Source organism: Agelaius tricolor, unplaced genomic scaffold (assembly GCF_023055355.1).
Source record: "Agelaius tricolor isolate 1412-34295 unplaced genomic scaffold, bAgeTri1.0.p SCAF_30, whole genome shotgun sequence".
Classification (NCBI taxonomy): domain Eukaryota; kingdom Metazoa; phylum Chordata; class Aves; order Passeriformes; family Icteridae; genus Agelaius; species Agelaius tricolor.
In genome coordinates this window covers 7,638,528-7,745,296 of record NW_027269290.1, presented here as the reverse complement: position 1 = coordinate 7,745,296, position 106,769 = coordinate 7,638,528, and the positions used below count along the sequence as shown (strand labels likewise).

The window sequence follows — 106,769 nt, the reverse complement described above, 5'->3', positions numbered from 1 at the left end:
GCTGAGCTGCCCTGGGCTCTCAGCTTTCCTTCCTTCATCGCCCTAAAACTGGTGACTGACAGCTGTGAAAACCAACCTTGCCTGGCAGTTTCCTCTTCCCTGGCTGGTCCTTCCACACCAGGGAGGTGAGCAGGCATTTTGGTCACCTCTCATTGTCAGCACTTTGGTGATATACCTGATTAATTACTATGATTGTAAACCCCATTATCCACCAAAGTCCTTTCCCCATTGCCAGAGCCCTCAACTGCCCCCTCCCCACGAGCCAGCTCAGCTCATTCTGCTCTTTCCTTCCTATTCCTGTTGTTCAGATCAGAGAGAGACTTCCCCAGCCTGAGAGATACAGGGGCTAGAGGCTCACACATGGTTATAATCCAATTATACTTCAGAAAAGTGCAGTGACAGAAAGCTGGTGCTGGTGGGGTGCTGTCCTTTTGTCCGAGTGCCCACACAGAATATTGCATTACAGCTTATCCCCACAGTGGTGGCATGGAAAAGGCTGATATTTATAGACTGTGGAAGGCTGTGAATTTGTTTAGAAGACCCATCACAGTGGGCAGAATGCTGGATGCTCTGCTGTGGCCGTTCTGTGGGCTTTTCTCTGTTCCTGGGTTGTTTCCACACAAAGATGGGAGCCTGAGTATCCTGCTCTCGTGGGAAGGAAAGGGAGGAGGTGACAAGCACGATGTTCCTGTGAGTGTGCAGGTCGTGGCTGTGATGTGGTGCTGGGCAAGGGACCTCTGGCTGGGGCTGAAACTCAGAATGAGAGCAAGAGGCAGCAGTGCCAGCCCTGGGAGGGGAGGAGGGATCACAGCTGAATTTTGGTGTTGAAGTGAAATGCTCAGACTGGGTGCCAGATCTTTGCACCCAGGATTCTGAATTTCTGTCAGCCTTGTGGCTTATTTGGTGCTTTTCTCCATAAACCCCACCTGACAGCCCATGGACTGCCCTGGGTTTGTAGGAGGCTCTCCCTGCACTGGGCAGTGAAGAGGCCAGGGCAGCTCTCACTCCTCCAGCGGGGCAGAGCCTCAAGTTTGATCTTCCATTCAAATTAGCAGCGCTCAGGGTGACTGGGTGCTTCATCCACATGAGCTGTGGGGAGTAAATAAACAAGGCTCTGCTTTCAAAGGCTTTCACAATTCATTAACTTCAAAGGAATGGGCTCTCTATTTTCTTAGCAGGTCGGTCATTCCACAGACTTACTCTGGGTGCTGAAGGTGGTGTCTGGTCATGCCAGAGAGCTGGGGCAGCTGCTGCAGGGTCAGTGTCACACACAGAGCTGTGGCGAGGGACACAAGAACAGTCCATGGTCAGTGTTATGCCTCAGGAGGAGAACAGGGTAAGTAAATGCATGGGCAAGAGTGGTCTGCAGCATTCCCTGCTCCAAAGAGCTGCTCCATGGGTGGCATCCAGCCTGCAGTGCGCTCAAGGCACCATCAGACAGGGTTTGCAAGCCACGGGTGGGTACCAGGTCTGCCCCTTCCCTTGCAGAAGTCGCCCCATCTTTGCTGGAGATGAGGGCAGGGATCTCGCCCGCCCCTGCCTCCTCAGCTGTCTCTCCTGGGCCGGGCTCCTGCTGTCATTGTGCAGGCACAGGTGCCGGCTGCCAGTGGAGGTGGCGCTGGGATTGCTGCTGTGCCTCCCTGCCAGGAGCTCACCTCTCACGTGGCAGCCCCAGGAATAACTCTGAGCCTTGCATAATCACAGCCAGGGGAAAAATCACTGTCCTGGGATAACCCTGAGTGCCAGGCTGGCTCACCTCATGGGAAGCCCTTTTTCTGAGCGAACAGAGACCTCTTATTGACATATTTATTGGGAACTTATTTTGGGGTTGATAATGCAGCTGGACCAAGCTCCTGGACTCGTAGAGAAGGGGCTGGTGAGGGGCTGTGTGCTGCTGGGACTGCAGCTTCTGTCGAGCTCATTTCCTCTGCAGCCACAGCACACAGGGGACACAGTGCTGGACATTGTCACTGACCAGTACAGGGCACCAGTGGAGCCCTGGGAGAGAGGTGGGCTTGAGACAGGCAGTCCTGCTCCATGCTGGGGTGTCTGCAGCTGGCAGAGCGGGCCCTGGACCCCCACGTTCCCCAGGTTGTGCCAAGGAGGATGGTCGGGAGCATTTCCAGCGGTCAGGAGACAGGGTAGGGGCTCCTTTCTGGGGTGGGGAAGGGGCTCCTTGCTGAGGCACAGCTCTAGGACATGGGGGCCATGGGAACCCAGGGCCCTCTGCGAGCTGTGCCTGGTCCAGCAAAGGCGAGTGTTGAGTCCTGGTGACTCCAGCACGGGGCTGTGGTAGGAAGGCTGTGTTCTTTTATCCCCCAAAAGAACACAGCTCCCAAAGGCTGAGCAGTCCCCAGTTAGCCCCTGGCTATCTCCTCGGGCTCTGAGATGGTAAGAAAGCATTTTGGGCAGATACAAATAACCAGAGCAATGAGCTGACCCTTCGACATGGCCCCCACCTCCATAGAAACAGGAGCCAAACAAACAGGCACAGGCAGCCCTGTTAGCAGAGTGACAGCATGTGCTTAGTTAGTCTATCCCCTGCTCCCAGTGTTAATTGCCCGGTTCCTTCTCAGATTCATTGATGAATTGCTGTGTGGACATGCAGTGCCTGGCCTTGCAGCCATGTGGTGCGTGCAACCCCTTCCCATGTGTGCCCACTGGTTGGAGCAGAGCAGCTCCTGCCTGGCAGACATGGGAACGGGATCAGGCTGTAGGTTCAAATGCAAGCAGGAGTAAAGGTCAAGTAGTGAAATTAAAACCCTGATGTCAGACCTGGGTTTCCAACCGGGACCTTTTGTGCCTTCCCGAGGCCTTTGCCAGGTGTGATGCACTGGGGAGAACTGGTTTCCCATCACGAGATCCATCCCACATTGTGGGATCAGCTTGGACCTGACTCCATCCCTCCCCTCCTTGCCCGACAGGCTGGAGCAGCTCCCTGTGCCCGAGCACCCAGGCTTGGATGGATCACCCCAAATCCAGCTGTGCTGGCCACGGCAGTCACCAAGGGCCAGCAATGGCTCAATAACACCTAAAAATACCCACGGTGCGCCGAGCAGCCCCGGTTTCCATCATCCTGCAGAGGCCTCTGTGCACGTGCGTGCGGGAGAGCGCGGCCATCAATCTGCCCAGCCCCGCTGCCATCGGCACCTCAGACGGGCTGACGCTCCACAGGCCTGTGGAAAAACACGCCGTGACATCACGCAGAGACACCAGCCCACTGATTAATCTCCCAGGTCAGGGGCTGCTTTATTTATAACCGGGGAAGGCTTTGGGGTGGGTTTTTACGGGAGTGGAGCAGCATGGGCTGCCTGCTCCTCATCCCGGAGCATCTCTGCCTTCCCCTGCACGCCCCTGCCTCCTCTGGACACTCCTGAGCAGCCAAAATGGGGCTCAGGGGACCCAAAACCAAACCTAAACCAGCCCTGGAGCCCAGCTGGAGGGACTGATCCCACTGTGGCACCTTGTCTGGATTCCAGCTGTTTTCTTTGCTCCTGGAGTTTCTCCTTACCCTTCCCAGCACACACAGCTCAGTTCCCCCCAAAACACAGCACATCAAACTTGAAATGTTTTGTGAAACTCTGTCAAGCTTTGGAGGAAAGGGAAGGTGGTCGCCAGGGCAAAACCATTCTATTTCTTCAATTTCAAAACAACATTTCCCATTTTCCAAAGGCTATTTGTTCTGTGCTTTTTAACATTTTCTGCTTTATAACCATTTTCTATGGGCTTTAACATTTTCACTCTGCTTTATAACGCAAACAAAAATTACAGTTAAAATAATATATTTTGAGTTTATCAGTTTGAAGTATTTCAAGCCATCAATTTCTCTAGGTTTTATTTTACAGATAACCTGGAAAGCTTTGGGGTGGGTGATTCTGAATTGGAACAGAAACAGGTTTCCAAATGTTTTGCAAAGGCAGAACTTCATCCCTGTTGCCAAGTGGGAAGTGGCCAAGGGAGAAAAAAAGCCCTATCAGGTATATCTCCAGCATTGTTTCTAAGTAGAGAATTTTCCCTGTGATTAATGAAAATGGGGAAATTGGGCCAAATCCTTCACGTGCTTTGACCGCAGAGCTTGCACAAACACGCTGGCTGGGCTTTGGCTGGAGTGACCAGGTTTAATTAGCTGCTCCTATCTAGGGATGCGGGCTGCTGCTGTCACTGCAGGGAGGGATTTATGTTTCCTTTTCCTCAGGAACATGGTCAGTGTCTGAGTATTAAAAATAATCATTTCACTGATGTGGAGGCAAATTTCTTATCCTACGCTGCTGATAGTGAGGAGGATGCTGTGAGCCAGGGACATGGCTCAGATGGGTGCCTGGCAGAGATGAGGATTTAATGCTGCTGTCATGAGCCCACGCTCAGCTCCTGGGCATAGGGGTCACCTTCTCTGGGTGGAGGTGACCCACCTGGGCAAAGGTGACCCACCTGGGCAAAGGTGACCCACCGTGCTCATGCAGCCTCACCTCAGGTCCTGGGGGCACATCTGAGCACCACAGTACAGGAAAGTTATGAAGCTGTTAGAGACTGTCCAAATGAGGGACATGGGCATGGTGAAAGGTCTGAAAGAGCCACACAGTGGCTGAGATTATTTCTTTGTTCAGCCGGGCGAGGAGCAGCTCCTGGGCTGGTGGCATCACTGCAGCAGCTCCCCTGGTCACAAAGTTCCACAGGTGTTTTCTGCCCTTTGAGGAGGTAATGCTGTGCCTCCCCAAACCTGATCCATCCTTGCTGCCTGCTCCCTGTTGGAGCACTGAGTCCTGATCAATCTCCACTGAACTGCTTGAGGTTTTTCAGCTTAGCATGGTGGGGGATTTGGAAGGAGAAAGAAAGTGGAATAAGCGAGGAAGTGTGGAGAGCTCCAGCATAACTCCAAACTAGGGCAGGAAATGCACCACACATAGCTCTAACCTTATCATCCAGGATGGATTTTAAGTGCTTCTTCAGTGACTCATCATCCCTGAATGGGTTTGAAGGACTGTCTGCCAGAGAGGAAAGGCCAGAGAGCTCAGATCAGATAACAGGTTATTACAAAGCCCTCACGCTGCCCTGGGGCATCTGCCAGGGCAGCAGCCAGGGCTGGGAAGCATAAAATATGGTCTCTCAGGTGTGGTTCAGGTGGTCAGGGGGTAGGGAACAGGGCCTCTTTCTCCTCTTACTGATCACAGAATCACAGAATGGCTGGGTTGGAAAGGACCTCAGAGACGGTCGTGTTCTGACCCCTGCCATGGGCAGGACACTTCCCACTGGAACAGGGTGCGCCATGGCATGTCCAGACTGGCTTAGGAGAATTCCAGGAATGGAGCAAGGTTCACACTCACTCCTGGCCAGCCTCATTCCACGGGCACTCGGTGCCTCTTGCCACCTTCAGAAATCTCTTGTGTGGTTCCTTGTACCCTGCCTCCCACAGTCAGGTGAGGATGGGGGAAAACACAGTCTGAAATACACATTACTGAGAGAAACCCACTGTAAAAAGCCCTCTCTGTATTGTGCCTTACATGAAAGGTACTGCTGTGGTTCAGAGGTTAACTTTTATCTTAAGCTCAGCTAGAAGCTGAAGAGTTTTAGCATTTTTTAAAATATCAGAAAAGCATAAAAAAACCCATAAATTCTGATCTCTGCTATGTTGGTATTAATGGGGAGAAATTTAATGAAAGTCTGTAGAAGCTTCTGATTTACTCTTGTGTGAGATTGGATAGAAATAGCCCAAAGAATCTCATTGCTGCTGCCCAGATTCAGCTGCACAGTGGAGAGCTATTAATGCTCTGTTTTCTTGCCTTTGGTCAATACATCTTGCAAGGCAGGAGGAAGCTGGATTATGTCTGTGAGTGTCCCAATGTCATGCTATGTTGGATAATGAACTGTGGATAAATTGGATCAGCTTTTCAGCTGCCAGCCTCTCAGAAATCCAACAAGGAGTCAGGGCAGCAAGCTGTGCTTTCAGCCTTTGCTCTGATAACCTGTGTGCTGCTGTCAAGAGCTATTGTGGTGATTCCAGGCTGGAGCAGGTGAAAATCATTGTTAATCTGGAAAATGTACATCTCTCTTTAGCTTGGTGCTTCCCCATACCTTAAAAATGTCTGGTCTGGTGCAAATCCACTTTTCAAGGAAATAGAGATGTAATGAGAGCGGCCCCTTGCTGAGCTGAATTCAGGCACTGCTTTTGACCTGGTTATTCAGTTAATCCTGGTGGTGAGGAGTGTGACTTGAGAAGCATCCAGCCTCTCTGGAGGAATGCAAAGACCCTGAGGTTGGACACCTAAAGGTTTGTGTTTCCATGGAAATGGAAGGTTTGATCCTTCCAAAAGAAGAATATTGAAAGACCCCCACTTGGTAGCAGAGCCCTCAGCCCTGGCAGTGGAGCAGACTCGCCAGCTCCTCTCCTGCCCCTCTGCTGTCCTGATGGACCCCCCTTCCCTGCCCAGTGCCCTGCAGATCCCGGAGCATCGGCCTCTGTGCTCCCAGTGGGCTCCAGCTCCCTCCTGGTGTCACTGGGAGGGGATCCCAGCTCCACCAGCGCTGCCCCACGCTGTCCCTGCTGCCAGGGGGACACCTCAGCTGTGGCTCAGGGGGTTTCAGCAGGTCTGGCTGCTGTGGTCAGGGTGAGGGCAGCGTGTGCTGCTCTGCTGGAGATGCAGGGTGCTGAATTAGCTCCAGCCATTGCAGTGGCTGCAGCCTCCTTCTCCTGCCCGCTGGGATGCGCTGGGGGCAGCTGCAAAGCTGGGGCAGCTTGAGCACCGAGGAGCCTGAGCCATACAAATCTGCAAATGATTTGTGTTGGAAGGGAACTTAAAGCTCACCTCCTTCCGAGCCCTGCTGTGGGCAGGGACACCTTCCCCTAGACCAGTTTGCTCCAAGCCCTGTCCGGACGGGCCCTGGACACTTCCAGGGATGGGGCACCCACAGTTTCTCTGGGAAACGCGTGCCAGGGCATTTTTGCACAAATAATCTCCTCCTAGCATCTAATCTAAATCTTGCTCTTTCAGTTAAAACTGCTCCGTGTGTAAGTCCCCTGTGGCTGGCAGAAAGTGGAGCCCGTTCCCTGCGGCTCCACGAGAGCCCAGCCCCAGCTTTGTCACGGCTTTAACAGCCCTGGAGGCTCCCAGCCCGGGGCCGCTGCGGGCAGGGGGGCTGCCCGTGGGCAGGGTGTCTGTATTTTCATTGGAGCTCCCGGGAGCGTAATCCTGTTAAGGGCTGAGCGTCTGATTCAGCTGTCCTGCTATATGGCTAATCCTGCCAGCGGGAGCGGCATTATCCCCGGCCGGGCAGCGCTGCCAGCCCCGCTCTGCTCCCCCCGGGAAGCAAACCCCAAAACCCGGGAATTGTGCGAGGCCGTGTGGGCTCCTTTGAACTCTGCTGAGCAGCCCGGGCCCCCGGGCACGGCGGGCACGCAGCCCGGCACCCCGGCCCGAGCACGGGCAAATTCCGCCTTTGATCCCTTTGTCCGCTTTTGGGGCTCTGCTGGTCAATAGATCCCAGCCAGGGAGTTAATTTACTCATTATCTATACATTTGCCAGGATTTAAATGCCATTTTTGCTCACGTCCTCCCTTCATTTGTGTGATTTCCCCTTATTTCCAGGACTGTTGCCCTCCTGCCGTGGCTGGGTCTTGCAGGCAGGACATACCCTGGTGGGCTTGGTGTCACTGCTGCCTGCCTTGGCTTCTTGGAGTGTTGAAAATGCTCTTTAAAAATAAGATTGCGACAGAAAAGGCCATTTCAGTTGCAAATATTTTTTGATAACATGTGGGTTTGCGTATTTCTCCACCGGGAAAAAAAAAAAAATCCAGTGCTGATGAGTAAGAATATGTGGATAGAGCTGGTAATAAAATGAGTGGGTTCTTCTGGCAGCTGTGAGGGTGTGGAGATCCATGGGAAGTCCACAGTGCCAGGGATACTGAAGGGTTCACTGTGCAGCAGCCTTGCACGGGTTCGTTTTGGCCATTTGATTAAATTTGGCCACAGCCCTCCCGTTGAGCAGATGCTCCAGGAATGCCCATTTCATCACTTTCCACTATAACCTGAGACAGTGAATCTGGGGTTAAAAGCCTGAAGGAAAGCTGATAAATGTGTATAATATAAACTATTGAAGACTAAAAAATTCTGAAAACACTGGAGAAAGTAAATACAATAAATTTGGGGCGACATTTCTCTTCCTATCTCAGGTTTTCCAGGCACAGCTTTCCAGCCCTGTAACAGCCCAGAACTCCACATCCCCTCCAGACAGGGTGGGCTGGAGGAGACTGATGGGTGCCGTTAGCCACTGCTTTGGTGTGTACAGGGTATGTGGAGTTGTGGCTATGCAAAACATGGCGAGGGCTTTTTGCTCTCTTACCTGCCTTTTTTTGATGACCACTTCCCCCTTGGCTGTCGGAATCCTGCCCACCAACACCTGTCTGTGACCAGGGCTGTGGGCAGGCAATGGGATGGCAGCGGGCACTGGGCTCAGGTCCCCTCTGGTGCCACTCGCAGTCACAGGGAGATGCTGTGACTGCTGTGAAGATGCTGAGATGCCTCCAGGGCCCTGCCAGGCCCCTGTGTGCATTCAGAATGGTGCTGTTTATCCAGCAGCGCCAGGGCCCTTTATGAGGGTGAGTTACACCACGTTTACTGGCTGCTGTGTGAGGCTGTCAGCCTGTGGGGCCCAGGCTGGGCTCCCAAGGCATGGGATGAGCATCCAAGTGACCCACAAGCACGCAGCCTCCCTCGGGGTCCCGCTCCTGGCTCCCCACCAACCTTCCTCCTGATAACTTTGCCTAAATGCTTTGCAAATCAGCCAGCAAACAATTTATCCCTGAAGTATTTTGGAGATGTCACTGTGGGAATGTTAATGAGTGTGATTCCCCTCTCTGGAGCTGGAGCATGTGCGGCCTCGCAGGGGGCAAGGCAGCAATGCAGCAATGCAGCAATGCAGCAATGCAGCAGGCAATGTGGCCACGCAGCATGCAGCAGGCGATGCAGCCATGCAGTGGGTGATTCAGCCATGCAGCAGGCAATGCAGCCGTGCAGCAGGTGATGCAGCCATGCAGCGGGTGATGCAACTATCCAGTGGGCAATGCAGCCGTGCAGCGGGCAATGCAGCCATGCTGGGCAATGCAGCCATGCAGTGGGCAATGCAGCCATGCAGCAGGTGATGCAGCCATGCAGTGGGCAATGCAACTATCCAGTGGGCAATGCAGCCATGCTGGGCAATGCAGCCATGCTGGGCAATGCAGCCGTGCAGCAGTTGATGCAGCCACGCAGTGGGCACAGGGGCAGAGCTTTATTCACGCTGGGGCATCCTGGCCCTCAGACCCTGCTTCCCCACGGCGCTGCTTGGCAAACTGGTGGAGAGATGGAGCCATTGGGCTGGCCAGGATCTCAGGCTCAAAAGTTGTTATTTTTGGATGGAGCTCCCGGGCACCCTCTCCCCTCGTGGCACTGAGCACGGCTGTTTATTGGAGCTGACAGAAACACGAGCAGTTGTCGGCGCTGCTGCGAGAGTCGTGTCCCCCAGCAGAGGAAGGAGCACGAGGGAGCTGATGGCTAATGCAGCGCTGAGTTTTATGTGCTCCCAGCTGAGGGGTGCCATATGCTCGCCTCTGCAGCCCGAGGGCAGAGCTGCTCCTTTGGCCACAGAGCAGGAAGCTTTGCTGGCTCCAAGGCCTGGCTCCCAGGAACTGGGCAGGGAGCAGGGCCAGGGCACACCTGAGCATGTGTCCCTCCTGCTGTGGCCTGTTGGTGCAGCCCAGAGCTTGCAGAAATATGGGCAAGGTGTGCATTGGCAGCTCCAGGGCGAGTGCCACTGGTGAGCTCTGCAGGCAGCACTCAGCCAGACTGGAAAGATTTATGAAGAGATCAAAATATCTCCAGTCTACCCTGGCTAACCTGAATCTGTTACTCTGCAAGAGACTGTTGTGATCTAATTGATGTCCCTCACTTGGAGCCATCTCTTGGAGCATTTTGGGAGGACCCAGGAGCAGGAGTAGTGGTGTTTCCTCAGCAAGCTGCTGTGTCATTAAAACAGCCCGTTGGCTCTCACAAACCACGCTTAGTAAATCCGTGTGCAGCTTCACTGCAAGAGGGATTATGAGATCCTGGGGTGCTGTTAAACCCACGTGAAGCACACACAGACCCCATCCTCCCCAAGCACCCGTGCTCCTGGCTGCTCATTGCCACATCTGCCCACGGGTGCTGCCCCCCTGGGTGCCTGGCTTTGGAGCTCCCTGGGGAAACACAGGCACTGTAAGGTGACCGCACAGTTCTGAATGGAGGAGCAGCTCGTAGGAAGACCATTGTCTCTCACACACAGCCTTCTGTGGCCAGTGAAGGCTCCCCACACTCTGCCCTCTGGTCTTGCTCACAGCACATCTGCTCCGTCCCCTGCCCTGCACCAGACTGGGCAGCCTGTCACTCCTCAGGGCAGCACCTGGCAAGGCAGGCACACAGGCACAGCTCCAGTCTGATTGCAAATGGCTGCTTCACCAGGCACGGGGCACGTTCCTGAGTGCCTGACTCTGGGAATAATTCCCCACTCTGGGAGAAGTTTGGCATCCCAGCTGCTGGGAAATAAAAAGGCAGCCGTGGTGGTGGCTGTGTGTGTCCTGCACTGACTGACAGGCGGCTGTGCCCAGCTGGTCACCTGCTCCCTGGGGAATTCTGACCTTGTGTACTTTTAAACTCGAGTGCAACCTGAGTCTGGAGCTGGCAGAACGAGCAGGTGGTGAGGGTGAGGCTGGCAGCAGGAGCATGAGACCGTTCCTAAAGCCATGCCCTTGATACCCATCATTTCTTGGATGCCACAAGCCTGGCAAGGACAGGCTGGCGTGTGCCAGGGGACGAGCTGCTGCCCTGGCTGCCCTCGAGTGGCTCTTGGAGGAGAGTTCCCCTCTGGGTGCTGCTTTTCTGGAGCCCTGATCCCTGTTTGACCTCAGCCCTGCTTCCTGGTCCCGGCAGTGGCGCTTCCAGGGCCGGGCTGCCAGCCTGGCCCTGCGCTGGAATTCCCTCACAGTGTCTGCAGCCAGTTCCCATCTGCTCCTTCATTCATGTGATTTATCTGCCAAAGAAATTCCTGATGTAAACACAGCATTATCAGAATTTACTCCGGACTTGGCCCCTGGATTCCCTGCCAGCTTTTGCTGGAATTGCACTTCTGCTACAGCAACTCTTCAGCGCAAACAAACCAGCCGAAGGCAGGGCGGGAGGCCACGGGGTGGGCTGGGGAGGCAGGGATGCTGCAGGTCAGCGCTGGGAAAGGCTGCGGGTGCGATCCTACAGGGATCAGCTGTTTGCAGCGCAGTCAGGAGGCAGCGGAACGCCGCTGGAATGTCCCAGCGCTCTGGAGCACGCCGGGAGCGAGACCCGCAGCAGAGGCGGCCGCGCTCCGCTCCGGGTCCGCGCAGCTCCGGCAGCAGCCGCGCTCCCCACGGAGCCCCAGGGACGGGTCCCGCTCGGGGCACCCCGGCACGGGCCCCGGACGGGAGGGACGGCCCGGCCCCGGGGATCCCGGGGCAGCGCTCGGCACCGCCTGCCCGGGGCCCGCCGGGGCGGCGGCCGCTCCTGCGGGTCGGGACGGACAGACGGACCCCGCAGGGCGCTCCGGGGCCGGGGACGGACCTGCAGCGCTACCTGCTGGCTACGGGCCCGGCTGGCTGGCACGGCTGGCACGGCTGGTACCGGCTGGCACGGCTGGCTCCGGCCCGGCGGGTACGGGCCCCGGTGGTACCGGCCCTGCCCGCTCCGGTCCGCGGGGCCGCCGTGCCAGGGGGACGCGCACCTGCGGGAGATGCGCCAGTCACGGCTCTGAGACCCCGGCCCTGCAGGGGATGGGGGATCCCGGTGAGCATCAGGAGGTGCGTGGGGACCTCTCCACGCTCTGTCCCGCGTTGCCTTTCTGAGCTCTGTCAGCATGACTTGGTGAGGGTGTGACAGGGGAGCCTCCAAAACGCTGCTTTTCTGCTGAAACAATTGCGTTTTGATGTGAGCTTGGAGAGAAGGGCTTTTGGGAGAACTAGAGATGCTGGCAAGAACCGGTGCCACATCAACTGGTAAAGTAAATTCCCAGCAAGGCAGGAGTGGGACTGAGGACAGTCCCTCAGGCACAGGTAAGGGGGGTCATGGACTGACCCTTGCAGGAATTTCCCTCTTTGACTTGATGTTAGAGTGACGCTTGTGGATGTGCAGCTTTGTGCAGAGCTGTTTGCACCTACCAAAACCTTTGCTATTGCAAATAACCAAAAGGCTCCCAGTTGTTTATTTCCTGACCCTTCACGGGCAGGGGCAAAGCACTGCAACTTGTCCCCCTGCAGTCTCTGTGTCCACGGTGCTGGGATCAGGAGGCTCCAGGGCCAGAGGAAGCCTCTCATTAAAGGTGTTTTTCAAATGAGACTATTTTCCCCCTGGAGCAGCTGGGGAATATTTCAATGTATAAAGTAATTTCCCCGGCTATTTTGTCAAAGAGAAGTTTTTAATATAGATTATCTTCTAACTTTATAGAGCTTTTATCTCTTTTTTCATTCTGTGGAAGAAAAAGTCACTTCCCACTTGCTCCCCTGAGCAGCATTCCAGCTGGGATGGCTCTCCCACACCCAGCTCCATCCTGCTGTCAGTGCACTGTCCTCTGCGTGATCTTCCCCGAGCCCTGCAGAGCCCTGGTGGCTGTTTATGCAGGAGGGCACCGTGACCCTCCCTGGCTGCCTGTGCCTGGGGGAGATAAAAACCTGCCCGTGCCCAGCAAGGGGCAAAACTCCCTGCATCCAGCTGGGTCTCCATCCCTGTCTTCTCTGGAATCTCATCCTGGTCTGTCCCTCCCTCTCCTGCTCCTCTGAGAGGTGGGGATGGGCTCACAGAGAGCCCCCATCTGTGGGTGCTCTGGCCAGCACTCCCCCATCCTCACTCCTGCTCGTCCCTTGCCTCCTGCCACTGTCACAGGTGCCACTGCCCAAGGGGAGCGGGCAGGAGGAGGCTCAGGGCTCCTGTTCCTGCACCAGGACAGGCAGGAGGAGGCTCAGGGCTCCTGTTCCTGTACCAGGGCAGGCAGGAGGAGGCTCAGGGCTGCTGTTCCTGCACCAGGGCTGGCAGGAGGAGGCTCAGGGCTCCTGTTCCTGTACCAGGACAGGCAGGAGGAGGCTCAGGGCTCCTGTTCCTGCACCAGGGCTGGCAGGAGGAGGCTCAGGGCTCCTGTTCCTGTACCAGGACAGGCAGGAGGAGGCTCAGGGCTCCCGTTCCTGCTCCAGGGCTGGCAGGAGGAGGCTCAGGGCTCCCGTTCCTGCTCCAGGGCAGGCAGGAGGAGGCTCAGGGCTCCTGTTCCTGCACCAGGGCTGGGGCTGGGGCTGGCAGGAGGAGGCTCAGGGCTGCTGTTCCTGTACCAGGGCTGGCAGGAGGAGGCTCAGGGCTGCTGTTCCTGTACCAGGGCTGGCAGGAGGAGGCTCAGGGCTGCTGTTCCTGCTCCAGGGCTGGGGCTGAGGCTGGGGCTGGCAGGAGGAGGCTCAGGGCTCCTGTTCCTGCACCAGGGCTGGGGCTGAGGCTGGGGCTGGCAGGAGGAGGCTCAGGGCTGCTGTTCCTGCTCCAGGGCTGGCAGGAGGAGGCTCAGGGCTCCCGTTCCTGCACCAGGGCTGGGGCTGGGGCTGGCAGGAGGAGACTCAGGGCTCCTGTTCCTGTACCAGGACAGGCAGGAGGAGGCTCAGGGCTGCTGTTCCTGCACCAGGACGGGCAGGAGGAGGCTCAGGGCTCCTGTTCCTGCACCAGGACGGGCAGGAGGAGGCTCAGGGCTCCTGTTCCTGTACCAGGACGGGCAGGAGGAGGCTCAGGGCTCCTGTTCCTGCACCAGGGCTGGCAGGAGGAGACTCAGGGCTCCTGTTCCTGTACCAGGACAGGCAGGAGGAGGCTCAGGGCTGCTGTTCTTGCTCCAGGACTGGCAGGAGGAGGCTCAGGGCTCCCGTTCCTGCAGAGCTGTGGAGATGTGGGCCCAGGGCAGGATCCCAGCGCTGCTCCCACAACAGTCCGCAGCCATCACTCGCGCGCGCGAGCTCTGTGTTTGTTTTTGTAATCCCCCTTTTTTTTAATTGTGATTTTAGCGGTGGTGAAAGGTGCTGGATTGACAGGCCGTGGAGACGGAAGGGCCTCTGAACTCCACAGAAGTTTACATTTACAAAGGACACAGAGAATAAATAGAAGACAGTGTTTAGAGTCCTCTGTAGACACTTCAGACTTGCTTATAATTCTGCAGCAATTCCATCACCTCCAAAGTGATTGATGCTCTCTATAAAGTCTTGCCTTAAAACATTTTCCTATGTGTCAGGGGAAGAAGTTTATTACACTTTACTGAAAGGGCAGGATTTGTCTTGAGCTGAAGGCTGAGTCCTTCCCAGCCCTGTCCCCAGGAGAAAAAATAATCAGAGTGCTGGAAAAAAGGAGCCTGACCCAAGGCAGGCGTGTGGTTTGTGGTTAGCCAGGTCGAGTGCTGGGTGTGGGGATGGAGCTCTCCCTGAGTGCTCCGAACAGGGCAGGAGTAACAGATTTTCATCAAACTGTTGTTTTCTAAAAGCTTACATTTTCTTTCAGGGGAAACATGAGATGAATTTGCTTTTGACAAAGAGAATTTTTTTTTTTTTACATTAAATCACCAAATACATTAAGACTGCTTTGGGACAGAGTTGCTTGTGTTCTGATAAAAGTAGCACAGATCATAGGTCTAAATTTCATTCCATATTTCCAATGAAACAGTTATTTTGGTTATTGCATGGAAAATTCATGGCAAGGTAATGCTTTTTCTCCCTGTGCCAGGGCATTCCCAGGGCTGTGGCACCATGGGGCTCTGTGGGGAGCTCAGCTGCCCTGATGCACTCACAGGAGCATCCCTGGGGTCAGGGCTGGGTGCTGCTGTGCAGCCATGGCCACTGTGCTGATTTATCACCAGACCCACTGCAAGGAATTGGCTGTGTCTGCCTGCATTTAATCTCCAGTTTGATGTTCGAGGGAGAACCCGATGTCAGTTCGGTTAATTGTCTGCTAAAGACTCTGCTCCTTCCCTGCTTTCGTGCTAGATTCACCTTTTCTTTTTTCCTTTCTGCAATGCCCTCAGGTAAAAGACAAATGGCAACATATAAAAAATGACCCGAGTCCCTTAATTTGAACCAGAGGAGACAATAACAGTCTGGAGACAGAGCTGGATTTATCTTTTCTCTCCGATGGAGGCCCCTCCTCCGGTGATGGCTGTCGGACGGTGCGAGCAGCATCTGAAGCAAATTGAGGGTAACCTTTCATTCCACAGGGATCTTCCAGCAGGGTTTGCCGGTCCCAGGGACATCTGCAGCCCTCATGTTGGATTTTGGCAGCCTCTGAGCCCATTGTCAGCCAGTTCCATTGCATTCACTGGTAATGGATAGAGAAATGCCTGCCAAGTCAGCCCATGCATGTGGAGCCGCGAGGGGCTGGGAGCTCTGGGCACGGGGATGGCGACAGAGCTCGGGCAGCCCTTGACTGAGGACCCACATTTGGGGCCTTTCCAGAGCCTGTTTATCCACCCCAAAGTGCAGCATTTTCCCTCTCAGTCCTGTTTTCCGGCTGGGCTGGGTGCGGGTGCCTCAGGGAGGAGCTGGGAAAGAACCAGAGTCTCGCCCTGCCGGCTCATTCACAGGGAGTTCCTTCCTTCTTGTGTCCAACAACATGGAAAAACGAGAATGATGCATATCAAACAGAGGAACAGGGAATCTTGACTTCTGGCTTGTGAGCTGTTGGACCAGCAGCTCAGCAAGGAGAAGCTAAGCGTCAGACTCATGATGCTTGCACTGCATTCAGTGTTTATGGGTTCTGCAATTACTTTGTCCAAGTTTTGAGGTGCTTGACTGTGCATCAGACATGGCTTGGTTGCTGTTACAAACTCACTTTTATGTCCATACTGATTCTATACCAACCCACTGCCCTCTTGTCCTTTCCCTTCCCTTCAGTTCTCCAGCTCATTTTCTTATTTATGACCAAAATCATACGGTGACCAAGGAATGTGATCAGGATGCTTTTATAAAACCTTTTTCCCTAAACCACCTTCAGTGTGTTTAGAGATGTCCTATGCCTCATTTCCTGTTTTGGGGTTGTGCTGTGCAGGACCAGGAGCTGGGCTTGATGGCCCTTGTGGGCTCCTTCCAACTCAGCATGTTCTGTGATTCCATAATTCTGTGACTTGTCTTGCCTCGGCTGATGGAAGGACAGGTCAGTGAGGTGTCAGCCCCATCCCTGACCATGGAAACAGCCACATCTGCTGACACCCAGAGCCCTGGGTACTCTGCCAGGTGCCCATCAGTGGGTTCAGTGTCTTCACAGAATCCCTGCCTTGTCCCACACTGAAGCCCGGATAAATCCCTGCTGCAATTTTTTTAGAAGATTCCTGCAGCTCTTGCTGCCTTCCAGGGATTGTTTGTTTGCTTTTAGCACAATATAAGCAAACTGGAGGTTGGAGGAAGTTGCAGTGCCCCCAGCAAAGTGCCTGACTCCTATGGAGGAGTGTTTGCACACAAATAGCAAAGACAAAAAGTGATGGCTCCATCCCCGGGGATGTGAAATGGGCACTGATAAATCTCATCCAGTGCATCAACAGCTTTTGATTTTCATCCCTCAAATCCAAGCCACTTTCCCAGAAAGTGCAGCAGTGGTGGCTCCAGAGGTTTTGGAAAGGAGGGAAGGCAGGAAGGAAGGAAGGAAGGAAGGAAGGAAGGAAGGAAGGAAGGAAGGAAGGAAGGAAGGAAGGAAGGAAGGAAGGAAGGAAGGAAGGAAGGAAGGAAGGAAGGAAGGAAGGAAGGAAGGAAGGAAGGAAGGAAGGAAGGAAGGAAGGAAGGAAGGAAGGAAGGAAGGAAGGATGGATGCTGGTAGAAGCCTCAGTCCTGGGATTTTGGCTGCCAGCCTGGTACCAGCAGGGATTCAGATTGTCTGGTTCAGGCTGAGCACAGCACCGTGCTGTGGATTCTGTGGGTGCTGTGACAGTACCAGAACATCAGCAGCAGGACATGGCCCTCCCCGTGTCACTTAGGGCAAGCAGGAAAACAAACAAACCCTGGATAATGGCCAAAGCATCTTCTGGGGGACTTGCAACTTCCAAACTTTATTTAAAAAATAAGAAAAAAAGTAAATTTTCTCTGTCAGAGCACAGCTATCATCAGGCAATGGCACTTAGGAATATTATAAACAATGGTGTGGGTTTATGGGGCTGGAGACGTTTCCCAGTGGCTCGCTCAGCTTCCCTCTCCCCAGCGAGGGCAGGATGGCCAGGCTGAGCCTGGGAAATGAGGGCAATCAGAAGGGTTTGTGCAGACATCGGGGTTTCCCGTCTGTTTCCGTTCCCCTGGTGGCTGCGGAGCTGCTCCTGCACAGCCCCAGGCGCGGCTGCCCCGGCCGGTGCTCGCAGCCAAGGTGGGACGAGCCCGGCTCCCGAAGCCTCCCCAGCACCCCCTGCCCGCCCCTCCTGGCCTGGTGTTCATTTTCTCCCACCTCAGCACTTTCTCTGCCTGCAGCTCCGTCAGCTGGCAGGCTGTAAATCAGAGCCCAGGCCTGTGTGGCCGGCTCTGCAGCCCAGGAGGACGCTGCTTTGGGCGGGTGGGGAGGAATTATCTCGGCAGCAAAGGAAACCACCCTGGCGTGTGCTCTCTGCTGGGCCTGGCTGCACACACGCTCTGTTACCCCTCCCTGCAGGCACAGCTGCTGTGTGAAGGATTTCTCCCTGCAGGAGAGCATCCCTGCTTGGGGCAGTGCCCAGGCTGGATGGGCTGGGAGGGCATCCACAGCTCCCTGCTTGGGGCAGTGCCCAGGATGGATGGGCTGGGAGGGCATCCACAGCTCCCTGCTTGGGGCAGTGCCCAGGATGGATGGGCTGGGAGGGCACCCACAGCTCTGTGCTGCTGCCCAGGCTGGATTCACTGGGAGGGCATCCACAGCTCCCTGCTGCTCCCAGGATGGATTCACTGGGAGGGCATCCACAGCTCCGTGCTGCTGCCAGGATGGATGGGCTGGGAGGGCATCCACAGCTCCCTGCTGCTGCCCAGGCTGGATTCACTGGGAGGGCATCCACAGCTCTGTGCTGCTCCCAGGATGGATTCACTGGGAGGGCATCCACAGCTCTGTGCTGCTGCCCAGGCTGGATTCACTGGGAGGGCATCCACAGCTCTGTGCTGCTGCCCAGGATGGATGGGCTGGGAGGGCACCCACAGCTCCCTGCTGCTCCCAGGATGGATTCACTGGGAGGGCATCCACAGCTCCCTGCTGCTCCCAGGATGGATTCACTGGGAGGGCATCCACAGCTCCCTGCTGCTGCCCAGGCTGGGCAGGCCCTCCCAGTGCATCCACAGCTCCCTGCTGCTGCTGCTCCCAGGAATGAATGGCTCTGCTCCATGCCTGCTCTACAGAGCTAAAACCCACCCAAACCTACTTCATTCTGCACGTTCAGGGCTGCAAAGCACGTGCTGGAGCTGGATTGCCGGTGCTGCTGCTCCTCACCTGGCAGATGGAGCGTGTAAGGCACACCCTGCAATGCTCTCACATGGAGAGGCAGAGGATTTATAAGATCAGTATGTGACTGACAGATAAGGGACTCCCACAGAGCAAAGACAAGAACAGGGGAACCACAAAGCTCCGAGCTTGGACCTGAATCAAGGAATTCGCAGGCCCTCTTGTTCAGGCAGGTTATAGCAGAAAATTTGCCAAATCAACCACATGCCATAAAAACTTTCTTGAGGAAGGATTGGGGCAGAGATGGGTTTATAAAAAACACCCACCAATAGCCCCGTGTCCCACCCTGGTATTTATGAGATGCACGTGGAGGGTGTTGATAGCAGAGGCATTTTTGTAAGTCAGTAAAACAGAAGAAGAGATTCCTCTTGGTGAGGAGGGGTGGTGACTTTGAGCGCATTGAGGGCAATGAAGGAGATCATTCCATTGTTCTAAGATTTCCATAACTCACTGTGCTTAAGCACATAAAAATGAAGACATTCTGGCAATAAAGTTTGGGTAATTTTTGAGTATGAATCAAAAATCTCTCCCTCGTGCTCCCCTCCCCCTTGCTCTGCCTTTTGTTGTTGCTGCAGGCGCTGCCCCCCCGCTCGCCCGCTCCACCCCATGGCCTCACGAATGGAAAAATGTCTTCAGCAGAAACCTCCCAGCTTTTCTCTAATTCTCTAATCTGCAGCATCTGTGCCCAGCCCCGGCGCTGCTGCGGGCGGCCCTGGCCCGCTCTGCCCCGGCTCATGAGCAGAACCTTGTGCAGGTTGAGCTTTCCAGGTGCAGGTGGCCCTGCCCCAGCAGCCTGGCCACACTGTGGTGGTGTCACCTCCGTGCCTGGGGCTCCCACTGCCTGGGCAGGGTGAGGGTCCCTCTGGCAGACGTGGTGCAGGGCACCCATCACCAGAGCAGGTGCCTGCTGCCTGCTGCTTGCTGTCCTTCAGAGGCCAGAGAGGTCAGCTTTGGGTTATTTTTATTCCTTTTTGTCTTGCCCTGTGTTTTTAGCCTGCTCCAGGGATGAGAAGTTAAGAGCCTTCAGCTGTGGTGCCCAGAGCTGGCACATGGCAGCGGTGGCACAGAGTGGGGATTCCATCCTGCCCCATGCCTGAGTCCTCAACTCCTCCCAGCAGACCTCGCCCTGCACCTCCTCTGGGGCTTGTTCCTTTTTGTCTTTCCCATTTGCTTCTCTCTCTCTCTCTCTCTCTCTTTTTTTTTTTTCAGCGAACAACTTTATTTCCCACTTTGACATTTTCCAGACCCACCTGGGAGCCTGCTTGCCAGAAGGAGAAATGGCACAAGAGGAAATACATCTTCACAGCCTCGAGAGAGGAGAAGGTTGGAATCCGAGTCCATAAACAGCGTTGCTGTGCAGTGAGCAAAGACAGAGCAGGTTGGGCTCTGGAGAGTGTAACCCCACCTCTGCTGCTCCACTGCCAATTAAAAATACAGAAGTGGAACTTGTTTGTTTTTCCCTCTCAGGCTGGGGATGCCGTGCAAGGAAAACCCCTTGCACAGATTTTTGTCTTGGGGACCTCCTGGGACATGCAATGGCTCTGACCTGGCCTGGCTCGCTGGGACCTGCCAAGAGCCACTGTGGAGAATTCCCATTTCTGCCCCGAACCATCAGCCCAACTCCTTCCCCCACCATAAACGTGGCCACCAGTGCACAGCCCCCATGTCCTTGTCCCCAGCTGTGTTCTCCTCCTGCTGCCTCCCTGCCTGTCCTGCTGCCTGCTGGCAGGGAGGTTCAGCCTCAATCAGGCAGCACTGCAGAGGGTTTCACTTTGATTTAAACAGGTTTTCTGTGGCTTTGCAGGAGGCAGGTTAGAGCAGCGGTTACTGAGGCATGGCAGTGAGGGGCTGCAAAGCTGCTTCCTTCAGTGCATTTCTTCTGAGCATGGTCACAGTGTCCGTGCTGACAGCTCAGAAAATGTGGAAAAACCAATCCGACACACGCTGGTGCTTTATTTCATAATGCTCAGTGCCTGACGTTGATTAAAGCTCCTTTGCAGGGTTGCCAGTGCTGACACTGGTAACCCAGGGCTGTCCCCAGCAGTGAACTGCACGAGCACAGAGCATCATTTACTCTCCCACCTTCACTCAGCAGAGCACAGAGCATTTTTCTGTTGCTGAAATGGCCAGAATCACCTGTGCATTTGTCAGGGCCAGCACGGGAATGATGGATGTGACCCGGGCAGGGAGGAAGCGCTGCTGGGCTCCCACAGCCCATCCCCGCAGCCCTCGCCCTCCTGCCCCACCACAACTTTCATCCCTTCACCTTTTTTTTCCGACTCACTGAGCAACAACTGTCATGTTTATACTCTTCCCCCCCAGTCCTGCTCTGCCTCAAGGATTAAGCTTTCATCCTTCATTATGAGCTTCTCCCCCAGGCAACATTTTCCACGAAGAAAAAGGAATTTCTGGGATTTTGCTTTTAAGAGATTATGTTACTAAGCATGTGTGTGTTTGTGCTGAGGTGAAGAGCTTTCCCACACACACGGGGCATCTCACACCCTGGGGTGCTGTGGGGGGACAGCTCCCTGGCGCTGCCTGTCCCTGGCAGCTCGTGCCTTCCTCCCCTTGTTCCTGCCTCCTCCTCTCCCACCAGAGGGCTGCTGGTGGGGTGGCACCCACGAGGGTGCTCCCCTGGGACCAGGGTGGGTCCCTCACCACGCTGGTGTGGGTCACCCCTCTGGGATGAGGGATCTGGAATGGGCATCCCCAGGGGGCTGGGAAAGGAGGGGCCTCGCCCTTGCTCCCTAATTTGGGGGCCACTGCCACGGCCCTGCCATTTGGGCCAGAATCACCAAATATTGAGGCCGAGCTGGGCTGTCCCTGCCTCCAGCACCACTGGGGTGCTCCTGGGGGGCTCAGGGCTTGGCAGGGCTGGGACCCTCCCCCTTTAGCTGGGGGGGAGCCCTGACCTCGCTGTGCTCTGGCTGTGCTCACACGAAGCCTCAGCTGCTCCCAGGGAGGTGACACCACGCCTGGAGGCTCGGCTTGGCTGCACAGGCGCTGCTGAGCAAGGTTGTGCTTTCATTGGCAGCAGCTCTTGCTATTAAATCCTTTTCAGGAGCTCATCTAAGCCCAGCAAATTAACATAAGGGAAGCACAACAGATAATGTCAGCCGACCAAAATAATCCAAGTCTGTAGTTACAGCAGGGAAGGCATAAACACAGCCCAGGAGGAATAACTGCAGCTTGTTCAGCGTCAGCATCTGGGCTGCTGCTGCCAGGCAAGCGCTCCAGTTCTGCTGGGAAATAACCAAGGGAACGTCAGGTGCAGGCTCTGAAAAACCCCAGCCAAACAAACCCCCAGGCTCTCGGGGATCCAGTGTGAGGCTGCTCAGGGGACACTTGGGGACACGGCCTGGCGCAGGTGTGGGGGAGCAGAGGCAGAGCCCCCCGAGAGCTGGGACATCCCCACCCCTCTCTCTCCACATGGGCCGGGGGACGAGCCAGGGCTTCACCCGCTGAGTCACGGCTGAGTCAGACCTTGCTCACCCTCGGAGCACTAAACGCTGCTTATTGGAGTGTTCACAGGGGCAACACAAAGATCTGCTCCTGGAGAGACAAGAAGCTTCTCCCCTGCTTCGACTGTAGCCAGCATTTGCAGTGATTAACAATTAAATACATGACCAGCCTGCTGCTTTGCTGCCGGAGCAGCTGCCATGATCCTCCTGTTGGGAAACTAAATGATTCCCAGCTTTCCACTGCTTTTTGACAAGTTGTTTTCAACTTAGAAGTCAATAAATAAAACTAGTAGCTTCTGCTGAGCTCAAACTCAGCTGGAAAAGAGCACTGAAAACAGCTCTCAACGTCACTGGAAGCCCAAGAACTTGCAGCCTTCAGAGCCCCCACCAAAACACCCTGGGCAGCAGGTCTGTATCACACATGCAGACACGCACTATTGTGGGTATTAAAGAGCCTAAATCTGATTAAAGCCTTTCTATCCCCACCAGTGGTCAATTCCAGAAACCAGCTCACCCAGGAGGCCGAATTCATTTCATCCCCAAAGTCTAATTAAAGCCATTAGTGTATTCCTTGTCTTTCTGATAAGATCAAAGCATTCCAAGAGCCCGGCATTACCTTATTTTCAAGACAATTATACAACATATAGCATCGATTTATTCTGCCTGCAGCTGTACACATTTATCTCTGTCTATCATCGGGTAATCGGTCCCATCAGACACAGCCCAGCCCGGGCTCTCAGCTGACACTGCCTGCACTTGCCAGGCCGGGTTTCTTTGTCACCCTCCCCTCAAATTAACACCGGGGGCAGTGCCTGGTGTGCAGAGCCCAGTGCCCGCGGCCAGGGGAACACGGGGCATGCCCAGGCTACCGTGGAGGCGTTCAGGTGGCCACGGTGGCCTGTGGAGGAGTCAGGGCACCCTCAAGGCTGCCCCAGGTCCCCTCCTCTCCCCTGTCCCTGCCTGGCCCCGCACAGCCCCGGCTTTCAGCACTGCAGATCCATGGGTGTGTGTGACTGTGCCCATCCATGGGTGTGTGTGACCGTGAGGATCCATGGGTGTGCGTGGCTGTGCCCATCCATGGGTGTGTGCGACTGTGCCCATCCATAGATGAGCGTGACTGTGCCCATCCATAGATGAGCGTGACTGTGCCCATCCATGGGTGTGTGTGGCTGTGAGGATCCATGGGTGTGTGCGACTGTGCCCATCCATGGGTGTGTGTGACTGTGAGGATCCATGGGTGTGCGTGGCTGTGAGGATCCATGGGTGTGTGCGACTGTGCCCATCCATAGATGAGCGTGACTGTGCCCATCCATGGGTGTGTGTGGCTGTGAGGATCCATGGGTGTGTGTGACCGTGAGGATCCATGGGTGTGTGTGACCGTGAGGATCCATGGGTGTGCGTGGCTGTGCCCATCCATGGGTGTGTGCGACTGTGCCCATCCATAGATGAGCGTGACTGTGCCCATCCATGGGTGTGCATGGCTGTGCCCATCCATGGGTGTGTGTGACTGTGAGGATCCATGGGTGTGCGTGGCTGTGAGGATCCATGGGTGTGTGTGACTGTGCCCATCCATGGGTGTGTGTGGCTGTGCCCATCCATGGGTGTGTGCTGTGCCCATCCATGGGTGTGTGTGACCGTGAGGATCCATGGATGAGCGTGGCTGTGAGGATCCATGGGTGTGTGTGACTGTTCCCATCCATGGATGAGCGTGACTGTGCCCATGCCTGGGTGTCCTTGCCCTGGGGACCCAGCCCGGCGCTGCCGGGACCCTCGGGCACCGCCGGCTCAGCAGCGCCGGGGGCAGCGGGCATGGGGTGCTCTCCCCTCCCATAAACATCTCTCCAGCAGCTCACGGCCCCTGCAAGAGCTGAGCTGTGAATTTTCATCTCTCAGCTAATCAACTCGCCTGCTAGTCCAAACTTGTCAGGAGCTTTATCCCTGCCCTGCCAGCCTCCTCCCGGCCCACGAGTGACAGAAGACGTTCCCATCCCTCCCCGAGACACATCCAGCTGCTACAAAAACAAACATCCTCCCGCTGGTGATTCCTCCTCGTCAAACAGTCCTGACCCTGGTTCCCTGGGGAACATCTGCGCTGCGCCCGTGCCCGGCCGCCGGCACATCCTGAGCCGTGTCCCTGCCTCGGCCAGGGTTTATTAATTGCTGCTTCTCCCGATTCCTCTGTGACAAAAGATTAATCACCGGCCGAGGCCGCTCTGCCCGTGAGGCTCCTGCAGACGAGAGGCAGCTGTGGCAGAGCCTCTGTCCCTCTGTCTGTGCCCAGGAAGGACGGGCTGCCCCAGCCGGAGCCTTCAGAAGGCTCAGCGTGGTCTGGGCAGGCTGCACACCAAGGGATTCACAGGGAGTGGCTGTGGGCTGTAGGGCAGAGTGGCACTAACCCTAACCCTGACCCTAACCCTGCCCGCTGCTCGCTCACAGCCAGGCCGTATCTCTGTCTGGGTCTATTTTGTGAGACCTTGCATTAAACACCCTGAGTGCTGTGCCTGGGCCAAAACCTGGCTGTGGGCAGCTGCAGGACACCCCGGAGACCCCACTCTTCACCCTGCAGTCACCAGGGTTTATTGGGGTTTGCAGCTGTACCAGCTCACAGCCAGCAGGCACCACCTTCCCATTTCTGGCACCTGGCTGCAGGGGCTGGCAGCACCAGGTCCATCCCAGGACGGGGGGCAAGCCAGGAGCTCTGGGCACTGTTGGGCAGCACAGGGGCTCTGGAGGGGTCTCTGCCCATGGCACGGGGGCACCGGGCCAGTTTGTGCCCAGGCCCAGCAGATACATGCCAGGAGGATGTACAAACTGGAAGCAGAGAGCTGCAGCTGAAGCACAAGCGTTGTGTCAACCTCCAAACCAAGCCCTCTCTGTGCTTCCTTCGCTATCTTCATCCCGAAAGAGGTGATGATGATGATAGCCCTGAGAGGGATTTTCCCAGGTGCTTTAGGCGGCTGCTGGGGGCCGGGGTGGCTCTCCCGGGCCGGCGGGGCCGGGCTGAGCGCGGCGCCGGGCGCTGCCCCGGGGTTATCGGCGGCGGTGGCCGCGGCGGAATTAGCGGGCAGGGAAGCGGGGTGAGCAGAGCTCAGCCTCTCGGCATGTTTGCTTGTGCTGAACCCGCAGCGTGAAAACTCTTCACAGCAACACTCAGCGCTGGAAGCCCTCCTTGGCGGCGAGCACCGGGCGGAGGGAGAGCCAGGGCAGCGCTGTGCAAACAAACCGGGCCGGAGCTGGTGCTCGGGCTGAGGGCACGCCAAGGCAAAAGGGCTTTTCCTGACGGAAATGTGGGTCCCAGCTTTTGGGGGCAGCCACGCTTCCTGGAGGATGCCCTGCGATGGGGGTGCGGTGATGGGATGCCCTGCGATGGGGGTGCGGTGTTGGGATGCCCTGCGATGGGGGTGCCCTGCAGCAGGGATGCGCTGTGGCGGAGCCGCCCCTCGGTGCGGGCTGCCTGCGGTGCGGCCGTGGGCTCCAGTGGCGGGGCCCGTGTCCCGTCCGGGCTGCGGTGCTGCCGCTGCCCAAAGGGGCCTCGCACGGAGCGGCCCGGGCCGGGTCCCCATTCCCGTTCCCATTCCCGTTCCCGGGCGCCGGTCGCCCTCCAGCGGCCCCGCTGCGCCGCGCACCGGGCACGGGTCGAGGGCTGCAATGGGCATCCCTGCCCGCTCCTGGGCTCACCTGCCCTGTCCTGAGCATCCCTGCCCGCTCCTGGGCTCCCCTGCCTTGTTCTGAGCATCCCTGCCCTGTCCTGAGCATCCCTGCCCTGTCCTGAGCATCCCTGCCCGCTCCTGGGCTCCCCTGCCCGCTCCTGAGCTCCCCGTGCTTCTCCCGGGCTGCCCGGAGCTGCCCTGCCCGGCCCGGGAGCGCTGGAGGCAGGGGGGGCACCGGGGGTGGCTGGGGACGCTTCCAGGCACAGCCCCACACCCGGCAGCGCCCGCGGCCCATGTGCAGAGGGTGGCAAAGCCCCAGGCCCCCTGTGTTCCCTGGGTTCCCTCCTTGCCCTGCGGAGACCTGGGACCCCTCTCTGTGCCCCCAAACCCCGGGTCCCCTCCTCGCCCCGCACACGGGCAGCCGGACGGGCGTGGATGCGTTTTAGGGCTGCGGGAATGCCTGGTGTCCCGGGAGCCGGCTGCGAGCGGGCAGCAGCAGCAGGAGGAGGATCGGGACGGGTACCGGGCCGGGAACAGCCGTGCCCGGCTCTCAGCGCGGTGGGGCACGGGGAGCCGGCTCGGAGGGGCGCGCCCAGGGTTTGCCAGCATTCCCCGCCTGGCAAGGACCCAATGCTGTAAAAGCCATCGGGGCGCAGGCTGAGCTCCCGTTCCTGCCCGGGCAGGGCTCCGCAGCCCCGGCTGTCCCGCACGGGGAGCAGCACCAGTTTGGTGGCTTTGGGCTGGTGCCGGCCCTGGCCCGAGCTCGGGATGTTATCCAGCCTGCAGAGGAACCAGGAGCTCCTTCCCAGCTGCTGCCAAACCTGTTCCACTGAGCAGGCAATCAGGCAAAGATAAGGAAATCAGGGCACCGTGGAGGCACATGAGGGCAGCTCGGGAGCTGCGGCTGTGCCCTGCACAAGGGCAGGGAGGCACCCGGAGCAGCCCCGGGGCGCAGGGGTGAGGGCTCTGTGCCTGCACCTGCTGCATCCCAGGCACAGCAGCTTTTCCTGCAGCCAGGCTCTGCTCTGTGACACACCTGAGCCGCTCCTCGGCTGCAGAGGGAGTTTCCATGAGATGCGTCCTGTCTGAACACCAGCAGGGACTGGGGCGTCTCCTTGCCCAAGCCCCAGAGCGTTCATTAATACGAACTCCATCCCTTCAGAGTCCTGACACTGTGGCAAACAGGTACTCCAGGAAAACTGCTTTTACTGACAAGCACTAAAAGCCAGAGCAGTATGGGGCTTGCAGAGTGTGCTGTGCCACCTGAAGCTGCCCCAGGGCACCTCCCAGCCTCCAGGTTGTGGAGATGGAGGAGCAATGTGCTCTGGCTGCAGCAGCCAAGACTGCTCAGGACCCACTGTGCTCACAAGAAATTCTCTTTCTTCTGACATTTCAGAGCTTCCTTTACAGCTCCAGGTTCCAGGTGGGCACAGATGCCCAGTCACCATCAGCAGGAGTGTTTCCTGCTGGGCAGCCCCAACTGCAAACATTTCCTTAAGCAATTTGCACATCTTAAAAATAAAATCCTTTATTGATAATATGAATGTTTAACATGTTTAATGCCATCAGCTATAAAAATGATTAAAGACTTCAGCTTGGTACATTTGGCTTTACAAATTTACAAGTGTTAATGAATTAATACTAGTGTTATATGTTTTGCACTTCATTATACTCCATTAGCCAGTGACAAACTCTGCAACAATGTCTGCTTAGGACACATGTGAGTTAGAGAAGAAATATTTAGTTGCTTTCACACAGAATCTACATCAACAGTTAAATACTAACTCTAAATGTCTTACTGAATTAGTTGGATCCATTTTAATCCCTTGTGCTTAGTTTCTTTCAGAAGTTAGTCTACTAGCAAAAATACATTCTTTTGCATACCCCTTCCCATATTATATTTTAAAAGAAACAGTACTCAGTGCATTTCCTATTAGACTTCATCATAGCATCTCTCTCTCTAGAGCTATCAATAAAGAAGGGGGATTATACCAGTCAGATTAATGTAAAAGTAAAGAAACTCATTAAAGCAGTGTATACAAAAGCCTCACTTTTCAGTCAGAAGGGATACATGGGCCAAACTCCATCTGCCCATCCATTTTTACTTTTACTCTCAGCAAGAGCTAAAAAATCTGCTGTGGACACTTAGTTAATAAAGTAATAAATGTGCTTCCAAAAGAGCCACTGCCCATTCAGCCCTGGCTGCCTCTGTGTCCCTGCTGTTAATGCACAGACCGTTCCACTGGATTAGGAACAACAGCCCATAATACCACTGCCTAAAAGGCTACCAAAAGGCCTGTGCAAGCCTCTAAACCCCTGCCCTGGCTGCGTGGGGTCAGGGCAACAGCAGCCACCCGAGCAGCGCTGAGCTGCCCTGTCCTGCAGAGCGAGCTCAGAGCCCAGGGAACCCTCAGCATGGGAACACCTCACAGCATGGGAACCCCTCAGCATGGGGACCCCCTCAGCATGGGAACCCCTCTGCATGGGGACCCCTCAGCATGGGAACCCCTCAGCACGGGGACTCCTCTGCATGGGAACCCCCTCAGCATGGGGACCCTCAGCATGGGGACCCCCTCAGCATGGGGACCCCTCTGCATGGGGACCCCTCAGCATGGGGACCCCTCTGCATGGGGACCCCTCTGCATGGGAACCCCTCTGCATGGGGACCCCTCTGCATGGGGACCCCTCAGCATGGGAACCCCTCAGCATGGGAACCCCTCTGCATGGGAACCCCTCTGCATGGGGACTCCTCAGCATGGGAACCCCTCTGCATGGGGACTCCTCAGCATGGGGACCCCTCTGCATGGGGACCCCTCAGCATGGGAACCCCTCAGCATGGGGACCCCTCAGCATGGAGACCCCTCAGCATGGGGACCCCTCTGCACGGCAGCGCTGCCCCTCCATGGCACAGGGATCCTCCCCAGCACAGAGGATCCTAAGGGATCCTAATGGATCCTAATGGAACAGGAAAGCTGAGCGAGGATAACGCGTCTCTGGCACCGGGAGCTGTGCTAACACCACTCTGCGCCGAGGGAAGTGCTCCACGCTGGATGACACCGAGCAGCACGGCCATTTTCTAAATTTAGGATCAGCTCACATCCAACACCCAAGATCATTAACTCGGGGTCGTGCTCTCAGCCTGTGCCACTGATCTGTGCTGTCTGTCCTGTATTTCTCAGCACAATGACTCAGAAAACCACTGTGCTGGGCCTATCGGTTTTCTCAAACGTTTCTGCACAGGAACCAGCTGCTTCTCCTGGGTCCAAATACTTCTCCTCACACATGATCTGCCTCAAACTTAGGCAATTCCTCACTGAGGAACTTTTTAAAATCTCAGTGAATTGCCATGTTTTCCTCATATGAGGCAGAAGATCAAGAAGAGATAAATAGTTCCCCAATACACTGTGTGTTTAGCATGTATGTGTGTGACATACTTACACATATCCACGTATTTAACTCCACAGCAGCAATGATTTGGTTCCATATTTGCAGCCAAGGAAAACTAGCCACAGCTAGTGGGTAAAATCCAGGTCAGTCAGACTTAACTGACACAGATGGGGAACAAAATTATTGCTTTTGTTTAAAGTTGAAGATCCCATTTACAGGTGTTGCAAAAAACCTGTACTGGATGGATGAGTTACTTTTTCAAGTAATAGTGAGATCTTTGCCAAGTAACAGAAAGATCCTTTTCTCAGAAGTTCTACACACAACAGTAGAATGCTTGAAGAGCTTGAAAATTCCAGGTGATTCACCAGAAACCAGAGCTGAGCCATGTAAAGCACACAGGAGTCTTGGCAGGAAAGCAGAAAGAACTATATGGACAAGGAATACTGACAGAGAAGTAATCTGGATAACATCACAACTAAATTTTATCCCAAGAAACTCCTGTGTGCTTCCTCAAGTAGCTGGAGCTGTGTCCTGAAGGACATAGCCTGGCTGGCTGCACCAGTCTGGTGGTCACCTGGCAGAATCTGTAGCACATTTGCTAACTTACCTTAGCAAATGGAAAGAATTAAAAGGAAAACCAGTGTTGGTTTCAACATTCAGGACTCAGAAGAATTTGTTTCTGCAGCTAGATGTTCCCCTCCTCACCTTTTCCCGAGAATCACATTCATATTGCAGGCTTAGTTCAGGCACTTTTATAAAATGTTCATCTGGAATAAAAAGTCTGCAAAAATTATTTCTGCATAATTTAAAAGTAGCATTTCAGTCCCATTAGAGGTTGATAGGTCCCACCACATGATCATGGTTGTTATCTCTAATGATTTGACTGCTGCCATGAGACATTTGGAGGCTACTGTATAGCTGTAGTTAAGGTTTCTTCATAAACAAAAATATTTTCCTACCTATTAAAAAGGAAAAAAAAAATACTAAATGCTTTATACAGACAGAATCTGCTACTATGGAAATAAATAACATGGAGTGGAAAAACAGTGTCTTAGCTGCAGGGTAAGCTAAGCTGTGGAATGTCACATTCCCATTTTCTGGAGACTAGCTGCTGCTTGGCAGGAGGATCTCCAGGTCCTTGCCATTTGACACGACGGTGCTGCTGGAGCAGCTACTGGCCACGTCCATGGGGGCACCCAGGGAGGAGGCCTGGGAGGCTTTGCTGAGAGGAGCAGGAGCAGCAGGCGACTGAGCCAGGCCGGGTTTCTTCGGAGGGATGGGCGGAGGGTTCCCTCTTTCTGCCCTCGGAATGGTCGGTGACTTGATTCCGGGAGACAAGGGGCTGAGCGGGCTGGAAACCTTGGCAGGGCTTGGGCAGTGGCCAGCCTCGGCTCTGGGGCTGCCAGCACCGGCCAGGCTGCGGTAGTCCGTGCCGAAAGGGGAGCTGTTGGGGGACACAGGCTTGATGGGGCCCTGCTGGCTGGTGAACCTGGACAGCACCTGGGTGACCGTGTTGCGGGCCAGCTGCTTGGCAGCAGAGTTGTCGGCCAGGGTGGGGGACAGGTCCCGGGACGGGGGGCTCTGCAGGCCCCCCGGCTGCTGCTCCTGCTCTGCCTGGGACTGGAACTTGTGCCTGGCCGCGTGGAAACGCTGGTTGATGCCCACCTGGTAGGAGGACTGGTAGCCAGGGCTGCTGGCAGAGGCCCCCACCAAGCGTTTGGCCAGCACTGGTGAGGAGCAGGGAGAAGGGGTGAGGGAGGAGGCAGCTGTGCTGCTGGGAGACAGGGACGCCCCGGCAGAGGGGAGCTGGTGCACCGGTGACTCTGTTCTTACAGGGGAGCTTCCGTTCTCCGCTGCACTCTCTGGGGCTGCAGCAGCTTTCTCCCTGGGAGCTTGGCTCTCTGCAGCACCCGTCTCCCCCTCTGTGTCACAGTGCCCGTTGGATTTTGCATAGGAATGAGCAGGTGCGGGGGGGCTGGCAAACACGGCGTGAACAGCTCTGCTGCTGCTGGCAGGGGCTGCTCGCTCTGCCTGCAGGCCCTCGGTCTGGCAGGACACAGACTTCACTGGGGCACTGTCAGTTGTGACCCCCCTGGATGTCACCGAGGGGCCGGCATGCACGGGCTTGGAGGGACTGTGCTCCTGGCAAGAAGCCTCCAGCTCTTTCAGGGCATTCTTCAGACATTCCACCTCTTCTTTGAGTGCTTTTGTACGGTTTTCTTCTCTGTTCAGCTTAGCTTTCAGCTGCTCTCTTTCAATGTCAAACTCTGAGAGCTGCTTTTCTACTTGTGCTTCCATCTGCAGGCCCCGCTTCCTCTTGGCTGCGAGCTCCTCTTCCAGTTTACTCACCTTACTCTTCTCCTTTTCCAGTTTCAAGCTCAGTTCTGCTGTCTTCTGGCCCTCTTCAGCTGCTTTGGCAGTGGCTTTCTTGCACTCCACAACAAGCATGGAGGACACTTGCTTGTGGCGTGCCCTTTCCTCCTCCAACTGGCTCGACAGCTTCTTCAGCTCTTTCTCGAACTTTTTCCCTTGGGACTTTTCAAACTCCACCTGGAAATTAAGAACAAAAGAGATTTTTAGGGTACCGTAAAACCTCCTGAAAGCAAATGAAGGGCAGCACCCCAAAAGGGAACAGGTTTACTGTGTATCTTGGAGAAATTACAAGGTAAAAAATGACAATAACTAAGAAAGAGGTTATTGCACCAGAAATCAGCAAAATAGTCTGGCACAACTCAGCTTGCACACAGTTACAATTATTACTTCCTAGTAGTTTTATCCTGTGTGAAATTCGACTGGCCTTTAGTGAGACACACACCCAGTCTGCCATGCACTGACAGAACAAGCAAAGCTTCCTTCCACCTCATTTACCACTTTGTCAGTTTGCCTTTTAAAGGCATTTAGGCTTTAAAATGCTGATGTGTTATGTATGCTTAACAAAGGCTACAGGCTTGGGTAACAGAAAACAGTGGCTTAAATATTTATTAGCATCTCTGAACAACACCCCCAGGAGATCTTCCATGACTTACTCTGAATTTTGAGTACTGCAGTGAGCTATCAACTGTAAATGCAATCCCGTCCTTCCCAACTCCTCGGATTTCAGGCTGAAGTAAGATTTCAAAGCATTTGATCGCCCATTAATACCTTTCAGCACTGCTCAGCTACCAAAACACGCCGAGCAATTGAGCGGGGCTGATTTCCATATTGGGATGATAAAAGCTAGGAGTGCCTTGCAGAGGGAGGGAGTTCCTGCTGCTCTCCCTGCCCTGCCCTGTGGCTGGTACCTGCTGGGTGAGCCGCTCCCGCTCCTTCTCCAGCATGTAGGTGACATCGTCCCCCTCGGCCGTGTCCTGGGCGTGCCGCTGCCTCTCCTCCTCCAGGTCCAGGATCACCTGCCCAAACACAGCAGCCATCAGGGCCCGGCCTCCAGGCCGCCAGGCAGGGAGCAGAGCCTGTGCACAGCTCCACAGGGACACAGGACAGACACCAGGGCAGCCCTGGAGTGGCACAGGAGCTCCACAGGGACACGGGACAGACCCCAGGGCAGCTCCAGAGGGACACGGGACAGACCCCAGGGCAGCCCTGGAGTGACACGGGAGCTCCACAGTGACACAGGAGCCCCACAGTGACACAGGACAGACACCAGGGCAGCTCTGGAGTGACACAGGAGCCCCACAGTGACACAGGAGAGACACCAGGGACATGGGACAGACACCAGGGCAGCTCCAGAGGGACACAGGAGCTCCAGAGGGACACAGGAGAGACACCAGGGACATGGGACAGACACCAGGGCAGCTCTGGAGTGGCACAGGAGCTCCACAGGGACATGGGACAGACACCAGGGCAGCTCCACAGTGACACAGGAGCTCCACAGGGACACGGGACAGACACCAGGGCAGCTCCACAGTGACACAGGAGAGACACCAGGACAGCTCTGGAGTGACACAGGAGCTCTGGAGTGACACAGGAGAGACACCAGGGACACGGGACAGACACCAGGGCAGCCCTGGAGTGGCACAGGAGCTCCACAGTGACACAGGAGAGACACCAGGGCAGCCCTGGAGTGACACAGGAGCTCCACAGTGACACAGGAGCTCCAGAGGGACAGGGGAGAGACACCAGGGCAGCTCCAGAGGGACAGAGCAGCTCCAGAGTGACACAGGAGCTCCAGTGACACGGGGCAGCCACCACAGCAGCTCCATGGGACAGCCACCACAGCAGCTCCAGACACCAGAGGTCAACTTGAGTCACAGAAAAGCAGCTTCTGGACAAGTCCAATGCATGTTATTTATTATCTGGTCAAACTGAGTCAATTTGTGAAAGATGTAAGGAAATCTCACACTGGATCTATTTTACTATTAAATATCTGAACTGCACGCTTTCCCCCAGACTGTGCAATATCCTTGGGAGGCCCATGTTATGGATGGTGCCCTCGTTCCAGAAGGGCTGGGGCTGGAGGGGATCTCTGGAGATCACCCAGTGCACCCCTTGCCCTGGAGAGGGCTGCACACTGGCAGGGAAGGAGAACCCACAGCCCCTCCACAGCCCGTTCCAGTGCTCTGTCACCCTCAAAACAAGTCAGTTTTTCCTCCCATTCAGCTGGAAATTCCTGCATTTCAGTTTGTGCCTCCTGTCCCTTGCAAGTCAGAGTTTCCTGGCAGGAGCATCACCCCAGGGCCCAGCAGGAGCAGAGGTGCTGCCTGAGGAGGCACAGGGCTCTAGCACAGGACAGTCCCCCCGTGGCCCCAGCAGCAATTCCCAACAGGCTGCTCCCACTGCCTTACGGGGATCTGAGCACTCCAGCCTGAAGTTTATTTTAAAGAACATTAATTTGTTCTTCCACTTAAGAACAAGATGAGCTCTTGAAGTGAAACTGCTTCCCATAAGGGCCCAGTGAAGGAGCTCCTTCAGCTTTAACACTGAATTACATGAATAATTGAAATGCTATTAACAAAAAAAGCCAGAATACAAACTTCCCAAGAGGCTCTGCTTATCTCATCACCAAAACAAAGCTCTCCCAACACATGCTCGCCATGAATTTAGCAGCTCCTCAGTCTTCCTGAAATTTAAGCTTCCAAATAATGCTGAAATATTATCAAGCATACATCCTTGTATACTTGAAGCAGACAGGAAGAGGAAAAAGTGAAAAAATATCTGATTTTACTGTATGACTTAGTTGGATATTTGGCTGAAAAGTGAAACCCAGCCTTGCTCTTACTTCTAGTGACATCAATTTTTGTGGTAGTGTGGTCTGACACATGACCAAGCACTTTACTGGTGCCAATATACATTAAAGGTATGTCTGAAGAACAACAGGTGCTTCAATTAAGAGGCCAAATGGCAAGAAAAATACTCTTGGTCCCTCCGTATTTCCTTAGGGAAGCACAAGGAGGTGCCTTCCCCTGGCAGCAGCTCCTCAATACCCACAGAGAACAAGCCCCAGGCAGAACAGTGACAGGTCTGCTGAGAATTCCATCTTCCAGAAACCCTTCCTTGCATTTTGGGAAGCGTTACACCTGTAAGCTGCATCCTTTTTGGCGTGTCCTAACAAAAACATTTCAAATTCTGGAATTATAACTAATTAGCTCACCAGCTGCATCCTCTGGAGTGAGAAGTTTGAACAAAGGTGCAAAGTCCTTCCAGGTACCAAGCCCCAGGGAACTGAAGTGTTTTTTGCTGAAGTTAACTTGTTATTAAAATGCGACTGTAACCTCTGCACATCCTAATTGAGGCAACACCCACCTTTCTGTGTCTGCTTTCTGCAGCAGCCAGCTGGGATAGCATTCTTTCCTGCATGTTCTTGCAGTGCTTCATCACCACCTTCAAAATAGATAAAGGATTGGAGCATACTGGCTGCTTTTCACCATGGTTCCCCTCCTTCAGTGTCTCAAAGTCTCTCTGCAGAGCCATCAGTGGATCACTGATGTTGTATTTCCCATAGCGCTCCTCAATGAATGTGTCCCTGTGCTGGGCCTGCAACACAAAAACAAATTTGCATTTTAATATACTCAAACTAGCTACAGAAACAGGGCTTTGTACTTAATATTCCTTTTCCCCAGTTTTCCATTTAAAGAAAATTTAACACAGTCTGATTCATATCCTGTTATCTGCTGGAAATAAAGGCAATAAAGACAAATCTTGCTTAAAAAACACAACATCTCCACAATATATCCAGTCTACAAACATCCTCATACCACAGCTACCTGCCAGGGCCGTGACTTACCTTCTTTCCTTTCACACAGCTGTGGAATGTAAGTACCAACTCTTGCTCAACAAAAGATTTAATCATTTATTGTCGCATCAGTGAAAGAAGCAGTTGTGTGCTTTCCTTGGCTGTGTCACCATCAAAGAATTTCATGTTGAGCAATTAAAGAGTTTCATTCTCGCAAGAGCCATCAATCTGTGAATTGTTAATAAAATCTTTAATGTTCTCATCCAGACTAAACAGAGTTTAGTTTCCCAAGATGGGAACGACGAGGTTTCCTTTGGTGCTTGTAGGAATTAAGACAACTCACACATCCCAGGCTCTGCCTTTACAGTGCTTAATGGCTGGACTCGATGAGCTCAGAGCTCCCTTCCAACCCCAACCATTCCATGAATCAGCCATTCCATCTGGAAATCTCTCTGTTAGGATACCCAGAGGCTTATCCTACTCAATGATGACTGTAAGGGTCTAAGAACAAAACAAAATCTCATTGACAGATATGAAAGTATTATCTGTGTCTTCACCACCATGATGAGAAACCAAATATTTATGCAACAAAAGAGACAGAAAACCAGACGTAGATTCAAAAGAGCCCCCAGAGGCATCCTGGCTCAAAGGAATGGAATCACTGATTTCCAGTGAAATGGTTCTGGGCTGAACCCTGAGCCTTTGTGAAAAGCTGTGGCAGTGCTCCACTCCTCTGTGTGCCCCTGCCCAGCAGAGCTGAGGCACCTGCCAAGAAGCAGCACCTGAACGTGAGACTGCAGCTGGGCTCTGTGACTCCTCTGTGAGGACTGGTGCCAGCACAGTTCACCCCTTCTCTTGTCTGTAAATGTTCTTCTTTTCTTCTCTGTTCTGCACTGGAGTGTCCCCAGTGAGGCCACAGAGGAAGATGGGCTTTTCCTCCGCACCACTGAAACGCAGGAGTGAGCCCCAGGACCTTCCTCAGAGTGTGTTTGATTTAGAACAGAGTTTAGCAGGAGTGACCTCCCCAAGGGCTCTGACCCTGAGTGCCCTTTTCCTGCCACAGCACACACGTTTTCCCTCGAGCACCTGCTCCAAACAAACGCTGTCTGCGCCTCCTGAGGCGCGCTCCACCCTCCTGCCCCAGCTGCAGAGCACAAGGAGCAGATCTCCCATTGCCAGCCAAGCTCTCTGGAGCTGGTGCAGGCCCTGAACCAACTCTCTGCTGCTGCTGGGAATGGCACCCAGCTGAACAGAGCTCAGCGTGCAGGGCCAGCCGTGCCAGCCTCGCTGGGCACTGCCCAGAAACCCTCACGAACAGCAATGCAGACACCAGCAATCACCCATTCCTGATGGCACGGCACAAGGACGGCATTTAGGCAGGAAAGATGGGCCTGACTCAAACGAAAAGACAGCTCAGAAGCCAGTGCCTCTTGGAATGGCTCTTTTGTCATGAGCCAGTATCAAAACCACAAATGCTTCCCTCGAGCAGGAGCCCCAGGGCCGTGGAACATCCCCACACAGCAGCTGGGAGAGCTACACTGACACAGTGAGAGTTAAATAACAAAACTTGGCTTCACTCAAAGAGCTGGTGAGGTTTGCTGGTCCCACCTGCATTCTTAAATGCAGCCATGTGATTAACATGAAATAAACTAAAAAAAATTGATTTTTGCTCTTAAAAGGAAAAGTGTTTGCATTACCTTGACAAGAGGCATAAAAAAACCCAACCCAAAATATCTTCTCCATGACCAAATCAGAGACATTCATCCTGTGAGTCCAGTTTGGAGCTGGATTTTAACCCTGCAGTAAACAAACACAGAGGAACAGCTCACACTCACACCCCTCCCTCTCTATCAGCAATATCCGTCAGGAACTGTGGGTACCTTTGACCAGAGCTTCAGATATTGTTCTAACTTTACACAATAATAAAAAGGAGAGGAAGGAAAAGAGCAGCCCTGGAAATGGGAGAGCAGCCCTGGATAATGGGGCAGCCCTGGTTTAATGAATCACAGGAAAAACTTCAGGTTTGGTGGTTTTTTTAAGGAACAGGGAATCTTCTGTTTTTCTGAAGTGTTTGTTTATAAAAATGACTCAGTGAAAGCTCCATATAAGTGTGGAGGCAATTTCTAAGTGACTCAGGCATTAATAAGTCTGTAAATACGAGCTGGGATCTCCATCCAGCTGGCCTTAAGGCTTTGACAGAGGAGTTTAATCCCACCTCACCCCAGTGCTGCCACTCCACACGGGACCCTTCAGAGGGGCACCAGTGCTTCAGTGTGCACACAAACCCTGCCTTTGCTGCTGGGCAGCTGCTACCAAATAAGAGCTCCAGAACCTGAGATTAAGGTGATTTTTGTAGTACTGAAGGTGTAACAAAAGCCACGTTTTCCTCTGCTCCTCTCAGCACCGGGCTCTGAAGCCTGAATAAACCACCCACTCTGAATTCAGTGAGGTGGTTTATTTCCTGTTTGGGAAAGAACGAGAAGTTCTTCCTTGCTACTTTGAGCAATTAAGTATTTTCCTGAACTAGCATGACAAACAAACGAGACTATCATAACATTAGGAGCTTTCTCAAGTCCAGCTATTCTTCTTCAGTAGCCAGCAGAGCATAAACATTTAATTAAAGTTGTCTAGACCGGAGAAAGTCTTAACCAGGTCATCCTCCAGCGAGCACACCACGTTTGCACAAACAAACCCAGTGCTTTGGCGCTGGGGCCGCTTGGAAATGCAAGCAGGGATTTTCCAGCCTGGGACACCTCTGTCCTGCAGAGCAGCCCCCTGAACCACTGAGGCAGCTCGTGGAAAATGCATTTACAGCACCACAACCCCCAGAGTTCCCTTATGCAGGTTGGAAATGGCACAGAGGAGTGTGCTCCTCCCCGAGACAGCTCTGCACCTCAGCTGCTGCCACTGGAGGCCACATCCAAATCTTCCACCCTTCTGATTGTGTCCTGTCTGAACTGGACTCTGCCCTAAACGGCTGTTCAACTTTCACAACAGAAGGAACTTGATGGAGGAATTAGTGAGCCCAAAGTGAACAGAATCAGCCTAGATCTCAGATCCCAGCACAGAAAACACAAATCCACAGAAAATCAAGGTTAAATGAAAAGGAAATGAGGTTACAAAGTGCAGTGTTAGCTAAAGAGTGGAAAATTTCATCTGAACATCAGAGATGACATGACATAAATACCTCCAACATCAGCAATGGTGCTTTGAAAGAAGATGCAATTCTGTGCAATTACATCTTCTGATTTAGTACCTCCACCTCTATCATCTCCAACATGCAGAACTGTGAATTTCCCAACAAAATACTCAAATTCCAGAAACAACTCAATGGATTATTCAGCAACTTTCAAGACTATTAAACTGACCTCTCCCAACAGGAAACAAAGATAACATATAAGCTTGGGGTGCTTTTAAAAAACAGAAGGAACTATACATGTGAACTACCTTTAAAAATAAACTTCCAGAAGACTGGAAAAATGAGCCATAAGCAGAGGGGGTTCCACGTGAAACTGGCAGGCTGTGAGCTCCAGTTTGGGCAATGGACCACGGCTAGTCTGTTTGGGAAGAGATAATTCTGATTTTATGGGGCAGAAGCAACATCTGACCCAGCTGAAAAGATGTTTCCTGTGCAGGCAGGCAACGCAAAGGCTTTGCTTTGTTAGGAAAAGGCTACTGTTTCCTCTTGGGGATTCTAGGCTGGTTTGGGATGTTTCCCATAACCCATTTCTGTAGTTTTTAAAAAATAAAATATTTCTTTCTACTGAAACCTTGTTTATGTGACAGAATATTCTCTCTCTGTTCAGTAATCTTTACAACTTGTTCTACTGGAACATCAAACAGGGAATTTCCAGGACCTGCTTAAAGTGTTTTTTTGGACATCAAGTAGAGCATTTCTCTTCCCTGTAATTTCAGAGTTCAGGTTTTAACCCTTGGTACACGACAAACACACTCTTAATTAACTCCAGCCACTGAGTTTGCAGTTCTCCAATGATAATTTGCACAGAAGTTCCTCCTTCGTGTAGCAGAGAGTGGAATAAGCTTTAAATAGCTCCTTGCTGCCTTGAACTTCCTTATTAGCTTCTCTCCCCAGAGACAGAAGTTGGGAATAAAGACAGGCTGAGGTCACAGCAAGCACGGAGAGAGAAGGGAAATGGGGGTGGGGACCTCTTGCTTTGCCCAAAAATAAATGTCAAAATGCTGGAGTGGGACCTGCAGCACTGCTCCAGCTCTGCAGCAGCGCCAGGCACAGAGCCACCGGTAAATTGTTCAAATGCAGCATCTGTCCCAACTGCCAGCATTACATCGAGCCAGCAGACCTGACAAACGAGAGCTGCCCGCATCTGCCTGAGTAAGATTGGTTATCTGTGGTGTTATCAGCTCTGAAACACAGAACCGGCTTCCTCGGGAAGCGTCCGGGAACCGCAGCCTCCTCTGCTGGGAGCTGCCGTGCCAGGCTGGCTGGAGCTGCCGTGCCAGGCTGGCTGGAGCTGCCGTGCCAGGCTGGCTGGAGCTGCCGTGCCAGGCTGGCTGGAGCTGCTGTGCCAGGCTGGCTGGAGCTGCCGTGCCAGGCTGGCTGGAGCTGCTGTGCCAGGCTGGCTGTGCCTGCCCTGCACCCGGGCACGGTGCTCAGGACGGGCTGTGGGCACCCCAGCACCGCTGCCCCGGCTCAGGACGGGCTGTGCCTGCCCTGCACCCTGTCCCGGGCTCAGGATGGGCTGTGGGCACCCCAGCACCAGGGAGCTGCACCCCCAGACAGCCGGGACCCGAGCAGGAGCCGTTCCAGCAGGGAACCCACCTGAGCAGGAGCTGTTCCAGAGGGAACCCCAAGCAGGAGCTGTTCCAGAGGGAACCCACCTGAGCAGGAGCTGTTCCAGAGGGAACCCACCCGAGCAGGAGCTGTTCCAGAGGGAACCCCAAGCAGGAGCTGTTCCAGAGGGAACCCACTCGAGCAGGAGCTGTTCCAGCAGGGAACCCACTCGAGCAGGAGCTGTTCCAGAGGGAACCCACCCGAGCAGGAGCTGTTCCAGAGGGAACCCACCCGAGCAGGAGCTGTTCCAGCAGGGAACCCCAAGCAGGAGCCGTTCCAGAGGGAACCCACCCGAGCAGGAGCTGTTCCAGCAGGAACCCACTCGAGCAGGAGCCGTTCCAGAGGGAACCCACTCGAGCAGGAGCTGTTCCAGAGGGAACCCACCCCACAGCCCCCTGCCCCTGCTCAGCACAGCCGGGCTCTGCAGGGCAGGAGAGGCAGCTTTTAAAGACTCTGGCAAACCCGGCTGCTGCCAGCACCAAACACACAAAAACCTCCCCAGGCTTGCAGTAAAGGCCGTAAGGAATGCCTGCGTTCCAGCAAACAGCACCCATGGGAACGCTGCTCCATGGAAGCTGCTCTCTAAGTGATGCATAAGCCCAATTTGCCCCATCTGTGAAAGATTTAACAGCAGGAAGGTTTTGTATTACCGAACTTTTCTTTTTATTTAAACAAGAGGCAGGCTTAAGTTTTTCAAACTGCACTGTAAATCTGATTTCTAAATCTACCAACAAACAACACCTAGTTTTTCACTAATATTGCTTTATAGTGCATCACTGCACTCAGAAGCAAAGAGATGAATACCAGCTCCCAGTCATTAACACAAAATAGTTTCTATTCCAGTGTAAATTGCCTGAGGCCCTATTAACATAAAGGAACAAGCCAGAAAGCTGTTTCCTGTTTTCTAAAAGTAAACAGAACCTCAGTTCTAATGTATGGAAAGCAGGGGGGAGGGAACAAAGTGCTCTAACACAGCGATAGAGATCCATTTAAATATTGAATTGTTTCCAGTCGGGGTGTGCAATTTCAGAAGGCAAACCTGTGGCTCATGCAACCCTTCCTACACTGCAATGAGGACTGAGAGCCCAGCTCTCAGGATTATGCAACTCCCTGACAGCATCTGGGTTTTTTGGATGATATAAACACAATTATAACTACAGGAAAAGGAGCACAATAAGAAGTCAGGCTTAAAATCTGTTCCAAGGAGAACACTGAAATTTATGTAGTGGACAGGAAGCTACTTTCAGGCAAAAAAAAAAAAAAGTTTTGTTTTTTTTTTTTTTCCCAAAGAGGTTTTAAAACAGAGGAAGCAAAGTGAAGCAGTGGCAAAGAATATTTTGAATACAGTCAGTTTGTCGGACAGCAAGGAAGAAAGGGCCAGGATTTGGGGAGAGGGGGGAAGAGGAGTGAGTTCAACAAGCAGTGTCTGGAGGGCCTGGCTCAGCAGCTCGATTCTGACAGAGAGAAACGGGGCCAGTGCCAGCCAACAAGTGCCTGATACCATGAGGGAGAGGAAAACTATTTTAAGCTTTGTCATCTGCACGCATGGATTCTCTCTGCTAAATGCCAGATGCAGAATGTTTGTCTCTAAGCGTGCAGGAATATCAATTATTGCAGACTGTACTACAACCAGATGACATGTTTACAAATGAAGGTACTCTTCCTCTGCAAGTGCCTGTCCTTTCCTATAATGTACCACAGGATTTGACCCAAACAACCAGAGCTCAGAGTCATTTAAATCAGAAGCAGAAGTAAAATTAGCCCATGAAGGGAAATGTGTTTCTGTTACTGTGAGGGAAGCAAACAGGCAGATAAAATTCTTATTTCCAGCCACTGACATCTACGTGTTTAACAAAAGTGCTGGAGAAAAATCACTGCTGTGGTTCGGGGCTATGCAATGCCCTAGGAAAGTTCAGAGGGTTGAACTCCACCTGCTCCCAACATATACCCACATCTGACACAAAACTATTGCTGTTCCAAAGAAATGCAGCTGCCAAGGCAGGACAGCCACCCTGCCCATGGCCCTGGGGGAACTGAGAGCTGTGGGACCACGTCAGACGGGTCCTGAGAGAGGAACCACAGCTGCCCCCAGCCCCAGGGTCCCCTGCTGGAAATTACAGCTCCATTCACCCAATGTGTACAAGTCAAACTAAATGCTCTCAAGAGCGCAAATCTTTAACTCAGAAGTTGTTTTTACTCAGGGCAGCACTTTCATGCATCAAAACGTGAGTAAACAGATTAGCAAGGTTTCCTTTAATCAGTCACACACAAAGCCTTTGGCCAGTGAGGCACGGCGAAGCTGTTACCACAGCTACTATCAGCAAACAAGGAGAGAAACAGCGTGAGGCCGGCATTTCTCTAGCTGCATATTCCAAATAAATGCAGAAAGCAGAGCTGGGAGGGCTCTGCTGCCGAGCCTTTGCCCAGGCACAATGAGGCAGTCGCAGGAGCTTCCCTTGCACGCACAGAAGGGCAGCAGAGCTGCGGCAGCAGGGCCAGCCCGGGCTGCAGCACCACTGGGGACAGCTCTGGAGGCAAAGAGCAGCACAGCTGGGACCCTCTCACAGTGCTGCAGGCACAGCTGGGACCCTCTCACAGCGCTGCAGGCACAGCTGGGACCCTCTCACAGCGCTGCAGGCACAGCTGGGACCCTCTCACAGCACTGCAGGCACAGCTGGGACCCGCAGCCTCTCACAGCGCTGCAGGCACAGCTGGGACCCTCTCACAGCACTGCAGGCACAGCTGGGACCCTCTCACAGCGCTGCAGCCCCAGGGCTGGCAGCTCTGCCCCCAGATCACCCTCAGGAGGCAGCAAGAGCCAGCTTGGATTCGGAGCTTTCACTGCCCACCAGCTCCAGCTGTCCTCACCATCCTGAGATGAACACTGCAGCACAGCCCTGACAGAGGAAGGGGAAAACAGCCCTCACCTTTCATTAGATCAGTATTTTATACTCCGTAATTATCAAGCATAGGTTACAATTTCATTTAATTTCTTCTCAGTTACGAGTACTTGACAAATTATGTCAAAGGGTATTCTTGGCATATTAATCTCCTCACTCAAGGGGGAACTGCAGGTTAAATTTCAACAGGAAAGATAATTGCTTTACACTACTGGAAGGTAGGCAATAAGGAGCCTCTGGAATGGAGCTGCTGCATTTCTTCCCATTGGTCTCTCTGTGCTCCACTGTGCACATTTCACACCGAAATACTGAAGGGGGCTTGCTTGGGCAACACATTCTGACCACATACAGTGAAAGGATGGATCCCAGGGCAGAGCAGGAACTTGCAAGTGGGTATCAAAGCAGAAAAAAAACCTTGCACCTGACCAACAGTTTTGAGAGGGTAACAATATTCTTCTGAAATAAAAGGATTATCTAAATGGAAAAGCAACTAACAACAAACATAACAACAACTAACAATCCCAACTGTCCTGGAGAAGGATATGCCTCCACTCCTCTGAAAGGTGTTTGCAAGCCCCTGCAGCTCTCAGGCCTGCAAGCTGCCATTCCTCTTTTGAAACAGCTGCAAGTTTTACACACTGTGAGCAGTGACAGGCCAGCTTGAAAAAGCCTTCAAGATTCAACCCTGACACAAGTAATTCCTTCCAAAACTGCCCCCTGCCATCATTTATCCCGCTGGTTTTTTCACTTTGCTGAGGCTGAGTGCCAACCAGGCGCCCTTCAGAGAGCAGCAGAACTACACGTGGACAATGCATCTTCTAAAATAACGTGCAGGCTCAGTATGAACCCAGCACCCTGTGCAGAGAGCCACAGGCCCAGCAGAGCACAGAGCTCACAGCACAGCAGCCAGAGGGGCTCCAGCACCAGCCCTGCCGTGTCCCATCACATCCTGCCAAGCACCACGGCCCAGCTGCGCTGCCATGGACTGAGAGTGGCCTTTGGGAGCAGTTTTAGCTGGCATCTGCCTCGCTGGAGGTCACACTAATGCTCCTGCCAGCCAAGGGAAAGAGCAAGCAGCTGAGCACTCAGGGCTGCTGCTCTCAGCAGTGCCAGCTTATGGAGGCTTAGCCAACACAAAGCCACGGATGCTTTTTACTCAGTGTGACGTTATTGCCACTAAAAGACTCATCTGTGATCCCTCCTGGGGAGAAGAGTTCCTGCTTTAAGCAGCCCTCCTTGCTAAAGGAGAAAAAAGCCTAGAAAGGAATTCTGGTGCAGAAACACATGGTTCTTTATCAGAAAGGATGAAAACACACATGTGACACTGTATTTCAATACCAAAATGCCTCCTGCACACAGCTTCTGAGACAAAAATTATCTACAGCATTTACTATGTAATCCTGCTGATATTAAATGGGATTCTGAACCAGTAATGAACTTCACCTTGGATACAAGCTCTCTGCAGAACTCACAGTGGTACTGCTGCCATGTTTGTCTCTTGTCCTGATACTTAAAACCTACCTTTAAAGCCTCTATGACAAGATCTCTTGCTTCTAATTCTCCCTCGAGAATGCTAAACAGCGTCAGTAGTTCTGGTTTGCTGAGTTTTTCCAGATTCATCCTGAAAACCTGAAAAATAACGAAACCCAGTTTAGTAGGCATTTCTTTGGACATTAGGATCAGTATTTGAAGCTATGACATATAATCTCCATTTAACCTCAGCTCCCAGCTTTCTGGACTGCAAATTGCCCTAAAGGGGGGATAATTTTCTCTCCAGCTTCCACCACCAGTTGCAGAAGATGCATTTGTCACCTCCTCCCAGGGGACAGGAACACATGCACTCCCAGATGGCGACGGCAGAACGTGTGGGCTGACAGGACAAGGCAAAATTCACCAAGCAGCAGCCAAAGCTAACAGGAGAGGGGAACAACAAGGATATTCAAAAGTCATACTGATTGCACATCTGGCTGCCACAGCTGCAAACAGCACTGGGGAGCTGTGATGAATGGAGGCCAGCGTGGGCCACCCACAGGGGCTCGGCAGGGCTGGGATCTGATTCCTGCAAATGCCATCAGCCAGGCTGATGGAGCAGGCCCAAACCCTCCACAGAAATCAATGCCACGGAAAATACACACTTCATTGCTGTTCTTTCAAACTGTTTCAATATCAGCATCATTTATTAAATATAATTTCACTGCCTGCGTAAGAGGTCCATCATCTGAACTGCACATAAAGAGGCTTCACATTCCCGTGCATCTTTGCTGATACACTTAACACTGTCCCATAAGAAGCCTGTTTGTTACATTATTTTGTTAAAAATATGAATAATTTCAGACTGAATCCTTGTCTCTGATGAAAACATACCCACTGATAGAGTCTTGTGCTTTGCACAACCATCAAATATACTTTTCTGAGTCCAAGTTACGTCCATCTTTCACCACACTTTGTGTCGAGCAGAAAATGCTACAGCATCAAGAAGCTACTCAGAGATATCAAACTCCAGTGGCAAGTGATGAAGGGTTAAATCAGCCCCTGCTGGAGAATCCATCCAGCTAAAACATTCAGCTGAAGTCTAGTTTGTCTGAAGTCACTGCTCCTTTACAACTGATTTGCATAACTGTGCCTTGGAGAGTTACACACAAAAGCAAGTTCTGTCTTGTTTGTGCCAGAGCAGTTTTCCAGTGGCTGGGAACAGAAAGTTCTGCAGTCATCATACAGCAAGAGAAATCAGAAATCTGCTCCGTGCCCCTCTGCTAGGCAGGGAAGTGTCTCCTCACACCCACGTTCCTGCCTCACACGGTGTTTTACACGGAATTCCATCAAGCAGCAGCATTTCTTACAGGCTCTGCTGGCTCCCCCTCCCTTGGCACGGGCTGCTCAAGGGAACACCAGGGCAAGGGACCACGAGTGGCTGCTCCAGAGCCCAGCGGAGCTGGACACCACAGACCTGTCCCTTTGCATTTCTGTTCCCTGCTGCAGATCCAGGCAGACTCAAGAGGAAAACCCACGAGTGGAACGTTTGGGAAATCTGCTCATGTTTGTCACCTCAAACATGTCGCTCCTTTGTCGCTCCTTATTGCCAAAAAACCCCGATCAAAACTCGACACAAAGGCACAATTTAGGAGACTCGCTGTACTGACTAAAATCCCGTTTCTGTGGGCCAGGGCAGTGCTGGTCACCTCTGGTCAGTCCATGGAGCTTGGCAGAGATGTCCAGGTGGGAGCCTGACCCTCTCCCTCCCTCTGGACACGGCTGGAGGCTCTGCTGCCACGGGGAGCCCGGCTGGCTGAGACCACGTGCAAGGAGTGTGATTTACAGCTTGGTCATCTCAGAAAAACGAGGAGAGGCCAACAGAAGCAGCAAAGAAATGCTAAAACATCAAGAAGTAGCCACAGAGAGTGAGAAAAGAGACAGCCTGGTTCTAGTCTTTGATATTTACCATGTTTGTGCTGGTGCTTGTGTCAAAGCTGCAGCATTTCCCTGGGCAGCCCTTAGATGTGGAATATCCAAACAGCTGCTTAGGGGATGCACAGCTTGATTTCAAAACCATCTCAGTCCTTGCTCTGACTGAATTCACAGGTTCTAAGACTGAAGCAATACCAGTGGGAAATACCTTTTATTGCCAGACACTCACCAGGTTACAGTAGCACTGGGACATTATAAACCTGAACGAAAAAGGAGCTCTTAGAACCAAGTGTATCATATAATTCTGTTACCCCAGGACAGTAAGGGTTGAACATGGACTTTCAACATGACTGCATCCACGCTTTTCCCTAAAAAAGAGATGATGTGGAAATGTGCAGCTGCATCTCCCCAAGAGCTACCAAGCAGCTCAGTCTTACAGCAAGGACGGCTACCAGCTGCAGTTTGGTATTTTAAAGCCATTAGTCAGGGCAGCAATAATTTCTACTCCATATTCTAACTACTCCCATTGTGACTCGTACTTCCCCGTGCTGTAGGAATAAGCCATGCTATTCTTACCACACCTCTGGAGTCTCTAATGTGCTTAATAACACAAACAAGCCCTGTCCTAAATATACAGGTAAAATACTTAAGAGAAATAAAGAGCAGGAGCCAGTGTGCACAGTAATCATTTATCCAACAACAGAGGCAACATTACAGGTGTGCAAGTGGTACAGCCTCAGCTTCCTCATGTGCAACCTGCTGCAGGAGAAGATCTCCACCTGCTTTGTTGGCAGCAGTTACTTCACACTGGGAGCACATGCAACAAATAAAGTCACCCACAAAATGTACCTGCCCTCTCCAGAGAGCTCAGGGAACTTCCAGAGCTCCCCAGGCAATGTCTGTTGTGCTGAACGGACCACAACCCCAAGCATTCCCTTTAAGGGCCACTCTGCACTTGGGAGCTGAAAATTCGGGGGAAAACAAAGCCCCATTCATTTGATGTTACTATCTTACAAGAAACATCTCTGCATCAGAGAGCTAATAAGCATGTATTCCTGCTCCTTCTCCCCTATCCAAATCTAAATCCAAATCCCTTCCCAGCCCTCCGGGCTCCTGAGCTGACCTTTCCAAGGCTCTTTCAAGCTACACATCCCAATGCCTTCCCCTCATCCCACGTTTTATCAAAAGATCACACCAACTCTATGAAATTACCCAGTTCTCCCCCTTGCCAACCGTCTCATTCTACCAAAAGGATCTGGGCACCTCAGCTGGGGAACCTGACCCTCCATTTCCAAACCTTTAACCAAGAGACAGAGCTTCCCAGCATCAGAAACAAGATCCAGCAACTCCCAGGGCATGCTACCCCTTTCCATCCAGGGAAATACACCGAGGGCACTCGCACAGATCACAAACCACAAAGACCTTGTTGTTTAGACCGATTACATAAATATTTTCCCTGAGTCTGAGATACACCACCATTTTTGGACAATAAGCCAGAGTTTAGAGCATAAACAAAGATAATCACTTTCTGCTTGCCTAAAGGTGAGCTTCCCTTCAGCTACGGACCACTGGAGTCCCCTTGGCAGAGCCATGCCCACCCTCCAAGGAGATAACACCTTTCTAAGAAAGCTGTTTCCCAGTATTTCACTGGAAATAACCACGGGGAGCAGTTTAAGTGTGCGCACACCGAGGGAGCGGGGGAGTTATCTCTGGCATGTGCCACTTGAGGAGCTCTCAGAGAGGCTGGCAGCTCCCCTCGGCCACGGCGGGGTGGAGGTGACACCGTGCCAGGTTACACGGCACTGGAGGGGTGGAGGTGACACCGTGCCAGGTTACACGGCACTGGAGGGGTGGAGGTGACACCGTGCCAGGTTACACGGCACTGCTCTCACACACACCAGGTTACACGGCACTGCTCACACACACACACACACACACACGGGCAGAACCCAGGCACAGAACGTTCAGCAGAACCTCACCCTCCCACCGCCAGGGCTGGAGTCAGGGGCACGAACCCAAGGGGAGCTGAAAGCACAGCCCGAGGCACGGGGAGGCAGCTTCAGGATCCCCCGCCAGCCCTTGGCTCAAAGCTCTTCTACTTTTTGAAAAAAACCTCATGAAGAACCAAGCTTGTTGCTCCTTCTTCCTCTGAAAGAGGGTATTTCCTAAACCTACACCAAGGCAACAACGCCACAATGCCGATAATTCTGAATCAGCTTAATTGTCTTTCCTGTGTTCCTGAAGAGGAACCAGCATTTTCCAGAAGCCAGCACAGGCAGTCATGTAATCACATTAATGGGAGAACCTCAATGACCAGTTGGAGAAGTCCTGACAGACAAGTTCCCTAAACTGCTTCTGCGTGTATCGGGTGCTGTTTGAGTCGTTTCAATAATTACATATGTTCATGTAATGAAAAATGCGAACATAGACCTAACAATTGTGTATCCACAATGCTACCTGGCATTGCATCACTCCTGTGGAGATCTAGGTTAAAATGAGAAGTGCTTATATTTCCTTCACCTTTGTATCTCAGCCCTAAAGGAAAAAGGGCATTACCCACAAAAAACCCATCCTCACCGCATTGGGTTTTGAAATAATACTCGGAAGGAAGCAAGTTAGCAAAATTTCAGCATGGATTTTGTGCGGGTCCTTGGAGCCCCCGTGCAGAACTGAAACCATCGCTGGCTGCTGACCTTGAGCCCCCGGGCCCGGGGAGCCGCGCCCGCCCTGCCGCTCCCAGCCCCGGCCCGGCACCGGCGGGAGCGCGGGTCAGCCCGGGACACGGCCGGGGGCACGGCCGGCACCGGCACTACCCGGGGACCGGTACTGCCCAGGGAGCGGCACCGACCGGGACCGGCACCGCTCGGGGACCCGGCACTGCCTGGCACCGGCACCGCCCGGGAACCGACACCGTCCGGGACCTGGCACCGGCACCGTCCGGGGACCGACACCGTCTGGGACCGGCACTGCCCGGGGACCGAACGGGTGGTTGGCAGGGGCCGGGCTCGGTGGCTCCCGCGCTGCACCGGCCCGGTACAAGCGCGGCGAACAAAGGGAAGCGCCGCAGCGGAGCCCGCGGGAAGGAGGGCGGGCGCGGGGAACAACAACCGGCTCCATCGCCGCTCGGTCCGCCGGGCCCGGCCGGACCGGGCAGCGACGCCCAGATCCCGGTAACGCCCCCCGGCTCCCTCCACCGCTCCCCGCTCTCCCGTTGCCCCCGATGCCTCCCCTTCCCCGCCGCCTGCGGCCGCCCGAGTCCCGACCGCAGCCGCCCCCGCCCGCAGCGGGGCTCGGCCCCGCCGCCGCCCCTCTCAGCCCCCGCGGGCCGGGCCGCCCTGCACCTGCCTCCGCCCCCCCAGGGGCAGCGCCGCGCCAGCACGGGCCGGGCCGGGCCGGGCTGGGCCGGACCGGACCGGACCGGACCGAGCCGAGAGCGGGACCGGGACCGCACCCGCCCCACCGCACCGACCTGCCCGGCCCCGCGCTGCCGCCGCCGCCGCTCCGCTCCCCATCGGCCGACCCGCCCCGCCGCTGACCGACGGCCCGGCCGCCAATCAGCGCTGCCGCCGCCGCGGCCGCGGGCCAGTCCGCCGCGGGAAAGGCGGGGCGGGGGCGGGCACAGCCAATGAGGCGGCGCGGAGGGCGGGGCCGCGCGTGAAAATCCCTTTTGTTCGCGGCAGAGCGAGCGGGCGGCCGTGATTGGCGCGTCACTTCCGGCGGGGCGGGGCCGCGGCACCGCCCGGGCCGCCGCCCCCGGCCATGGCTGCGGCTGGGCGGGGCCCGGGGCCGGGGCCGGTGCCAGGCGGGAAGGGCTGCGCGAGCCCGGGACACGGACAGGGGGACAGGGGCACAGGGGCTCAGCGATTGCAGCCCCGCCGTGCCCATCTGTGCCCCGGTGTGCCCAGCGGCGTGCAGCCCAGGTGTGCCCAGGTGTGCCCCGGTGTGCCCGTCTGTGCCCCGGTGTGCCCAGCGGCGTGCAGCTCCGGTGTGCCCGTCTGTGCCCCGGTGTGCCCGTCTGTGCCCCGGTGTGCCCATCTGTGTCCCGGTGTGCCCGTCTGTGCCCCGGTGTGCCCAGCGCCGTGCTTCCCCGGTGTGCCCGTCTGTGCCCCGGTGTGCCCAGCGCCGTGCTTCCCCGGTGTGCCCGTCTGTGCCCCGGTGTGCCTATCTGTGTCCCGGTGTGCCCGTCTGTGCCCAGGTGTGCCCAGCGGTGTGCAGCCCAGCCGTGCAGCCCGGACGCAGCCCCGCGCTCCGGTGCCGTTCCGCTGGCGGGGCTGCCCCGCTCCGTTCCCGTTCCCGTTCCCGTGGCGGGGCTGCCGCGCTCCCGGTGCCGTTCCGGCGGCGCTCCGGTGCCCCCGCGCGTCCGCAGCTCCCGCTCAGCCCCAGCCCCGCCGCTCGGAGCTGTTTTCCCGAGTTCTCAAAGCACACTCAAACCGCTCACAGCTCAGAATAGCAGGGAGCGGGTGCCTTCCCCTGTGTTTTTTCCGTGCGTTCCCGTGTGTTTGCTCCCGTGTGTTTTTCCTGTGTGTTTTTCCCGTGTGTTTGTTCCCGTGCGCTCCCGTGTTTTTGTTCCCGTGTGTTTCTCCCGTGTGTTTGTTCCCGTGCCGTTCCCGTGTTTGCTCCCGTGTGTTTTTCCCGTGTGTTTGTTCCTGTGCGTTCCCGTGTTTTTGTTCCCGTGTGTTTCTCCCGTGGTTTTTCCCGTGTGTTTTTCCCGTGTGTTTGTCCCCGTGCGCTCCCGTGGGTTCCCAGGCTGGCACGGACCATCGGCGGGGCTGTTGCTCGCTGGCCATTCCCGCTGCGAACATTCCCGGTGCTGTCCAGCCCCGCTCCTGGAAGCTCGGGAGAAAGGAGAGCTTTGTGCAGGAAGGGCTTTGCGTGAGCTGATTGCCTGGAGATGAACCGAGCCTGGAAAGGCCGTGGATGCACGAGGTACACCAGGGAACATCTGGCACCAAAAGCTGCTCTGTTCTGGGGCTTGCTGAGGACACCTGGTGAGCCCAGAGCAAACATCTGAAGGGACTGAGAGTCCCAAACCTCCCAGGTGGTCTCAGGGGTGGCAAATAAACAACGGCAGCCTTTAAAATCAGTGCTATTGAGAGGAGAAAAAAAAAAGTGTAATAGCTGAGTCCATACAGAAAAAATATATTAAAAGATAAAGACGATATTCAGTTGCCCAGTGGTCTGCATTGAGGGGGCAATAAATCATCTGCACAGGATAGGAGAGGCTCTCCAGGTCTGGAAGACATCTCTCTCCAGGCTGTTTGGTCACTTTACACTTTGCATTTTTTAACATGCTGTAGAGATGCTGGCACAGACTGCCCAGAGACATTGCGGCTGCAGGAATGTTTGCAGCAGGAATGACCAGCGAGTGGGTGACCCTGCCGACAGCCCGTGCCAGCCTGGGAGTGCCCAGGGCCAGGCTGGACAGGGCTTGGAGCAACGTGGGATAGAGGAAAGTGTCCCTGCCCGTGGCAGGGGGTGGAAGAGATGAGCTGTGAGGTCCCTCGAATGACATTCTGTGATTCTGTGATTGCCAGGTGTGGCAGGTGCAGGCAGAACAATCAGGTGCCCTGAGGGTCTGGGCAGGGTGGAAGGGAGCAAGGAGAGGGCAGGTCCAGATGGCTCCAGCAGCTGCACAGATGGGGACAAGCACGGGGTGTGCAGGCGGTTCTGGATGCCTGTGCCTGCCACGGAACCACGACCCGAGGGCCAGGGAAGGGCGAGGGGCTCTGGGGCTGCAGGTCCTGTGGGATCAGAGCTGCAGGTCCTGTGGGATCAGAGCTGCAGGTCCTGTGGGATGGGAGCAGGGGGTGCTGCAGGTCCTGTGGGATCAGAGCTGCAGGTCCTGTGGGATCAGAGCAGGAGTTCTCAGCTCTTTGGGAAGCCAGGGAGGAACCAGGATGGGACCCTCAGCAGCACTGGGCAGGCTCCTGTCCTGCTGGGGAGGATCAACCACCAAAATCTCCCAGAGGGAACGAGGGGGTAAGAGAGAGATTCCCCCTGAAGTATCACAGGCAAGAGAGATAAACCACAAACACAAACAATTAGGAAGAAGCACATCTGTCATGTTCTTGATGCTGTCGGAATGAGAATCCATCTGGGAAAAGAGCCAGCCCTGCCTCCCTGGGAATTATGCATTTTTTCTTTTTAAATATTGTATGACATCCATCTCTGGAGCTGTGTGTTGTTTGTGCTGGCATGTGGGTGTGTATTTCTGAAGGCTCCCCATATTAACACAAGATCTATAGTCTCATTTTAGAAAATTTGCGGCTATAAAAATATATTCTGGGTTTGACTGAGTGTTTTTCCCTTCCTTCCTGAAACTCTGGAGCCACGTAAAATTGCTTCATAAAGCTTGTAGGGCTTTTTAAACAGAAGTTTCTGTCTTGCCTTGCTTTTCAAAATGCACTCTTGATTTTAAATGTTGGGATATTGTTTGCTTTTAAACTAGTGAATGCTGGAAAGTTGCTCTAAATTCCTTTTTTATTTTGTTGCTTACTGAGAAAAATCCCATTATACCAAAGGGAAATGGGAATAAAGCATTTCATAAAAATATATGGTATATAACCAAAAAAACCCACTCAGTCTTCTAAAATGAGTGTGCAGAAAAAGGGTGGAATTCTTTCAGCATTATCCCTTGAGCAAATGCCCTCCCTTGGGAGGTACCCAAAGGAGTGTGGGCCCCTCCTCAGCCCCAGAAGTCCCTTCCCTGGTGGTGGCTGCTCAGGCCCAGGGCAGTCCTGGAGATCCTGGGGGTTTCTGGCTCTGCCCGAGCGGGGCTGCAGCTCCCAGCCCCGAGGGACAGGGACAGAGGGACAGGGACAGAGGGGCTGGGACAGAGGGGCTGGGACTGAGGGACAGCACAGGGACACTGTGTGAGCTCCCACTGCTGCTCCCAGCCCTTGCCCAGCCCCTGGAAGGACAGAGGGACAGCACAGGGACACTGTGTGAGCTCCCACTGCTGCTCCCAGGCTCTGCTCCCGCCCTGGAAAGGCAGCAGCCCAACAGGACAGTGACTCTGAGCCCCCAGAGCCAGGCTGGGGCTCCTCACGCCCCTCTCAGTCACTTTGTGAGAGCTGGAGTGAGAGTGTGAGCAGCCAGGGAGCAGCTCCAGCTCCACGGCCTGGGGAAAGCCCTTTTTCCAATCAGGCAATTTGTGATTTCAATTGCTAAGTGTTTCCCTTCCATTCCTTGGCACTCTAGCACCATCTGAATTGGCTTCCTCAGGACTTCAGGAAGGCTTGTGTTACATTATGTAAGATTTAACAGCCATCACTTCCCCAAAAGTAATACAGAAAAGTGTTTTTTATGACACAAGAGGGAGATTGCTCATTTAGGAAGCTGATTCTTTGTTATTTTCAAATGACTGCTTTGGTGCAACTTCAATCTAATAAATAATATTTTTAATGAAAAAATAGAATAAATTTTGCTGATATTTTGATAAGTGGAAATGCCTGCTGAGAGGAAATTAAATTTGTCTTTTTATCTTTATAGGTGCATATCATGTAGGTTTATGTGTCATATTTAGATACAGGGAGCCCTGAGGACACTGCCTGCATTGACAGAAGCACAGGATGGGAAAGGTTGGAAATGGCCATGGTCGGTGCCCTGGTCCAGCCCCATCTGTGCCTTTCTGGAGCTGAGCTGAGGTCACTAAGCCTGCAGGAAGGGCTCGTTTGTCCCACATGGAGCAGACAGACAATTCCTGCCCCAGTCCTGCCCCAGACCCAGCCCAGGAACCATCCCAGCCTTTCTGATCCCTGTGGGTGAATTCCTTTTCTCTCTGTGACCATTTATGCACCCATTAATTCATCCTTGGCCTTTCACACGGACACACTGTCCCTCTCCATGGGTCCCACAGCCTTGGCAGGGGTCAGCCTGGGCAGGGAGCTTCTCACCATCCCTAAAATATTAATTACAGGCAGCCAGAAGAAGTGTGGCTTTGCTCTACTGAAGCTGTTAGCAATTTCCATGGAAAGAGCACTCAGGGAGCTGCTGGCTGGGTGCTGGCTTTCCTGACAGTGATGGAGTGCTCTGATAAAGAGCAGGAGTTTGGGGCTGCCTCATTTGCTGTGCTGGGCTCTTTCCCTGCAGCTCTTAATACTGTTCTGGCCAGACCAAGGTGTAAAAGGAGTGGGAAACAGAAATACACTTGGAAATTGCCATCACCTGAGAGCACAGCCTAACCCTAACCCTAATCCTTGGCCCGTGCTGGGTATTTGTGAGCCAGCCCTGCTGCTCGTTAATGTGCACCGAGGGTTTCTCTCAGCAGGCACAGTGGCACCCAGGGCTTTCCTAATGGGGATCAACGGGGCAGAGAGGAAACAGCCACAGGGCTCTGCAGCTTCCACTCCCTCAGCACCTGCTGGACCCACCCTCCAGACCAGGAAAAGCCTAACATGGGCAGAAATTCTGGGTTAATTCACCAGTGCCTACTTAAACCAAGGATGAGGGTGCCACGAGGTGGTTTTCTCTGAAGTGCTGTCAGGATGAGAATACCTCAGAACTGGGCACAGGAGGCAGAGGTGCTGCAGACCTGCTGCAGATAAAAGAAAACACAACCATGGGGCATTTCTGGGCCATTTAAGGCACCAAGCTCCCCCTGTCCCTTCCCCTGGAAGATCTGTTACCCCAGAAGTGTCAGAGCGAGCCCTGTTTTGCCAGGGAACGTGACAGACATCAAACACAGCTCTGAGAGAGGAGCAGGAGTCACCCAGGGCATGGGTCCTGCCTGGATTGTTTCTGAGCTGGCACAGGGGGAGTGGGAGATAAGAAGGAAGAAGATGTGAAAGCAGCACTTTAAAGGCCATGGGCAATGAGGCAAGTCAGGAGGAATAATAAGAGCCCTGTCTGCATTAGGACTTCACTTACAAATAACTTCTGGAAGGTGGCTCTGAGCTGACTGTGATTTCATAGCCGATTAAACCGTGCTGCAGAGTCCTGGGGGCAGCTCGTAAACACGAATTCTGCTCTGTGTGCTCACAGCCATGATGCTCCAAACACATTCCCTAATCACGTGTCCCCTGGTGAAGGGCTGTCTCAGCGTCACCAGGCTGGGGGCACAGGGGTGGCCCAGCCCCGCTGTCCCCAGCCCAGCTGGCACAGGAGGGAGCTGGCACCAGCCCCAGCAGCCCCACACCTTAGCACGAGCAAAGGCATTTCCCAGGCTTGACCTTGGCTCCCCAGAATTCAAGCAAGAGGAGAGGCTGTTTGGGATGTGGGGGTGTTCACTATCCTCAGAAGCTCCTGCAAGGACCCGGGTGCCCATGTGGGGAGTGACATTTCAGCCCCACAGCACAGGGGAGCTGGCCTGGTGCTGTCATGCACGTCAGGCTTGCTCACATTTAGCAGAGTGCTTTAGCATTTGCATTCAGGCAATGGGAGGTGAAACAGCAACCATAAACTTCATCAGCCTCATCAGCCTCGTGTATAGGGTGATTTACATAATTTCCTACTTTCATGGGGCTCCTGTTTAATTTTTCCACCCCTTGTATGATCAAATATACCTACTTCCAGATGAAATCCTCAAGTTTAGAGGATTAACCTGCCTGCAAGAAGTGACAATGTTAACAGCTTGTTATCTCCAAAATACAATTCCAGGATCCCTGCAAGCTGGAGAAACTCAGCTGTCTCCATGCCTCGGGGAGTGGCATCACTTCCAGGGCTTTGAGAAAGCAGTTGCCCATCCAGAACTCCCTTTCCTCCCCCTGTTCTCGTGCTGGGCTGACGAGGATCGCAGAAAGCTCCAGCGTGTCCAGGCAGCGTCCAGAGGTTTGATGTCCAAGGCTCCCACAGGGGTGCAGCATTGCGCCTTGTGCCCGGAACGGAGCTGTGCTGCTGCTGGGCTGCTGTAATAATGCTGCTGTAATAATGCTGCTGCTGCTGTGCTGTGCTGCTGCTGTGCTGCTGCCGCTGCATTGCTGCCATTGCTGTGCTGCTGCTGCTGCTGCCGCTGCTCCTCCGCTTGGGTAGGGAGGGCTCAGAGCTGCCTGCCAAGGGAAGCAGCTGCTGGCAAAGGAGCAGCTCCATGGCCAGTCTGAATAAACCCGGTCTCCAGGAGCAGTGCACACTGAATGACTGCAGTGGGAACTGGGATGTCGCGGGCTCTGTGGCTCCTTGGAGGGCAGGAAACAGAGGTGTCCTCCCTGCCTGCCTCAGTTTCCCCACACCGAGTACCAGGGTGGCAGTGCTGGCAGTGCAAGGACAAGGGCATTGCCAATGTTAATTAATATCAGTTTGCAAAATGAGCTCTCAGACAGCAGATTCATTCCAACATCCTGCTCGGGAATTCACTTCTGCCCACAGATGGATCCATGGAGCTCTCATCAGCATGACTCAGGGCAGCATCTGGCTCATGGCTTGCTCAAGGAGAGGGAATTCTCCTGGTGTGGCAATGCCAGGCCAGTGAGGAACCCACCCTTGTCAGTGCCACCCTCCCGACCCCGGGCATCCTCCACCCGCAGCACCTGAGTGATGGAGACAAATGGCTCTGTCTGACAGGAATTAATATTTAACCCAGCCTTCCTCACACCTGCCTTCTCCTCGGTGGGCAGAAAAGCTGCATTGATCTGCTGCTAAAAATAGGAGCCCCAGGTTTGGAGGCAGCAGCACCAGCGGGGCTGCGAGAGGTTCCTCGCATCTGTTGCCTGGCAGAGGCCCAAAGTGTTTTTCTGGTACAAGGGGCTTTTTTTCATGCATCACCAAAGAACAGAGCTGCTATTTTTAGCTCTAATAAGCATATTTAATTTCCTACTGCCTCATTCCTACTGTTTTGTGCAAGTAGCATTTCTGACTGTGACCCTGGGGAGCAGGTGAGGATCTTGTCTGCATCCCTTGAGCATCCAGAGGGATGCTGTTCCCCCAGCACCATCAAAGGCTGGCATTCAGTGAAGAACAATGCACTGGGCTGCTCCAGATGTAACCCCCAGGCTCCCACCTCCACTGTGGGGTGCTCTGGGCAGGGGCCCCTCACAGCCCTCGTGCCCCTCTTCCTATCTGGGGCAGCAAAGGGCTCTTATTACGCAAATAATTAATTAACACAACATCAAAGGTTGCTCCTTGGCATTCCAAAGTGGCCACACTGTGCCATAACTCCCAAACTGCCTCTGCCATCAGCTCAGGGACACCCTGGGTGTGCCTCCTGTTGGCACCTGTGGTGGGGGGACATTCAAAGCAGCCCAAGTTCACTTTGCATCTGTGGCTGGTTTTGGTCAGGGCAGGGGTGCAGATGCTGGGTTGTGCTGTGTGAGAAGTGACATGAAAGCACTCGGCATGACTCACTGCCAAGCCTGGGCTGCAAACACAGCCCTGACAACGAGACAAATGCAGAACCTGGGCTGTGCACAGCCCAGTCCTTACCCCACTGATCGGTGTGGCCCATCAGCTTTGTGAGACAATCGTGGCCAGAACCCCTGAGTAATGGCTTGCCAATGCTGAGTAATGATAATGATAATGATGTCCTGCAAGTGAAGCAGAAACAACCAGGTAAAGGGATTTAAAGCAGTTTAATCGGGCTGAGTTTTCCTTGAGTTTTCCCAGCTCTGTCAGCCCAAACCTGTGCTTTATGAGATTTCCTTGTTGGCTTCCAGCAGCTGCCTGTCCTCTCTGGGCCTCTGCTCACTGCCCCCACCCTCACCCTGGGAGGATTTCTGTGCAGGAGGGTGCAGAGCCCTGGAGAGCTGGGGTGTCCCTCTCTGGAGACATCCCAGACCCACCTGGATGTGTCCCTGTGTCCCCTCGCCAGGTGACCCTGCCTGGGCAGGGCATTGGACATCCAGACATCCCTTCCAACCCTCTTCTGTGCTTCTACAGACCCCCCAACACTGTCATTGTCCCCATTCTCCTGTTCCCCACCTCACTCTGTCATTTCTCCCAGCCATTTTCCTGTCCCGCACCCCACACTCTCATTTCCCCAGCCATTTTCCTGTCCCCCAGCCCTCCTGGCTGCAGCTGGGCACTGTCCCTGTCCCCAGACATCCCTGGCACCGCTCTGGGGACAAGCCCAGCTCCTGCAGCTGAGAGCTCCAAGTGTGCTGTGGATTCCTGCCTGTCAGGGCTCAGGTGTTTGCTGCAGACAGAAGCCTCGTCATGGCTGATTCCGTTTATCCTTGTGTGAGTGTATTTCCAAATAAAACAGAAAGTGAACAAATAAACTGGGTGACAGAGCCATAAACCCTGTGCCTGCTCATTCACTTGAAGAAAAGCCTACTTCAACTAATTAACCTGTGCAAGCCTTGTGCTGTTCATAAACAAGCCAGGAATTAATAGTGGTTGTGTCTTTTTCAAGCAGGCAGCATATGCCAATAAATCCTTTTTGGGCAGTAGCTCCACTTTCTGGGGTAGGTACTGCAACAACAGTGAGAGCTCTGAAATGAGGGTGAAATATTGGAGCAGGTTTATTCCCTGCTTTGGCTGCCTGTGCTGAGCACACCTGGGATGTGCTGAGCAAAGGGTGGAGTGGAAGCTGCAGCCTCCCCAGCACTGGGGATTACAGAAACAAGCACCAAAACGGGGTTTTCTGCAGCAAATCTGCTCACAGATCCAGCAGGAGGATGGATTACACAGTACAGCAGTCTGAGAGGCTGAGGAGCAGAGAGGAATGAATAAATAAAGCTGTGGGGATGGGGAGGACGGTCATGGGAAGGAAAATAAACAGTGGGGAATGCTGGCAGGGATGTGCTGGGCACAGGAGTGCCCTGGCCCTGCACAGGGGTGGGCAGGAGGTGCCTGAGGCGTTTCAGACCAGCCCTGGCTGTTCACTGGTCACACACACGGAAAGGGAGACTTGGGAAAATAGAGAGGGGGCAGAAATACAAATCAAGGAGTAACACTTTTGAAGGAGAAATTATAAATTGCAATTTAATCACATAATCACTTTGACACTCTCAAGCAAGCTAATTTCTTCCCTTGCCTCATTTCACCCACTTGGCAAGATGAATCTTGATGAATAATGTCCTATGAATATTTAATTTTTTGATCAATTTGAATTTTTTTTTCCCCTATGCCTACCTGCTGGAAAAATCAGTTCTCTTTTCCTCTCACAAACATCCAGAGAACAACAGCTTCTTCTCCAACTTCCATCCTCCCCTATTTTGCCCTTTTTTCCTCCCCTTTGGAAGGGTTTTTGGCCAAGCAATGATCACTGTCGGCACCCCTTGCCCATCCTCTGCCAGCCAGGAAACTGGGGACAGCCAGGGAATTTCCTCAAGCCAGGACGACTTTGCAGACAGGCAGGAGAATTGATAATCTCGAGTGGTTGTAAAGCAGTTGGAATAGAAGCATATTGCTTGTGCAGGAGTCTGGTGGCTGAGGAGAGGGGAACGAGGCTCCCCTGGGAATGAGCACTGGCAGGGGCACACTGGATGAGGGGGGCTCTCCTCAGGGACCCTCGGGGTCACCTCCAGCACCTCCTGCAGCAGGAGCGGAGGATAAATGGTCCACCCGAATCCCTGCCTATTTTATTTGCTGTTTTTCTTTGTTTCTCCCAACTGCTCCATCCATTTCTCCCCAAAATTGCCAAATTGGGAAAGTTGATTTGAAGTTAACACTGATGTCAAGCTAGAAATCGATGCCCTTGGCTTCACAGCAAATCCATCCCTACCGCTGCTCCCAACAAGCTGCGGGGATAACCAGGCCGTGCTGAGGCCATGACAAATGCAGAGCTACCTGCAGCCTGAAACTGGGGAATTGGGGGATTGGGGAATTGGGAATTGGGTTTGTGGAAAGGGGAGAGCACCTGAGAGCAGCAGCCAGGGCCTGATGCCCCTGCACTCTGCTCCAAGAGCCTGGGAGCGGAGCACAGGTGCTGCCCTCCATCCCATCGCCCGAGTGTCCGGGCAAGCGCGAGGCTGCAGGAGCTTGGCAGGTGCTGATTGTCTGGGCTGTTTATTAGAGCTGGCAGTAAAACCTCTGCAAATCCAGCTGAAACGCCTCCGTGCTAGCATGAAGCCAGTCCTGCACAGACTCACAGGGCCAAAAACACTTCCCCTCCCGAAAATCCCAGCACAATTCTGTCTCTGTGTTACTTTAAAACCTCACCAGCACAATCCCTGTTTCCTGCGGCTGCACAGAGCCACAGAGATCTGAAATCACCAACTTTGGAGCCGTGGCTGTGCTTTCCATGCCCCATTACATCTGCCCAAAGGATTTTTCTTCATTTGCAGGAGCAGAGGTGCTGCCTAACGAGGGCACCCTGCTAATGGCACTCACTCCATCAGGAGCTGGGCTCTGCTTCAGACCGTGGCTCCACACTGCCACAGAGCTAAATCTCACCACAAGGGCTTTAATTTGGGATTAACCGATTGGGAAATTAGATCAGTTCTCCCATCAGTCATCCTGCCCTCCCTGCTGGGCTGCTGGGGATGGCTGCAGGAGGAGCAGGCTCCCAGGAAGGGCCCTGCCCGAGGCTGCAGGGCTCCTGCAGGGCTTGATGGTGCTCCCAGGGCTCCTGCAGGGCTTGGACAGAACACCCAGAGCTCCTGCAGGGCTTGGATGGTGCTCCCAGGGCTCCTGCAGGGCTTGGACAGAACACCCAGGGCTCCTTTGGGGCTTGGACAGGGCTCCCAGGCACAGGGAGGGGTTTTTGTGTGTCCTGTGCAGGGCCAGGAGCTGGACTGGATCATCCTTGTGGGTCCCTTTCAGCTCAGGATATTCCCTGATCTTTATGCTTAAGTCCAAATTAATTTATTATGCTGTTTAAACCAATATCCTGCTGTATCCATCACTGTTTGTGTGTGTGGCCCAGCAGATGAGCATACACACACACACACACACACACACCTTATCTTGTAAATTCCTGCTTTTTGCTTGCATTTCTAGGGCAACACTTAATGCAGGATGGAACATAATAGAGGCCCCAGCTGGGGAAGCCAGGATGCAGCCCAGGCCCCAGAAAGTCAATTACCCTGCAGGAGAGGGTGAGGATGACGAGGAGATTTGCATGGAAATAGCTGATCTCCTGATACAAAGGATCACAGGGCTGCGCTGGCAGACAGGGCCGAAGGCAAAGGTAAAGGCAGAGGATCAGAGCACACCAGGCATGGCTGTGGCAATCAGCATTGCTTTGTTCTCTGTTGGAGATGGCCAGGCAGCAGGCTGAGCTGGTGGAGATCTGGCTGCATTCTTGCAAAAGTCATTCATTGAAAATTAATGACAGCTTAAGTTTTCAATTAAATTTTAATTTAAGCTCTGTGACTGGTGCAAATCAGCACAGTGCCACCCGTGTCAGTGATTTATCGCAGCTGAGGATTTGGCCCCACATCTCAAATGAAGGCTCTGCCAAGATAAGCTGCAGTGGAGATCCTCAGGCCAGATTCCAAAGTGTGCTGAAGCCCTGAAAGGTGGAGATGGGCACGAAATCAATGCAGCCTGGGACCTCTGAAAACTCCATTAGGGACCTGGCTGAATCCCCAGGAGTGGCACTACCGCCCCAAGTATAAATTTGCCATAAAGGGAAAAACCCTGCAACCCCCAAAGCCTCTTTCCTTTACCAAGTGGGACGTGTCCATGGCTCTGCTCAGGGTCCTGGTGGAGATCACAGAACCCCAGAGGGGTTTGGGAGCTCAGCACCCGCCCAGAGCCACCCCTGCCATGGCAGGGACACCTCCACTGCCCAGGGCGCTGCAGCCCTGTCCAGCCTGGCCCTGGACACTTCCCCAGGTGTCCTTGGCTGACACACGGCCTGAACAAGGAGGAGAAACCTGAACCTGTGTCCCTTCCATGAAACAGCCTCTCCTGGGTCACCTGTGTGCTCCCAGAGGGGCTCCTGCGTCACCTTTGTGTTCCCAGGTGTGTTCCTGGGTCTCCTGTGTGCTCCCAGAGGGGCTCCTGGGTCTCCTGTGTGTTCCCAGGTGTGTTCCTGGGTCACCTTTGTGCTCCCAGAGGGGCTCCTGTATCACCTGTGTGCTCCAGGTGTGTTCCTGGGTCACCTGTGTGCTCCCAGGTGTGTTCCTGAGTCTCCTGTGTGCTCCCTGGTGTGTTCCTGAGTCTCCTGTGTGTTCCCAGGTGTGTTCCTGGGTCTCCTGTGTGCTCCCAGGTCTGTTCCTGGGTCACCTGTGTGTTCCCAGGTGTGTTCCTGGGTCTCCTGTGTGCTCCAGGTCTGTTCCTGGGTCACCTGTGTGCTCCCAGGTGTGTTCCTGGGTCACCTGTGTGTTCCCAGGTGGTTCCTGGATCTCCTGTGTGCTCCCAGGTGGCTCCTGGGTCTCCTGTGTGCTCCCAGGTGTGTTCCTGGGTCCCCTGTGTGCTCCCAGGTGTGTTCCTGGGTCACCTTTGTGCTCCCAGGTGTGTTCCTGGGTCCCCTGTGTGCTCCCAGGTGGCTCCTGGGTCTCCCTGGCTCCCCCAGCCCTGCCTCCAGCCCGTGGGGACATGGGGACAGCCATGGGCACTCTCCTGGTGGCTTCATTTGAGAGGAGGGCTCTGGTTTGCACTCAGTGCCTCTTTGCATCCCATTGCATAGATCTGTGGCAGGAAGTCTAATAAGTTAGGAAGTTTAACACACTCTTTTTTTATATGTAATGTAGTCATTTCTCTATCTGCCATTCTCAAGAAGTTCTTTTTTTTCTCCTTGCTGTTGGAATCTATCTGGATTGAATCATTGAATCATTATTCCTGATGTTCCACAAGTCTTGTTCTGAATATTTTTAGAATTTAAAAAATGAGATTTCTGCTTGGGACTTTTTTGTTTATAAATTTTGCATAAATCTGCAATACAAAAGCAGCAAAAAGAATTCAACTGACTCTTTTCAAGAGCAGGATCAGCTTGTGATGTGCAGAGCAAAACCATTGGGTTTAACAGGCTGAGGGGCTGGAAGAGAATGAAGCAATTAAGGGGAAGGAGGGATGTGGAAATGAGGGTCACTTGCACTTTACAGAAAACCAGACCAGCACTGAGTTATCTCTTGAGCTGTCAGGGCCTGGAAAATCCAAGGACAGCAAGGCAAAGGCTCTCCTGACGTGGCTGTTCCCATACTGAGTGGCAGTAACACCGAGGGTGAGGATAGAAACTCCTGTCAGGGCAGCTTGAGCCCTGACAGTTCACGGTTTTGTGCTGGAATGGGCAGCCAGGCACTGCAGCCCAGCCTGGGAAGCCTCTGTGTCCTCTCTGGGGGTGCCCAGGAGGGGCTGGAGAGGGGCTGGGACCCTCCTTGGGAAAGAAGCAGCCCTGGGAGCCTGAGCTGAGCCCCAGAGCCAGACAGGGCTCAGGGAGCAGGGGAGGGAGAGAGTTTACAGTGATGGTCCAGGGGGAGAATTTGTGTGCATGGCCCAGGGGGAGAGTTTACAGTGATGGTCCAGGGGGAGAATGTGTGTGCATGGTCCAGGGGGAGAATTTACAGTGATGGTCCAGGGGGAGAATGTGTGTGCATGGTCCAGGGGGAGAATTTACAGTGATGGTCCAGGGGGAGAATTTGTGTGCATGGTCCAGACGGGTCAGCAGCTCAGCCCTGGGCACAGGGAACATTGCATTACATTACAGACAGTAATGGCTGTTCCCAGGATCTCTATTGGTTTTGCCTGGGGGTTCATTAGCAGGGGAAGGGGTTGAACCATCATTTTTGGGGTATGGGCCTGATATTTTGTTTAGCTGGCCCTGCCTGATAAAGGAAGCATGGGGGATTTTGATTCCTCTAGTGCAGGTTCATTTCCTGCTTTTCTAGGTGCTAGGAATCGAGAGGGCTGGTCTACCCCCATGTCCACTTTACCATAGTGGCCCTTGGTGCTCAGGCACTGGAGGAGCTGGGCACAGGGCACAGGGCAAGGGGAGAATTTGTGTCCATGGTGCAGACAGGTCAGAGCTCATCCCAGAGTGCAGGGAACAGGGCAAGGGGAGAATTTGTGTCCATGGTGCAGACAGGTCAGAGCTCATCCCAGAGTGCAGGGCACAGGGCAAGGGGAGAATTTGTGTTCATGGTCAGGGCCCACCGTGCCCCCCAGACCCCAGGCATGGCAAGGGGGGCTGGAGAACCACAGGGCTGGCTGGAAATTGCTCTCAGCTGGCAGCATTGTCAAGGGCAGGGGAGGGAATTCCTGCCCAGCTTCACTCCCTGTGCAGAACAGAAAGGGCAGCCACGCAGCTCTCCCCCTTTCTGGAAGAATTACAATGCAGTTGGAGTATTTTTAGTAAGGCCTTAATTAAATCATCAAAATATTTCAGGCTGATGTTCATCAGCAAGTAAATTCAGGGAACAGGACAAGAAAAGCAGCTGTACATTATTTTTCTGAGTAATGATACTTGGACCTCTGTGCAATAGAAAGTGGGGAAAAAGTAAATTATACAGAAAATGCATTCAGGAAGGTTTTAATGTTATTACAAACCTTCATTATAATGTATGATCAAGCATGTAAGTGAAAATCTTAGGACCCGGGGGTAACATATCTATTCTGGTGGACATTAAAATTTCCATTTGATGCTTAAGCAAAATCTAATCTGACTTCTGATTTTGCAAAATATTTTAGGGTAATTAGACATGTTTGTGCTTTATTGATTCTCAAAATGAACATAAGTATGTGGGGAATTGCTAACAGCCTGGATTAAAGAAAAAAAAGACTCCTTGCTTTGCAAAAGTTCCTGTAATTAAATCACTCTCTGCAAATGTGACCCTCATTATCCTGGATGGAAATGAATGCAGGAACAGGTAAGGGAGTTGAAAATCATAATGATCATAAAAGTGAAGCTTTAGTGAAAGTTTGTTTTCCTATGGTTTTCTTCCCACAGCCCAGCCCGAGGCACTGGCCCTGTTTGGGGCCATACAGCCCACAGCCACTGCTCCCTTCACCTTTCTGCCCTCCCACAGGCCCAGCCCAGCCCAGCCCGAGGCACTGGCCCTGTTTGGGGCCATACAGCACACAGCTCCTGCTCCCTTCACCTTTCTGCCCTCCCATAGGCACAGCCCAGGCACAGCCCAGCCCAACCTGAGGCACTGGCCCTGTTTGGGGCCATACAGCACACAATTACTGCTCCCTTCACCTTTCTGCCCTCCCACAGGCACAGCCCAGCCCAGCCCAGGCACAGCCCGAGGCACTGGCCCTGTTTGGGGCCATACAGCCCACAGTCACTGCTCCCTTCACCTTTCTGCCCTCCCATGGGCACTCTGGCACAACCAGGCCACTTTCTGCAGAGCTGCCTCTCCAGGTGGCTGAGCTGCAGAAACACCCAGACCCTGTGAGCATCCTCAGGCTGGAGCAGCTCATCCCCCTGCCCCAGCCTTGGGGATGGAGCACCAGGGGCTGCAGAAACACCCCAGAGTCCCAGAGCATCCTGAGACCCCAGCAGCTCATCTCTCTGCCCTAACCCTCGGCATGCAGAGGCTGCAGAAACACCCAGACCCTGTGAGCATCCTCAGGCTGGAGCAGCTCATTTCCCTGCCCCAGCCCCGGGGATGGAGCACCAGGGGCTGCAGAAACACCTGTGAGCATCCTGAGGCCTCAGCACATCATCCCCCTGCCCCAGCCCCAGGGATTTGGGGTTAGAGGCTGCAGATCCAGCCCAGCCAAGCCCAGGGTGCCTCGGGGACCCGCAGCTCAGGGCACAAAGAGCCCTTGGTGCCAGCCCTGCCCAGCTCTGAGCGGTGATGCTGCCAGGGAGTGAGGCCTGCTCCAAAGGCACAAAGGGACAGCAGCTCAGCTGGTTCGAGCAGATGGCTGGGTAACATTTGTGTGGAGCTGCAGGTGCCCAGCAGGGCCGTTCTGCTCCCATTCTCTGCTCTCTGCTTCCCTGCGATGCTCTCTGGGGTGAGCTCAGCGCTGGGACCTGCCCAGCCCTGCAGGCAGATGGAGCCATAAATAAGCAATAACAGAGCTAAGTGTCGGATTTATGGGGAGCTCAAAGGCAAAGAGGAGCAGCAGCAAGGTCACACCCATGGCTGAGCGTCCCTGACACAGCTCGCTCCTCTCCCTCCTCCCCTTCCAGAGCCCCTGCCAGCTCTGGAAAGCACCAGAACTGGATTTTTGTGTGCATTTCTCACTTTGGCCTCCTCTGCATGCTGAAACCAGCTGGTCTGCCCCCAGTGCAGGCGTTTTCCCCTTGCAATGCCAGGGCTCCAGAGCCCAGGGGGATGAGGGACAGTGCCCTGGCTCTGTAGCGTGGCAACAAGTGCTAAGCAACAGAGCCAGCCACAGGCCTGGGCTGGGCTTCATCTGCTCAGGGACCCTCCCTGCAGGGTGCTGTGTGCCAGACAGCTGTGTGCAGCTGCACTGCTCCCCAGAGCCTGCCTGAATGGCTGGGGCTCATCCAGGATTTCAGTATCCCCGCCCTGCCTGGCAGTGTGGCAGGAAGGGGAGCCCGCTGCAGTGCATGCTGCTCTGGCCAGGGGCTCTGCCAGGGCTGCAGCACCAGGTGCAATCCCCTGCAGGTGCTGCTGGCTGAGGTGTGTCCCCTTGGGCTGCCCAGGGGTGGTCACAGCTCCCCAGGCTCTGATGGAGCCCATTCCCAAGGGACAGAGCGGTGTCCATGCGGCCCTGTGCCGAGGCATTGCCCCTGCTCTGGCATCACACGGGCTTGGAATGGCTTTTGTTGGAAAGGACCTTAAATCCCATCCAGTCCCACCCCCTGCCAGGGCAGGGACACCTTCCACTGTCCCAGGTCACCCCAAGTCCTGTCCAGTCTGGCCTTGGACACTGCCAGGGACCCAGGACAGCCCCAGTTTCACTGGGCGCCTGTGCCAGGGCCTCAGCACTCTCACAGGGAAGAATTTCTCCCTGATATCTGATCCAAACCTTCTCCCTTTCACTTTAAGCCGTTTCCCCCCATCCTGTCACTCCAAGCCCTCACAAAAATCCCTCCCGGCTCTCTTGGAGCCCCATCAGGGGCTGGAATTGCTGTGACAGGGCTGCTCCTGCCAGGGCTGTGCCAGGAGCTCAGACACAGCCCCACTGAGACACACTGGGCACCAGGAATTCACTGCAGGGCAGGGAACAGACAAACCCCAGTGCCAGGGAGGAGAACGGCCTGCCCCTGGCCAGGATTGCAGCACGGGCAGAGAGCCTGCCCTGGGAGAGGCTGTGAGCATCAGGGACACAGGAAAGAGGAGAGGAGAGGAGAGGAGAGGAGAGGAGAGGAGAGGAGAGGAGAGGAGAGGAGAGGAGAGGAGAGGAGAGGAGAGGAGAGGAGAGGAGAGGAGAGGAGAGGAGAGGAGAGGAGAGGAGAGGAGAGGAGAGGAGAGGAGAGGAGAGGAGAGGAGAGGAGAGGAGAGGAGAGGAGAGGAGAGGAGAGGAGAGGAAAGGAAAGGAAAGGAAAGGAAAGGAAAGGAAAGGAAAGGAAAGGAAAGGAAAGGAAAGGAAAGGAAAGGAAAGGAAAGGAAAGGAAAGGAAAGGAAAGGAAAGGAAAGGAAAGGAAAGGAAAGGAAAGGAAAAAGAGCTGGGCAGCAGAACCTGCCCTGGGAGCAGCTGAGGAAGGTCTCTGGCAGGACAGACTGCTATCTCCTGTCTGTCTGCTCTCTGTTGTCACCCTCAGCAGTAAATAAATCCAGGTGGCCACAGAGACAGGGCTGAAAGTGATGCTTCCCCATGGCACACTGGATTTTCTGTCACTTGGCACTAAATAAGCCATGGCAGATTTGAAAGCGCCACAATTGCTGAAAAAATAACCTTAATAAAGTGGGTATAAATAATTGTATAGCAGCATTTCTATGTATTGGAATTGTTTATGCAGGTAAAATTTAATAGCAGAGGTGTGACCACATTTATAACAGAGTAATCAGTGTGCAGTTCCACAAAGGCAGTGTGTTTGCTCACAGGAGACAACCCTAATGTCTTTTAAAAAGTCATTAGGTTTAAGTAATAGCCAGCACCCAAGTACTCGATCAGGCAGATAGAGAACAAATCAACTTTTATTGCCAGGCAAAAACTAGAAAACCTAATTCCTTGGAAGCTAATAAAAATTTTATAATTTTTTTTGAGTCAAATAAGTGCAGGGTTTATTACTTTGTAGACATCTTCATAAAACCTGGAGCAAACCTAATCTAGATGAAAACAACAGCTGTGAGGCACAATATATTTGACCAAGATGGATGCCTCAGAGGTATGATATTCATTAGCTCACTAATTCCAAATGGTAAACAAGGTTTAATTAATTTTGATTTGCAGCTGCAGTGGCCGGCTGGCCCTGCAGAGGTGCACAGGATGTAGCTGCTGGAGGAGCTGGCATCTTCTCCTGGCATGTCTGCTGGGAGAGGCTTGGGGAGCAGAAGAGGATGAGTGTGACCGTGCTCACAGGGGCCCCAGGGAAGGGACCAGGATCTGACTCCGTGATTCAGGAGGCTTGATTTGTTATTTTATGATATATATTACATTAAAGCTATACTAAGAGAATAGAAGAAAAGGTCTCATCAGAAGGCTGGCTAAAAATAGAATAGAAAGGAATGATAACAAAGGTTTGTGGCTCAGACTCTCTGTCCGAGCCAGCTGGGCTGTGATTGGCCATTAATTAGAAACAACTACATGAGCCCAATCCCAGCTGCACCTGTTGCATTCCACAGCAGCAGAGAACCATTGGTTACATTTTGTTCCTGAGGCCTCTCAGCTTCTCAGGAGGAGCAATCCCAAGGCCAGGATTTCCCACAGGAGATGTCTGTGACAAGTGTGGGATTTCTTCTTCCCTGTGAGGGTGGCAGCCCTGGCAGTGCAGCCCCTGCCCCTGCACCCCTGGCAGTGCCCAGGGCAGGGCTGGGGGCACCTGGGACAGGGGAAATGCCTGGAGGGTCTGCAGACCCCAATTCCAGGTGAAACAGCAGCACAGAGCTGCTCCAGTGAAAACAGAGACAGGCACCAAACCTGCAGGGACAGGGCGTTGAAATATCCCAGTAAACAATGTGCTGAGAATTTCAGTGAAAACAGAGACAGGAGACAAACCTGCATGGGCAGGACATTGAAATATCCCAGTAAACAATGTGCTGAGAATTTTAGTGAAAACAGAGGGCAGGAGACAAACCTGCATGGGCAGGATGTTAAAATATCCCAGTAAACAATGTGCTGAGAATTTCAGTGAAAACAGAGACAGGAGACAAACCTTCATGGGCAGGATGTTAAAATATCCCAGTAAACAATGTGCTGAGCATTCCAGAGTTGTGACAGGAGCAGTGCCTTTGTCCCTGGCTGTCCTGGGGGAGGATGTGCCCATCGCTGACTCTGGGGGGGCCCTGCTCCAAGGAGAAGTGTCACTGTCACCTCTGGGTGACACCAGGACACGCACTTGTCTTGTATTTGTGAACTACAAATGTATTTAATTCAGGCTTGAGGCAAAGTCATGGCTCGCAGCCCTTCAGTGCCCTGCTGAATTTGAAACCAGCTTGCAAAACTGTTCCCAAAATAACCCTGTGAGCCTCTTTTATCCAGAGAAATGTACTAAATATTTTTGTTCAAAGACAGAGGTGCAGAGAATTTAAATGTCACCGCTCTCCCTGGAGGAGAGGATGGGTCTGGGGGACCATTTCCAATGTCAGTGCTGGATCCCTGGACAGCAGGGGCTGTGGGGTGGCAAATCCTTGGCAAGGTGTGCCAGAGTGATGGTACCACTGTGAGAAAAGCTCTCAGAATGGACAAAAACCCCACCCCAGCACCTTTCCCATGGCTTTCCTGTAGCCATCCCTGTATCAATCCCTTACCTGCCCCAGAGGCTCCTGTTCCTGCTGCAGGTGGAGCAGCTCTGCCCAGATCCTCCCCAGGGCTGGGCCTGCAGTGCTGCCACGTCCGGGGCTCACCAGGAACCTGCAGCAGGGAGATACAGGAATTTATACCCAGGGAGGCTTTGTTGATAAATAACCAGAGCTGGAAATATGCTTTAATGAAGCACAACAACAATTAGCATTATTCACATTTCCCCCTCAAAACATATACAAATATATGCACTTAAAGAATGATGATGTTTTGAGTAATCACAGCTAAATAAATAGAACAGAAACTTTGTGCACTTTATGCAAAAGAGTTTGCTGGCTGCAGTGTTTCAAGTTTCATTTAAAAATAAGGTATTGGAATGAAGGCTATACCCCAAACCCACGGCTTTTCATTTTCAAGGGCTGTGGCCATAATGTAACAGTGAATATATGAAAATATCTGTCTTCTGCAGCCCATCACGCCATAGCTGCTGTGCCTAACACAATCTGTCCTGGCACACCAACACGAGAACTCAAAGGCACTGAAAAGAAAGTTTCTTCTCTTGCAAGCCCCTCTTGGTCTGGTTTCCTCATTTGCCTATTAATTGCCCACTGTGCAATTAATTACGCACAGTTCAGGTACAGTCCTTGCACCCCTGCAGAACAGAGCTGATCAAGTCCTGCAGACATTCCCAACACCTCCCCTCTCCTCCTGTGCCCTGGGCTTGTGCAGGGACCTGGAGAGCCCAACAGCACCAAAGAGCAGGACAAAAACTGTTTGCTTGAAATATTCAGGTCAGTCTTGATGAATAATGAATGCATCCACAGAAATGGGGCTCAGCCACACACAAAACAGTGGCTAAATTAATCAGGTAATTTAATGGCAAGGAGTAATTTGACATTTTGTGTCTCACGGGTGCTGCTTCCACAGCTGCCCTCCAGGCATCCTGGCTTATTCTCATCGCTGCAGGCTGGACTTTCTTAGAGCAAGGCTTTTAATTATGCAGGCTGGGCTTCTTTACTGTGAGGCTTTTAATTATCCTTAGATCAATACTGCTCATCAGCTCTGAGGAAAACCTTCCCCTCCTGGGGAGTTACAGGAGCACACTCTGAGTCAAACAGCCCCTGGGGGAAGGGACAGTGACTGCCCTGGCCTGTGGGTGCCAGGTGTCACTGTCCTGGCCTGTGGGGTGCCAGGTGTCACCATCCTGTCCTGAGGGGTGCCAGGTGTCCCTGTCCTGTCCTGAGGGTGCCAGGTGTCACTGCCCTGGCCTGAGGGTGCCAGGTGTCACTGTCCTGGCCTGTGGGGTGCCAGGTGTCACTGCCCTGGCCTGTGGGTGCCAGGTGTCACTGTCCTGCCCTTTGGGGTACCAGGGTGTCACTGCCCTGACCCTTTAGGTGCCACGGTGTCCCTGTCCTGATTTTGGGGTGCCAGGTGTCACCATCCTGTCCTGTGGGGTGCCAGGGGTACCCCAGGGTGTCCCTGTCCTGCCCTCTGGGTACCAGGGACACCCCAGGGTGTCACTGCCCTGTCCTGTGAGCAGTGGGGAGTCACACCCTTGGTGGGTGTCACTGTCCCATGGTTTGGAAGAGCCTCAGGCCAGCCTGGGGTACCACAGACCCTCAGCACCCCCCTGCCCTCCCAGGACAGGTCTGCAGGAGGTGGCTGCACCCTCCAGCCTGGATCAGATGGCAAAAATCAGCCACAAGGAGCAGCTGCTGCTGCTGCCCCGCGGAAACACAAGGAGAATTAACAACGACATTTTTCATGCTGAGAGCGACTCGAATTTTTTACAAAACTCCCATCAATGCTCCCAGCCTGGCGTGTGCCTTTTGTCCCTCTTGTTCTCCTTTCCATCTCCGCTCTGGGAACAGATGCACCTTCCCTCTGGGCCCTGTTGGGCTCTGCTGGGCTCTGCTGGGCCCTGCTGGGCTCTGCTGGGCTCTGTTGGGCTCTGCTGGGCCCTGCTGGGCCATGCTGGGCTCTGCTGGGCCCTGTTGGGCTCTGTTGGGCTCTGCTGGGCTCTGCTGGGCTCTGCTGGGCCCTGCTGGGCCCTGCTGGGCTCTGCTGGGCCCTGCTGGGCCCTGTTGGGCTCTGTTGGGCTCTGCTGGGCCCTGCTGGGCCATGCTGGGCTCTGCTGGGCCCTGTTGGGCTCTGTTGGGCTCTGCTGGGCTCTGCTGGGCTCTGCTGGGCCCTGCTGGGCCGTTCCCAGAGCCAGGGCAGCCTCAGCACAGCCCCTGTGCCCAGCACGGGCCGGTCCCGGTCCTGGCCGTCCCCCCAGGCCATCCCCGGCCCAGCAGAGCAGCGATTGCAGCCTGTGAGTCTGGCCTTGGGCAAACACCTCCTCTGCTTGGTTATTTGTACGTTTTTTCGGAGCCTTTCAGCCCAGGGTGCTTGTTGCTACTCCGGCATCAACAACATTAACAAGCTCTGACATCTCATAAATTTCCCTTGGTAAAACAAAAGAGAAGCAAATAGAAAAACAAGTTTCATCAGTACAGGGGGTTTGGTGCTTTGAAATGTTTCCTTCCTTTTCCGTGCCATGTATTTTATCTTGCTGGTGTCTCTCTGCTGCAGCCAGACTGCCTGGGACAGCAGCAGCTGGAACACACTCCCTCCCTTTGGCTGTGGGTAGAAAATGCTGAGATAAAGGGAGATCTGATTAAGAAAAATATAAATAGATCCAATGCAAGCCCTATTATAAAAATATAACAAGTCTGGAAATAAGAGAAAGCAGATTAACCCTGCTAATATTTTCTTTCAGTTTAAAGCCATTCCTTGTCCCATCATAATGATCAAATAGATAATATGAATTATAGATCAATAGGATGTTTTACATTGGAAAAGACCTGAAGGATCATTGAGTCCAAGCATTAACCCCACACTTCCCAGGCCACCTTTAAGCCACGTCCCCGGGTGGACTTTGCAGCTGAACAAGCAGCACTGCAGGGCCACTCCCACTCATGTGCCTCAGTTTCCCCTTTTGAAACATGTACAGTAATAACTGGTAATTGTGATAAAGTCTTTGTAACACTTTATGCAGAAATTGGGCAGTTGAAACTGGGATTGATCATCACAGTCACCAGGAGCTTGCTCAAACAGCCTCTGCCCTCTCCACACCTCCCTCCTTGCTCTCTGTGGTTCTCTGCCAGTGCCCAAAATACAAATTGCCTTTCTTAGGGAGTGAGGAATCTCCTGCCTGGGAGCTGCAGAGTTTGTGCTCAGGCTACAGACTCTGCCTCCCGTTCCCTGCACCAGGCTGGCAGCGCTGCTCCTCCCGGTGCCATCGGGAGCTGAAGGGACGGAGCAGCCACCAGGGACTTTATCAACCCCTGGCACCCCTAACACAAACCCCAGGCTGGGTTTTTTCCCAGTTACTGCTCCGTTGTTAGAACAACACATAAATCACCATTAAAATGATGCTACTGGGAGCCAGGGTGAGGTGGAAGAGAAAAACTGATTTTTCCAAGGATAAAATTATTCAGCATCAACACTGGGCAGGTGAAATGGAATTTTTGGACTCAACATCCTCTGCTTTATAACAAGGCAGAGTATTTTCCTTACGGATCCAGTTCTTGAAGCCCTGGAGCTCCTGACTGTGTCCTCTGCTTTACTGCCACAACATAAATACCAGGAGTTATGGCTGCAGCAAGCACTCTGCACACTGCTGAGCTGGTTTGAATTTAATAGGAGTTTAATATCAGCATCCCAGAGTGCCAGGGCAGCTGTGGGGAGGCAGCTGTGTTTGTCCTGCTTTGCTTTCTGCATTCAGCCTTTGACCCCAGACACACCATCCCTGCCCTGGGTGCAGGAGGGGTTTTCCAATTAAACCTCTTTGCAATAACAGGCAGAAGGACACCTGGGGAACGGGGGCATTTTCGCGTTTTTGGGGAATATCTGGAAGCTGCTTTGCTGTGATCCAATAGTAAAGGTGATGGCACAGGGCTGCTGCCCCTTGGGGGAGCTGGGCTGTGTTTTGGGGCTCTGGCTGCTTTGGCACAGGGAGCAACAGCAGCGCCTGTGGTGAGGGATGGGCACACACAGCTGGGTCCTGGGGGGACACAGGCAGGGATGGCAGCTCCTCCCTGGCCCTCAGAACCACTGCCTGCCCCTGCCAAGAGGAGATAAACTGATACAGACCAAAAGGATTGGAGAATGAACTCCGTGTCAGGCAGCTCTGGCATTATTAAGCTTATCTTGGGAGCAGACAGAAAACTAAGAGACAGAATGTCAATTAATTTGAGTGCAAGAATTCCCTGGGCCAGCGGCTCAGGAAGGCAGGAGCTGCCCAGATGGCAGTGTCAGGAGGAAATGGATTTCTCTGCACAGACCCAGGAGCTTGAAACCCTTCTCATTTCTATTTGCTTAAAGATTCTGCTCAGTGTAGAGCAATTTGGGCTGGATGAGTGCTGATTTCCAGCAGTAACTGATGCCCTAACAGAGAAGAAAGCTCCCCATGAACAAAGCCAGGGTGGGACGAGGAGTTCTGGGAAGTGAACAGACTCATCCATCAGGACTGGGACTTGCTCCCAGCAAACCATGCCCTGCTGCTGCTGCCCACAGTGCCCACAGTGCCCACAGTGCCCACAGTGCCCACAGTGCCCACAGTGCCAGCCCTGCTGCCAGGAGGGGACCCTGGGCCCCACAGCCCCACCTGTGCTCAGAGGAACCTGCTTGGCTTCACTTGGGTTTGATCCCTGGCAGGACCCTGGGCTGGGGCCATGGAGGAGCTCACAAACAATGCCCAGCTCCCTGCCTGGCCCTGCAGGGGATTGATCAGCTGGGAGTCACACACGGAGCTCATTCAGTGTCCTCCTGCCCTGTCTGTGCACCCACAGCAGGCCCAGGGATGCTGCTTGCATCCATCAAGCAAAGCCCTTGTCATTCTGTCCTTCCATCCATCACAGTGCCAGCAAAGCCCTTGTCATTCTGTCCTTCCATCACAGTGCCAGCAAAGCCCTTCCATTCTGTCCTTCCATCCATCACAGGGGCAGCAAAGCCCTTCCATTCTGTCCTTCCAGCCCATCTCCTCCCAAGCAGCTGCCACGGCACACGACTGTCCAAAGATCTCCTGTGGCCTGAGCCATCTCTTGGTGTTTCCACAAATGTAGGGCAAAGGAGAATTGAGTGGGAGCGGGGCTGGCCTGTGGCTCTTTCTGCATCCCTTTGTGACGCTGTGTGGAAGGAAATCGGCAGCCAATGGCCACAAGGCTCGGGGAAAGGTTTCTGCAGATGTTTCAGGGAAATCCTGATGGAACACGTGCCATCCCACACACTGCTCCCCAGGCACAGCCTGCTCTCCATCGGCGCCTTCTCCTCCTGGTTTCAAAGCTGCTTTTCTCTTGCTACACCGAAGTACTGAGAGTTTTTACTCCTGTACAACACTCCTCCTGTTCCTTGTTTAGGCCCTCCATGGCTGGTGGAAAAAATTTAATTAAAAGCTGCTCTGCTTTTATGTCCAACATGCTTCAAGTGGCAATACATCTTTTTGATGCTGGAATCGCCTGCTTGGAATTTCTGACACCCTCCCAGCAGCTGGTGCAAGGCAGCCCTGGAATTAGAGCAGGGAACTGGATGGAAACCGCCTGGTGTGGCCACAAAATCCTCTGCATCTCTGCTTGTGCTGCCAATTATAGCAGTGGCTGGATTCCAGCTGATGTCCTGGGAAAACAAGACTGTAGGCCTGGAGATTAGGGGAAAAGTGCTGAAACCCTCCCAGCCACCTCCTCACAGCAGCTCACTGCCTTCTGCCACCCTCAGTTCATTCCCTGGCCCTGGAAATGTCTCAGATAAAGGATTGCTCCCTGCAGAGCAGAGCAGAGGGCTCATGGACAAGGGGAAATCTCCTCCTGGTTCCCATCCCTTGGGCCTCAGCCTGGGGATGCACAGGAGGGGGTTCAGCCCCTGGCCCGGGGTCACCCCTGTGTGTGACACCCTGGGCTGGCCACAGCAGGAGGAGCTGGGGCCGCCCCTTTGGGCTCAGAAAGCCTCCTCAGCTGTGCCCGATGGGGTCCGTGGTGCCTGGCCCATGGCACAGCCTGGCCTGGCAGGAGGGGAGCCGGGGGACAGGGGCTGCAGAACCCAGGCTTTGTCCCCCTGCCCCTATGGAGAGCCAGCAGGGCTCTGGGGGCTCCTTTGGGACTGCTTGTGGCTGTTTCAGCATCTGAGCCAGGGCAGCACCCAGCACATCCTGACCATGGCCAAAGAAATTCCATTTTTCCTCTCTTTTGTGGAGTGAAATGTTAATAGAAAGCTGCAAAATGGATTCTTTGTCCTTTTATCAAAGCAGCCTGCACAGCCTCAAAGCACCTTCCCCTTTCTGGGTCTGTGGGATTTTCCAGGAGCCCCAGAATCCACCCAGCCATCAAATGCCATTACAGGTAGAAACACTGTCAGGCTGTGTACAGGAATATAGACATTTGAGATTAGAAACTACTTAATAAATTCAGAGCAACACTTTGTGACATTTCCCACAAGACTTTAGTGCTGTTTACAAATTCTGAAGAACACCCCGAGTCATTTCTGGCACAGACTTATGATTTATTTCAAAGCAAAATGGGTCGGAGTGTGTGGGTCTGTGCTTAATGCAGAAAGGGATTTGAAAATGAAAAGTCAACTGGCATGAAAGATTGCTGGGCAAATGTAAAAGCAGCAAAGCGTGTGGGTGGTCTCTGAGCATGTAATAGGATATTTGTAAGGAAAAGAAACATGCAGAATTCTAAGCTTTAATAAAACAGTTCCTTTTTAGCCAATCAATAACGTAACAGTCATTTTCCAGGGCAAATTGCCTCCAAAGTCCCTTTTCTCAAGGAAAGAGTGGCACAAATGGGACAAGGATGACAAATGACTGCAGAAGGAGCTGTGCACAGGTGGGGGGGACCCTTCCCCAGGCCAGGCTCTGCTCCCAGGACCAGGCAGAGCAGCTTGGCTGGTGCCAGGGATGGGTAAAACCCGGGTAAAACCCGAGGAGAGGAGAAGAGAGGGCTCAGCAGGGAAAGGCTTGCAGGAGAGGGAACCAGGAGTGCAGCGGAGCCTGGAGTGCAGCAGGGAGGTGGAGGAGGCTGCAGGGATCCAGGAGGAGCTGGCACGAGGTGCCAGAGCCCAGGGTGGGAAGAGCCTCCCCCAGGGACAGAACAGGCAGTGGCAGGACAGGAAAATCACAGATTCAAAATGCAGATTTTGAAGAGCAGGGAGTTATTTCTATCTGAGAAGGCTTCCCACTAATTGTGCCTCCTCAATCTGCCCAGTAACAGCACCATGGGATGATCAGGGCTGGAGAAGATCTCTGGGGCTGATTCCAGCCTTTACACCATTCCCCATGACCCAGGGTCCCCAGGGGCCACATCCACGCTCCTGGTGACTCCACCACTGCCCTGGGCAGCCTGTACCCATGCCTGAACCTTCTCACCTTTCAGGGCACAAATCTTCCCCTAATATCCAATCTAAACCTTATGAAGCCCAAGTTACATTGTGAGCCCCAACACCAGAAGTTCCAGGGCACGACACTGAAACCAAATCAATCACTGTTCCACTCCCTCCATGAAGCTGAGACCCACCCTCTGTTTCAACACTCAGAGAGCATCAGCAGAATTTGTTTTCCAAAATTCAGAAGAAGCACTGGGGATGAAAGGCTGGCAGGGGTATCTCTGAGTGCATGGCCATTCCTCAGCAGCTCCATGCTCAATGCTCAGCAGACAATTTAATTGTACAGGTGAGAGCACAGAGTGTCAGCAGCGAGCTCAGCCTTGGCTCGGGGTCGCTGATGGGCTCTGTCCCTCACAGGGGTGATTTCCTCCACACCTTCATTACGATGCACATCAGCTCCCAGTGGAGAAGATTGCACATTTTTAACTTTTAGGAAATAAACCAATTTCAATAGGAAGAAAATGCAACAGCTGTCAGATGTTCTGGACTCGAGTCAAGCAATAAAAACCGGCACCAAGATTGATGCTCCTGTTGGGATGGAGCCACAGAATCATGGAATCATTGACCAGACCTGTGAGATGCAGGAGCCCCTGCCCTGCATCCATTCCTGCGGCAGTGGCTGCCCTGGCAGAGCAGCTGCACGTGCCCTGAGTGCCACGGAGAAAACTCCTCTGCGCAGGGGCTCAGCCTTGTGGGCAGCAGAAATCGGCCTCAGGTCCTCCTTTCTGTGAAGGAAAAAGGAAGAGAGCTTGAAAGGCTCTGCCATTATCCTCCAGGACAATAACACAATAATTAAAATCACTTTACACAGCCCGTTTTCCTTCCAGATGTGGGAGACTATAATAGTGGGAATAACAATTGCCAGGACCCTTTTCTTCTCCCCCCAGAAGATCCTCACAAGTGACAGAGACTTGAAAGCTCGGAGCTGACTCTCAGGGAGAAGATAAAATGCTGCTCAGAATATGGATTTTGGTGCCAGCTGGGAATTACAGCCCTGATCCATCCTCCTCTGTCATTGGAGCCTGTGTTGCTCTGTGGGCTAAATGGAAGTGAATACAGTTACTTTCCCTGTCTTGGGGGAAAAAATGACATTCCATTTTGTCTCCAAAAAATACACATTATTTAACTTATAAAATATTTAATCTGTGTAATTAATCCTCTCATGACAGCGCTTTGCACATTTTTCTGGCAATCCATACTTTGAATGGCCTATAGTTATAGCTAACTTTGTTTCCTTTTTCTCATGAAATTAATCAAAGGCTTGTACTCTAAATTATTCAGGAACTGAATGAAGCCTGCTTTCTATGGCTTGCAGCAAGAAAACTCCTATTCCTTTCATGTGCCAGCAGTACAGAAATCCCGTTTTCCCGACGGGGGAAGGAGTGGGAAGCAGGGGTGACCCCAGGCCGTGGACCTGAGCCGGGTGGGGCTGGGCAGGGCACGGTGCCCTCAGCGCCCCTGCGGGTGCCAGGAGGGACCCAGGCCCCAGGAGGGTGGCCCGGGGCCCAGAGGAGCTGAGCTCATTGGGTTTGCCCTCCTGGCTGCAGCTCTGGGCTGAGCAGGGGGATTCCCCCGGGCAGGTGAGGGGGCTCTGGCACCCTGTGCCCAGCCCTGCCGTGGCTCTGGTGCTCCCCAGGTGTTCCCTGCCCTGGGCACGCTGCTCTTCTCCCCTCCTCCCCTTCCTCTCTCTTTTTTGGGGGATTTCAGAGCATTTCACCAGCGTTTGGTCCCCAGTGGTGCCCAGGGCTGGCCAGAGCCCGGCTCTGCTGCGGGAGGAGCTGATCCCAGGCTTGGCAGGGTTTTGAAGAGCTTTATCAACACCTGCTCCCCTCAGCTCCACGGTGTGCATAAGGCTCTTGCTGGATTCAGAGTTCAGCCCCTTTGAAGTTTTCACCTTCAGGCTAATTTCTTTCAGCAGAAATTTTTCTCTATCACCACTTGTGGAGGAGTCACATGGAGTGTCTCACTGCGAGGGAGCTGCTGTGTCACTGAGCTGCACACGAATTTCCCCAGATCCTCTTATTTTTCTTCGCAAAAATATTTCTTCTTTCTCTGAGCAGCCACTACGTGCAGCACCCTGGGAGTGTTCCCTCCCCTCTGGCTCTTGCCCAGCTCCACTCAGCATCCAGTGACTCCATGGAGCAGCAGCAGCGAGAGCTCTGGCTCTGGAGGGGGGGTTTGGGGACAGAACATCACCAATGGGGGTTTGGGGACAGAACATCACCATCCTGACCTTCCCTGGCTCTGGAGAGGGGTTTGGGGACAGAACATCACCAATGGGGGTTTGGGGACAGAACATCACCATCCCCACCTGCCCTGGCTCTGGAGGGGGTTTGGGGACAGAACATCACCATCCCCACCTGCTGTCACACAGGCTCTGGAGGGGGTTTTGGGGACGGGCAGAAGGTCACCATCCCCAGCTGCTGTCACACAGGCTCTGGGAGCCTTTGGAGCTCACCGTGTGTCCCCTCCAGACTGACAAACCCGTTCTCAAGGAAGGAAATGACCAGCACTGGGCACTGGGAGGAGACCCAAAGGGGGCTGGCAGTTCATTAACTGTGCCCAGGAAAATGTCCTCACCTGCCCTTTCCTCTTCAGGCTTCACTTGGGAACATTTTCCTTGGAGCACCAGGTAAAATGGGAAAGGCCACATTTCCTGGCTGCCTCGCTGCCCAGCGGCTCTCAGCTGCACCCAGAGCCTGGTGCCAGGGGAGGGATCTGCTGGACACCGCTCCCAGGGAGCAGTTCCAGTAAGAAAACCCCAAGGGGAAGCACAAAGCACCAGCCTTGCTCTGGGAGCCAGCAGCTGCTTTGGCAGAGCACGGCGAGGCTTCCATCTCCTGTATTGGTAATCAGCCCTGAGATTCGCAGAGAAAGGAAAAGTAATAAAAATAATTAAAAACCCAAAAGCAAAGCCTCGGTTAAATCATAGCCTGCTGCACCACAAATTTCAGTTTACAGAGCTTTGCAGGGCTCTGTCCTCATGCATCAAAGCCTCCAGTGCAGCACCCTGCTCCAGATACAGGAAGTCTTCTAATGATCAGCCCAGCATTAGGAGCATCATTGTTAATCAGGTTTTATGGATTTATGAAACAAATATACACACTTGTCTTGTTTAATATTATTTTCTGCTCAGAACTTTAGTTTAATAAGATGCCCTGAAATTATACCATTCATAAATAATGCAAGTAATAAAACCTTTCTCTTATTCCCTGGTGCACACAAATGTAAGATTAAATGTGGATTTAACAGGAAAAAAAAGAAAAGGTAGAACTTTGGGTTTAAAAAGCAAAAAGCAAGTGCTAAGTGCCAGCTACTCGGAGAGGAGGAAGTCAGTGCAGCTCCCAGGCTCCAAGGCACAAATGAGAATTGATTTTTAAGGAGAGAATTCATGGCCTTGATTTCGTGGTCAGATTTATATGACTGGGTTGATCTATTTGGTTGGTGTGGACAGGGCAGGGATGTGTGATCCAAGTGGCAAAGGAAGCACAGACACCCACTGCTGCAGGAGATGCTGCAGGAACTGTTGCAGGATCTGTTGCAGGAGCTGTTGCAGGAGCTGCTGCAGGAGATGCTGCAGGATCTGCTGCAGGATCTGTTGCAGGAGCTGCTGCAGGAGCCATTGCAGGATCTGCTGCAGGATCTGTTGCAGGATCTGTTGCAGGAGCTGCTGCAGGAGCTGCTGCAGGAGCTGTTGCAGGATCTGTTGCAGGATCTGTTGCAGGAGCTGCTGCAGGAGCTGTTGCAGGATCTGTTGCAGGATCTGTTGCAGGAGCTGCTGCAGGATCTGTTGCAGGATCTGTTGCAGGATCTGCTGCAGGAGCTGTTGCAGGAGCTGCTGCAGGAGCTGCTGCAGACAGGTGGAGCTGGATGCCTGGCTCTGGAGCTGTGCTAAACCTGCCAGAGCTTCAGTTCATTTTCTATGCATCTTCTGCATAATTCATAGCCCACAGACTGCTGAAAATCAGGAACAATAAATAAATAAAGCAGCAAAATTAGAATTTTTGGGCTGGCTCTCACACGGCAGAACACATCTCAAAGCAAACCATGGTCTCCCTCTGCTGAATTTGGCCAAAATCTAACCATGGGCAGCTCAGTAGGAGACAACTGCCTTTTCCTTTTCCAATGGGAAGAATCCATGTGGTTTTAGTGCTCAGAAGCCTGGGACTATCGGGCAGAAGGAATGAAAGGGATCTGTGCCCTGCGGGCACTTTGCCTGCTCTGAGCCCCTCCTGTGCCTGCAGGGCCAGAAATGCCTTGAGCTCCCTGCAGCCTCATCCTCCGCCTCTGCCCTTCCCTGCTGCAGCTTCCCAGTGCTCTCCAGTCCTTTCTCCAGCCAGTTCCAGTTCCCTGCGTTCCCATGTCACAAACACAGCCCGCGGGGGCAGCCTTGAGAAGGAGCTGCCTCCTCCCAGGGCAGGGCTGGCACTGCTGGCAGCTCCTGGGGCAGCTGGTGCAGGTTCAGGTACAGGATGCTGTTCCCAGTGCCAGCAGATGTGTGCTGGAGCCCTTCCTGTGGATCCTGGTACAGGATGCTGTTCCCAGTGCCAGGGGCAGCAGATGTGGGCTGGAGCCCCTCCCTGTGCCCACCCAGGAGCCTCGGGCACCATTACTCCTCCCTTGCCATGTGTTTTGGCTCCTGCAAGCACGGAATATTTGCAAAGCATTCAGCATTTGTTGAAATACTCTCTCTGGATCAAAGCTCAATATTTCTTGGCTTCTCCACACTTTCTGAGCCGCCTTCTGCTCGCTGTTATATATTTGCCTTTCTCTCCTAGGTTGTTAATGGATCTGAACAGCTTTTGTTTATTGCCTGGGCTTCTCTTCCCAGAGAAGGGCAGCAGAGCTGGGAAGGGGCTGGAGCCCCAGCAGGGGCTGAGGGAGCTGGGCAGGGGCTCAGCCTGGAGCAAAGGAGGCTCAGGGGGCCCTTGTGGCTCTGCACAGCCCCTGACAGAGGGGACAGCCCCAGGTCGGGCTGTGCTCCAGGGAGCAGGGACAGGAGCAGAGGGAACGGCCTCAGGCTGGGCCAGGGGAGCCTCAGGGTGAATAACAGAGAAAAAAGTTTGAAGAAAAATGATGTGATCTTGCCAGAAGCTGCCAGTTCTTCTTATTGAATTTAGAATCAATAGTGCATCAAGTGGCTTGGGATGTTATTAATCAGAAAGTTGGCACCAAGGGCCAGGAGGCAGTAACAGCGCAGCGTGCCCACTCCTTTCTCGTGGAGCTGCTGTTGATGGCTCCAGGCTGTGCTAATTACTGCTTGGGACCTGCTCTGCAGCTCTCTCCAGCTGCCCTCCAGACAAGGCACTGCTCTGGCAGAGCTCAGCTGCTCCTGCCTCTGTCCCTGCTGCTGTGACCCACAGCAAACCTTCCACTGCCTTCCCTCCAGCCCAGGGGAACAGAGCCAACGCTGGGGGAAAGGCACAATTATTTGGGGTCAAAAGACACTAAAAAAATATGGGACATCCTGCAGTGCAGGGAAAGGAGTTCCTCCTATTCAGAGCATTAAAGCTCCCCTGCCCACCACTCCCTGGCACCTCCATCCCAGCTCCCTGAGTGCAGCAGTGTCTCACCAGCAATCCCATGGCTGCAGCACTGGGCTTTATTAACAGGGAAGATGCTCAGCCCCTAGAAGCTTTTCCATGGTCTATTTTCAAAGATTTGAAACCTCTTCTTTTTTCTTTTTTTTTTTTTTTCACTTGCCTTTTATAAAAATCTCTGTGTTTGCAGGACCTGTTAAGGGTCAACAGATTTGGTGGTATCTCTATAAAAATAACAGGGAATTTCTGAGCCTCTGTGCTCGTGGCCTACACAGTACACCAGGGAAAGGAAAATAACTTGGAAAGTATTGGAACACACTTTAATAAGCTGAGGTCTCCTGCCTGTGACCCTGGGAGTGTGTTTAGCTTTGGGCTTGTCCTCAGCAATCGCTGCTCCACCACCACCTTAGGATAAGCACGAGTGCATGAATTTACAGCTGCAAATCCCATTTCACTGCATGCAATCCACTGGTTTTCCATGGAAAAAAGGTCTGAGATGGCCGGGCACCTGCAGGGAGCAGGGGCAGCCACGGCTGCCCCCAGGGAGGGCATCTGCCTCCCTCAGAGTGCCCAGGGCCTGCAGAGGGGGCCAGGGGCTCTGCCAGGGAAGGTGGCAGCCCTGGGGAGGCTGATCTGGCCCAGCTCACGCTGCCACCGGGGAGGAATCAGAGCAAATGGCCCTGGGAAAGGCATCCTGGGACAATGTCCTCTGGTTTGGGCAAAGTCACACCACAAGCTGTGTTGGAGGCAAGTCTTGGTCTATTTAAACTGTTTTGCTTTGGGTTTCAAAAGGACAGGAGTTTCCTGAGGGGGAAAAGCACCAGGGAGCCTTCAGCCAGCTGTATAATTGCCCATGAATATTCCCCAGCCCCTGGGGTCCCGGTGCCCTTGCTGCACACAGGCTGGTGTGGATGGTTCCACACAGGGGAGGCAGCCCCTCCCTGCTGGCACTGAGCTCCTGGCACTGCCCAGAGCTGGGCTAGAGCAGCCTTCTGACCCTGAGCTAGGTGGGCTCTGAGAAGAAGAAATTTCGGATTAATTTTTACCAAGTGCCCCTTTCTTACTGCCCTTGCAGTGCCCAATCTCTGCTGCCAGCCACAGCAGCCTGGCCACGAGGCTCTGATTTACCTTTAACACTCGCTTCCTCAGCAATGACATAAATCAGCAAGACAAAAAGAGGAATAGGAAAAGCTCCCAGCAATGCTGAACGGACCCTGGGTGCTTGCACGCTGCAACCTTGGGTTTACCCAGCAAGGTTACAGGAGCTGCACCAGCCAAGCCAGCCTGTGATCCTATGAAACACACAGCTCAACTGAACCTTTAATTTACAGCTAATAACAGATTAGTAACATTTCTGTCTGTGGATAGGTGGAATGAGCCAAGAGGAGCCGTTTGCAGCATTCAGGACCCTGTCAGCCACACACCCTTCCCAAACAAGGTCTGTGTCACCAAGGGTTAATGAATTCTCAGCTGAGCATCCCTTGTAATAATTTCTGGTCATTTAGTGAGATCAGATTTACAAATTATTAAACCCTGCTAATAATTGCTCTAAGTGGACACTAATCAGCATTGGCTCATCATGAGATTCTCCCTGCACCCCCTGGCTCACCCAGAGAGCTTCTGCTGCCGATTGATGCAGAGGCAGAGCCGGATGAGCCCGTGCTGTGTGCAGCTCATGGAAGGGACTGCCCGAGCCACAGGGAGCAAAGCAGCTGCTGATCCCAGAGACCCCAGAGCCTGACGGTGCTGCCAGAGGTGCCCTGGGCAGTGCCAGGCTCCTGGGCAGAGTCTGACGGTGCTGCCAGAGGTGCCCTGGGCAGTGCCAGGCTCCTGGGCAGAGTCTGACAGCGCTGCCAGAGGTGCCCTGGGCAGTGCCAGGCTCCTGGGCAGAGCCTGATGGTGCTGCCAGAGGTGCCCTGGGCAGTGCCAGGCTCCTGGGCAGGGTCTGACGGTGCCGGGGCCAGGTGGGCTCCACAGCCCCTGCCAGGGGGATCAGCCCTGGGGGCTCCCCCAGCAGCACTGGGGTCTCTGCTGCAGCTGCAGGATGAGCTGAAAAACCCTCAAGCACCTTGAGGGCCAAAGGAGCTGGGAGAGCATCCTCAAGTCCCACTGATGTTCTTTTCCCTTTGAGCATTTGATGGGGAGGACTCGAGGCCCCCTGAGCTGTGCTCAGGCACAGGCAGGGATTGGGATCAGGGGGCTCCTGCTTTTCCAGGAGCAGATTCCTGCCCTGGCAGGCTCCCTGCAGCTCTCTGCCATGCTCAGAGCCTGCCTGCTCTCCTAGCAGCAGGAATAATCCCCCTGCAGCTCAGCTGCAGCTGATGAAACAGTTAAACAGGGAGAGCTGCAAAACCTGAGCCTTTCCATCTCTGTCATGATTTCAGTGGCTTCACATGATGGAATTCGGGGTGGGGAGTTTTTTCTCTCTTTAGCAAGCTGCAAAATGTTTCAGCACACTTTGGGCATATCCTCCTGTTAACTTCTCATGTGCACATTTAATTTTTGTGGGGCCTCTCATTCAGTCTCTGAGACTGATGCACAGGTCTCTGCAATCCTTTTCATCTTGGCTCATTGCACACGTGGAAATGGGGCCTCAACACAACACGTTATGGCAAAGTTTCCCCTTTCTGCTTCAGGAATGAATTACATTGCAGGGTTCTATATTTGGAGCTCTCCATCCTGTGCCTTTTGATGTTTTATACATTTGTCTGAGCTGCCTGTCTGCCGGTTGAGCTGGCTTGAAGTTATCAAAATTTTATCATTTTTCGAGCAGAAAAACATTTTCTCCAGCCCCCCTCTCCCCAGTTCCAGCGTTTTTCCCCCAGCCTGCAGGGCCCAGCTCCCACCCGTGCTGGTTCAGGATTGTTCCCTGGGGATCAGCCCCTGCACAGCCCCAGCTGGGGAGGGCAGATGGGAGAGCAGCTGGGGAGGGCTCAGCTCTGGGAGGGAGGCAGCGATGGTGCTCTGAGCTCCTGCACAGCCCCATCCTTCCAGAGAGCTCCTGCACAGCCCCATCCAGAGATCTCCATCTCCTCCCATCCAGAGCTCCTGCACAGCCCCATCCAGAGCTCCTGCACAGCCCCATCCAGAGCTTCTGACACAGGAGAGCTCCTAACACAGCCCCATCCATCCAGAGAGCTCCAGAGAGCTCTGACACAGCCCCATCCAGAGCTCCTGACACAGGAGAGCTCCTGCACAGCCCCATCCATCCACAGAGCTCCTGCACAGCCCCATCCATCCACAGATCTCCATCTCCTCCCAGCCCTCGGGGGCCAGGGTGTGCTGGAGGTGCTGGGTGAGGGAGGAGGATGCTCAAAGTCGCTGATTCCTCATGTTCTCTTCCTCCTCCACTTGTGCATTTGTTTGCTGCTTGTTCCAAACCATTCCAAGCTGGCTGGAGCGGTTCAGGCACAGGGAGCTCGGGTGGGAGGGCTCACCTGGACGGACACGGGGCACCTGGAGCTGGGGCTCTGCTCACCCGGGCTGAGCTGGGGTACAGCAGCTGATCCCAGACATTTATCCCTCCACAGTGAGCCTTGCAGTTATTTCCAGCCTTTCTGGTGCCTTGAGATGTAGCCCACGACCTGCTGTTCTTGGTCTTCTCTTTGGAACTGGCAAGCCTGTGCTGGAGCCTGCAGCTGCCTCCTGCTCCTGCCAGCCTTGGGCTCAGAGCTGGGAGAAGGTGAGAAAATCTCTGCTGCTCTGAGGTCTGGCAAACTGCAGGCAAAAAGGAATTTTCATCGCTTCTTTATGATGATTAGTGGTTTTGATACCAATGATCACATGTGTTCCCAGAACAGCTGATTAATGAGACCATTTCTAAGCAGAAATAATGAGCAGAAACTATGACAGGAACAGTGAGAGCTGTCTGCACATCCCCCTCATGAACAGCCCTGACTGTAAAGAGATTCCTAAAGGTTGTAAACAAATTGGTTTTCTTGCTGCCATTTCCCTTTGCCTCCTCCCCAGCCCCTTCCACTGGAAATCCAAGCGTTAACTGGAGAGCTCTTCCTTTGGGGCTGCAGGCAGAGAATGCCAATGTTTTCCTTCTCATAACAAATGTGAACTCTAGAAGGGAAGGGGAGTCAGAGACCAGCTGCTGCAGATCAGTGGGAGCATCTCCCACCAGTGGCAAATCAGCACAGCAGGTTGGGATGGAGCCCAGGGGGCTGCAGGGCTATTGGGAATTGGGAATTGTTCCCTGGCAGGGAGGGCAGGCCTGGCACAGGTGCCAGAGCAGCTGGGGCTGCCCCTGGATCCTGGCAGTGCCCAGGCCAGGCTGGACACTGGGGCTGGAGCACCTGGGATGGGGAAGGTGCCCCTGCCATGGCTGGGGGACACTGGAGGAGCTTTAAGGTCCCTTCCACCCCAAACCATTCTGGGGTTCTGAGATGCCATGGAAACCCCTGGCAGACCACGGTCCCAGGAGGTTTCCACAGCCCCCAGGGACCTCTCAGCCCCCAGCCCTGCCTGAGCTGGGCCCTGGCTCTGCCCCAGCCCTGCAGCTCTGGGCCTCAGAGTGGGCAATAGAGGTGCAATTAAACTGAGCCACAAGAAGAAAGAAGATGAATTATGGCCTTGCATTTATATAGCACATTTCATCCCAAACCATTGAGTTAAGTGATTGATATACAAATTACATTTTGAGAGATCACTCTACTCTCTCCATGCCTGACATGCAGATATATATAAAATGTTATCATTATTTTTTAAAGCAAACTTACTTATTAATGCAAACCCTACAATTGGGGTGAGCTCTTCTGGGCAAAGATGAATCAGAAGTGACAGAACTCCACCATCTCATGAGGAGCACACTTAGGAATGAATGGAATAATTCAGATACTTGGATTGCTCCAACACAGCCAGTTCAAAGCCAAACAGAAAATGCCTCTCTTCTCTGAGGATTCAAAACAGAGTTTGCTAAAATGTAATTAAGCACAAAGTCCCTTGAAATCAATCACTTCCAGAAACCAATACCCACCTTGCTGATTAGACAGTGGCTAAGCCAGGGGCAATTAATGCATTACTATGAAAATTGTTAACTATGAGAGCAACCAGTTTGGATGGGATAATTGCTCTGAGAAAGAGTACTTGATGGTGAATATCAGCAAAAGTGATGTCTTTGGGAGAGGGGAAGCTACGGTATTAACAGCAGCTAATTAAAAGTGACCTAATTAATAATCTTTTTGATTGGATACAAACTGGAATCTGGGAGGCTAATTGGGACCATGCTCACGTGTCACCCCAGCTGAGGCAGCTGGGAAGATTCCTGCTTTGTCTCGGGGAGAAGAGGGGCTCCTGTTCCCCTCTCATGGCAGGGCTGAGGTGCTTGGGGTAACACAGGTGAGGCTCTGGCTCCTCGTTAAATCCTTTCTCAGCTGCCCCAGGGCAGGTCCATCCCTGCCCATCAGCTCTGGTTTGCTCTGAGGATGCGTGGTTGTAACTGTGGTGTGACCCTGCAGCTGTGGCAGCCAAACTCCCCCCAACAGCCAGAAACCACCCAAGGACATCCAATCCATCCTGCTCCACCCCTCTGGGCAACGTGTGATGTTTCTGCATTCTCAGACTTGTGTTTGCTCAGTGTGGCTGAGAGGAAATGTCAGGAAAAAGTGTTTGGTTTTCAAACTCCTGCAGTTAATGACCAATCTTCCACAAACCATAATAGCTTTAACCATTAGCTTCATAATTAAGTCTTTATTCTGTGATGCTGTTTGCTCAGCACACGCTGGGCTCTGACAGCCCCGTGGCCAGGAATGATTTGTGTGTCACAGAGATGAAGCTGAGCTCCCCTGGCAGCACCAGGGATGGGTTCCCAGGCCAGGAGCACAGAATAACCCTGAGAGGGGCCCATCCCTGCCAGCCCTGCCTGTGCTGCCTCGCTGGGATTCCCTGTGCTCCAGGGCAGAACCAGCTCTGGGCTGGCACAGGCACTGCCAGGGCTGGGCAGGACGCCCCAAAATCGCCAAAAGCCTTGGCCTGCTCTGCTCACAGCATCCCAGGCTGGTTTGGCTGGGAAGGGGCTGAGATCCCACCCAGCGCCACCCCTGCATGGCAGGGACACCTTCCCCTGTCCTGGGCTGCTCCAGCCCCAGTGCCCAACCTTGGGCACTGCCAGGGGCAGCCCCAGCCGTGCCAGGGCCTGCCCACCCTGCCAGGGAATCATTCCCAGTTCCCAATTCCCACCCAGCCCTGCCCTGGCACTGGGAGCCATCCCCTGTGTGCTGCCAGCGCATCTCTGCTGCATTGGTGCTGCTGCAGCATCCTGGGCTCAGGGCTGTGGCTGCACCCAGCCATGCAAAGCACACATTCCAGCCTCTCCCAGCCATGCACAACACACACATTCCAGCCTCTCCCAGCCATGCAAAGCACACACATTCCAGCCTCTCCCAGCCATGCACAGCACACACATTCCAGCCTCTCCCAGCCATGCAAAGCACACACATTCCAGCCTCTCCCAGCCATGCAAAGCACACACATTCCAGCCTCTCCCAGCCATGCACAGCACACATTCCAGCCTCTCCCAGCCATGCACAACACACACATTCCAGCCTCTCCCAGCCATGCACAGCACACACATTCCAGCCTCTCCCAGCCATGCAAAGCACACATTCCAGCCTCTCCCCAGCCATGCACAACACACATTCCAGCCTCTCCCCAGCCATGCCAAGCACACATTCCAGCCTCTCCCCAGCCATGCACAGCACACACATTCCAGCCTCTCCCAGCCATGCAAAGCACACACATTCCAGCCTCTCCCAGCCATGCACAGCACACACATTCCAGCCTCTCCCAGCCATGCACAACACACACATTCCAGCCTCTCCCAGCCATGCACAGCACACATTCCAGCCTCTCCCAGCCATGCACAGCACACATTCCAGCCTCTCCCAGCCATGCACAACACACACATTCCAGCCTCTCCCAGCCATGCACAGCACACACATTCCAGCCTCTCCCAGCCATGCAAAGCACACATTCCAGCCTCTCCCCAGCCATGCACAGCACACACATTCCAGCCTCTCCCCAGCCATGCCAAGCACACATTCCAGCCTCTCCCCAGCCATGCCAAGCACACATTCCAGCCTCTCCCAGCCATGCACAGCACACACATTCCAGCCTCTCCCCAGCCATGCCAAGCACACATTCCAGCCTCTCCCCAGCCATGCAAAGCACACATTCCAGCCTCTCCCAGCCATGCACAGCACACACATTCCAGCCTCTCCCCAGCCATGCAAAGCACACACATTCCAGCCTCTCCCCAGCCATGCAAAGCACACACATTCCAGCCTCTCCCCAGCCATGCACAGCACACACATTCCAGCCTCTCCCCAGCCATGCCAAGCACACATTCCAGCCTCTCCCCAGCCATGCACAACACACATTCCAGCCTCTCCCCAGCCATGCAAAGCTCACACATTCCAGCCTCTCCCCAGCCATGCAAAGCACACACATTCCAGCCTCTCCCAGCCATGCACAACACACATTCCAGCCTCTCCCCAGCCATGCACAACACACACATTCCAGCCTCTCCCAGCCATGCAAAGCACACACATTCCAGCCTCTCCCAGCCATGCACAACACACACATTCCAGCCTCTCCCCAGCCATGCAAAGCACACACATTCCAGCCTCTCCCAGCCATGCACAACACACACATTCCAGCCTCTCCCCAGCCATGCACAACACACATTCCAGCCTCTCCCCAGCCCTACAAAGAGATTTTCCTCCACGCAAATCAGAGCCAAAAAGGAGCTTTGCTACCTGTGAATGAAGATGTGGGTGATGCGCTGGGCCAGCAATCTCCATCCCAAAGGGAACAAGGGCTGCAGTCACTCACATCCCGCAGGGGCTGAAAGGTGGCAATCAGGGAATTAATCACTAATTGAGCTTACACAGTGCCTCAATGCCTGAACAATTAATGACAGAAAAACAGCCACAAATAATGTATTGACCAAAAACGTCTAAGTTATTTGTGTAAATTATTGGCAATAAATAATTTGACCAGCCACTATGAACTCCTTTGCCCATTTCACAGAATCACAGAATATCCTGAGCTGGAGGGGACCCCCAGGCATCATCCAAATCCAGTACAGGACACCCCAAAATCCCACCCTGGACCTCATTGGCTTCGCACCATTTCAAAGGGGACCTAAAGCAGTTCTTGTGCCAATGGAGGAGCTGAGTGAATAATAAGGTATTTACATTGCCTTATTCTGCTCGAGATAAAGCCCAGTTTAAAATCCCTTAACTCTTTTTGACAACAAATTAGTTTCAGATCAAGGACTCCTGCTCTGTCTCAAAATGTGACTCTCACTTCCAAACTGTTCATCTTGCCAGAAGCTGTTGCTAATAAAAAAAAAAAAAAAAAAAAAAAAAAAAAAGAAAAAAAAAAGGCAAATTTTTAATGGTTTGTATAATGTCTTGTTCACTTTCAGTTTTCTTCATAGAAAATTCTCCTTGTCACTTCCTGCCAGAGAGTAAACTCTTCTGTCACGTTAATTGAGCAAGGCAGCCCAGGCTGCTGGGTGGAAGCTCTGTGGGTGTTTTGTGAGAGCTCAGAATGCAGCACCCCCTCCCCTGAGCTGCAGGCTGGGCAGGGCGACCATGGCAATCCCAGCCTCAGGAACAACAGCCCAAAAACCCCCAAAATCAGAGATTCCAGCCAGGACACTGGGGCTGGCCTGGCAGAGAGGGTTCTCCGTGTTGTCAGAGCTCAGAGAGAGAAAAGGAACTGCAAAACCCCAGGAGCTGCTCAGTCCTGCAGCCCAGGGTGGGCAGGACACTCATGGGGATGGGACCCTGCCTTCCTCCTCCTCCTCTTCCTCTCCAGGGAATGGAACCAGGCCTCCTTCTTCCTCCTCCTCCTCCTCTCCACCTCTGGAGCCCCTGCCCAGGGAACAGCACGTTCCCAGAGGCTGAAGAAGGAATATTACACACTTCAGGCACAATAAGGATATTCCCCCCTTTTAATTGTTTGCTGCTTGGCTAGTTATTGATTAGCTTTTTTTTTTTTGCAGAGTTGCAATTTGTTTTTCTTTGCAATATATTGGCTTCTCGAGGCTTTTAATCAACTGTAATTGATTGTGATTAGCTCTAGGTGCTCTCCAGCCTGCCTGGCTCATTCCAGGTGCTCAGAGCAGGGGTTGCCTTGCTCTGTGTGTGTGGAGATTCCTGCATCCCCTGTGTGTGTGTGGAGATTCCTGCATCCCTGCGTGGCTCCTTCCCCCAGCCAAGCCCAACCTTTGGCACAAGGGACATACCCAAACACAGCAGCAGAAATGCAGGCATTTCTTCTGAAAATCCCCACTTGTCCTCTGCTCCTTGCAGAGCTCACACTGTCACCCCAGCCTCCCTCTCCGCGTTTTTGGGGAGTTCTCAGAGGAAAGTCCCTCCTTGCTGAACCTGGATGTTCAGCAGGTTGCAGCTGGAGCCAGGCTGGGACATTTCTTCTGTTGGCTCAATGATTAATGGTATCCAGTGGAAAATTATTCCACAAGCACAACAATCAGCACTCGGTGTTTCCAAATGTTGGTTTCTTCTATAAATGGGTGTTAGGGAGAAGCAGATGGCAGAGATAATTCACTGTCTGCTGCAAAGCCTCTCCCATTGTCTCTGCCTGTTGCAGCTCTTTCCAGGCAGGCTCTGTGCTGGGACAGGCTGTGATTTATGGGATTTTGTCTGCTGCTTTATTTGCAGAACCTCCTTTGCTTTATTTGCAGAACCTCCTGTTCTGGGATCTGCTTTGAGACTGGCGAGGTCCCTGTGAGGCTGAGATGGGTTTAATTTGGGTGTTCTCCTCAGAGCAGCAGGCCCAGCTCCCTCTGCCCCAGCAGGCACTGCAGGAGGACATTTGGGCAAAGAAAGGCTCCACCAGGTGTTAAAGGGAGCACCTGAGCCATAGGAATCACCTGTGGTTCCCTGAGGTTCCTCCCTCCAGTGCCTTGCAATGCCCAAGGGAAGAGTGGGATGACAGCAACCCTTCTACAACACCAAAGGCTCCTCCTTGATTTTTGGGCCCCTCTTGAGAGAAGGAGCTTTGGTATTTGCCTGCCCAGACACCCTGGAGTCAGCACCACCGCTCTGCAGGGCCTTTCCCAGGTGGGTCTCAGCATCCCCCCTGCTGCAGCCTCTGCATTTCTCCCTGGTGTCCCTGGGTCAGGGTTCTCTTTCTTTGCTGTTCTGCTGAGGGGTTCTGGCTTAGATTGTGACTTGCTTGCTTTATCTGCTCACTCTCCCCTGCAGAATTCCCTCCCCCAGAGCAGGTACCACACCATGGTTCTGTGACCTGAAGGCAAAGAGGTCCCTGGAGCTGCTCCTTGGCCCCTGTGAGACACCAGAAAAGCCCAAGAGCCTCAACACTGCCAGGCTGTGACAGGGACTCTGAACCTGTCAGCTCCTCATCAGCTGTGAGACGAGATCAGCTGGCTGGGGGCTGCTGGAGGAGCAGAGGGATCGCTCTCCAAAGGAGCCAGTGCCAGTTTTGCTGCCTCAGCTGCCTCCCTGCCGTGGTTCCTGTGGCAGCCCATGAAGGAGCACGGTGCCATCTGCTCTGGGAAGGGCTGCTGCTCCTGGAGCATTGCTCTGTGCCTGCAGCCCATGGTGGGCCCAGCCCCTGCAGGGCTGCAGAGCCACCCTCAGAGCCCCCCATGCATTTCCCAGGATGGGGACCATTCTCTGTTTAACACCCTGCAGGATTTCTTCTGGATGCTGTTTGTTCCACAGAAACCTGCTGATTTAATCCCTGCCAGTGGGAACCCTCTGGGTACCTGCTGCTGGCCAGCTGCTGCTGGGTTTGAATGGATTTAACAGGGCTGAGACTCATGGGGGGATCCTCCTTCCCAGGGCAAGGAAACTCTGCTTTCTCCAAGGAAAAAGCCTTGCCATTGACAGGAAAAGCAGAGCACACCAGGGACGAGCCAAGCAGATGTGACAATGGACATTTGGTCACTTCACCTCTTACCCCACGCTCTGGAAACACAGGGCTTGTGAAAACATTTGGAAACGTGAAAAAAATCCCCCAACAAGCATCCAGGTTTCTGTTCAAACCCGTTTGTTTTGGTACTGCAGCTGCAACTTCTCATGGTACGAAACCAAATCCCTCCTGTGAAATTCAGATCTGAGTGCTCCTGAACACCACTCAAAGTCAAACCCCAAAGCCTTGAAGCTCATGACTATCACAAGGACAGAGAAAGTCTCCCATCCTCAATGAGTGCACAACTCTCTCTGAGCCAAACTGCCTGTGTAGGACGTCCCTCACTACTGTAACACCAATAGGAGCCTATTTTTGTACAGCTTTAGGCCTTGGAGACAATCCAGAGGCAGCTCTTACAATCCTTGCTGACTCCAGGCTGACTCACACCCTTAACTCACACATGCCATTGTCTTTATTCAGATTTCCCACTTACACTGCAGGCATCTGACATTGCTTAATTACAGCTTTTTTTTCCCCCAGCCTATATTCCTTTTGTTTCCCCCCTTTATATTTAGTACGTTTATAAAGGGGTAGAGCAGGCATTAATGAAGATGTTTGGATTTCAAAAGCCTTTGGTAGCACTGGAGAGGGATGGAAAAATTCTACCCCAGAGTGAGCAGAGATTTTAGCAAGGCCTGCCTGGTCCTGCCAGGCCAGAGCCAGGAGTGCTGGGCAGGAGCCACCAGGGCCAGCACAGCCCCAGGGACAGCCTGGGGACAAGTGGGACAAGGCCACTGCAGCTCCTGGAGGAGGAAATGGCAGAAGAGGAACTTTTACACCACAGTCTGCCTCCAGCCAGGGGCTGCTGGAGGGCATTGCCCAGCCCAGGATGGCCCTGCCCAGCCCAGGATGGCATTGCCCAGCCCAGGAGGGCATTGCCCAGCCCAGGATGGCACTGCCAGCCCAGGATGGCATTGCCAGCCCAGGATGGCCCAGCCCAGGAGGGCACAGCCAGCTCAGGAGGGCCCTGCCCAGCCCAGGATGGCACAGCCCAGCCCAGGAGGGCATTGCCAGCCCAGGAGGGCCCTGCCCAGCCCAGGATGGCATTGCCCAGCCCAGGAGGGCCCTGCCCAGCCCAGGAGGGCCCTGCCAGCCCAGGATGGCATTGCCCAGCCCAGGATGGCCCTGCCCAGCCCAGGATGGCCCTGCCCAGCCCAGGAGGGCCCTGCCAGCCCAGGATGGCCCTGCCCAGCCCAGGATGGCATTGCCCAGCCCAGGATGGCCCTGCCCAGCCCAGGAGGGCATTGCCCAGCCCAGGAGGGCCCTGCCAGCCCAGGATGGCCCTGCCCAGCCCAGGAGGGCATTGCCCAGCCCAGGATGGCACTGCCCAGCCCAGGAGGGCATTGCCCAGCCCACGAGGGCCCTGCCCAGCCCAGGAGGGCATTGCCAGCCCAGGATGGCATTGCCCAGCCCAGGATGGCATTGCCCAGCCCAGGAGGGCATTGCCCAGCCCAGGATGGCCCTGCCCAGCCCAGGAGGGCATTGCCCAGCCCAGGATGGCCCTGCCCAGCCCAGGATGGCCCTGCCCAGCCCAGGAGGGCATTGCCCAGCCCAGGAGGGCATTGCCCAGCCCAGGATGGCCCTGCCCAGCCCAGGAGGGCATTGCCCAGCCCAGGAGGGCCCTGCCCAGCCCAGGAAGTGGGGTGAACACAGCCCAGGATGGCCCTGCCCAGCCCAGGAGGGCCCTGCCCAGCCCAGGAGGGCATTGCCCAGCCCAGGATGGCCCTGCCCAGTCCAGGAGGGCCCTGCCCAGCCCAGGAGGGCACAGCCAGCCCAGGATGGCCCTGCCCAGCCCAGGAGGGCATTGCCAGCCCAGGAGGGCCCTGCCCAGCCCAGGAAGTGGGGTGAACACAGCCCAGGATGGCCCTGCCCAGCCCAGGAGGGCCCTGCCCAGTCCAGGAGGGCCCTGCCCAGCCCAGGAGGGCCCTGCCCAGCCCAGGAGGGCATTGCCCAGCCCAGGATGGCCCTGCCCAGCCCAGGAAGTGGGGTGAACACAGCCCAGGAGGGCCCTGCCCAGCCCAGGAGGGCATTGCCCAGCCCAGGAGGGCCCTGCCAGCCCAGGAGGGCCCTGCCCAGCCCAGGAGGGCCCTGCCCAGCCCAGGATGGCACAGCCCAGCCCAGGAGGGCACAGCCCAGCCCAGGATGGCCCTGCCCAGCCCAGGATGGCACAGCCCAGCCCAGGAGGGCACAGCCCAGCCCAGGAGGGCCCTGCCCAGCCCAGGAGGGCATTGCCCAGCCCAGGAAGTGGGGTGAACACAGCCCAGCTGTGGAGGTGAACAGAAAGCTTCAAGGAATAAAGCTTTGATGAAAACCAGAAACAAAAATTGTCTGAAAAGGAAAATGTTCTTTCTGCTTCAAAGAAATGCATTTTCCAGAACACACCATTGGCATTTCTGAACACAAATCCCTGCAGATTAAGAAAGAAATGCATTGAGGAGTCTCCAGAAACACAGGCAGATAACAAAAATAGCTTTTACCATTCCTCCCCTTGTTCTATTTCTCATGGAGAGAGGAAAAGAAAACTGTAGGGAAGGCAATTGGAAAAGTCAACACTCAGCAAAGAATTCAAATGGTGCAACCAATGGCTTTCAGAATAATAAATGGCTCGTTTCATTTATCAGCTGCCCTTTTTATTATTATTATTATTATTATTATTTTTTAAGACCGGCTTCAGAATCTTTATTCAGTTACTTGGATCTATTGATGTCTCTTGTGCCAAATCAATACTCCTTCCTAGAGAACACGGAGTAAAAATCCATAAAAAATGAATACTCCCCCTGCTCAGCAGTAAAACCATGGGAGTTTGGGGTGCCCAGGGCTGCTCTGGGCTGGGAAATAGAACAGAGAAATTCCCCATTTCCTGCACTGCTCTGCAGGGCTTTCCCTGCCAGGAATGGCTCCTGGCCCAGGGCAGGGGGACAGGGCAGGGCTCAGGGGATGGGATGTTAGAATATCCAATATATGTAATATCCAATATATACAATATCCAATATATATAATATCCAATATAATAATATCCAATATATATAATATCCAATATATAGAATATCCAGTATATATAATATCCAATATATATATTATCCAATATATATACTATCCAATATATAGAATATCCAATATATGTAATATCCAATATATAGAATATCCAATATATAGAATATCCAATATAATAACACCCAAGGCTCCCTGGAGCACAGCCCTGAGCTGAGGCTGTCCCAGGGGTGCTGTCCCTGCTCTGTCCCCATCCCAATGGGAGCACAGCCCTGGTGCTCACTGCAGCCTCCCTCCCTCTGCCAGGCTCTGCTTGTTCCCGGGCAGTTTTGTTTGGGCTTTTGGCCTTTTCTTTTTTATTTTTTTTTAGAGGAAGAAAAGAGAACCTGAAGAGCTCTACAATGTTTGTGGAGAGGCTCCTGTGAGACAGTGAGAGTCCACGAAACGAAACATTTTTCCTACATTATAACAGAATTATAGATGAATAAAATTATAGATTTATAGTTCTATTTATATATTCTATTTATATTTTATTATAAATATAATAAAATTTATAATATTTATTAATGTATTATAAATTTTATACTATTCTATTAATTTATTATAATATTTACATTAATTTTATTATATTTATCTCTATAAAAATATAGATTTTTTTTCTGCCTGAACTTTCCTCCTGAATCCAACTGTCCTTTTTTGTCTCTGGGCTCCCCCAGGGGTGCTCTCTCCATTCCCATGCCTGCAGCCTGGAATCTGCTTTGCTCCAGAGGGCACGGCCAGGAGCCTTTGATTTGCTCAGCTGATGAGCAGATCCTGGCTCCTCTTTGAAGGGGCAGCACCAGCCTGGAGTGCTGCTATCAATAAATGGAGCTCAATAAACAGAGTTTCAATAAATAGAGTTCATCAAAGCACAAATAGGAAACGGGATAATTAAACCTTGTCAGACCTGCCCCTGTGAAATGCTGGTCCTTGCTCAGGAGAGCCGGAGCCTTCATGTACCAACTCTCCCTGTTTTATCCCTTATCATAATAAAACCTTGTTTTATCTAGGATAAAAAACCATAATAAAACCCCGTTTAATCAAGGATAAAAAACCATAATAAAACCCTGTTTAATCAAGGATAAAAAAACCAGAACTGCTCGTGAGAGAAAAACAATTTATAAGGATTTTTTGGTTTTCTCACATCTCCAAACCCTTTTTAACATGGTGGAGTTGATATGGGGCATTGTAAAGTAATTTCTTATCTAGCCACAGAATTAGAAAAGGAAATGTTGGTTGGAACAAGTGCTCCCTTCAGTGCAAAGGTTTTTCTCTCCCAGCTGCTCTGCTTTCCAACAGACACAGAGATTAAAGTTATTTGTTTTATATTGCCAAAGGTACTGTACAAGTGCATATATTTATGACTGGTTTTTGAGATCAGATTTATTACAGAGTTTAAACCAATTTACATTAAAATGAAAGCTGACCTCATTCACCCAGTTTTATGGCCATTACAACAGCAGCCTAATCTGGATCATTTCTTCCTTGGTGTTCAGTACAAGCACTTGGAATGAGTTTGTTGCTGTGGATTTGAGTGGATTTGTACTTTCCTCTCCTTGGCTTTACTATGTCAGGCTTTTTGCTTTTTTTGCTTGTTTTTCTCCCCATTCCATGCAGCTGCAGGGATGTTAACCCCATCCCACAAACCCAAATCCCAATCTGGCCGTGCCTGGCAGGATGGAGACCCCTCCACCCTTCTCCTTCCCTGTCCCACGAGCTCGGGTTTGGTAAGGAGCTGTCAATAATTGATCTCAGGGGCATTTCTGCCTGTCTGGGCCGTGCTTCCCCTGCCACATTCACTCCAACATATGTCTGCAATCTGCTGGGGCAGCACGAGAGGATCAGCGTCCACATGACTGCACTCGGGAGCTAAAAATAACTGCACAAGTGAATGCATTAAGTTCTTTATGCAAAACACCTCGTGCTAAGTCTCTGTTTGCACTGCTGATAAAATGTGTGTTGAAATATCCATGGCCTTGATGTCTCACATTCACAGGAAAGGGCTTTGGCAGCCAAAAATCCCACCCACCACAAGGCTAAAATAGCAGGCACATGAATCTGTTTAATTTCCCCACTCTGGGCTGTTTTGGAGGTCAGGATTTGCCTGCTACACCTAAACAGCCTCCAGGCAGCAAAACAAACACCGGTTAGAATTGGACTATTAGGGCTTGGAGAGAAGAGTCCGAGCAGTCATTCAGACCGAGGGGAGGTTTCAGCTGGATCATGCCTGCTCCTGCTCGGCTTTCTGCTGATCCTGGGAACACAAAATCACCTCTCTGTTCCTGCCCTGTGAGCTGGGCAGGAGCCAAACCTCCTCCTCCTCCTGCTCCTGCACCTGAGCCCTGCCAGCAGCCACAGGAGCTGCACCCGGTGTCCTTTTCTCACTGGTGGGAATCAATCATCAGCTACCAAACGAGGAGGAGAAATTAGAAATTCTGAACTGAGAATCACAGAGCACAGGCTGAGCATCTCCACAGCCTTTAAAACCCCTGCAGGGTGGGGACTCCTCCACTGCAGGAGTCTGGAAGAGCCCTGTGCCCCCTCTGGGCTGTGCCCGGGGCTGCTCACACCTGGCTCTGCCACACCTGGGTATGCCCAGGGCTGCTCACACCTGGCTGTGCCACACCTGGGGTGTGCCCAGGGCTGCTCACACCTGGCTGTGCCACACCTGGCTGTGCCCAGGGCTGCTCACACCTGGCTCTGCCACACCTGGGTATGCCCAGGGCTCACCTGGCTGTGCCACACCTGGGGTGTGCCCAGGGCTGCTCACACCTGGCTGTGCCACACCTGGCTGTGCCCAGGGCTCACCTGGCTGTGCCCAGAGCTCACCTGGCTGTGCCACACCTGGGGTGTGCCCAGGGCTGCTCACACCTGGCTCTGCCACACCTGGGTATGCCCAGGGCTCACACCTGGCTGTGCCCAGGGCTGCTCACCCCTGGCTGTGCCACCCCTGCTCCTGTTTCCAGGGCTCACCCCTGGCTGTGCCACCCCTGGCTGTGCCAGCAGGAGCAAAGCAGGGGCTCTGGCACAGAGAGGGCAGAGCTGCCTGGGCAGAGCAGGGAATGGCTGAGCTGGCCTGGGAAGCGCCCACGTGTTGAAAATCTCCTTTATTTTGTGTAACACCCGGGGAGCAGCCTGGGTTCCCCCACGATGGAGGGGCCCCATGGCAGCTGCTGGGTGCTGGCACCTTTCCCTGGCATGGCTCTGCTGTGGGAGCTGCTTCCCACAGGAGATGGGAGCTTTCCTGGAGGAGCAGGGCCGGCAGCTGCTCCCGTGACAGGGACACGTGCTGGCCCTGCTGCCCCTGCCCTGCCACCCCCGGTGCCACCAGGTGACACTGGCACCTCCCCGTGACATTTCCTGAGGTGCCAGGCCCAGGCCCTTCTCTCTGGGCTGTCAGCAGTTGTGACACTCGGACACAGAGCAGCAAAGAGCGCTTCTGACAGCTCACATCAGAGAAATGTGAGGGGAAATGGATTGAAATGAAAGGAGGAGTGAGGGGACAGCGGGGGCTGTATTTGACAGAAAGGGTTTGAAAGTGGGGCGGCTGCTGGGCCTCGCTAATCATCATCTGCAGGCAGGAGAGGCTTTCATTGAGGACCATGGACCTGCTGAGCTTGGAAATGACCTTTCAGGTCATCAGCTGTCAGCACAGCCACCAAACCCGTCCTCAAGGGCCACATCCAAACCTCTGTGACCACTGCAGGGATGGGGCCGGCCCTGGGGCTGCCCTGGGGCTGGGTCCATGCCTGGGTCCATCCCTGAGCACGGGGCAGGGGACAGCCCTACCCCAGAGCCATTCCCTGCATTCCTGCTGGTCTGCATCCCACAGTACCCGTCCACCCAGAGGGACCATGCCCCTCCGAGGGTCTCTATGGCTGCAGTCCCTCAGGAGCTCTCTGGCTGCCCCCGGGAGGCTCTGCAGGCCCTGGAGGCTGCAGGATGTGCCCAGAGCCCCCAGCCATGGTGCTGCTCCAGCCCTGCCACCCCAGGGATGCAGCTCCGGGCTTCCCTCCCCAGCCAAGACAGATTGAGCAGAACATGGAGACACTGCAGGCATGAGAGGGAAAAGTGACAATAAGGCAAGGAGTTCATCACAGATGTGTTGGCAGAAATGGAGAAAACGAGGTCCTGTAATGACTGAGATAAATAAAAGCAATCCTGCAAGCCCCTGATAGTTCTTCTACTTCTCCTAAGCCTTATGAGTCTCCTGTTTCCACAAAATTAAGCCAGAAATCTAAAAATCATTAGCTGCATTCTAGTTTTCTCCCTGCTATTGCCACTCCTGGTCCGACCAGCGATCCCTCAGAGGCAGATTGTGTCCTGGCAGCTCAGAGCCCTGCAGGAGCAGTGGATGGTCCCTGTTCTGCAGGATGCAGCTCCCAGGGGCAGAGAACCCAGGCCCTGCTGACCCCCAGGGCCCCATCCCCAGGTCCTGGCAGGGTCCCACAGAGCCCCAGACAGGCCCAGCCCCAGAACCAGAGCTGGGCTGGTCAGGGAGCAGCCGGGAGAGCCCCAGGCAGGCTCTGGCACAGCCAGCAGGGCTCACAAGCACCCTGGGCTGCTCCCAGCCAATATTTGGACTCTCAGCAGGCATCAGCTCCTTATTCTGCTAGCACTCAGAGCTGGGAGACAGGCTCTGACTCGAAGCAGGCTGCACAGATGAAGAACAATGTCTTTTTGACGTGTTTTGACCAATTTTCCTGCTGCCACAAAGTGCTTTTTTCTCCTGCCACGCAGAGGAGGAATTGTTGTGTCTCAGCTCCAAAGGGGTGTCATTAATTCAGGCCCTGTGTCACAAATGTGGCTTTTGCTGATATGTTCTGGGTGTCTCTCAAAGCCAAGTCTCTCCCATCTCAGCTCTGCAGCACAACCATCACAGTCTGGGGCAGTGCACCAGTGAGGAAAATAATTATCCAAAACGTAATTAAATTAATTGACCAGGGAAGTGATTCTGTGAGGCTGTGGGGATAATTAACACGTGTTTGGATGCCTTTGTAGCTCAAAGGGAACTGGCCTTTGCTGCGCCATTCTTCAGCCAGAGCAGCATCCAGGCACCCCTGAGTGCCCAGAGTGCCAACGGCGGCCAGAAATACCCCAGAGGCCCAGGAAGGTTTGGGTTGAAGGGACCCCACAGCCCCTGCAGTGCCCCCTGCCATGGCTGGGACCCCTTCCCCTGCCCCAGGTGCCCCCAGCCCTGCCCAGCCTGGCCTGGGCACTGCAGGGATGGAAATGTGAGTGTGCCCCTTTTCCTTGGTGCCACTGCTGTGCCTGGGGCTCCCCGGGGGCACAGCTGATGTTTGAGTGCCAAAAGGCAGGAGAGGAGACCAAAGCAGAGCTGGTGTTCACCTCAGAGCCCCAGGAGCTGCCAGGACAGTGTCTGAATGCAATAGAAGGGGATTTTTGAGTTGCCTGGTTTGGGTTTGATGTCCAGAGCAGACAGTGCTGCCAGGGGAGCTGTGAGGGCAGGGGATGCAATCAGAGTTAGGGGGTCCATGGAGCACAGGTCACAGAGCTCCTGGAGCAGCAGGCAGGGCCTCACCCCTGCTGTGGGGCTCAGAAAATCAGATTTTGTGTTTACCTCTGCCCTCAGGGCTGCCCCCGTGCTCTGCTGTGATGGGATGGGCTGGGGACAGCCCTGGGGCTGTGCAGGGCTCCCTGGTGCCAGGAGATGGCCCCGAGGAACATCAGTGTCCCAGCCCTGGGGCTGTGCCAGGGTTCCCTGGTGCCAGGAGATGGCCCCGAGGAACATCAGTGTCCCAGCCCTGGGGAGATGGCCCCGAGGAACATCAGTGTCCCAGCCCTGGAGCGCCGCCAGGCTCCTGTGGCGCACACATCTTTGATGGAAATCCTTTCCTTGAGATTTGATTTCCTCCTGAGAGGCTGAGAGGCCTCAGGAACACAATGCAAACAATGGTTCTCTGCTGCTGTGGAATGCAACAGGTGCATCTGGGATTGGGCTCATGTGGTTGTTTCTAATTAATGGCCAATCACAGCCCAGCTGGCTCGGACAGAGAGGTGAGCCACAAACCTTTGTTATCATTCCTTCCTATTCTATTCTTAGCCAGCCTTCTGATGAAACCTTTTCTTCTATTCTTTCAGTATAGTTTTAATGTAATATCTATCATACAATAATAAATCAAACCTTCTGAATCACGGAGTCAGATCCTCGTCCCTTCCCTCGTCTGAAACCCCCTGGGAAGGCTCTCACTCTCCTGCTCAGGGGCTGCCAGGGCTCTGGGCTCTGCTGGAGGCAGCTCTGCCCCATGGACACGAACTCCACAGAGCAAAGATCATCTGAGCAGGGGGAGATGGATGGACAGCCTTAATTCACTGTTTCTTGTGTCATATTCTTAATAATTTGGTTGCTATTCCTGCAGTCTGTTACAAAGTTCATTAAATTTACTTGCCTCAAGGGCATTTCTACCTCCCATAATCAGCCTCCCTCCTGTCAGGGATAAATTGCCTGATGGGATAAGTTGATCCTACACAAATGGAGCTGCCTTTGAACTTGTGGTGATAAGTAGCACCAGACAGGAGGTTTTTCTGTTGTTTATCTCCGTGCTGATATGGCATGAAATAAAAATGAGTGTCTCTTTGCTGGCTGAGCTGCATCCATCAGGCTGAGCAGAGATTAGGAAATGCTGCTCAACCTGAAGAAACAAAAGGAGGTAAACTGGAACACTTAAGAATAGACTTTTACTCCTTTGATGTGTGCATGTAATATTGATGTGCTGATGTGATCAGATTCAAAATTTAATCTTTTCTGGTAGATCAGAACCAAGCTCCCCAGGTTTATTCACAGAGTGGGGCTGGGCAGGAGGGAGCCTCAAAGCTTGTCACTGTAGGACACGAAACAACACCAGCACACACACACTGCTGCTCTCAAGGTGGAAAAAGGGAACATTTCTTTCTGACTCCAGCACTTACAGATTTCCAAAAGTGACCCTGGATTGGAGGGTGACAGTGCCACCTCTCCAATGACACTGGACAAACCAACAGCCCATCCAATTTCTCCTTCTCCATAAAAGAATGCAAAACAATGAGTTATTTACAGAAAGTGTGTGAGAATGTTTGCTACAAGAATGTCAACATCAGAAGGCTTAGAAAATCTTAAAAAATCAGGGCGACAAAAGCTCATCTCTGATACTTTTGAGGTTGACAGGAGTCCCTGTGTCCTACACCTGCAGTGGCTCCAGAGCCTCCTGAGATCTCTCTGCTTGTGCCCTCTCCTCTCAGGGGCTGGAAATGCTCCCAGCCAGGGAAAAACCTCATCTCATGCCATGGAAAAGGCTCATCCCATCCCAGGGAAAAACCTCCATCCATTCCAGGGAAAAGGCTCATCCCATCCCTGGGACAAACCTCATCTCATGCCATGGAAAAGGCTCATCCCATCCCAGGGAAAAACCTCATCTCATGGCATGGAAAAGGCTCATCCCATCCCAGGGAAAAACCTCCATCCATTCCAGGGAAAAGGCTCATCCCATCCCAGGGAAAAACCTCCATCCATTCCAGGGAAAAGGCTCATCCCATCCCAGGGAAAAACCTCAATCTCATGCCATGGAAAAGGCTCATCCCATCCCTGGGACAAACCTCCATCCATTCCAGGGGAAAGCCTCATCCAATTCCAGGGAAAACCTGATCCCATCCCTGGGAAAAACCTCATCCCATCTTTGGGAAAAACTTCATCCCATCTTTGGGAAAAGCCTCATCCCACTCCTGGGAAAAACCTCCATCCATTCCAGGGAAAAGGCTCATTCCATTCCTGAGAAAAACCTCATCCCATCCCATCCCATCCCATCCCATCCCAGGGAAAACCCTCATTCCAGGGAAAACCCTCCTCCAGGGCTGGGGAGGCAGAATGGGGCCATAATTCCAGCAGCTCCAGGGCTGATTGGGGTAATCTCCTAATTAACACATCTCTTAAAAAGCACTTAATGCCTATGATAAAAGCATTGAAACTGAACACACTGCCTCAATAACAGCATAACCTACTTCCTTCCAAATAAGAAAGCAGGGAATTACCAGACATCAATGCATCATTTGCTAATGAGTTGTAATTCTGTATTAATTTACCAACTAGCTGATTAGATATGAGAGATTTAGAAAATATATTAGAGATTGTGGTTCCAGAAAACCAGCTCAACGTCAGGGGAAAAAGTCATTAAATTTTTCTCTATGGTGCACCTGAAATTATTAATTAGCTGGTATTTAAGCAAAATTCATTGAAAATAGTCTGAACTGACAGATTATAACATTGTAAATAACAGAGGCAAGAGCACAAACATTGCACTGCAGTGCTCAGGAGAGCAAGGGCTCCACACATTAAAGCATTGCCAGGTTTAGGGATGAGCATATTTGTGTAAATTCCATGTACTGGGCCCGTGTGTGTCCAAAGATCAGCTGTGACTCAAAAGTCCTATTTAAAAAAAATCTACAACAACCCAATCATTTTCCAGTGGAATTTCAAACCTCTGTAGATGCAGCACACAAAAAGTTCTGCACCCTCAGTGAAACCAGAGCTTCACGCCACCCCTCAGATGGGTCAGACTATGCACAGTGAATTCTTTAAATTCGTTTTCCAGGTTCTGGTTTAGGGTTCCCTGGAGCACACCGGGTCCCTGTCTCTGGGGAAGGGCTGTGACCACACTGAAACTCTGCACAGCCTCCCCAGCCCGCCACAGCTCAGACACAAACATCAGGGAGAGGTGCCACAGTGTTGGTTTAGGAATAGGATCAGTAATTTTTCTGCTACACATCCCCTGCTTGTTTTGCCAGTTGCAACACAAACTCCGATATCTCGACAATATAGAAATGCAGTCTATAGATAGAAAGACTCAGATTACTCTCCCAATTTCAAAGGAAACTGCTGTTAGATTTTTCCAGGACCTGCCTAATTATATTCTTTACAAAGCAACTGTGAATTTTTCAATTGTCTCTTTAGTGTCAGATGTTTTTCTTTAAAATGGAATTCAACACCTTCCCTGCTTTAAATTGAAAATTACATGTTTTCCAAGAGCTGAGTTGGGACAAAATGTTCAGTGCAAGTAAGAAAAAAACACCACAAATTAATTGAAACGAATCTTAAACTTGTTTGAGCAAGAAGACAGAAATTCTCCCATTTGCTTTCCCATGCAATGGTGAACCCAGCAGTTCTGGCAATGGAGCCAAGAGGGGGAATTCAGGCAAATCCTGCCCTGTGAGCAGGAAGGCAGAGTGCTGAGAGGCCTCGGAGCAGAGGGAGCAGCAGAAAAGCAGAGATGACATTTCCCACGGTGAGGGGTGTCTTACTCTGCTGGAACTGGAAATAACCAAGAAGAAAGAACTTTCATAAAAAGCTCTTGCAGATCTGGAACAGCTGCAGCATCAGGAGGGAAACGGCACAAGGGATGTGAGTTATTGTTGGGCTGTGAAGTGTTTCTGTCCACATAGCCAGAGCTGAGCACCCACTTCCATGCATGAAATCCTGAGTGGGGAACACCCACAGAAGCCCCCAGTGATCTGCTCACACCATTTGTCACTGCACCACAGAACTCGAGGCCCACAGGGCCCTAATTCTCTACTGGGGGAATTTCCCTGCAGCCAAAGGGAGATGTGAGCTCCCACCCTGCACAGGACACGGCTCTGAGGCCCCTGTTCTGTCTCAAAGGGCTCCCCATGTCAGTGGGAGATGCTCCAGGCCTGATAAATAAATCCTTTATGGATTCATGGGCACATAAAACCCAGAGTTCCCCCTGCTGCTCTGCTGCTGCTGTGCCCCAGCCTGAGAAGCTGCATTTCAGTGTCCCTGGGCCTTCATTGTCCCTGCTGCAGGAGGATATAAACCCAAAAGCATGCAGGATGTTCAGTGTTTCCCCAAAGTTTATGCACAACCTTTGCAGCAGACACCGAGGGCCCCAAATAATTCTGGTGCTTCCAAAGAAATCAATGTCCTTATCAACAGCCAATGCTGGCTGCAGTTATGAATATTT

The 106,769-nt window shown here is 53.4% G+C and overlaps 1 protein-coding gene and 1 long non-coding RNA gene across 9 annotated transcripts; both read right to left on the bottom strand.

Moving 5' to 3' along the window:
* Positions 1-27,093: 27,093 nt before the first annotated feature.
* On the bottom strand, positions 27,094-49,843 carry CTTNBP2NL (CTTNBP2 N-terminal like). Of its 8 annotated transcripts, XM_071450083.1 has the most exons (7): positions 49,722-49,843; positions 44,369-44,476; positions 34,708-34,938; positions 32,250-32,357; positions 28,361-31,518; positions 28,152-28,314; positions 27,094-28,102 (listed from the first exon to the last, which is right to left on the bottom strand). In XM_071450083.1, the coding sequence occupies exons 2-5, from the start codon at positions 44,465-44,467 to the stop codon at positions 30,073-30,075; spliced, it is 1,884 nt and encodes a 627-aa protein (XP_071306184.1). In that variant the 5' UTR covers positions 44,468-44,476; positions 49,722-49,843; the 3' UTR covers positions 27,094-28,102; positions 28,152-28,314; positions 28,361-30,072. The 8 variants fall into 8 exon arrangements, with proteins under 8 accessions (XP_071306184.1, XP_071306179.1, XP_071306180.1 ...); XM_071450078.1 differs by having other exon boundaries at positions 27,094-28,024; positions 28,104-31,518; XM_071450079.1 differs by having other exon boundaries at positions 27,094-28,006; positions 28,137-31,518.
* A 26,470-nt stretch (positions 49,844-76,313) lies between these two features.
* Positions 76,314-86,603, bottom strand: LOC139601292 (uncharacterized). Its single transcript, XR_011682868.1, has 3 exons — positions 86,235-86,603; positions 79,838-80,115; positions 76,314-77,982 (listed from the first exon to the last, which is right to left on the bottom strand). It is a non-coding gene; the product is annotated as an uncharacterized lncRNA (long non-coding RNA).
* Between the last annotated feature and the right edge of the window lie 20,166 nt (positions 86,604-106,769).

Bases quoted from the DNA above. Each gene is read 5' to 3' on its own strand.
- CTTNBP2NL (XM_071450078.1), bottom strand. From the start codon at position 44,467: ATGAATCTGGAAAAACTCAGCAAACCAGAACTACTGACGCTGTTTAGC. The intron at 34,939-44,368 runs GTAGGTTTTAAG...TTTGTGTTGCAG, and splicing joins TTGTCATAGAGGCTTTAAAG to GCCCAGCACAGGGACACATT. The intron at 32,358-34,707 runs GTGGGTGTTGCC...GTGTTTGGGCAG, and splicing joins CAGAAAGCAGACACAGAAAG to GTGATCCTGGACCTGGAGGA.